The sequence below is a fragment of the Malaya genurostris genome, chromosome 2 (genome assembly GCF_030247185.1).
Source record: "Malaya genurostris strain Urasoe2022 chromosome 2, Malgen_1.1, whole genome shotgun sequence".
NCBI lineage: Eukaryota > Metazoa > Arthropoda > Insecta > Diptera > Culicidae > Malaya > Malaya genurostris.
Genome location: NC_080571.1, coordinates 310,020,902 through 310,165,080, shown reverse-complemented (window position 1 = coordinate 310,165,080; position 144,179 = coordinate 310,020,902). Strand labels below are relative to the sequence as shown.

At 37.0% G+C, this 144,179-nt stretch overlaps 4 protein-coding genes across 14 annotated transcripts; 1 reads left to right on the top strand and 3 right to left on the bottom strand.

The window, feature by feature from the left end:
- Positions 1-1,586: 1,586 nt before the first annotated feature.
- On the bottom strand, positions 1,587-3,267 carry LOC131427497 (ficolin-2-like). The gene is made up of 5 exons (XM_058590730.1): positions 3,073-3,267; positions 2,849-2,959; positions 2,649-2,788; positions 2,346-2,581; positions 1,587-2,280 (listed from the first exon to the last, which is right to left on the bottom strand). The coding sequence occupies exons 1-5, from the start codon at positions 3,213-3,215 to the stop codon at positions 1,891-1,893; spliced, it is 1,020 nt and encodes a 339-aa protein (XP_058446713.1). The 5' UTR covers positions 3,216-3,267; the 3' UTR covers positions 1,587-1,890.
- A 17,156-nt stretch (positions 3,268-20,423) lies between these two features.
- LOC131431086 (cardioactive peptide) lies at positions 20,424-32,154 on the top strand. 2 transcript variants are annotated; one of them, XM_058596572.1, is made up of 4 exons: positions 20,428-20,466; positions 20,528-20,610; positions 31,289-31,406; positions 31,466-32,154. In XM_058596572.1, exons 3-4 carry the CDS (start codon positions 31,314-31,316, stop codon positions 31,832-31,834), a joined length of 462 nt encoding a protein of 153 aa, XP_058452555.1. In that variant the 5' UTR covers positions 20,428-20,466; positions 20,528-20,610; positions 31,289-31,313; the 3' UTR covers positions 31,835-32,154. The 2 variants fall into 2 exon arrangements, with proteins under 2 accessions (XP_058452554.1, XP_058452555.1); XM_058596571.1 differs by having other exon boundaries at positions 20,424-20,610.
- Positions 32,155-39,301: 7,147 nt separating this feature from the next.
- Positions 39,302-68,786, bottom strand: LOC131431085 (neither inactivation nor afterpotential protein C). Of its 3 annotated transcripts, none has more exons than XM_058596569.1 (14): positions 68,578-68,786; positions 68,024-68,259; positions 52,176-52,559; positions 51,813-52,116; positions 51,466-51,746; positions 51,129-51,404; positions 50,615-51,003; positions 49,963-50,511; positions 42,078-42,228; positions 41,005-42,016; positions 40,703-40,947; positions 40,258-40,631; positions 39,839-40,199; positions 39,302-39,778 (listed from the first exon to the last, which is right to left on the bottom strand). In XM_058596569.1, exons 3-14 carry the CDS (start codon positions 52,464-52,466, stop codon positions 39,398-39,400), a joined length of 4,614 nt encoding a protein of 1,537 aa, XP_058452552.1. In that variant the 5' UTR covers positions 52,467-52,559; positions 68,024-68,259; positions 68,578-68,786; the 3' UTR covers positions 39,302-39,397. The 3 variants fall into 3 exon arrangements, with proteins under 3 accessions (XP_058452552.1, XP_058452553.1, XP_058452551.1); XM_058596570.1 differs by having other exon boundaries at positions 68,610-68,786; XM_058596568.1 differs by having other exon boundaries at positions 68,024-68,786.
- A 2,713-nt stretch (positions 68,787-71,499) lies between these two features.
- Positions 71,500-135,627, bottom strand: LOC131431083 (protein Wnt-10a). 8 transcript variants are annotated; one of them, XM_058596562.1, is made up of 6 exons: positions 135,522-135,627; positions 127,448-128,028; positions 101,136-101,362; positions 83,663-84,042; positions 83,238-83,598; positions 71,500-72,415 (listed from the first exon to the last, which is right to left on the bottom strand). In XM_058596562.1, exons 2-6 carry the CDS (start codon positions 127,510-127,512, stop codon positions 72,228-72,230), a joined length of 1,221 nt encoding a protein of 406 aa, XP_058452545.1. In that variant the 5' UTR covers positions 127,513-128,028; positions 135,522-135,627; the 3' UTR covers positions 71,500-72,227. The 8 variants fall into 8 exon arrangements, with proteins under 8 accessions (XP_058452545.1, XP_058452546.1, XP_058452542.1 ...); XM_058596563.1 differs by lacking the exon at positions 135,522-135,627 and adding an exon at positions 135,420-135,483; XM_058596559.1 differs by lacking the exon at positions 135,522-135,627 and adding an exon at positions 135,174-135,477.
- Between the last annotated feature and the right edge of the window lie 8,552 nt (positions 135,628-144,179).

Below are 144,179 nucleotides of genomic sequence, written 5' to 3'. Positions count from 1 at the left end.
GTCCGAGGTAGCTCCCTTACTCCGATTCGAGCGAAAACATTATCTGAATTGTTGACCATTCAGACTGACTTCGGCTATACTGGTTTCGGTGTTAGGTTCCAGAAGTAGTTGTATAAAATACCAAAACGAAACTCTCATCGATTTCTCAAATATGATATCAGGTTTGGGAACAAATAAAAGTTCGAGGGAGCCAAATCAGGTGAACCAGGTAGATGGGCAAGTAATTGGAACCCGAAACCGTTGAATTTAACCATGGTAGCGATGCTTATATGCTTCAGGTAAGGCCATTTCACAGCAATTTTGTTCTTCAATCGCTCCATGAATGTACGTTAATACTTGCATTTCTGTTTTGAAGTAGTCCTCCAAAAGTATTCGATGGCATTCTCTTAAGTTTGCCCTGTTTTCAACCTTCATTTTATGTATGTCAGTATTAGTGGAGATTTGAACGTCACGAAACTCTTAAAACCACTATTTCACGGTGTAATCAGCAGGATCAATGAAAAGTCTTGGCATTACATTCCTTCTGTGGAATTTGACCTTTCTATTTCAACAGTATCATTGCAAGCCTAGTAGTACTACGATCCTATTGACACTAAGGAACCTTCCAGGTCGGGGCTCGAACATACGACAATTGGCGCCTTATGCATTTAACCGCCAAACCCGAGTCAGCAGGATGAACCGCCCCATCTTTTTTTTTTGTTCCGGTTTCTTATTTCTTGAGGGACCCGAAAATTTGGGAACGTACCTGGTTGTAACAGTAAATCGCAGTCATACGTCGAATCAAGCCATTTTCCTTTAACTGGAGTGGAACCCAAATGTCAATCTTTGTTACAAATCCAAATAGCAACAGACACATGGACTAGTGTTTCGGTGTTCTTTTCATTACCTTCATCAGTGTATAACGTACTCAAAGACAAGACAAATCGAAGCTGAAAATTGAAAATTAGTTTCGACACCCACGTTAAACATCCGAATTTGGCAAAATAGTTGAATTTCGGTTAACTCTACCGTGAGTAGTTCAGATTACCTTTCCGAACCTACTCAACCATGCTAACCGTATAGAGCAGCCGATGTAAAAAAGAAATTACCAACGGTACTAAAAACATGGGAACTTCTGCAGTTCACTAAATTGGAACAATTTTGTAACACTTACAATATATTTTCGTTTAAATCATAATAACGCCCATTTGAAATGTAACACATCGTTTTGACAGAACCAGAGAACCAAAATTTTTGTAACGCTTGACAACAATCGGAGCTGTAAAGTTGTTATCCGTTTGGAGAAAAGTAGTGACTGCACGTAGAGCAACAAATTCTTAAACTGAAGTAGACAGTAACGGTAGAGAAGAATATCACACGCTGGACCGATTGTGTTACTCTTGAAGGACACTATGTATGCTGAATAAAGTTGAGTGTTGTCAAAAAAATGTGTTTTTCTTAGTTAGTCCGGGGACGAGCTAAACTTTGGATAGATACATGGATTGAACAGTAGATGTAGAATTGAAATACTCAATCAAATCATTTGTGCTTAAATCTATGTTTTCATTCCATAGATTTTAATTTTATACATTTCGATAGTGGTGGCGATGTAAGGTTTATCATATTCCATTGTAAGTACGAGCTTTCATTCGAGATCAGCACCTTCGTTTCTCCCACAATCGTTAGAAAGGATTGCAGACTGTTGGGTGGATTATTATTCACTTTCACCAGGTAATTAATATCCTGCATGCCACCGTAGCAGCATCACGAAAATATAGTTCATTTATTAAAATAATTTATTTTGTTACTTTAGAATAAAAGTTATGTGCAGTTTTTTTTTTCACACGATGTGCCTCGATCTATCTCTATAATGTTTCATTACCAATAACATCGTATATATAAATGCATTATCTAAACCCTAATTAGAATTTTAGACGTCTTCAAGCCATACTGAATACCCATGAAGCCCGACCAAGCCATCGAGTCATGTTTTTTTTCAAATCCCTTCACATACTTCCCATTTAAATTACAACGCCAGCATCTGTAATACCACCATGCGCCGTGACCCGAAACAGCACAATTATTTTGCGCTTTAGCATTGTCCTGATCATAAGTCGAAAAATATTTATACGAATGCCACGTAAATGAATCTCCAGCGGTGCCACTGTAAATTCCAACACTCTTGAGTAAATATTTTTGTTGCTCGCTTCCAATCTCAAACGATGAATATTTTGCTACGGCCATCCTGTCATCCCAATCAGTCATCACGAAATTAATCTCACGCGGATTGTTCTTTGTCAGCTACATCATTATTAGAAAGAAATGTTTTAATGTATTCGGCAATAATCGTGAATTTTTTTTTTGACCTGATGAATTTTGTCATTGCCAAACCAGAATTCTCCTTCTAGATTGCCAAAGCCTTGTTTGTATTGGGCCCACGGCTGATAAAAGTCCACCGTTCCCACCACTCTGCGCTGAATGACAACCCAGCCTCCGGCTTCGAAGTCAGCATCACAATACACGGTCATATGGTCTGTTCCATTGAAGTTGAGAATGTAAGTTCCGGATATTTGTGCTTCTTGGCAGGATTTTATCACACGATCTAAAATCGTATTGAGCAAGGATATAAAGAGGTTTTTGTTTTCGTGAAACTCAAATGGTAGTCCTACTTGTCGAAGATTTTTCTTGATCGACAATTGCGTTGCTTCCGCTAATGATCGAACTTCCATTAGAGAACTTTATTTCGGCAATCATAGGATTTTTGAAGTATTCTGCCAAAACATCAGCCATGTTGGTACTGGTATTAGAGCTGCGAAGATAGCAGGATGTCAATATTTAGCAACGGATAAATGAAATCATTTTATAATACCTTGAAGTGTTGATGGTCGTTTCGTTGTTTCCTACGATTCGATCTAAAGCGGCCCTGAAGTTACCTACTGACCAAGACGCGTTATTTATTACATCTTTTAACGTTGCGATTCTGAAGAAGTTAAAAAATACGTCAGTTTTTTTTCATCGAAATTTCATTGAGCACAAACAGTAACGAAGTTTATGACTGAGCATAGCAGAAACGTACACTTTTTCTACACTTACTCCTTCTCAAACAGACTAATCTCCCTTTGAATGTTATCGGGATTCGTTTGGTCCGGATGTTGGCTGGATTGTGCGGAAGCCTTGAAATCCGTAATAAATATGCAAGATACCAGTAACAAAACTAGATCTTCGCAATTCGCCATTCTGGATAAAATTCTCACTTTAGGTGGCACTGTCTTCGCTTTCGTTCCTATCACTGGAGTTGAACTGAAATTGAACTGAAATCCTATCCGAATATCAGAGGAATGCTTTTATAGTTGGTGATTAGTGCCGTAAAGGGCCGGGTCTATAATTAAATTCTTACGAGCGTTGAAAATGTTGTTTTCCAGGTAAATTGTGATAATTAGTGCTAGTGGATTTTTGCTTTCGACTCAATGGGCAGTAGTTCACAGTCGGGTTTAGACAGTGTTTTGAATCAGCATTGGAATTGCACCTGAAAACCGAAGCCGCTACGCAGTTCAAATACCCGTGTGACATCGTCCGGCAAGAAAACTTTCGCGTAGTGAAAGTATTCGCGTCGTTGAAGGATTGGTGCTGCTACCTATCTAAGTTTAATCCGTGTGTGAAGAGAAGGTAAACAAAATATGGTATGTTTTCGCTAAATCCATTGGTTCTCGTTTTCGTAAGTGATATGGTGTGCATCGAAAAAAAATGAACACCTGTAACGGTTCTTATCTAGGCCTGTTTTAGTTAAATATCTTAGGAGGTTTTGTACCCGTAAAATTTCTTCTACGGTGGTAGTAATCCGCATAGGTGAGAGTAAACATGATTTTATTGTGATAAATTAAATAATTTGTGTTGTGTTTATGTGACAAAACACGTTAATCGTGGCTTATATGAAAATATTTTTCACTCAATATCGTAGATCATGGGTTTGAAAAGCTGTACGGATGGGTACATAAAAACGATCCCTGGACATTTTTCTTATGCTGATGAGAACATTAAAGAAAATAATTCGACGGGCTGTATGGTACGTTATGTTCCAGATTGCAAACAAGAGTATCGATAAAGAATAACTTTTTCAAATTATTTATTTGTCTTCGATTAGAGTAAAAACTATCGCACAGACTTATTATTATCTATCTAGTCTAAAAACATTAACTTAACAATATTTTCGATTTAAATGTGTCTTTGTTCATAGTAAAATCAAACAGATGATAAACTCTATTGAATTGATTACAGCAAACATCCATTGGATTATTTTGTCCATACTGTGTGCGATGAGCTGATCGTCGTATGAAGTCCATTCTTCGCAAAGATCTTCCCGGAACATTGATATGAATCCTTGCCAGAAGTGTGGGGCAGTCGATGTTATTATTAAGCAAATCAAAAACGAAAAGTCGTTGATGAAATATCCGCCGGTTTTGCAGCGTGGGTAAGTTGATGAGAACACAGCGATCTTCGTAACGTGGTAGCTGAAGCCGATTAAGCCAAGGAAGTCTTCGAAGCGCGAATCGGACAAAACATTTCTGCTCTCGTTCGATCCGGTCGATGTGAACGTTGTGGTATGGAGCCCAGATTACAACTCCGTATTCTAGAATACTGCGCACTAGAGCAATGTAAACAGCCTTGAGACAATAAACGTCGTTAAAGTCTTTAGTGTTGCGTTTGATAAGTCCCAGGACGGCAAAAGCTTTAGCAATAACCATCGAAAGCTGTTCGGTGAAGCGTAACTTACGGTCGAGAACTACGCCTAAATCTTTTACCGAAAAAACTCTTTTGACTGGATTCGCCATCATTGAGTATTCAAATAAAATTGGAGACTGAACTCGTGAAAATGTTATGGTATTACATTTATTAACATTAACACTCATGCCGTTTCTATTACACCAATCTATGACACATTCAATGTCCATTTGTAGCGCACAACAATCTACAAGGCTTGTGATGATTCGGTAAATTTTTAAATCATCGGCATACATTACTTTAAACGACGACAGTTCATTGCAAAGATCATTCACAAACAGCACAAACAGAAGTGGTCCGAGATGACTCCCTTGTGGAACACCTGATGTAATATCGAAAGGATCAGAATGTACAGTTCCGACTCGAACTGAAGCACTACGATCTGTAAGATACGAAAGAATCCAGTTTGTTATCCAGTCAGGGAATCCATTTCGTCTCAATTTTTCAACAGCGAGTACATGAGGAACACAATCGAAAGCTTTAGAAAAATCGAAATACACCGCATCAACTTGTTGTCGTTTTTCAAGCTTGTCAATCAGAGTAGAAACGTAGCTCATTAGATTCGTAGTAGTTGATCGTTTTTTGACAAAGCCGTGCTGATCGGTTGTGAGGATGTGCTTTACTGACGGGTAAATAATATCCAACAGCATACGCTCGAAAACTTTTGGAAGGCAACTAAGGATAGAAATGCCTCTGTAGTTCGTGACGTCATGTATGTTTCCGGATTTGTGAACTGGTACTATTACAGCTTCTTTCCATTTCGCAGGAAAATAGCCTTCAGCGAGAGAACGATTAAAAATAAGAGATGCCGGCAAGGCCAAAGCAGATGAGCATTGCTTTACAAAAGATGGCGGAAGGCCGTCCGAGCCCGGTCCGTTTGATCCATCAACTAATCGTAGATTATTATGCACCTCGTCTTGGGTGAAAACAGCAGCGGGTAGATTCACATTATACAACGGTAGACTATTCAAGTAAGATTCTGACAAAGGTGGTGAGTTGTTACTTAACACGCTTTGAAAGAAAGACGAGAATAGATTGGCTGAGTCAATAGATGTTGTTGAAGATTGGTTTCGATAGTAGATGCTTTCTGGAAATCCTCGGGAAGACTTTTTACTTCGCAGATAAGACCAGAACTGTTTCGGGTCCTCCTTAAAACTGTTCTCCAGTCGAGAAACGTAGAGTCGAAAACACGATACGTTCAATGATTCAAACTGATGCTCTAATTCACGCACCAACAGTTTATCTCCTTCACTTTTTGTCCGAAAAAATCTTCTACGAGCCTTTCTTAACCGATTTCGAAGGTTGCGCAGCTCATCATTCCACCAAGGCCGCTTGTTGTTCGAGTTGCACACGCGTCTCCTACGCGGCACGAGATTTTGAAAAATAAAATCTAATTCACGATAAAACAAGTCTACTGCATCATCCAAAGCGCCCTGTCTGAGTATATCCATCCAATTTACACGAGAGATTTCCGCATTCAGTAGTTGATAATCGCACTGATTGAAGTCATAATAAAAGTCTGCATTGTCATTCGTCAATAAAGTGTATGAAGCTTGAATTGTGAGAACAAAAGGGTAGTGGTGCTGATCCAGTTTCATCAAAGGTAAGGGCGGTTCAAAAATTTCACAGTCAGTGGAGCAACTAACAAATGCCAAATCTAAAAGTTTTCCGTTTAAATTCGTCAAATTGTTAATTTGTTGCAATCCTGTAGCGATCATGGATTCAACTAATAACAATTCTTGTTCTGAAGATGCGTTATTAGGAAGAAAACTTCCAACTTCCTCGTCAAAACTCCAACGCAACATTGGTAAATTATAATCACCTACTACTACAATTCTATCACGGTCAGTCAGTTTATTAGAGAGCTCATTCACACAGGCTGCATGTTGCTCATATAAAGAGGGTTCGGAGTTCGGTGGTAAATAAACAGCACAAATAACAAACGAAATCCCTCCGCACGTAATACGAACCGCTATCTGCTCAAGACAATTCGCTCCTTGGACAGTCATGATACTGCTCTGATTGCCTTTCTTAATTGCAATCAGAACACCGCCACCTCGAAGATACCGGCTTGTAAAATTGTTGCGATCACATCGGTAAATGATATACTGGTCAGTGAGTTCTGCATCAAGTATATTCTCGTTTAGCCAGGTTTCTGTAAGAACAATGACATCGTAGTCGGAGGCAGAAAGAGACGAAAAAAGTTCATTTGTTTTGGTGCGCAGACCACGTACGTTTTGATAATATATTGATACAGATCCATTCGAAGGGTTACTTGAGTTGTTTAAAACAGTGCTATCATGTATCAATGGAGAATATGAAGTTAAGTTAGCGCATCTAAGCGGACTGGATCGCGAGTCTGCCGTTGAATCACTATTACTTAGCGGGTTGAAAGTGAAAAGTTGATCGTGCTTTAAACTCGAATTCCCGGAAAGTAATTCCCTTCTGCCAGGTTGATGTTAGTAACGAAAGAGATTTAAACTGCATACCAACTCCGACTTTGAATGACACAAAGGAAAGTTCGTCAAGATTTTTGCCTTTGGGAACTAACTTGTGCACTTCGATAGTCTCATTAGTGTCCAGGTTTCGTTGTACTAATTTGCGTATATCCTCCTCAGTGGCTTTAGGATCGAAACCGGACAAGTACAGCCAAAACAAGTCATCATTAGGCTTGCGTACTGCCAAAGGTATCGTTAAATTTGGATCAGCATCTTTAGTGCCTACTGATGTATCCGAAGCTGACTGATCGAAATCAATGTCTGTCCGGGGGCGTTTCCGGGGATTATCACTAGACATACCTTTTTGTCCGGTTTGCTGAAGGATGGTTGGAATTTGCTGCAGAATTTGATTTATTTTCAAACTGTTTTGTTCCATCTCGTCCTTTAACTCCAAAAGTGCTTTGTTGTGTTCTACACTCATGGCGGCTATGGCATTGTTTGTTGACGAAACTGTATGACGGAAAGTAGCATTTGCCATCATCTTAGTGCAAGCGTTGCACATCCAGAAAAGATTGGAGCATTTGACGATTGAATCACGAATCGCATTTGATTGTTTCACACACTTAAGATGGAAAGACGATCTACAAAATCCACTGCACACAATTTCTTCTGCTTTTGATACTTCGCAGGCGCAAGCACAACAAGCTGAAGCGGAATCCATTGTTAGGTTAAGGATGGATATTCAGTTCTAAAATCTCTCTGAAATTGCTGGTTCGATGGCTTGAAACAAGTGTACTCCAGATGAAATTGATGATACGTAGATCGGCGGTTTTGATGAAAACGTAAGTTGTGATGGAGTGGATATAAACATGCAAAAAACACTGATTAAAAAGAGAGCTCGATATTCAAACAACCAGACTGTTTACCTCAACTGTCAAAAAGTCATAATTTTTTGTTATAATTTCTAGATTTAAATTTTAAAACTGACATAAATTATGCATCTAGAACTAGAACACTCCTGAATATGCCCTTAGAATAATAAGTTTTGCAAATTTTACCTTAACTTTTAAGTTTTAATTCAACGTAATTAGGTTAAGTTTTAACTCTACTAGTTTTAGTTTCAAATCCAATGAATATAGATATTTAAGTTTCAACTATATGTCAATCAAATTTTTTAATAAGTTTGTCCATCTAGAAAGCGTACATTTTTACTTATCATTCATTCCCTAGAATGTCAAATGAAAACCGGTGGGTTCAACAACTCAAACACAAATTTGGAAAAACGAAAATCGATTTCTCTGCACCTTCAATATAATATATTGTCCACCAAGTAAGTATTAGAAATGGTTTTAAATCAAATTCAGACAGGTATAACTCGTTGTCTGTTTACAGATACGAACGACTAGCTGATTAGATTTACCCGGCATTACTCGGAAATGTTTCGTGAAGGCAAGGCCGAGAAAAATTGTAGAAATTGCCCTCCCCATTGATACTCTGATTGTAATGAAACACAGCTTTAACGAAAACCCGATTGAACAATACTCCGCTCATGTTCAGATTGCGAATGATCAGTGTCACATCTCAGATATCATCTTTCTCTCTATAAATACCTTCTTAGTACCCTCCGAGTTTCATATGTATATGTGAAATAAGATTGCGTTACATTCAAATTAACAACGGCAATACTATCTACCACGACCTTGAAACCTTGCCACTCTCTTGTTTTACAAAAAATGGGAGATGAAAATTTATTTTCAAAAACCCCTGCTTCTAGTCCAAATTTCGATTCCTTCAAATTATATAAATTTTGTCATTTACCCCCTCGTCCCATGTTAAAAACACTTGCTACACACTCTTCCTCCTGGAAATGTCCTAATGATCATCTCTGAAGAGCAATAAGTATATGTGCCAAAGGGTGTAACCGGAACAGAAAAAAATGATATACGCTGTTTACATCACAAATAAATCATTTATGAGTACATTACGCTGTATTTTTTACAGATTATTAAAAAATGTGGACGGGTATAATATCAGACTTTCAAAAAATAAATCATTCGGAAAACCATGCGTCTCCATCAAATTGTCATCATCCGATGGAGACGCATGGTATTTAGTTCTATAATCATATATCACATGTCCTTAGAACTAAATACCATGCGTTTCCATCTACAATTTGTGTTTAGGACTTAAGAAAGAATTTTAATAAGAACCAGTGATAGAAACATAAAACAGAACTGATAAATTGGCAAATATTTAGGTTTTAATATACAGTTTAACAGCTGCTTGGAGATTCACCTATCATACGTACTGCTGAAATTGGACAGCTACGATAAGCAGGGCATGTCATCAGGATAACAAAAATCAGGAAATAGAAAAAACTGAAAATATTAAATTCAAAAGAACATGTTGTTTGTATAGAAAATCGACGATGCGAAATAATACGTTCTTCAGGACCTGATACAGGCGCTTCGACTTGATTTCTATCTGGTTTGTAGTATTTCTTAGGACTACTAATAGCTAACCTCGAATCCTCCAGACTATCCCACAAGATGTTTGAGTTAGAAACAAATTACAACCGTCCGCTGGTACACATGTTCATTAATGCATTCTGCATCATTGCTTGGTAAATCGAGTCAGGCCTGCGGACGAGTGTAAATAACATAAGGAATAAAATTCTTTTATCATTATTAATTACGTCAATACTGTAGCCCTGAGCTCAAGTTGTAGATGGAAACGCATGGTATTTAGTTCTAAGGGAATGTGATATATGATTTTAGAACCAAATACCATGCGTCTCCATCGAGTGATGACAATTTGATTTGATACCCGTCCACATTTTTTAAAAGTCTGAAAAAATTACTGCGTATTGTACTCATAAGTAATTTATTTTTTATGTAAAATCTAGAGTGGTACCAAAATTGTAAGTGCGATTAAAAAAAATCGAAAGTATTTTTTCTCATGAAATACATTTTGAAAAATTCTGAAAAAAATCAGAAAGGTTTCCCATAATTACTAAAATATTTCTGATTTTTGTAAATTTTTTTGCTAAAAAGGTTTTTGAAAAAATTAAATAAAATGAAAACCAGAAGAACCACCCTAACTCCACCAATATGGCAGTTAAAGGGGTAAAATTTTGGGAAAATCCTCTCCAATTAAACCCTTTCAAACAGCGTATATCATTTGAAAACTCGGCTACACCCTTTGATAGCAATCCCCTTTTTAGAGGCACGTACTATATCCACCCCACACGAATACCCTTATAATCACACAGAAAGAAATTATTAATTTTACAGGTGACACAATTCTTCAAACGATACAGTTCATAACTACTGAACTTCTCAAATGACACAATATTCCATTCGCACAGAAATTTACTAGCTCCGAGTGTGATTTGCACTCGGCTTGCAAGTGAGACTGTATGAATTTATATGCACGATTTACCAGCCAAGCAAATATGTGCTTCTGTGACTCAGTCGACTAACTGGTGTGCTTTGTGATCTTTTTGTTTTTCGGTTCAAGTCGCGTTGTTGATGTCGATCTTTTAATTTTTATTCCTTTCGTTTTAAAGCCATGTAATTTTCAAATCACACAATTTTACATGTTCTTGAATATAAATTTGTGTGAAATATGACGCTCCATTTATGTGCATCTGATAAGATGTAAAATCACAAGAATTTTTCGAACTGTGCATATCTAAGTTGCGCAAAGAGTATCTATGGTCTTCAAAAAGTACCGATTCTCGTCAAATTAAATAATTTTTATGACCCCTGTTAAGGACACTTGCTACGCTCCCTCCCCATAAAAATACCCTTACAATTATTTCTGAAGAGCAAAAAGCATCTGTGCCAAGTGTGATAGCAATCCGTTCAGTATTCAGTATTTTATAGCAATTCGTTCTGTAGTTGCGGTATTATGCCGTTACAAACATTACACTGTCCTTTTTAGAGGCACTTACTACAGCCTCTCCCCTTATAATATCCTTATAATTATATCTAAGTTGTGCAAAAAGTATCAATGGTCTTCAAAAAGTACCGACTCTCGACAAATTAGATCATTGTTTCAATGACCCCCTATGTTAAGGACACTTGCTACACTCCCTCCCTCCATAAAAATATTCTTAGAACCATCTCTAAAGAGCAAGAAATACATGTGCCAAATTTAATAGCAATCCGTTCAGTAGTTTCGGAGTTATGACGTTTTAAACATTACACCCCCCTTTTTAAAGGCACTTGCTACATCCACCCCCCGTATCTAAGGTATGAAAAATGTTTCTATGATCTTCAAAATGTATCGATTCGTGTCAAGTTATATGAATTTTTCCATGACCCCTTTTTTATTACACTTGCTAGGCTCCCTCCCCTATAAAAATACTCTTTAAACCCTCTCTGAACTGCAAGAAGTACTTGTGCCAAGTTTGGTTATCGCTTGTGAAATCAATATATTTTATCCGAAATTGTATAATAAAAGGTATTTGTACACTTTGCTTCAAAAATTAGATTATTTTTTCAGTGTTTATTCTCTCCCAGGTTATTCTGTATGTATTTGTATATTTTGTTCTACAGTATACCTGATATAAAATCAAATCTAAACAATAATAAATCGTAGTGACGAACTTGCGATTACCTCCCGCAAAGTGGTTCAAAGTTTGAGAATTTTCTTTCTAGTCAGTTTCAATAATTTGAAAACTGCGGGTAAAACTTTATTTATTGGTCAGGAGTCTCTTCGAATGTGGAATTGTTTTGGCCAGTAATATTAAGTGCTGTATCGCCTTATCATTGTGTACCGAAACAGACATTTCAAGCAGTTCTTGCAGCGATTTCCATTGTGCTATGCTCGGCACTTGGAGAGCAATGAAAATGCTGATGCTCGACACCAGAACCGTAAAATTTCATTTCATTTCATTCAATTGAAACCGACTATACACATCCCGACCAGTTGACTGTACTATACTCCCTACTCAATACATACGCCGCTCACTGACATACTGAATGGACAACACTCAATTCTTCATCTGTTGCACCTTCAATCGAAACTCAGTTTAACCGACATCAGTTTCTCCCATGAAATTACAAACATCTCTTTCAATGGACTGAGAGAGCGCCTATCAAATGAGCTCCTGGTGAATATATTGAATAAAAAATGAACGGTAAACACGGTCAATCACAGAATGTTCATAAATTTGCTGCTTGCTCTTCCAATCTTTATTTCCAACATTTCATTCTCAATGCATACCAGAAATTCGAGAATTAACTGTAACTGTAAACTCAAATGGAAACCGTCACCTTTTGTTCATTGTACCGTTCGGCATAATTTTCTGTCATCGAGCTTATGTTCATGTCTATTCATTCGAACTTGTTCACTGTCGGTGGCTGAGACAGATAAACAGGTGCGTTCATTCGCTCTTGAAACGGAGCAAGCGGATCTTCGAATGACTAGGTATGATTATTCAATTGACGATGAATCCAGTAGATATCATATGATTATGATCACAAAAGTCACTCGAATGATTTGAAATACACTGATAGTGATAGGCCAAAAATTTCATTTTCATCAAAATAATTTCATTCGAAAAATTTTACCGCACTGCTTGCCACCCTAGACATGTGCAAAATACACCAAGTCCGCCATTGTATACCTCATCTACTTCAACTATCAGGAGGTGTCAAACGGCAACCTCAGGCAACGTCCCTGAAAACATCCGATGTCTCCAACACAATGCATGTACATATCACTTTCTGACAACTCCTTATGATGATTCGAAAAATACAATATTTTCTCATTTAAAGTAAACACTTCGATGAAAACCCTGTTTTAATCCACCTAGTGGTGTAATGATGCCTTTCTCATTTTCATCTTCTCCCGTATATTAAAGCAGAAATTCTTTGAAATACTACAATTTAAGAAAATTTAGAAAATAGGTTTGAAGATTTCTAATACTACCTAATACTACTACATTGATAAAATACATTTGAATTTAAGTTAGTGAAAATCTATTAAATCATACCTATGTGAGAAAGTGAAGTGAGCTCCATTTCATCACAATTGATTTCTATTGTCGGTACTTCCGGAACCGAAAGCAGGATATCGGCATAGTGACATTCGGTTCATTCAACCATAAATTAATATTACCTACATCTTTTTACGACTCTCTATGACGAGTTGAATTTCGAAAAAATGAGAAAACTAACTAGCCAATCGAGGTAGCTTATAAAAAAAAATCTTGAAACTGACATTTTTACACTAAGCACATAACCTCCAGAAGCAGAGTTCAAATCGAATGAAATATGGGTAAATCTTATGGTACCTTAGGACCTTTCATTTTAATCTAAGTTTGGGAAGTTCAGTAAAGCCATCTCCGAGAAAAGTGAGTGACATTATTTTCACATATTTGGTGCAAATCACCCTGTAATTCCGGACACACACACACACACACACACACACACACACACACACACACTCAGACATTTGCTCAGTTCGTCGAGCTGAATCGAAAGGTGTATGACATTCGGCTTCAGTTGAAAGTGGTAAAATTTGCATGCCTTTTAAAGATGAAACAATAGGCACAAATCTATAACAACTAGGCACAAATCTCCAAATATCAAGGGGAACGTGCCATTTGAGCCAATTTGTTCTGATTCCTGATTCTGATAGGTGCTCCGGTCTGCTTTTTGCAGAACATATTGCTCAGACGTAGATAATGCGATGCAGATTATAGCCAGACCATGTCAGTTTGAAGCGAAATCAACCTTCAGTTCAGTAACGCCATCGCACGGCATCACATTCAACATATCATGTCAATTGTATGGGTGCACAGTGCAGCTATTTTGGCGCGCACGAATTTGAAATTTCTTTTCCCTAATTCTATATACGAAATTCGATGCGGACTCGCGTGAGGGCGCTATGCTCGCAAAAAAAGGATGATGCCAATGATTTGTTTGGGAAATGTGCGAGATGGATATCTTGTTGATATGATGTCTTTGTTGTAGCGTAGACAGCCATCTACAGTCGACGTACGCTTTATGACTTTGTACTTCTTTCTCTACTTGTACGTCTATATCTCTGTAGAAGTAATCATCAAAGAAGCAACAACAATAACATATAACAGAAAAAATAAATTAATACATCAAATCGTTATTAATACAGAACATATTTTATTCAAACATCAAAAGAAAAACTATTATGAATACTTCTGTTATATGTTATTGTTGTTGCTTCTTTGATGCTTACTTCTACACTCTCCTTAGAACTTTGTTTCTGTTTCATTATTTGCAATAGTTATTTCACAAATTGGGAGTGAAATGTTGCAAGAATGTGTGTTTAAATAATGGAAAAATGGGTCTAAACAGAGAATACTTGAACCCTCCGAATATATAAATACATTCTCCTGCAGGTTTCCTAGAATCATTATTCATTAATTAGACTTTATTTTCAAGCACTTTGTCAGATTGAAACCGAAAATATAAAATTAAACTTCGACACCTAATTTGAAAATCCAACTATGGCGAAATAATCGTGTCGAATATGTTCGAGTTGTTTGCGAAAAAAAAATTGGGTGGCTGGTTTTGCGTGGAATGCCCCATATCTATATTGCCAAACTAGTCAAAATGACTGGAAGAGAGAGAGAGTCAAAAAACTGTCTTCTTGTCTTACTTCAAAAATCCGCTATGTTTAAAGGGTTTATAAATATTGCTCACGCGTTCGCCCTATTGTAGAAAACGCTTCGATAATCTAGTATCCACACAAAATATCGTGGAACCTTGGGCTTAAGCGTGTCTAGAAATGCTTTGTTAACATGGCATTGCGAAATCTGCCTTGGAGGAATCCTGTAAACTTGCCACCATATCCGGACAAATGTCAATTGTTGAGAATCGATACACTACAGTGCCGAAGAAGAATTCAACAAGCGTTGATTATTGTGAAATTGATCAACGGGGAGATTGAAGCTCAAGTGCTGCGGTACAAAATGATTATTCGAGTGCCAAACAGATCATTGCATAATAATAGACTCTACTTCAGAACGGATTTCACGGGACTTTATTTGGAAGTATCGAATCTATAATAGCTTTCACTAGTATTGAAGTAAATCAATTTTAAATTCCCGTCGCTTCGTAGAAAAAATTAAACGAAGCACATTACAACGGGAGTTTGGTATGTGTCAACTAGTTTTACTAGACTTAAGACGTATTGTAATTATTATCTGTTTTGTGTTCTTTGTTTTAAAGATAGTGTTTTTTTCCACCTACCCCGAAATCAGCAAATCCGTTTGCCGAGATTTCGAACAGCTTTTACTGAAATTCAACGAGTACTTATCTAATGTCACATAATACATAAACGACTACATGATCGGAAAATGAAACTCAAATTGAGATAAAATAGCAATGTTTAATGTGATACCGCGCGATCTCCAAGCTGATAGGGTCTGGTAAAGTGCAAGTATTTGAACGTATTATAAGTGAGAAAACTTTCAAGAGATGTAGTTACGGGTCGAAACGTTCCAGGATAATGATATGCATGGAGCATCGAGTTAAATAAGTACCGTGAAGTATTGAGGTGACGTTAAATATAATATTTTGTTACGCAAATCTGTCAACGAAAGAAATGCCAGCGAGTCCATGAAATATATACTTGCAATCGATGTACGTATTTTCAATTATGCAAAATTTCATCACAGCAGCTATGAAGGAGTTGCAGTATAAGATGGACGATAATAATTTCCCACGCACCCCGTTGCATTATACCATAATGCACCATAGTGTGACGCGAGAAAAAGGCGATTCAATTTACTGCTGGTTTCGCAAGCTGGTAATTGGTTTCTGCGGTTTGAAATCATAAAATGGTTACAGTAATAGCTATGATGAAGCATTACTAATTAAAAATACCATGAACTTTTTTAAAATATTTTCAGCTAGAACCTTTTCCTATCCTTTCAAGTTGAGTCAGTTGGTTGGATTGGAGAACCTTGATTTGCTTCGTAGAATTTTGATGAAATTAAACAGAAAATGTTTTAATTAGACTCTTTAAAGAAACAGCAACTTAGTGGATAATTATCCTGTGGAACAGACTAAAATTTATGCACTAAAAATAATGGAAGTATTCTGGCAACGTTTCATGTGATTGCTCTGTCACCAGGATGCGAATCAACATGTGCCTCGCCAATTCTTTCAAGTGTGATGATAGATAATTTAAATAAATTTTAAAGAATAGACCATGTTTCGTATGTTCTCGATACGAACTCGACCAACGAGCTTTGTTAGATTTCACTCGAAGAAGTATTAGATTATTGAGAAGTTTTGAATTCATTATCGTTGTCATGAATCCTATCACAACTTCTCATGAAGTCATGAAAATTACTCGTAATTTTATGATCAGGATGATACGAATCACGAGCAATAGCTCTTCTCCTATGAAAATTTATTATCATCATCATAGTTACTTGCGGAACGTATTTCATTAGAAGCTCGTAACTTCAATTTTCGTTCAAGATAACACTTTAAATCTACAGAATCAATTGATAAACCGAAACTCAGATATTTTAATAGAATCTCAACTCAGGTTTTGATTCTGAGATATATTTATTCTATAATTAGAAATATTCTTGAATGCTTAATTTTGTAGTTGTTAGAATAATACTCCGAAAGCTAGCGCAAACTGAAGTATGAATTCGGTTATAAATTTGGAGCATCATCTAATGAAAAACATAAAAATTACTTTGTTCATTAAATTCGTTCAATTTTCATATGATTCAGAATGTATTTATTAAATTTATTCTATACTAAAGGTAAAGGTGCTGGTATCCTTTTGGCAACACTGTTTTTGACAGATCACGCGTGAATCGTGTCTTGTGTCATTGTCAAACTTGTTCAGTTTGGTCTTTAACTTAATCATGGGTGCTGACAAAGTAGGTCCGTGACAATTCATGGCACTTTTCAGTCCCACAGATTGAATTGATTAAGAAATCATTGAATTTTTTCCATTTCCTACCAAAAGCATTAAATTCATCGAAATGGAAGTTGAAAAGGTTTACGCCGTCTCTAACACATTCAATTACGACGGCCAACGCTCTCACGCAATACGAAAATGAAAATACTGATGTTGTGATGTTTGAGATGGTTCTGAAATTCAAAATGGAGACTTCCGGTTTCATGATATTCTTTGAAAACGCTTACAATATGGGTATTTCCAGAAAGGAATTGACGAGTAGATATCGGAGAACGATGTTTGAGGTGGTTCTGAAATTCAAGATGACGACTTCCAGTCTTTTGATATAACTTGAAAACCCTTACAATATAGAAAATACCTTTATTGTAAGGGTTTTCAAGGAATATCAAGAAACCGGAAGTCCCCATCTTGAATTTCAGAACCACCTCAAATATCGTTTCCCGGCATCTACTCATCAATCCCGTTCCGAAAATACAAATATTGTTGGGAGTTTAAAGCAATATAAATAAACCGGAAGCCGCCTTCTTGAATTTTGAAACTAGCCCAAACTTTATTTTCTAACACTTACTCTTCACATCCTTTCCGAAAATAGCCATATGATGGGCGGTTCCCACACTCATTACACAACACTTTTTTTACGAAATAAATTCCAAATAACGTAAACATTTTTTACGAACTACTTCTTTTTATGAACCACCGTTTAGTTCGTAAATGGAGGTTTCGGTGTATTCAATTTCTTGCTCCAAATATGTGAATGAAAATAGATTTAAATATTTTTATCTGTGTAGCGAGTTGCTTCTTCGCTGGAGAGTAAAATATGAATACTAGGTCACCACCCGGGTTGGTGGTTCAATGCATACGGCGCTGGTCTTACAAGCCAGTTGTCAGCGCGCAACGAGCTGTTCTGCCTGAACATTTCATGAGCCTTATATTTTTTATTTTTCGGTTTATAATTTATGGTCAATGCCGTCAAGTCAAATTATACAAAACTCCTGAATGGACACACGAAAACAAATATGAACACACGACAGGTTTCTAAATAATTCATAGTTTTCTAAAAATTCCCAGACTTGATCCATCGATGCGGTTTCCACTGTCGCAATGCATTAAAATGACATTCAGAGACAACATGATTGAGGTGTAACACATGGATCAATAAGTCCCGAGACTAAAGCAGAGATGGCGCTCGTAGTAAACCAGTAACCACGTCTTTCTAGAGTACTAACCTTTGCTTGAAACGGGTCAAAATTGAGGGTCGATCTGACCAGAAACAGCTGAGTTATTGAGGTTGGAGTAAAGTCGTTTTGTAGTATGTTTAAAAAATGAAAAAACCGAGTTTCGTGTTTTGATAAAACATTGTTTTTTAATGGATAAAAACACCGTACAAGCGAAACAATGGATTGACAAATGTTATCCGGACTCTTGTCCATCAAAAGCAACGATTTGTCGGTGGTTCGCCGAGTTTAAACGTGGTCGTACCGACACAAATGACGCGGAACGCTCGGGTAGACCTGTGGAAGCCGTTACACCGGAAAATGTGAGTGAAGTGACAAAAATTATAATGAAAGATCGTAAAGTGAAGCTCCGTGAGATTGCTGAGAAGACACAGATATCACATGGAAGTGTATTTACTATCCTTCAAGAAAAATTGAGCATGAAAAAGGTTTTTCCAAGTGGGTGCCGCGATTGCTTTCGATGGAACAAAATGCACCCTGCCGCAATTCGATGAATACTTACATTATGGATATTTACGTGATAGCACCCAATAGACAATTCAGTCACTTAAGTTGATGAAGGCTTTGAGTACATATTTCACTATTTTTTCAGCACGAACTCAATGTGGAATACAAGAACATATACACTGAAGTCTTATTTTATGCGAGTTTACGTACCACATAAAAAAAAACGCATAACTCTGAAACTTCGCATAAAAAAACGCAGAAGGAAAACCGCATAACTCTGGTACTTCGCATAAAAAAACCGCATAACTCTAAAAATTCGCATTAAAAAGAACACATAAAAAAGACCGCATAAAAAAGACCTCAGTGCACTTGCTGAACTGTGAATTACATTGTTACGATTTTGTAATAAGTAAAATATTGGCTTCAAAACAACGTTATCGGTATAAATATTTTAGAAGAACGAAGAACAAATTCGACTTATAACAGAAAACAAAAATAACATTTCACTGAACTTCTCCACATCCCGTTTGACGGTTCAGACATAAGTCTCTTTCTGCGAATCCATCGGTTATTCCAACAATTTTTATGGCTATATGTGAGTATGTGTGCGTGCTTGAGATGTATTAGATTGTCTCAATCAAAGTACTGAATTCAATTAATAAATGCGAATAACTTTGGTCCTTGAAAATTTTGCAGTCTGAATTCGGCAGAATTCATAATTGTAAGTAATAATTTAATCCAGATAAGAATTTTGGGAGGGACGAAGTTCTCCTGGACAGCTAGTATTTTATTTCTTTATCTAACTTTCGCTGTGTGGTAAATATTATCTTTCTTCTTTTAAATCACACTTCGAGTTTATTTCTGGGTGCTGATTTGATGATTTGATTCTATTTTCTGATAAAAAAATCATCATACGGGTTGAAATGTCAACCAATTACAGATCGTTCAAAACTTTTCATAGCGAAATGCAGATTTTTTTGTGCAATGTTTGGTCAATGGTCATGTTCTCAACTTTAAGAATAAACGATACGACTGTCTACACGATACCCATGTTTCTAAATTGGATTCGATTTCAAATTTTCTAGCTTAACATTCACTTTCATTAAGAGTAAAATACTAACGAGCTTCGGTGACCTTAAAAAAACAAAAAATTAACGAGCTTCGGTGACCTTAAAAAAACATGAAATTATATATAACCCGAAATATTTTGGCCTTCGCAGATCACATCCGATGCGTTCGTCAGCTGATCACATGCTGATTCACCCGCGCGCATCCATGTGCTGTTGCGTGCGGATGGTGGAACATTCTCGTGGCTTCCGGCGTGCTCCATGTTTAGCCGTCCCGATCAAATCATACGCCGCAATCCAACGGATTCGATTTAAAACCCCGATAACTGCAGTACACTTCAGTTATATAAAATCGAAAGCTGAAAGCTCCGCTGTGGAAATTTTATGCAAAAATCATGTGCAATTATGTAAAGCCAATACACTGACAGCCGAACCGATTATTATTTACGAGAAAAGCGCGCCTCGGGAGGTCCTCTGTCGCGTATATGATTCGATATAAAAGCTCTGGCTTCGGAGAAAAGAATTCCAGTTTAGTTTATTAGTTCAAGCATAAACACACAGACTGCTGCAGGAGTGTTTCCGGTAGCTGGGTTTAAAATTTACTAGCTAGACTTACTTGTTAAGAATAGTATCTTTTTGATAGACTGTTGCTTCGTGATTGTGTAGCAACGATTCTCAGGAAAAGGATTTATCAGATGAGTGCAGTGTTTTAGGAGATCACATAAGGTAAGTTGGTACACAGCAAAGTGGCAGAGTTTCGTCCACATTCGAATAATGCTAGATTAAGTGAGAGACTGGGATGTTGCAAGAAATTCGATTGAAAGCAAGAGTGTAGAAAAAGAAACCTGTGTCAATCCGCCGTTCGGTGTTTTCGAAACTAGAACCCGAAACAGATAGAGCCGAAATGAGTTGCTTGTTGGTCACCAGTTTTCAAAACCCACTCACTTAGAAAAAAATGTGTTTATTTACTCCTTCTAAAATCGACATAGTCGAGCGTGAAAAGTGACTGTTTTCCAATAAATCTAACACATTTTTCCATGAATTCTGACATTTTTCAAGAGTTGAAACATTTTAGTTTACAATTCTGCATAGAAGACAGGCTATGTTTGATACATATTTAGATCATTATTTGAAAACGTTTAGAGATTTTACGTTCTTAGTAATTGTGTCTGATGTGAATTTGCGTAATATAAATTGGTGGATGTGTGGGTATGAAATTGTTTTTTGCCTTGTCATTTGAAATGAAGGCATTTATAACACAAATCACCCAATGATATCGTAACCGGAAGTCACAGAATTGAATCTAAGTTTATGAATATTGGATTCACCATCTCTGTTGAATCGAAGTAAGTTCCGTTTTGAAGGTACTCTCTGAATCCAAAACTAGAATCTGTGTGTGTTGTCGTGTGTGTGTGTGTGTGTGTGTGTGTGTGTGTGTGTGTGTGTGTGTGTGTGAATGGGTGGGTGGGTGGTTGGATTGGTTTATTAACCTGTCTAACTGTGTTTTGTTGCTGTGTGTGTTTTACTGGGTTTCATCTATCAGCCCCGTCTCAATGAAATGTTTGCATCAAATGGATTCAAACGTTACAGAAAGACTTTCAATACCTTGGGAATCGACGTTATGAATTTCAACATTTTCCGATCTTACCAATACTTCAGTTTGCATCCTATGTCCTATTTCTCACCAATCGTATACAAATCTTCAGTTCTCAGAACGGTCCAATTACATTCTTGGAACATAGCATGATATTGCACACATTTGAATATTTTTACTATAGGCGCTCTTACATAAAACTCGTATAATAAGAACAAACAGATTATTTACGTCCAAACAGATGATCTATGAGATAAAAATGCTGATCTATGAATATTGCAAGGACTGTTACAAACGGTTTTAATGAAAACAAGTTGACAAAAAGACTAAATAAATTAACGTGAATTCAAAACCACATTAAAACATTTGCAATAGGACGTCAAACCGAAATACTTTACTTATTCAATAATTTTCGCATATCGTATGAGTTATTACATACAAACCAATTCGCATCCTCTCATTCCGCTACTAACGCAGAAGCTGTATCAGTGAAGTCAGAGTGATTTCCGTTGTAGAGTTGTTGGTCACTTTTGTCGGTACTTCCGGAAACAGAAACCGGTTCAGTAAAATCCAATTCGTTTGGACATCACCCAATCACCCCATTGTCCCGAAACCGCGAGTGAAACCAACGTATTTGTATTGTATTCCTTTTGTGGAATTTGACCATTACGATTAAACAGACCTCGCATCCGATTCCTGGTGAATAGAATCATCGGATGGCTAGTACTAATATTCTTCCGACGCTTCTGACTTGAAAACACCAGCACCCTAAGCATTGGACCGCCAGCCCGGATAATCCCGAAACCGAACGTCGTATCCGAATATTATTCAGGAATTTTCTAAAGGATCATAAAACCTTTAATATGACCCCAAGCTTATGAAAATTAGTTCATCTATTTCTGAGAAAAATGAGTTCACAATAATGTTACATACATACGCACATACACTAACATTTTGTGATGTGAGATTTGAATGCGAACGCCCTTCGAGCTTTGATTAAAAAATCGGTTTTCTCTGAGACTGCTAAAATATTTTCAAAACTTTACCAGTTGAATGAAACAAAAATCACGTGGAGAAAACTCACTAAATAAAGTTTATTTGGAAAATAATGATTAAAAGTTTTGTAAAATTAAACTTGTTTAAAAAAAAATTAAAAAAAAACTGTTGGTGTTTCGTGTAGTTCTCAAAAATACCTTAAATTTCAGAATGAATTTAAATAAAAAGGTGCAGTTAAAAAATCTAGTAATTTTACATCTCATAAGATCCACCTAAATGGAGCATTCCAAGTTTATATTCAAAACCATGTAAAAATGTATAATTTGAAAATTACATGGTTCGAAATCGAATGAAATAAAAAACAAAAACAATGATAGCAAAAAAACGTGACTTGAACCGAAAAATATTAGATAACAAAGCACGCCATTCAATCGACTGAACCACAGAAGCACATATCTTGTTAATGAATAATTGATACATATAAACCCATACAGCGGCACTTGGTAGCCAAGCGAAAATTACACTTGGAGCTTGTACAATTGAGTACGAATGGAATATTGTGTCATATGACAAGTTAAGTAACTATGAATTGAATCGTTTGCAGAATTACGTCACCTGTAAAATTAATAATTTTTTTGTGAGAGAATACTTATCACAAAATTTGTTACTTCGCGAAAAATAGCGGGAAATGGATTTCATAAATTTATACTCAGCACTAGAAACCACATAAGCGAAACCAAATAGACCTGGTTTAAAACTGACTCGAATTTCAGTTCAACTGCGTTGAAACAAGATTCAAAATTGGCTTGAAACAAACGATTTGGCAGCACTTTGGAAACTGTTAGGATCAAGCGAAATCGACATAAGAGTGCAGACAGACTGATCGCATTTACTTTGACAAACAGAAGTTTTGAAGTCGAAGAAAAAGTACTTAAATCTAGCAATTTGGTTCTTTCGAGGACCGACAGATAGAAATGTTTAATATTTCTCCCATTGAATTAAACAAATCCAAAGTAAGAGAACGAGCGTGTTGGTTTTCTCACTTGCGTCAATCAGGTTACGTCTCTGACATTTTTCAGCCATCGTTTTGATTTTAACGATTTGGTTTCAAATCATAAGAGCACAGAAGTTTAATTCACCTGCTCAGAGATATGCGTAAGATTTACGGGAAACTCAGTAACGAAGATTCCTTCTGAAGCTTACGAATAAATTGAGTGCCGACCAATGTCTCTGACGGTAGTCTTTTGATTTGCTTCGCAAGTTCATTGCCAATGTGATACGAGTACTGAGTTAACCGCTTAAAAAAATTTAATTTCTTGCATAGTTTTTACGGTGAAGTGCATTTGCACTAATGTCTGAACATTTAAACGGTTGAATGAAGGAAATTTGATAAATGCAGTTTAGTTAAACCGAACAAAGAAATTTAGTGTGCAAACCAGACTAGGATTTTACAATGCGAAAATATCCTAGGTCTTTATGAAATGCATCGTATGAGGGATTAGATACACACAAAAAAAATTGAATTTTACAGGTGACTTAATCCCTCATACGATGTAATTTATAAAGACCTAATTTGTCAAATGACGGAAAATCTCATTTGTAATGACTTAATGTTAGATGAGCTTGAATTTTACTGGTTTCGACTGTAACTTGCGTTCTACTAGCAGGTGCGACTGTATGAATTTAAATGCACCTTTTACCAGCCCAGCAGATGTATGTTTCTGTGGCTCGGTCGATTAACAGACGTACTAACGATCCAATGATTTTCGGTTCAAGTCGCGACAGTTGCTCTCAGTATTCTTTTTTTTTATTTCAATGAATTTCATGTATGGAGTTTTAGACATATTAAATGTTCTTCCACGTAAATTTGCGTGAGCTGCGACGCTCCATTTATGTGCATCTAATAAGATGTAAACTCACAGGGTGAATGATTTGAGAAAGATTATTATACCACTAACTGGATTAAAACTGATTTTTGGGCTTGTGAGAGTAAAATTGCAGGAAAAATTATTCCAAATAAGCTTTCCCATATTAAAACTCTGAATGCATTTAATCAAAAAATGATATTGTAGATGTATATACCTTTAGCTTTCTAGCAATAATTGTTCTATCAAAACCAGAATTCAAACACCAATTTCCGAAAAATAAAGTATTGTAAAATAATAAATCTTACACTGCTTATAAATACATTCCGATTCCTCACTGTAATAGGAATGTATCAGGTGTACAACTTTGCTTCCGCTGTTTTTTTCCAAAATTATAAGCTTTAGTGCTTACAGATGTATCATTCAAAGTATTGTCCGTCGCTAGCGACAACTTTCTCCCATCTTTCCGGCAATTTTCGGATCCCGGCTCGTAAAAAAAGGAGTCCTCTTTTGACGCTATCCATGAAGCAATCCATTTTTCCAACTCTTCGAAGGATTGAAAATGTTGATCTGCCAGGCCGTGTGCCATCGAACGGAATAGTTGGAAGTCAGAAGGGGCGACATCTGGGGAATACGGCGGGCGGGGCAAGACTTTCCATTTCCCAGGTACTTTTTGATCACTTTTGCGACGTGAGACCGAGCATTGTCGTGTTGGAGAATGACTTTGTCATGTCGCTCTTGATATTATGGCCGCTTTTCTTTTAGCGCGCGACTAAGGCGCATCAGTTGCGTTCGGTAGCGATCTCCTGTGATGGTTTCATCCGGTTTTAAGAGCTCGTAATAAATCACACCGAGCTGATCCCACCAAATACAAATCATAACCTTGGCGTTTCAGTTTTGCCTTCGACGAAGTAGCATGCTCGGGCTTTCCCCATGATTTTCTGCTTTTAGGATTATCGTATCGAACCCACCTTTCATCACCGGTTACGATTCGATGTAGAAACCCCTTACGATTTTGTCTTTGAAGCAGTTGCTCACATACAAATAGACGGCACTCGATGTCCCTCGGTTTCAATTCGTACGGCACCCAGTTTCATTCTTTCTGAATCATGCCCAGGGCCTTGAGACGTTTTGAAATGACTTGCTGACTCACTCCCAACGATTCGACAAGCTCTTCTTGGGTTTGGCACGAATCTTCATCAAGCAATGCTTCTAGTTGTTCATCTTTGAAGGTTTTTTTCTTTTCCACCACCATGTTTGTCTTCGACATCGAAATCACCACTTTTAAAACGTTCTTTTACTCAGAACAGCATCACCGTAAGTTTCTGAGAGCATTCGATGCGCGTCAGCTGCATTTTTTTTCGAATTGTAACAAAAAAGTAAAACTTCCCGCAAATGGCGAAAATTGGGCACATAAACAGACATTTTCGAGCGTGAATAATACGAAAACAAGAACAACTGTCACTGAAACGGCGATGACAATTCGTTATGCACTGTACTGCTCATACTCGCATATCTGTCCCATATCGGTTTTCGCCTATTTTGAGTTAGTTTAAGGAATCTATCCTCAATATACTCTCAGAAATTGCAAAAAAAGTTGAGGGTTTGAGGGTTGAGTTTGTTAAATAAAATGTGAAAAAAATATCAATTCATGTCTGTCCTATTTGCAAATTACCCGCATATCAGTCCCTTTCAGTGCAAATTTCAATAATTTCATTTGTTGCAATATTGGAATAGCAAAGGTGTATTACCGATATTTCATGTAATAATACCATGATTTAGCAACAATAAATCAAAAAATTCGGATATAAAATTTTGATCGTCTTTTTCTCGACATGCCGATTTTCTATATGGGACTGATATGCAAATATGGGCAGTGTACACACTCACTTTAAAGGCATTATCATCTATGTGTTTTGACCAACCTCAGCCGGTACAGTCACCTATCGGAAAATGGCGGAAGCAAAGTTGTACACCTGATAATTGAGCAACCCGTGACACAAACAACGCTGTCTGGTGAAAAATGGGCGCGTAAATGCTCCTAAAATGAATGTATAAAGTTGGGTGCACATTTCACACAACTACACTAGCTAATGGAGAAAAGTACACCCGTTTTTCACCAGAAGTGCTGTCAGTGTCTCCGTACAGTGGGCAAATCTAGATTTACTTGATTTTTGCTATACTCTAGCCTTTTCTTCTTCTTCTTCTTCCTTTCTGGTTGGCGTCACCTCACTTGAGATGACGCCGAATTGATGGCACAGCAACTAAGGCTATATTGCCAGTTAATTTTCGTTTATAGTCCAGTGGACTTTCTTTTCACTTGACTACAAGCGAAAATCTCGCTGTGTGGCTGCGTCGAATCGTCAAAGTACGGCTGAAAATCCTTTCTTTCTTGCGAAATACTCGAATTTTCCCCGGACTAACACGATGCAACGTGCTCACCCGTTGAGAGTTTCACCGGAAGTGACTCTAGCCTTTTGATTTCAACTACATTCGAATACCACACAGTGTTTCCAGCATCAAACCACCCTCCACAGCCTACTACAGCAAACTGTCTTAAAGTGCTACTGTTTGTGTTGTTCCATTTACCAAGAATCAAATCACTTTCAAAACATATTATTTCACTCATATCCTCGCAACGGGAGTTCATTGCCAACAGTGTCAGTCCCCCATCCCCTCCAGGCGATTCTAGCTTAATCTCGGCTAGAGTCCGTTATGGTAAAATGTGTTAAAACGATAAGCGAAGAACTTCTTGAATCGTTTCCGCTTCCAGAGCTGAAAAAATCACGCTGTTAGAGATTTTGTTTTTATTTTTTATGATCGTTTTATGATCGTCTAGGATCTTAAGTATATTCAACATAAAAAAACCATTATAATACAGATTTTTAATACGAAATCTGAAATCTCTAGTTCGAAAATTAAAAGTTTCTGTCGTGCATATCATACTAACTGTTAAAAATGTTCCTATACGGATAGAAATACTGCCTATCAGAAATTTTGATTTTGTTTCAAAAAACATTGAGGCTTTACGTCTACCGCTAATATTTTTATGTAGACAGGTTATGGCGTATGATTAGGGTAAAGTAGTATAAAGCGTCCCATATGAGTAGAACGCCCCACTCCCTATTTCAAAAATTCAGAAATTTTCTGAACAAAAGTAGTATCAGTGAAACTATCTTTCTGTGTGTGGGAGTGTTAAAATCCATGAAAATTATCAATTTTATCATTCAGGAAACTAATGAATGTCGATAAAGAATATGTTAGATTTAGTTTAATTTGAATTCAAATCAGAATTCACCTAAAATTGTTCGTGAACGCGCCCCAATAAAATCCGTTGGTGACAATACTATTAGTTGATTTTTTACAGGCTCTTGTGCAGAGAGGGGGGGGGGGAGAGTTTGAGGATTAGTGAATAGTCGGTTGCTATGTTGTATTTTTTTATCAGTGCCAAGGTTTTGTTCCCATGCATGAAACAAAACCATATTACAAATAACAGATATATATTCGCATATGAACTGGGTGTCAAATTTGCCGTCAAATTGACGAACTCTTGCAGATGTCACTGCGATCGACACTAGTTTGGATGCTGCGTTCACGCCACACTAATTTTTTGTTTTGCTGTAGGTTGAAATCACAAATTTATTTATGTTTAATTCCGATTGAGTTCATATGTGATTTTAACGATGTCGCGCATTTCACACTTGTTTCGTCATATGAAACGAACTCCAACTATTGTAGTTGTGAAAATTTCCGTATTTGGCAAGAGAACTTCGTTATCGTTCCGGAATGAAGAAGAACGTTTTGAAAGCACTCGACGAACAGTGGCAGTAGTAAGTTCCTTATTTTCAATGAAAAGCAAATTTCGTATTTACTTAGGTTTTTGTAAAATTTTTTCCGAATCTGAATATTTCTACGAACAAATTACTTTTTTCTCGACTCAAAAAATAATTTTTATAGATTTTTAACGATTATTCAAACATAGTGTTGGGTAACGGCTCCAGTTGTCATCGCATATAAGAAAATCGATAGTTAGATTGAAATTAGTTACACCCAAACCTCCGTTTACGAACACTTTTTATACGTTACCTCTTTTTACGTAACTCTTTTTACGAACCAAATCCCAAATAACGTAAACTGTTTTTACGAACCTACTTCGTTTTGGCATACATCGAAAGCGGTTTCCGACTCCATTGAAATTACTACAATATGGGTATTTTTGGAACGGGTTTAAAGAGTAGATTCCGGAAAATGATGTTTGAGGTGGTTCTGAAATCCAAGATGGCGACTTCCGGTTGATTGATATTTTTTGGAAACCCTTGCAATATGGGTATTTGCGGAACGGAATTGATGAGCAGATGTCGAAAAACGATGTTTGAGCTGGTTCCAAAATACAAAATGGTGACTTCCGGTTTATCGATATTCTTTGAAAACCTTAACATTATGGGTATTTTTGGAAAGTATTGAATAAACCGATGCCGCAAAACTATGTTTGGTGTCGTCTCGAATTCCAATATAACATCCTCCGGTTTATCGATATGCCTTTTAAACCCTTAAAACAAAGAAATTTCCGAAACATATTGGATACTTCCGGTATAGTGTTTTAAAAGAATACCAAGTTCAAGGAAAATGGCAAAAACTTTAAAAAAATACTAATAAACTGGAAGTCACTGTTTTGCATTTCAAAACCACCTCAAATATCATTTTCCGACGTCTACTTTTCAATCTCTTTCCGGAAGTACCCATTTTGTAAGGGGTTTTAAGGAATATCAACAAACCGGAAGTCGCTATCTTGGATTTCAGAATGTATCTTCGATAGATTGACCTTAAAGGGGGATGAAAATAGATGCATTCGCTTCGAATTTTCGGGTCCTTATAACAGATCGGCTGGAAAGTTCGTATCGTTTCTATGAGAGGGCGCCACTAGAATTAAATCCATACCATTTTCAGTTAGTACCAACCTTCAAAAGATACGTGTATAAATTTGACAGCTGGCTGATTATTAGTTTGTGAGATATTGCATTTTGAGTGAAGCTACTTTTGTTATTGTGAAAAAATGGAAAAAAAGGAATTTCGTGTGTTGATGAAACACTACTTTTTGATGAAAAAAAGTGCCGCCGATGAACGCAGTGGACGTCCAAAAGAGGCTGTTACCGATGAAAACGTGAAAAAAATCCACAAAATGATTTTCAATGACCGTAAAGTGAAGTTGATCGAGATAGCTGACACCCTAAAGATATCAAAGGAACGTGTTGGACATATTATTCACGAATATTTGGATATGAGAAAGCTTTGTGCAAAAGGGGGGCCGCGTGAGCTCACAATCGATCAAAAACAACAACGAATTGATGATTCTGAGCAGTGTTTGGAGCTGTTATATCGAAATAAAACCGATTTTTTCGTCGATATATAACAATGGACGAAACATGGCTCCATCACTTCACTCCGGAGTCCAATCGACAGTCAACTGAGTGGACTGCACGCGATGAACCGAACCCAAAGCGTGGAAAGACTCAACAATCGGTCGGTAAGGTTATGGCGTCTGTATTTTGGGATTCGCATGGTATAATTTTCTTCGACTACCTTGAAAAGGGAAAAACCATCAACAGTGACTATTATATAGCGTTATTAGAGCGTTTGAAGGACGAAATTTAAAAAAAACGGTCTCATTTGAAGAAGAAAAAAGTTTTGTTTCATCAAGACAATGCACCGTGTCACAAGTCGATGAAAACCATGCTGAAATTGAACGAATTGGGCTTCGAATTGCTCCCTCATCCACCGTATTCTCCAGATTTGGCCCCCAGTGACTTTTTCCTGTTCTCAGACCTCAAGAGAATGCTCGCTGGTTGAAAATTTAGAAGCAATGAAGAGGAAATCGCTGAAACTGAGGCCTATTTTGAGGCAAAGGACAAATCGTACTACAAAAATGGTATCGAAAAGTTGGAAGATCGCTATAATCGCTGTATCGCCTCTGATGGCAATTATGTTGAATAATAAAAACGAATTTTGGCAAAAAATGTGTGTTTCTAGTAAACGATACGAACTTTTCAGCCGAACTGTTAACTGAAGTATTGAATAATTTTCGAAATATTTTTTCTGCAGTATTGCTTCTTGGAGCCGAAGCAAAGACATTGTATCCGATTTTATCACAACTTGTTTATTGTGTTTTTTTTTTAATGTAGCAGAACATCGTTCGTTATTGAAAAATTCAAGAGTAGTATTGCTATCAAAGCTAAAAAAAATTGGCCAAGGAATTTAATTAACGAAATGTTGAAGAACCGATTTTGTTGATTGAAGATCAAAATTATTTGAATATATTGTTTTTATAATCAAGTAACATGAATCGAGGTACGTGTATATACAGAACTTAAAACGTTGTTAAAATTATTTCTTCAACTAGGATTGATGTTTCATACTGGCCATAACTGGGGAGTTTACCAAACTTTTGCTTACCTTTGCTTTGAAACCCTCGATATCGATATGAAATCAGCTTGACATACAAGAATTATATTTTATCCGAAATCTGGTAGTTGGCGAAGGTAAAAGAAACTGTCATTTGCAGTTAGTCTCTTTTACCGTAAAACGAATGACTTATTCTTCTACCATTTCAAACTATTCTAACTGCAAATGTAAAATTCAATGAATGACGGCCGATAAGTTTTCAAATGTTTGGCACCGTCATCGTCCATTGAAAACCCGCGTCATCATCCACGCATAAACACACATTTTTCCGCTTCTGTTTTGCATGTGACCGGCACGTGAAACAAAGCTGGAAACGACACGTTTTATCGTTTTGGTTTTTTTTCTTCGCCATCGAACCGGAAGCCTTGCGGGAGGTCAAGGATTAAAATACTCTTGGCGGCAAGCGTGCACTTGATTGATTGCTATCATCGCATGTTTATCGAAATCTCGCATCCCGCATCTAACAATGTCTTTCTGTTTTTGATTGCAGACTAACGTTTACTTCTGCGTTGCCAATGATGAGTCCTGCCACCACCGCAACCCTTTTGATTCTAGTGGTCACAATGCTATGTTTGGTCCATGTCATAGATGGCGGTGTCGTGGATAGGGTATGAACATTTAGTGTAGTGCTATTTTAGTAACTGATGATTTTTCTCTTCTCGAGTAGGAACCGCGCGCCTACAAGCAGTACAGCAACGAGCAGCCTGCGAAGCGACCCTTCTGCAATGCATTCACCGGATGTGGAAAGAAACGTTCGGTCGTGGCCGTTACACCGATGGCACTGATGCATCGACATCAAACCACGTCGGAACAAAATCGAGCCAAAGTTACGGAAGGATTCGACCCGAACGAGGACTCACTGGCCAATCTGATCGATCTGAACACGGAACCGGCGGTGGAGGATCTGATGAGACAAATTATGTCCGAGGCCAAACTTTGGGAAGCTATTCAGGAAGCCAACCGGGAAATTCTTCTACAAAAGCAGGGCCAGAACTCGGAAGGAAATTCGTACCCACTGTCGTTCAGTACGCAGTAATACATGAAAGTTTACATGAATGTTTCTAGTTAAAGCTTTTTTCCAAGAATAAGTTTTCAAGTGATGAAGCTTCAACAGAGCGAATAATGTTTTTTTTTGACATTATCAAAGGGAAACGATTGCTGTCTACACTCACTCTTGCTCCAACGAATTCCTCCAATCGAGTCAAACTTAAGCTAGTCAACATTATTCTCCGACGAGTAAGATTATTACAAACATTAGACTAAGTACTGCCTTGTTAATATGCGAAAACAAAGCAGCTGTGTTTTTGACTTTTAATCAATGGGATTGTTGCAATAAATCAAAATTTTACAAATCAACACATCTTTTACTAATATGCATTCTAATGGAAATCAGATCAGATTTTTAGCTTTGAGGTTGTCAACTTCGATTTTAACGGATAGAGAAACGATTGTGAACAGGACTGGAAAAACCATAATCAAAAAATCATCAAATCGCAATCACTACCGAAGACAACCGCCCGTGATTTTTCTCAATAAATATGATCACTGGATCGCATCTATTAATCGTTACGATCAGCTATGAAAACCGTTAATATTGTTTTTAAAACGTTTGTGAAAACATTAATCCTACTGGAAATTAGTTTTTAATGATACCGCGTGTCAATGAGACCATTGAAATCAGTGAAAACTTTAATTCTGTATCTTTTGGGGTCATAAAGGGTGTTGAAAAATCATGTTAATCTAAAAATTTTGTCATTTTATTTGTGCGGAAGTATTAACATCCGTGAAAACTTTTAATTTTAGTATTCAGGGAACTAATTAATGGCGATAAGGAAACAATTAAATGGGTGTGATGTTCTCCTTTCCGTTGATGTCCTCTTCTATGCTTCCCGTTATTCGACGTCCACTGAATGATGGGAAAGCATCCAAACACTCGTCTACCCAGTCTACACGCTTACCTAGTCATACTCCAACACATTCAAACTCTCACAAATTTCAGATTAACACAATATACTGGATTGCATACTGGACTTTCCACTTCGTCATGAACATTTGTTCATCTTTCTGTACACAAAAGTTTTATTACTGTGCTAACTTCATAGCTGGCTGGAGCAACGAGTATCGCGGAAATTGTTTACTGTGCACAAAGATAAGCAAACTAAATTAAAACAACACCTGAAATAGCTGCACAAGTTTAAACGTGTTACGATTTGTTGATTTTGATGTATAAGCGAACAACCCTTACCTTTAGAATGTCTCGTATTTGTATTCCTTTCAGTTGGCTTACGTCGGTATGATTTTAATGTGGAACACCGTTCCAAAAATACCCTTATTGTAGTTGTTTCCATGGAATATAAATGAGCTGGAAATCTTTTTCATTGTATGCAAAAACCTCTTTTTACAAAGTAGGTTCGAACAAAAATTTACGTTATTTAAGATTTGGTTCGTAAAAAGAGTTACGTAAAAAGCCGTAACGTAAAAAAAGTGTTCGTAAATGGAGGGGTTTGTGTGTACTCAAATAATAAAGCATCTCAAAAGAGTGGCTATACGAAATTTGAGCTAAATCGGACATAGTTTCGCCCAGCGGTTATTCAAGATTTAAAAATTTTCAATCTAGGAAAAAAATCCGAAATCGAAACAATGGGACTCCTTTTTAAAATGATCCCAGTGGAAGAATGGGTAGAACTTAATCGTGAATATCTCGAGTTTTACTACACGGGTAAAAATCTATTACCGGTACCATGATTTTTTTAATCGTGAAATCATGAACCATGCCTTCCCATGACATTTCTTAAGCAAAATAATTGATATCATGAAAATATTCATGAAAGATGTGTTATTGTTAATGATATCAATCATTTTGCTCATGAAATCATGACTTATTATTCATGATAGACATGATTCATGATTTCATGATTTTTAATCATGGTACCGGCAATGGATTTTTACTCGTGTAAACAAAACAACTTAATTCTTTCTCCGTGTCATCTGAAATGTGATCAGCAATTTATGATTAATTTTTAACAGTTAACAGCGTGAGATAACTATAAATTACTCAAAAATGAAGTTCTCTCAAATAACAATGAAGAAAACTCATCACGCTTGCTTGCCTTTCTCATACCCGCGACGACGATTTTGAACGTTCACTGGCACATTGGGACAAAAGTTTACGTTTGTCTACGAGGGGGAAGGAGGTTTTTGCCTAAAGTCTACCTAGTCTCATAATTGCCTTTCTCTATAGAAAGGCATTAGAATTGCTGGAAAAACCGACTTTCGAACGGAGCCTCGGAGACCCATAGTGTTATATACCATTCGACTCAGTTCGTCGAGATCGGAAAATGTCTGTGTGTGTGTGTGTGCACTTTTCGAAGATATTTGAGAGCGCTCGATTTTCTCAGAGATGGCTGAACCGATTTGAACAAACTTGAGCTCGTTAGAAAGCTACTGTCGGGCCATTGATCAAGTTCGAAGATCAAATGGCTGTGACTTTTGGTTCCGGAGATATGATTGTATAAGTGACGTAACCGACAAAAAGCGTTGTATTTGAACGCGCTCAATTTTCTCAGAGATGGCTGATCCGATTTTAACAAACTTGGGCTCGTTTGAAAGCTACTGTCGGGCCGTTGATCTAGTTCGAAGATCAAATGGTTGTGACTTTTGGTTCCAGATATATGATGGTATAAGTGACGTAACCGACAAAACACGTTGATTTTTACCGCTCTTATATATAAGGGTGCCAAAATTTTGGGATCAACTCTATTTTCGTTAAGTTCTAGTGCTCAAAAGTTTAAGCACCTCGAAAAAAGCCTTCATGCAAAATTTGACCTAAATCGGACAATCTCATTTTCGATCTTGAAAAAGCACCATAGGGGGGAGTACATGAAATTTCCAAAATCGAAAATTTTTTTTGATGCCGAAACTCTTAGAACTGCATGAAACATCAAAATTTAGTGTCCCCTCAAAAAAAAATTTTTTTGAAAAAATCAACTTCCTGGGACTTTGAATATTTTTTCTAAGTCCCAAAAAGTCGACTTTTTCAAAAAAATTTTTTTTCGATTTCGAAAATTTCATGTACTCCCCCCTATGGTGATTTTTCAAGATATATGAAAATTCCACTAAGTGGACTAAGAAGGCTTTTTTTTAGATTAGCATCACTGATTACAAATAGGCAACGCAAATGTCAAGCACTAGTTTGGAAAAATGATGCTGACTGTGTGACATAAACACTGAAGCATGCTTTTGTGAACTACTCGAATCAATCTGAATCAATTGGTGTTAAAATTAGTATCCAAATTTATTTAATAAAAGTATGAAACATATTTTCATGAGACTGTAATGAAAGAAGAGAAAGGCATTATCACACCACTAGGTGGATTAAGAAGGGTTTTTTTCAATCATTTTACTTAGTTCAATTAACCAGCCGCGCGTTTCCTTCGATTGATCAGAAAACAGTTGAAATTCGTATTCAACCAAATGCATGATGCTTGAGAGCGGAATTGCAATTTGTCACGTCGAATGACCTTGACAGACTGACTAAAACATCTTCGACTGTAATCTGTACTGTGAAAGTGATTATCAAATAAGATACTCCGTAGTTCTATGACCAAGTAGAAGTTTACTCAAAGACAGGCGACTCCATTGTTTTTTCTTTCATTCTTCTATTCCCTATCGAAGTGAAAAAATAAAAGAGAGTACTAACATAAACATAAATTGATAAAGCTCATTATTATTTGCAAAAAGTCATCAGACTTTAAATTTATTGGAGTAAATGAATAAATTTCAATTTTTATGCATTCCGATTATTATTTAGTTACATCGTAATCAAGCAGTGAAAGGAGAATGAAGATAATGTCAATTGCTTCTGTAATCAATAAGTGTTCTGACGAGTGAAATGTCCAGAGAATTTTAGAAATCGGCAAAGGACCGATGTTAGTAGGGTGACAAAATAATCAAAATTTGTCACTTATCTATAGCCGATCACGAATAAGAAAAAGAAAATTATTATCAAAAAACCAAATCGCGAGAAAGTCTAAAAAGTTATTCATATTTTTGTTCTGACGTGAAGTAGTTGTCTGTGTGGTTTCTTCTAACCAAAATACCAGATTTTGGTTTACGTGGTTTATAAACGGTCCCATATCAGTCTCGATGTTCAACTGGACGAGTATAAAAGGTGAACAATGGTCGAAAAATGAGTTCAGTTTCATAATTATAGAACTAAATTAATGAACCGCATTATTGATCTGGATCCAAAACCTGAAGTTCGCAACTGAATTCAGAGCCTGTTTCTAATTTGGAATTTACATCTTGGGTTCAGTTCTAGTTCTTGAATCTGGACCAGAATTTTAGTTCTGGTTTAGATAAATGATGTTTAATTGTATGGTAGAATATGTTCGTCGTCAATAAGTCGTACTTTAGAATAGATGCACCATTACAATTCTGGAATCGAAGCAGTAAATGTTGCAAAATTCACACAATCAATTAATACGAACAATTATCTATATTCGGGAGTGTGAAAGAAACATGTCAGTTTTATTCGTATTCACGTCCTCTATTTATGGCTGTGACATTACCCACCCACCATTTTGATGCCAAAATTGCATTGGTTGCCTTAAACGTCGAGATCTGTTTTTATCTCGAATTTTTTTTAAATCGGCTTTCTGGGAGCCTTAAAATTAATTTTTTTTTCAAAAATTCCTTTTCGAAATATCATCAGATGACGACGATACGTATATTCTAAGACTTTTGACATCGAAAAAAAATTCAAGTGATTTTTCAACATTGAACACATTCAAACTTTGACCTCCGTACGGTATCACTAACCCATATCCGATTAAGCTCAAATTTTGCATAGAGACTTATTTGGAGGTGTTTGATCAGTTTTGTACTACCACTTCACGAAATTAGAGATAACCCTACTGTACGCTCATTTCCGGTAGTTTTTTTTTCAGTGTTTTGTCTTCTATTGAATTTGTCCCGGATCGGACTTTCGGTTCGGGAGTAACGGGATAAAATGTGCAAAAAAATTTAAAAAAAGGAGCACTTGAAGTTATAGGAAAAGGCCTAACCTATATCCCTAAAGTTAGATTCAAATGAAAAGCCTCATAGTCACATAGAATACAATTGAACTTTATCTAGATCTGATTTCCGGTTCCAAAAAAAAAACGGTGCAAAACGAACAAAAAAGTATCGGGAAAGTGCTTATGTGCTCCTAACCAGAAATATTTTTTCTGAAACGACCAGACAAATCTTCTCAAATTAAGATATAAATAAAAAGTATTATGTTTCCATGAATTGATGTAGAATTTTATCCAGATCTGGCTTCCGGTTCTTAATTTTCTGCTGATTTGCTATATGAAATGCATAGTACCGGCTCAGAAGCCATTCATTTCGAATTTGGCTGTCGTTGTCATTGTGTTCATTATGGTGCGATCGAGGAATCTCCAAGCGAAATACAAAGCTTGTTACCACAAGCGGAAGAAGCAGGAGACTCCAACAGAACACATATCAGTTTCGAATTCACGGACAACAGGTCATCCTAGAAATAGAAGAATAGGAAGTCAGCGGTATCCATCGGAAGCCAATGGTATCCATCGGAATTTGAACTCAACTCATCACTCTCCATCACAAACACCTTCATAAAAGGTTCTTTTCAGAACCACCATTATTTTATCATAAGGAACTATACTGGTTATTTCGTAATATTTGTGTGTCAGAATGTTTTTTTTTTTACAAGGTGAAATGCATTTACGCACGGAGTGTGGGACTCTCCACAGGACTACCCAACTGTTGATTGGAACTACCCACTAAAACACCTTGGATCTCCAACCCTACCTCCCCGGCACCACCGCTAGGTATTACTTCGGGTGTCAGAATGTTTAATATAACTACTCTGTACAGTAGCCTATCGATCAACTAATTTATATTCGGAAGAATAAAGTAAAAATGGCAGTTTTATTTGTGTTCACGACATCCAATTATGTCTCTGACATTACACACCTGTACTTTTTTTTATCAATCAACGTGTGTTTTTCGGGTGAATATTCTTCGTTGTTTTTATGTTAGTTTTTATGAAATGATTTTATTTATTAAATTATTGAAATTTTTGGAACTTCAAGACGAATAGAAGATATAAATTGTTTGAAGCCTTAAAAGTATTCATTTCAATCTTAACAAATGACAATCGATTAAGCATGAAATGTAGAAGTGAGTTCTTCTTTTAAAGTTTTTTTCGAACGATTACGTTGCCAAAAACGAACCGTGCTAAAATCGTAACGTCATGGAAAAGGAGACTGTGCATAGTTTTCCGGGTGCTAAGAAACAAGTGCATAAAATAGAATTGAAAAACATGTTTCACTTTGCCCCGAAACTACTGCAATAAGGCGAAAAGTCGCTTACACAAAAATATCGATATTTCCGTTAAAAATGGACGGATTTTAACAATCTATGGCTTGTTGGATATAGTAGCTATCGTGCGGAATCTAAGTCCTGTTTTCATCCACCTAGTGGTGTAATGATGCCTTTCTCATATCTCACATATTCTCATATATAAATGTGTGGTACTCTTCAAAATAATTTTCTTTATTTCTTAAAAAACAAAACGGATTGTCCATAAACTAATGTTACCTACAGAGTGAAACAGTACTTAGGTCGGTTAGGCCATCTCTGAGGTACACTGAGGTCTTTTTAATGCGGTTTTTTATGCCACTTTTTTATGCGAATTTTCAGAGTTATGCGGTTTTTTTATGCGGTTCGTAAATTCGCATAAAAAAAGACTTCAGTGTACTTCCGAAATCAGAATCAGGGAACCGGTCTAATCGAAGTTGGTTCGAGAAAAGTGTCTGGGATCACGTTTTGAGTCTATGGTTACAATCTTTGGTCATTCATCAAAAAATGCTAGAACAAAGAAAGCCAAATTAATGTTTGGCCGTCTACTGACAGTGACTACCGATTGGAATAATTTTAAGGCATGTTTAGAAACTATTTTACTTTTTATTTCCGGTGCTTCCGGAATCAGAAACCGAGAATCAGCATAGCCGAAATCGGGTTATTTGGTTTTCTATTGACAATGGCTACCGATTCAAATAGTTTCGAAGCAAGTTTAAAATTTTTTTTTACGTGTTTTGTTTCGCCGCTTCAAGTGACGATATCCAATTTTTAACACACTTCATCCTATAATTCCGGAACCGGAAGTCGGATCCGGAAGTTTTGTATGACACCATGAGACCTTTCATTTGAAGTAATTTGAAATAAGAATCAATAAGAATTTCTCTCATCACACTGTAACTCCAAAACCAGAAGTCGGATCAAAATTAAATCCAGGAACTTTGTATAGGACAATTGTACCTTATTGTCAAAAAAAACTGAAAACAAACCCAGAACAACGCGCTCACACGTTGCGAGCCTCTTTAACTCAACGCAGTTCCTACTGACTAAATTGACTGAAGTTTGTCAAAAAGCTATATCAGGTATTCGGATATTTCCAAGACAACAAGCAAGCACGACGTGGCGAAACAAACAAAGAGCTTTAATCTTGCGAAACAATTACGAACTACAAACAACACTCAATCAAAAACACCTTTAACGTTAGCTGCAGAATTCCTCAAAGTTCGGCGACGTACCCTTCAATGATGACTCCGGGTGCGATTTCCTCCTGCACATAGTTGTTCTTGTTCTGATCGAAGGTCATCGATGCCGACGAACGGCTGCGCGATGGTCCAGCCTGAGGCTCGTTGATCTTGGGCGCGCTTTCTTGCACCAAACTGGGCGTTGATTTGGATCGCTTGTCTTGCACTCTGCTCTGGTAGATAACGTTATCATTCGTACGATCCTTGTTGAAGTTGTTGTTCCCGTCACCGAAGTCAATGTTGGACACGGACATGCGGTTATCGTTGGTGGCACGTTTCATCGAAGCCCGGTTGTAGTTTGTTTTGCGTAACATGCTCTGGAAGTTGAACGGCGGTTCGTCATCTGATTGATCACGCTGGAATTAGGAAGAATAACGGTTTATGCGTACGCTTACTGGTGTAGACCAGGACCCAACCTCGTCCGAAGTATGCTTCCGCCCAAGTGATTCTAATTCTCTAATTGGATTGATTTTGCTTTCATAGTTGTAGTCAGAATTCGGTTTCGGTTCCCATGATTTCACTGGCTGTGGAGCAGGACGTTTTTTGTAGTCATTCGACGAAGATGACATCATACCGGGAGCCATTGGTGCCGGTCGTTTTTTGTAGGCCCCAGATTTGGACGAAAAATCATTCATTCCGGGAGAACCGAATTTATTTCGCATGCCGTTGCTGCTCTGCATACCATAGGATACCGGTGAATATACTGAAGACATGTTGGTGGGGGACGGACTGGCGTACCTCCGAGCCTGATAGTCGTTGTTGTAACCCGGCGATACTCTATGATGGTTGAATAATAATGAACATTTTTCGAAATGTATTGCAAAAATGGACAAACCTCCTAATTGGTCTACTTGAATCTCGATGGTACGGTTCGTTGGTGAAGTTATGTTCGTAGTTATTCCTAGAAGCCCCACGTTGATTGGATTGCGTTATCTCCGAAGACAGATTCTTTCTTCTTCTCAGCGGAGCATCCCAGTCTTCCGAGTCCGATGTGTTCCCAGTGTACAAGGAGGAAGCGGCCGATGGATCACACATGAAGGTTGTGTCGAAGAACGGAATGTCATCCATTCGGAACGGTAACTTCCAAACTGAGCAACGTTGTGGTCCTAGCAGAGCACGATTGCGTTGATTTCCGTCAATCCTATCCATCATGATACAGTTACTGCAGGTTGCTGTTCCTGCCATAAAGCGTTGATTGAATATGTGAACCTGAAAGATAGTAAAGAGTTCGAGATACACATACGGAAAACTATTTTCATTTCAGAATTATCATAAATTACCTGTTGAGAAAAATTGACTAAATCCTGGTACCGGGCCGCACGATACTGCAGCAGAATCTGATACATAGATTTTTTCCTCCAACGGTAGACAAATGACTTGAGAAAGGCTGCGGTGTCCGCATCCAGATGACCGGTGCGTTCATTAATCAGAGGGCCATATTTTCTACGGGCTAAGTGACCACGAAAAGCCGTTTGTATCTTCGTAGCAGCTTGATCCGGGTTACGTTGAGCATTTAGTTTTCGAACTGGAAACAGCAAACAAGTATTAGATCCCAGTTGAGTCGATGAAATACTCTACCTACCCGATTCTCGATGCAAACCCTTCAACTTGGATGCAATATTTCGTTTGGCAAGAAACGCTCTCATCATTGCTTGCACTTTAATAATTTTCTTGACCTGTGTTTCATACAATCGTGACAAATACTCCACATTGTAGTATTTGAGGAAAACCTTGGTTCTTCCAATAACCCATCCTTCTAGCTTCAATCGCACTAGAAGCAGTCGACAGTTATCTCGGGTAAGTTCCACATTTTCATCGAACTCGAACGCCAGAAACTGATATCTTCTCATAAACTCTGGAAACGGAATTCGATGGGAGTATCCCTTCTGGCGTGCCCTTGCTGTATCCAGAATAGACATCGCTCGAACCTGTTGACGGACCATTTCTTTCGACAAACCACCCGGTTGATATTCTAGGTCTGATCGAATACAGCGTACAAAGTGCGTTCCCCCACTGTTCGGTCCAACTGCCAGGGTTCGAATCAACTCAAGGCTAGTAGATCGAAACACGTTCGCTATTGTTCGCATCTTATGAATCTGTGAGTACATTCCCTTCGACAATGTATTCATCATTTTTTTACCCTTCCCTTTCTCAGCTACCAACGCAGCTCCCCAGCGCTTCTTTTTGCTGGGTTCTTCTTTCTTTGTTTCCGAAGTTTCGACGCTGGCCATGGTTAAATTACCGGTTTTGGTTAGCTTATTCGAGAACATCATCTTGATCATAGGTTCGCGGGAGTCACGCAAGGTTTCAATCATTTCCGGAGGAATAAAATCCCGATTCTTATCGGCCACATCCCTCGCATCGTACGTGATCCGGCCGGTGTAATGAGCTACTGTAAACTCGTTAGGACTGGCGCGCTTTATGAACGGACTATTGTTATGATTTATTGATTCTATGACGAAACTCTGACTGTGACGACCACGACTTGCGTCGTCGATGAAACAAAACAGACCCCGAGGTTTATTCATCAGATGATCCACGGCCAACTTGTTGTCGTAGAAGTGTAGCTGTACCACCGGAACTTGTTCCTCTTCCTGAAAATGGAATTTTAAATCATCATAGCAAAAGAAAGTTCTGTTACATTCGAACAGCTACCTGTTCAATCATTTCGTAGACGAACATCCGTTGATTGTACAAGTACTGCATCTGTTCGTTCAATGAGTTTACAACCAGCTGATCGAGGTGGTTACGATGGAGACATTCAAATCCGAAGTGATCGGTGATGGTCGTGGAGTGTTGATCGCCACTGGAAATACAAAAATTATGCATTCTAACTTTCTAATAGAACATCAATACATTGTTTGGGCTAAAGTTCGCATGCTTTGAGGAAATGTTTTTCATCGAAGTCCGCACTGCCCACTAGTGGGCGCAATAAGATTCGAACGGATAACTGGTATAAATGAATGAATGAAACGTACAAAAAAAATCTTTTCGAGACAGAAGTAGCTAAATTTAACCTCCAAATCTGGTGATTAGAAATATGAGGGGTATATTATTTGATTTGTTTACTAAAAATACGATTACTATCAATTTTGTCAATATTCCGGTTCAAAATAACCTATACTTCCGGCGAACGACCGCAACTTGGTTAAAGCCGGGTATAAATAAACGATATAAAAAAAAAAAAAAACCTATACTTTATGGTCGAAAGTACAATATTTCGTAAAATTCAATACGATCTGGAAGTTCAGTAACTCTATACAGGACAGGTCAATGGCCAAGCAGCCAAGAAACAGAACGAATCCTAATCGTCTATCCAGCGAACTTGGAAGAGAGGTGAGATGCTGATCAGTGCGGTAAAATATTTCATTTTCAATCGAATGATATCAGATGAAAATGAAATTTATGGTCACTGACCGTCAGCATATCACCACAAATTCATATGACTTTTGCTGCCATTTTCAAGTGAAGCTCCCAGAATTAATCGTCAGTTGAATAATCGTACCTAGTCATTTGAAACTCTGCTTGTTCAGTTTCAAGTGCCAAGTAGTCTAGTTGCTTCATTGTCTTCGCTGTTGGTAGTGAGCAATTTCGAAAGAATTACAAATGGAGTAAAGTATTAAAAATGAAAACTAAAGGAGGAATGTAATTGATATTTCAGCTACCTGGTTTGTCTTTCTTCTATTATCTTAAGCCAATTCGAGTGTTTACATGAACCTCATTTGAAGGCCGCTCTCACACTATTGAAAGAGATATTTTGTTACTTCAAGAGATCAACAGGCGGTGGTTTAACTGAGCTTTGATTTGAAAACAATCGATTGAAGAACTGAATGCTACCAGTTCGGTACGTCAGCGAACGTTGTGTGAGTGTCAGAGTGTGAAGTTTACTGCAGTAGAGAGATCTTCAGTGTGTTTCACATTCGGTTTCAATTAAATTGAATAAAGTTTTACTGCACTGTTGCTGATTGTCTAGAGTACGGAATGATGATTGCAATATGCGCTTACACATACGTATTTGCTATCATGATTAGATAATCATGAAACCGATCATTTAACTTCTCATGAAATGCGTTACTTGAAGAATGTATTTCTTTCAAAGCTCGTAACTCTAATTTCCTACCCGTCCCGCTGTCACGACGCCAGCCTTGTTATTGCACGAAAATTAGAGATTTTCGGATCGATTATCTCACAATAACTTGTCGGTTTATCTAAAATACAGCATCAAGCCGAAGTATTTTTTTTACAATTTGAGAGTTGCGATGAGTATCAAAACATTGCAGTGTTTGGGGCTCAAAATTCGAGGGGCGGTGTACTTTCAAATAGCTGGTGGAATGGTAAGGCAAAAAGCAGACATTGAAAAGCAAGAACTACTGAAAATGTTTACTTGATCCTGAGGCATATGCATTTCATAATTGTGTTGTTTTAAGGACTATTCACACATATCCGGTCCGGTTCAGTGCCGGTACGACACCGTGCACGGATACTGATATTATTTCATTCGTTTTCTATGCGCGCATTCACACCTATCCGGCACAGTGCCGTTTCAGTGCAGCTCGCCGTCAGTGTCGCGTCCGTCCGCAAACTCAAATTCGTCGTCACCGATATTTTTTATTTTCACTGAAGTCGGTATGTCATTGCATTGGCTGTGCCGGAACAGCACGGAAACGGAACGGAAGAGTTCCGATAAAAAAAGAACACTGACCGCGCACTGGAGGCACTTTTACTGAACCGTCACGGAACTGAAATGTGTTAATAGTCCTTTACCCACCGGCTGACAAAGAATTGACAACAAGTGAACCGAAAATTGACATCATAAGCAGAGATGCCATTTATACAGATTTATCTGTATTAAACAGATTTTTGCATGCTCATATAGATTTAATATAGAGTACAGATTTTATACAGATTTCCTCAATTTAATACAGATTTATGCAGATCTCACAAAAAGTAAGAAAGAAAAAAAGTATTAAATTCCTGTGACTCACAAATTAATATAGAAATCTGTTGTGAAATCCATTTATTTTATAATTTGAAATCAATTTGAACTGATATTCAAGGAAGTGATGGCATCATGAAACTTTACTATCAAACTGAGAGTTGTATGACCCGACTTGACGTTGCATATTGGGTGTCACAACTCCATGTCAAAATATGAAGTAAACAATTCCAAACAAGATGAATATATGGAATTACAATTCAATTGTTGTGGATAAAAAATAAAAAAAAACTATGAAAATCTAACATCCTACAACCACAATCTATTGGAATAACAACTTTTAGCATCATTTTGTTGTAAGAATTTCATTTTATTAATGAATACAGATTAATACAGATTTTCTATGAAAATATCTGGCATCTCTGATCATGAGAGACTAAGCACGGCTACGCTTTTCTTTTGGCAAACATTACCGTTACATTTTAAATAAATACATCCGAATGTATTCTTATATATTTGATGTGACTGTTGTTGTTAGAATAATATTCCGAGAGCTAGCGCTAACCGAAAAATAAATTCGACTGCGAATTTGTAACAATATCTAACGAAAATGAGAAAAAATATTTTGTTCAACCACTTTCATTAATTTGTTTAACAACACAATATGTATTGATTCACTAAAATATTTTTAATAAGACGAGTTTGCAAATGATTTTTTAAAAACAAAACTAAAAAGGAAAAATCGTTCCGCGGTATTTGCAAGAACTCGACATTGAGTTTGTTTTCAAGAGGTTTGATTTACACGTGTTTTTTCATGCAGTTTGTTTAAGTGTTTAAATTCTGAAACACAAAATCGAAACTGGAGTAAAGAACGCGAGTAAATACGTCATTTAAGGCGTCGTCGTTTTTTTTTTATTTTTTTGATTATCGATGATTCTTATTTAAAAATTCATCGAACTTTTCGCTGTTTTGCGACATTATTTGAGACATTAGAAAAAGGGGTAATGTAAGAGACATAACTGGATGTCGTGAATACGAAAACAACTGAGATGTTCCTTAACACTTCCGAATATCAATTAGTTGATCAATTGTATGAATTATGCTAGCATTCCCCTTTTCCACATTTAGGCTTCACTTGATCTAGATTACTGTGAATTCTACACAGCGAAAAGTGCAAAAATCTAACCAAACTGTTCTAGATTTGCACTAAACTGAGAATATTTCCTTTCGATTTGCGAACAACAAATCCTAATAGTTCTTCAGAAAACTTTAAGAGCCATGAGAACGGCTGATTTTTTTGTAATGCTCTCCACCGTTGCTTTTTCATCCATGCAAATGACTGGCAGCTGTGACGTAATCGCTTTTGTCGGAAGCGAAACTAGCTTTGCGAACGGCACAAAATACATCTGCTCGCATTGGCGATAGAATCCAAACTAATTCAATTTTTGTTAGGAGCTTTCTTTTACGTGATTTCGTTTGTAGCTTTTTCACTAATGGGCGGTCCTAACGGCTATAAAAATAGCCGCATACAGAATTTTAATGTCGATTATTTCATTTCAGATATGCATAATTTATTGAAAGAAACTATCAATATGCTGTAGGGATTCGTTTCTAGCATTCAGAAGGAACAAATTGAGGAACTCACTACGATATTCATTACTTTTCGGAACATTTTTCTCGAACGATTTGTTGTACAGCAGCAGATATTTTGTTCTCTTCCTCAGAACGCGTTCTGATTGGCTGGTGTTGACATGGGTCAAATGAGACAGGTTTTTCAATATTGAAATACTTCAATGCTTTTGCTATACACGTTTAAGTTGAAAAATTTGATTCTATTGGTAATTAGATTCTATAAATCCTTCCACAGATCACTGAGCTATGTGCTTTCAAAATACGAGGAAGGCAAACGCGCCTTATGAATTATCCTCTTTGATACTCGTTTATACCAAACATTTCAGAAAAGTTTAATTTTGAGTTAGTTGAGATTATGTCACACAACTGAAAACTTTATCATAAAATTGTGATCATATTTCCGATGGCAAGTAGAAAAAATTGTGTTGATTCGTTAGATACAACAAGAGATATTAACGATCAAAAACTTATCACTCTCTCAGAGGGTAAATTTTGAAAAGGCACCCCATAGTTAAATAAGTCGTATTCACGACAAAAATCGCGTAAAAAATACGTTCATCATACCATTCTATTTAATTCCTATTTGAAATCTTCATATTCTAAAACATAACCCCTTAAATTATGTGGCAAAGAATACCATCGTAGCAAAAACACGCCTGAAGTTACACTCAACAACGACAAGTGCGTTACACGAAATCAGTCCAAATGGATCATGATCCGAAAACTTATAAAGAACTGGTGTATTATCATAACATGAAAATATACTATTTTCCCCAAATTGTTTTGCTCATTAATAGAATCGGAGTTTTTCCCGTGCAGTCAGGTGAAATATAATTAAAAATTAGTTTCACTGGCTTTCCACAGTAAACATGCGTGGAGCGCTTTTTCAACGTGTTTTCTCTTCAGGATGTGATTAGACCTCTTCGCCATTGTAGCTCACTGGTAGAGCAGTTTCATGAATCAAAAAATTATGCAAATTGAATTCTCCGCAACTCAGGCTACGTTTTTAATGTAATTTTTAAAACTTGAATTGTTAATCAAAGCGGTGAACATTATTGTTTTTCTACGGTGTATTATTGAAGTCCAATAACAAATAACAAAAGCCCAAATTGTCACCGTAACAGTTCTCAAAAAGTGACCGAATTTCTGTGTGAACAGCTTTCATGCGTTTCTGTACTCGATAGTTGGTAATTACCTTTTGCTTCAGATAGCGTACCAACCTGAATTTGACAGCATAGAAAGGAAAAATGCTATTCCTTTTCAACGGAATAATGGAATAAGCAATTTTTTTCAGTTGATCTGAAATTGTTTTTTTATGTGATACACATATTTGTTGTTTGTATCGGACTACACTTTATAGAAACTAATAACACAAGCACAGTACAGTGATTAGGGTTTGAACGGTAATAACTCAGCCATTCATCAATGCATGCTCAATATTCGATGTTTAACACTTTTGTCGTGAATACAACTTACTTTACTATGGGGTGCCTTTTCAAAATTTACCCTCTGGGAGAGTAATAAGTTTTTGATCGTGAAAATCTCTTGTTGTATCTAACGAATCAACATAATTTTTGCTACATGTCATCGGAAATATGATCACAATTTTATGATAAAATATTCAGTTGTGTGACATAATCTCAAATAATTCAAAATTAAACTTTTCTGAAATGTTTGGTATAAACGAGTATCAAAGAGGATAATTCATAAAGCACGTTTGCTTTCTCGTATTTTTAAAGCTCATAGCTCAGTGCTCTGTGAAAGGATTTATATAATCTAACTACCAATCAAATCGAAATTTTTCAACTTAAGCGTGTATAGAAAAAGCATTGAAGTATTTTAATAGTACACTATTGAAAAACCTGTCTCATTTGACCCATGTCAACACCAGCCAATCAGAACGCGTTCTGAGGAAGAGAACAAAATATCTGCTGCTGTACAACAAATCGTTCGAGAAAATGTTCCGAACAGTGTTTAATATCGTAGTGAGTTCCACAATTTGGTCCTTCTGAAAGGCAGGAATGAATCCCGTACAGCATCCGGATAGTTTCTTTCAATGAAATGCAAATCCGAAATGAAATAATCGAAATTAAAATTCTATATGCTGCCAATTTTATAGCCGTTAGGACCTCCCATTAGTGAAAAAGCTACAAACGAAATCAGGTAAAAACAAACCTCTCAACAAAAATTGGATCAGTTTGGATTCTATCGCCACTGCAAGCAGATGTATTTTGTGTCGTTTGCAAAGCTAGTTTCGCTTCCGACAAGAGCGATTACGTCACAGCTGCCAGTCATTTGCATTGATGAAAAAACAACGGTGGAGAGCATTTCACAAAATCAACCGTTCTAATGGCTCTAAAAGTTTTCTAAAGAGTTCTTTAGAAAACTTTTAAAACCATTAGATCAAGTGAAGCCTTCTTTGTTTTTGCGAAAAATGTGGAAAAGGGGAATGCTTGCATAATTCATACAATTGATCAACTAATTGATATTCGGAAGTGTTAAGGAACATGTCAGTTGTTTTCGTATTCACGACATCCAGTTAGGTCTCTGACATTACCCACCCGCCTTTTTTCATATAAACTTGTCCCACCCTACTGTCCACCTTTCCGACTTTCGGTTTCGGAAGGACAAGTTCAAAAAGGAAAACAAAAAATGCAAAACGAATTTGTGCTTAGAATTTTTTCAAAATTGGCAGAATCTACTTTTATAAACACCAAAAGTGGTAGTCAAAATACATCTCATTTTGATTCGATTAAAAGGGATCATGGTTTCAATGACTGATATAGATTCTTTTTTTGGATCTCGACCTTTGGTTCTGGAATTACAAGGTGACGAGTGTTTAAAATGTCTAACCGTTATAAAATTTACGACACAAAAGTGGTATGAAATTTACAAAACTGATCTTTAAACTGTTTCAAACTTCGAGTCTAGTTAGTTAAAGACCATGACAACTTTTCCGGACGTATCGATGCCCTGTTTCCGGTTCCTGAAAAGACCGGATGTAGTAATCAAAAACTCCAGAATGCATCTGTCGCAAGGTTCTCTCATTTTCATTAGTAATGAGAAAATATCATCTATATTAATTTTAAGTAAATTGTAGATATATGTTAAAAATTTTAATTTTTATTGTTTCGATTATAAAAGGTTTTAACTTTAATATCATTTGCCTCTTCGGACCAGAAAAAATTTCCGACCCTATGCACGAGACTAGGAATCGAACCCAGGCGGGCTGCGTGGAAGGCATCGACTTACCCATCACGCTATCTTCGTCCCACACAAATTTAAAATTATTTAAAACAAAATAGCAATTTTCAGAAACATTTCAAAAATTCAGGGATTTGTTCAAAATTTAATACAGTTTTAAAACGTGTATTGGAAAGATTTCTGAACAAATTTACCAAAGTTTTTAAGTAGACTGTATTTTTAATACAATATTCATTCAAAATTGGTATTAAAATTAAAAAAAGTAATCAGTTTCAGTATTGCATTTAAAATCAAAGGGTGGTCGAACCTAAATTCCGAAGTGTAATATAAAGAACTGTATCTCGAAGATGGCTTAACCGATTTTCACAAACGTAGATTCGATTGCAAGATACATCGTTTTCAGTTGAAACTGTCTTTAAGAGCCAGAACAGGAACTTCTAATAGTAGTACTACTACTGGAAAGTGGATATAAAACATTTCAAACAGTTTATAAACGACGATGGGCGCAAAACTATTCCAATTTGTAGTTATTGAAGCATCCAATATAGGTTTAAAAGTAATTGATTCGTCATTCGAACGATTGTTTAAAAAATTGTCATAGAAATTATTTTCCATCCGACAAATAAATAGTAAATTTAGTGTGTTTCAACAATTTCGTTCTTGTCCATTACAATGTAATGTTCATATGGGGGTATACAGGATTGTAATAATACAGTCGAAATTCAATTTGAATGAGCGTGCCTAAACTGAAGCATAGTATATACTTACTAAATTGCCCTTCCAAACGATAGTTTCTGGTTAACGGTGTTAATCAACCAATCGACCAGCCGATTGTAGATGGTCGCGGCAAGCACATCCCTAGCGTCTCTGGCCTCATCCGGCGTCTGGCGTCTTTTCTGGGCGGCTCCCTTGATAATAACGCAGTAATTCAACAATGCCCACTGGAATTTCTTTTCGTCCAGCTTTAGCAAAGCAGCCACTTTGCTGGGAATTTCGAAATTTTCCAGTTCAGTTACGTTGCCGTTATCCCGAAACCGAACTTCGCCCAGCAGCAAAATAGCAGCCAGTGTCTTGTTCATGGTTTCGAGCGATTCCGGTGAAAACTCCAGCGAAATCAACAACTGCTCGAACTCTTTAAACGCCCGAATGTTCCCTTTGACGTTGTCCCGACAGTACTTGAGCTTCGAGCCGCTGCTCGACTCGGGAATGCGAAGGTAGCGGTAGTGTCTGCCCCTTTTAAGCGAAAATTCGCCCAACCGTCCGTCGGCTTCCATTGCGTCGTAGAAGTAGTAGAAGATATGAAAGTTCGAGAGGTTCCTGTCAAGAATAGAGGCGAAAGTAAAAGCGTGAGCAGTGATTCAAACCGTTCATGTTGGTTGTAACATCGGCAGTGTGGTACTAGACTTATTAAGTTACTCACATATTGGTAGAAGAAATGCGAAGCTTTTCCAACAGATATACCCAAAATATAGCGCCGGATAACTTCCCGGTTGAGCCAAATGTCATTTGCACCTGTGCGATGCTCCTCGTTGAATCCGGATTCAGGGGGCTGCCGGCATTGATCATAGCGGAAATAACTTTATACCCGGATTCGATGCGATTGTACACTCCGGGATTACCCTCGCCCAGCACGGCGAGATGTTTCATGCTCAACTTGACATTGGTGGTTTTACCGGAGTAACTTTCACCGGACATGATGATGTGCTGCGGTTCCTCGTGGTGCAACATGTCCTGGTAGGCACTATCCACGATGGCGAATATGTGCGGAGCGTTGTCCGAGCGTGATTTGAACATGTACTTCGAGTGGAACTGAGTAATTAGAAAAGAATTTCAGTATTATTGCGGTTCAAATGATGAATCATAATTTGTTGTTCGAGATGTTTATTACCTACAATGTGCTACAATGAAACATAAATGTTAAATTTTTCACTTACCGCTCGATCATATTCGGGAATTTCTTCGTTCGGATTCATCGAAATTAGCACATCGCCAACAAAGGTGTAGTTGTTTGCGTTCTTATACCGTTGGATCAGCTCTTCGAGGATGGTATCCTCGGTGAGGCTTTCCAAAGCAGCCAAATCTTCTACATGCATTTTTTCGGTCCGGTTATCGGGTTTTTTAAGAGCATCTTTAACTACCTTCACATCATCCTTCGCCGGAAGCTTGACATGCGTGACCGAATCGGCAAGCATCTTCAGTTCTTGGCTTATCTATTGAAAATGACAATTAAAATACGTATAGGTTCAGGCTTAGGTGACCGATTGATGTTACATGATAATCGTTTTCCGGTAATCCCGTCAGGAAAGGATGCTCAATGATTTCCATCATAAATGGACGATGGTCCGCATTTTTCTCTAGGCACTCCGCAACGAAATCATTATAGTTCTGCGTCCAATTAGCCGGTCGATACAACGTCGGTGGTGGATTTCGAACAATTTGAAACATCGTCCTCGTCGGATGCATATCGGCAAACGGTGGTTTTCCATCACCTAGCTCAATTGCGGTGATTCCGAGAGCCCACACGTCGGATCTGGTATCGTACACTTCATCGCCTAGTGGAAATCGAAATAGTTATTCTAGGCAATATGATTAAAAGTTTATCTTTTCAAAGTACTCACTATTTTTTGAACTGGTTATGATTTCCGGGGCCATCCAACAAGGAGAACCTATGCAGGTTCCTCGTTTGCCTAGTGTTGATTTAACATCTCGGGCGATTCCAAAGTCACAAAGTTTCACCTCACCGTCCTTATTCAGAAGAATGTTATGACCTCTAACATCACGGTGAATGACATGGTTTTCGTGAAGATAAACCAAGGCTTTCGCTGTTTCACGTATAATGAAGGAAATTTGATCTTCGTTGATGCGCCGATTAGTTGCGTGAATTTTGTTGACCACATCTATGACTGGACCGTACTCGCAGTACTGCGTTTGAAGAACAAAGATTTTCAAATCTAATCCGAAAACGAATTCAACCCAATTACCTCCAGAATGAACCAAATTTCGTCTACGTCCCCAGGAATCTTTTTCCGATAAACACCATAAAAGTCTAGCAGATTCGCGTTTTTCGAATAATCTCGAAGAACACGATACTCCTCCTGGATGGCGGTTTTCATCTCCCCCTCGTACCGCTGTATTTTGATGGCTACGGTCTTGTTACTAGCATTCGTATCGACGGCTTTGAACACCTTCCCGCAAACTCCATTCCCGATGGGTTCACCGAGCCGGTACCGATTGCCCGGCTCGGGAAGGGTGTCAATTTTCAAGTGGGGCATCTTAATTGGCGGACCTCGGCTCACCACGACAATCGTTCCATGCAGCAGTTAATTGGACGGTCGAGTGCAGTTGACGGCGCGTGTGCAGTTTAACTGACGAGGAAAGAAATCAGGAGATCGAAAGAAAAGTTTAATTGAGCATAAAGAGCGAATCAGCTTCCGGTGTGTTGATTAAATTAATCACATCGTCACGGATCAAGACGGTGAAGACGGACTTTTCCTCACTCCAAAAGTAGTGAGAAGATCGTGACTAGCTGATTGAGGGCAGTACACGCATTGATTCCCGTTCGCATGACACATCGATTTGATCTTTTTCATCATTCTCGCGGAGTGACATACTTTCGGTCCTGGTCCCGCTTATATATTACCATTTACATATACTAATTGGTTCGTGCTGATGCCATTTTCATTGAGCTTTGCGAGAAAAAAAATGCAAACCGCAAAAAAAACGCTTAACAGCCCAAGGTGCCGCGGTTAATCGAACGCTGTGTATTATCTAATCATTCGTCATGTGTGAAGCAAAAATCAATGTTTCTTCTCAATTTTAGTTTGTGTTAGGTGATATTAAATAATAAATACTGTTCCGTTTCGGATTATTAATAACTTGGCGGAAACTTGATGTTAATATGCTGCAGAAATATAATATCGTAAAGCAATTACGTTATAATGCTTGCAGACTTTACACACTCTGATTAGAATGAAAGTTTGAACACGTTTCCTGTATGAATAACCATTTATTTTGAACGAATGCAGAGACCTAAGACAAGACGTAATAACTGACTTTCTTTTCCAGAAATGTATTTCTCTTCTTATTCCGGTTTAGAATTAGTTATTCCTTCTGAACAGCATCTCCCCGTGTTATATGTGGTCTTAAAATTAAATTAAAGCATTTAGTTAGTTTAGATATGTTAATTCCACCAAAAATATAACTCTGCGTTCATTTTCATCAGATGTTTTGAAGAAATCGTTCAGTGACAATTGAAAAAAAAAAGCTTTTTTTATGATTAGTTGTTGTTGTTTTATTCTGGGCGGGAAAGGTCTAACATTATTGATAAATCATTTATTTTACCTTAGTATTTTCATATAGTAAAACATTTCAAGAATATTTTCCCTAGGCTTTGGATGATGAGCTACAGGGCGCGTACCCCCCTTTGGCGGATGGGGGTGGGAGTCAATTTATACTTCGTATTGACAAAGTCGGACAATACCAAGATCGATCGATCGTTCGCTTATAAAAGTAAAAAGACGAAAATTGTTATGTTATCTGGATCGATCTCGGAGTGGACAGGACTAATACTGCTTGAAATTGGCAATTGGTCATTAGGTGGTTTCGAGCATTCTTATGTCTGGAATTGGTCACCAATTTGAATTATCTTGATTCAGTTGGGATTAATGTTAATACATCATATTCGTCCTGAACCTTATTTCAAAAAGGAGGACTAGTGTTATCAGGAATAGGAGTAAATAGACATCTTATGAACCGTTTAGGAACTTTCAAACTTTTCCGATCCGGTATCGGTTATGTTTACAAATTGCAATGACGGCGAAACTGATTGATCAGATATTAATTTACTCTCAAATCGGGAAAGGTTTGAATGTACTTAGATTTCTCAAACTTGGACACAGATGTCACCTTCTAACTAAGAGTGTGACGGTTCACGTGGACCATTTCATCCAATCACACCTAGTATTTCTTCACGAAATACATGTAGTTCTTCATTAATTTTTCGTTTGAGTGTTTGAACAGAATGATTTTACAAGGATAAATTTTTTAATATTACCATTTAATTCTGTTATAAGTATATCACGTCACTATACAAATTCACTATGTATCTCACGACACTATAAATCTTGTATAATGTTTATTATACAAGATTTATAGTGTCGTGAGATATCATCACATATACGCATTTCGAATACAATTTATATTCTTCTTCAGTGTGATAGTTTTGTTTAGTTATTGAAAGAATGCTGCAATGTTGTTCCTTTTATATGAAACGGAAGTAGGTAGAATCCTACAACAGGTATAAATACCTCGAAAAAGATTATCTAATTTGTTTAGGGTAGGGAGAGGTTAAGTGTTTTCTATGTTTGCTGTCCCCTGTGTGTTGGTAGTAACTTAAAGAGCCAGGAAGACCTATTTCCTTGGTCTCTGTTTAGTAAAGAAGTGGAATTATGTTTGAAAATTTCTAGACTTTCTGCCAAATCTAATTTCCATGGGTTGGAAATTTGTCTTAAAATTTTTATGTCATTTGTAGTGAAATCAAGGTTTTCGGAAAAGGCATGCTCAGCTACTTTCGACTTGAAATGGTGTGATAAACCCCGTTCAAAATCCTTGGATGCTTTCCCTATTTCCGCTATGTGTTCCTTGAGACGAATATCTAATGATCTCTTTGTTTGTCCAATGTATAATTTATCACAACGAGAACATGAAATTTTGTATACCCCCGATTTTTTCAATTTGTCAGTAGGATCTTTAGTAGATCCTAGTAAAGTTTTCAACTGGTTGCTAGTACTACTGAACACTAAATCCAAGCTAAAGGGTTTTAATTTTGATTTAAGTGGATATGTCATGTTAGAGTTGAAGTCTACCGAAATTCTTTTCAAGTTTTCTGATAGGGGGGTCAAAGTTGTAAGTGATCATTTTTTCAATGATCTTAATTTCTTATCGAGGATTGTTTGGATTGAGCGCTCCGGATATCCATTGAGCTTTCCAATTTCGAAGATAAAATTTTTCTCTTTCACTACCCTACCGCATCATCTCTGAGGCGTAAGGTTAGCATTCTGTGAAACATATGGTGAAATGGTGCCATTTTGTGTTGGTGAAAATGGTTAGAAATATTAGGTATAACTCGCTCTGTATTGGTTGGCTTCCTATATATTTCGAAAGATAAAGTTTTTGCCTCCCGTATAATAAGAATATCTAAGAAAGGTAAACTGTTGTTTGTCTCCCTCTCGCAGGTGAATTTTATGTTTCTATGTAAATTGTTGATTGTATCCAAAAAATTTTCCAAATCGTTACGCTTGATGATGCAAAATATATCATCAACGTATCTCCACCAGCGGTTAGGTAGTAATCCTTGTTTATTTAAAAGTTCTTCGAGGTTTGCCATAGATAATTCGCATAAAAATGGGGAGAGCGGATTACCCATTGGGGCCCCTTGTAATTGTTTATAAAATTCCCCTCTGAATTTGAAATAATTTACATCCATGCAAAGCCGGGTTAGAGTAAGGTAAGACCTTACTTTGCATTTCCATAAACTACTACTCTTTTGTTTAACTAACAAATCTTCCAACAGATTGATTGAGTCCTTCACCGGGACACTTGGGAATAAGGCGGCTACATCGAAAGATACCATTATTTCGTCATCTTCGATTTCACCTGAGTTCAGAAGTTTAGTAGCGAATTCTTGTGTATTGGGAATGGATCTACTAAAAAACTTTTTCGGCATATTTTTGAATTCTTCCACTAGCCATTTGGAGATTTTTTGGGTAGGGGCTCCTACTGAAGAGATGATTTCCCTTATTTCATTCCCAGGTTTATGGACTTTAGGTAATCCTTTGATTTTTGGTAATGAAGGGTTAGGAACTTTGAGGCGGCTGAGATTGATATCGAAATTAGAGTTACACTCTATGAGAGTTTTATCTATTTTTTTTATAATTTCTGGAAGGGGGTCGGATCTTTGTTTCCTATAAGGTCCGTCATTAATTTTTTGGATGATTATATTGTCATAATCATCCTTATCTATAATAACAACTTTGTTTCCTTTGTCAGCTTTAACATAAAAAACTGGCTTTTCCCGCAATTGTTTAACTAGCTCTCTTTCATTTTTAGTTTGTTCATTTCTTAATGGAGTATTTTTAATGACTTCAGCTACAATAGTCCTGGCGTCATTAATTTTCGAAAAAGGAAGGTTACAGCTATCTAGACCTGTTTCAACGTCTATAATAACTTGTTCGAGATTAACTTTGGGAGAAATGGCATAATTTAACCCCAAGTTGAGAAGATTTGTTTGTTCGTGTGTGAAATTTTCTGATGAACGATTAACTACACACTTAATCTCGTTCGGTAATTCTTGCCTCTTTTGACGAGTTTTGAACAGCCGAACTACCGAATATTTCCATTCTACTGATATATCAGCACAAATGAACATTTGTTGACAGCAGTACCTCAAGGTACCGCAGTGATAAAACGTGAATTTTACCGAAAAAATCACCTACCGAGATTTGAACAGCTGAGGTCGGTAATCCAATTTAAGTGTGTAGGAAGTTTTCTGAAAACTGTAGCGAAGGTTTTGGAGGATGGACCATACGGTTTTGAGAAAGTAAATTTTCAAATTTTTTGTTGAGTAGAGTTCGTTTGCGTTCTGATTCACAGTGCTCAGCGAACTTTACTTTGGTTAGAAAATTTTTCGAAACCTTGGGGGTATTGTTTTGCTAGTTTTAAATGGAGATTATAACATTCCAAGGTTTTTACACTTTGGATGCTATACAACTTTTTTAAATTTTCTTTTAAAATTTCCCTCTGAATTTCACACATGATATTATTAGAGAAAGATTTCCTACCCCGTATTTTACAGCATTTCGGAATAATTTCAAAGCTCTTGCACCTTTTCAAAAATGCAATATCTTTCGATAATCCCGCAATTTTCTTTCTTAACTTTAAAAACCTATTTAACTCACTAGGCTTGGTAGCCATTTTCATTAACTTTTCGTTTAAGTGTTTGAACAGAATGATTTTTCTTGTTTCCTGGATGCGTGCTCAACACTAGAAGGCTCAAAACTTAGTTTAGACGTAAATTGCTCAAAAACATTCAAAATTGAAAGAGAAAAAGTCAATAATATAAACTGTGACAGAATAAATAAAAGCTAGCGCATTGTTTACATATTGTGACTTTCCTGGGCAATCTAGTGTTAAATGCGCATTCTTACATTATATAATTTAACAAGCTTACTAACACCTGATTTTATTTTATTTTTATCATGAGAAACTATCAAAATAAAAGATTATAGACAAAAACGATATGGAGCGAAAAATTTTAGGTTGCCACAGGAATACCAAAAGGAAATCGAAAACAAATCAAGAGCCCCAGTAAAACGACGAAAAATAGGTATTTTCATGTAATAACTCATTTGATGACGTAGTAACTTTTGGTAAGTCACAATATTTCTATTTTTATTATTACTTTTATTATTATCATTATTATTATTGTTGTTGTTATTGTATTATTATAAATATTATTGTTATTATTATTGTTGTGATTGTCACTATTATTATTTCTTATTGATATTATTATTGTGATAGTAATTATTATTATTTCTTTATTCTTGATAAATTATCAGCTTGACATATTAACATAGGCATAGTCAAAAAAGCGATGCAATGGGGAAAAGGAAATGTAACGTAACTTCGACAAAGATAGAAACAATCAGAGCAGATTAGAATGGATAGTGTTAGTAGACCAAACATATCTACATTGATTTAGGAACTTTAAAGTAATAATCGTTTGTACCGCTTCAGACATAAAAGACTATATAGGAAAGCAGGGCCAAGACCGAAGCGGATACAAAGCGAAATTTTCCAAAGTCTCATCGACGAGGACATTTAAGACACAGAAGCAGTTGATAGGATGACAAAATACCAATACGATACAGACGCACGACTAAATGACTGACTGGTTACAGGGTGAAGCACACACTTCCTGCCCAAGTGACAAACTCTCTGGTAAACTTGCAATAGAAGATATTCGTATCTTTCGTTGCAAATTGATAACCGTAAAGGAATCTGTCGTTTGGGTTACATGCTGGAGGGAACCTATCAATGATAGGCCGGTTTCCTCCTTCGTTACTAGTGTTCATTTGGGCACCATAGCCTAGGTTCGTCCGGTAAAACATTTCAAGAATATTTTGTATAATTTTCAAGCCTATCGGAACAAAACTTTGTAAGTTATGGGACCTTTTCTACGAAGAGGCTGGAGCGCGGCGCGCAGGCCGAACAGTTCTGCTTCGATTGAGCAAAAATAAAAAAAAATGACAAAACATTCTTGAAATGTTTTATTATAACGAAAAACAACGAAAAACTATGACTTTTCGAAAATGTTAGACACTACGCGCCCCATAGAAAAATTGAAATTGTTTCCTTCGATGTTATAGACATTAAACTTTAAACGCATTTTTCCCGAAAGCATGGTTTAAAAATCCGTGTCCATCATCATTTAAATATTACTTCACTAAAAATTTCCAAATTTTGCACACTTTTTCTGCATATAAAATACCCAACCCTAACGTTTTTTTCCTTTTTTTACTGTGAGGAGGTTTTACAAATGGCGTATTTTTTCGTGGAAAATAGTAGCTTTGACTTTAAACAACCATCAAAAATTCAAAATGATAAAAATCATCTACTACAACTATGTTATTTAGATTTTTTGACTTCTGATAATTTTACGCCTACTTCTCAATATTTTTCCACGAAATTATTACAAATGTTCGAAACTGGAGAAGGTGAATTCGACTGACATGGCTTTTTACCTTTTTTTATATATATAAAAAATAGGTATAGAATTCGCTCAAACTTTCGAAAAATTTTCCGAGGCCCGGAGGGCCGAATGTCATATACTAATCGATTCAGCTCGACGAACTGAGCAAATGTCTGTGTGTGTGTGTGTGTGTGTGTGTGTGTGTGTGTGTGTGTGTGTGTGTGTGTGTGTGTGTGTGTGTGTGTCTGTATGTGTGTTGTCAACTAAGAGGTCGAGATCTCAGAGATGGCTGGACCGATTTTGATCAAACTAGTCGCAAATGAAAGGTCTCCCCGTCACCCAGAACGCTATTGAATGGTTTTGAGATCGGATGTTTACTTTTTGAGTTATACGAAGTTTTTGAACTTGAACTTTGAGATCGGATGTTTACTTTTTGAGTTATACGAAGTTTTTGAACTTTGAACTTGAAAACAGAATATATTTCCAGACTTAGATTTCGCTCGGTAATACCTATCCAACAAGCCATAGATTGTTAAAATCCGTTCATTTTTAACGGAGATATCGATATTTTTGTGTAAGCCTTATTCCAGTAGAAGGAATTTTGAGCGCTGTATGAAAAAGCTGTATGCTTGGGAGCAACATGAAACACGATTTTTTATACTGTTACATATAATTGTTTCTAAGTACCAAAAAGACTGTGTACAGCATCCTTTTTTATGACAATTTGCCTCGGACCAATTTTAGCACGGTTCATTTTTGGCAACATAATCTTTCGAATATGGCATATGTAAACCAGATGATACCAGCATTATCGAGTTGGAAGTAATTCCATAATTATATTGATTTAAACTATTTACAGCAATAAATGCTGGAAGAACATGACTTCCATATACCATACGACTCAGTTCGTCGAGATCAGCAAATGCGTGTTTGACAAATAATATCACTCAATTTTCTCGGAGATGGTTAAACCGTTTTCTACAAACTCAGATTCATATGAAAAGTCGTATACTCCCAAACAAGGTTCCTGAATTACGTTTGGATCCGACTTCTGATTGCGGAACCACAGGATGATATGTGAAACGAAATTAAAATAATGCAATTAATTTTTCTCGTAGATGGCTGAACCGATCTAAGATTCTAATGAAATCTAAGAATCATCTATGATTCAAATGAGAGGTCTTAAAATCCTATAAAACCTCTTACTTTTTAGTCAGATCCGATTTCTGATTTAGAAAATGCAGGGTGATTAGTATAAAAATGTCCATTTCACATAAATTAATCAGGTGCAGATTTGGATAGTCGATTACCAAATAAATTTATATTAGTTTGAACGGTATTCGTTTTTGGATTCGGAATGTACCCCCAAATTTTAATTCGCACTACAATTTCTCAAAGATGTCTACACACTGCTCAGGTGAATTTAACTAATTTCGGCTACACCGATTTAAGAATTCCGATTCCAGTATCGAATCGATTCTCAAAGCTCAATCATTTTCTCAAAAAAGACCAAATCGAACTCCAAAAACAAATATTACAGGACTTAAGGTCCCATACAAAATCGGTGAATTTTATCCGATTCTGGAATTACAGATGATGAGTTTATAAATTTCATGTAAATTGTTTGGCGTAATAATTTATGGCCATTCGAATCAATTTGGGCTATGCTAATTCCTGAATACCGGCTCTGGAAGTACCATAAATAATGACGAAAAACTCTAAAGTGGAACTTACTTCGACATCTCATGGAATTTTTAATCGATTGTCACACGTTAAGATTGAAATTCGATACGATTTGCAGATTCGAAATTACAGGGTAATGAGTGATTAAAATCTCAATTTGCCGTTTAAAACGACGATAATTAAAATAATGTCATGAGAACTAAAACACCTAAGAATATCCATGCAAAAACACATGCGTATTGACAAAAAAAAGGTATCATCTCACTGCTAGGTGGATTAATCACGTTTTTCTCTTTTGCAACCCTTACTACTGCGCTTCCATAATTGCAACGATGCATCTATACTAATGTATGACAAATATATTCTATAAATCAAATAACACTGAACAAATAAGAGTAAAACAATACTATAAACAATGTTGTTGTTGTTGTTTTCTGTAGATTTTCATAATTAGTGAAGGAAAGCTTCGCACAGTTCTTTGGAAATATTTAAATAGTTCTAAAAAGCACCGATTTGTGATTATTTATTTGGAACTTTTTGCCACTATTTATTTATCTTCTACACCAGAACCTGAACACTGAACATTCAGGAACTGGAACTGAATTGGAGAACTTAATTCGGAACCTGAGGCTGGTACCGAATTCTGTAGCAAAATTCAGGTTTGGAATCCATATGAAGAACTCGGTTCATGAATTTAGTTCTAGTCAGTGTTGGTGATTGCCGAAAATTTCACAGAAGCTGCTATATTGCTATCTATATAGTATACAACATTTTCAATCCGGTAGAAGATGCTACAAGAACTCGAGTCTCTCAATGCATGAACCACGAGAGAATTTTTCTACATTCCTTCGCTCCACTTCATACTCTGAGTATTTCTCGGCCCTTAAAAAAAATTGCAGTCTGATAATGATCGCCGCTGTGTGGAATTTACCAAGAGAGAATCGCAAGTTGACAATTATCGCAGAAAATCGAATCGATGATTCGACTTGATGATTCTCATACTAGGTTGCAATATTTCAAAACCCTTGTGTGGAGCTTTCACATACATTTTTATAGACACAACTTATACAAAGATTATATGCAAATAGTTAGAATAAGCGGCAATAGTAAAATGATTCTATCGCAATTATCAACTGCCTGTATAGAATCGGATCGCGAAACGAGAATAAGCGACCGTTTGTTGCTTCAGAGAAGATCCCCACAGAAGCGTGCTAACCTTTGATTCTCAGAAATATCATCGAGAGAAATTCGCTCTCGCACTGGTGTCGATTCTATGTTAAATGAGCCATGCCGGGTTTTTGTTGTTGCGATGATTTTCAACTCTTTTTGATGGCACTGATTCAATCGTTGAAGAGTTGCCAGCGAACGTTCATTGATACGATAAAAGCCATCCTTGGTTCTAGTATTCTGAAATTGAACTATGTTCTAGATTCCAGGCTCCGAATTTAATTCTAAAAATGAGTTCAGATCTAAAATTTTGTTGCAAATTCCAAATCTACAATTAATATCTTGGATATTGTTCTAGATTTTTGATTTCCTGAATCTGAATTCTGATTGCGAGTTCCGAACATCCATTAAATTCAGTTCCAACATCTAGTCAAGAAACCTGTTCAAGAAATCTAGCTCCAGAATCTAGAATAAGGATTTAGTTCCAGATTCCTTAGATTTAACTTTTGATCCTGCATTCTGGAAATCAATTCAGAACCTAGTTCCTGAAACTAAATCCTAAACCTTAAGGCATCTAGGTTCTGAACTCAGTTCCTTGAGCTTCAGTTTTTTAATTCAGTCCCAAATTCCAATCCAAATGAGGCATTACAACACGCAGAAAGTCTGTTTGCTGCTGGTGGTTGAAGGCAACTGCTCGCCACGATATCCGAAAAGCAAATGAGAGCACAACCTGATCGTTTGATGTATTATACCCCGATAAACTTATCATATCGAAACTTTTTCACTTTTTGGTACTTGTAAGAAAGTTTTGATATTTTAACTACTAACGAGATCATACTTATATCAGCCCTTGCCACGAAAACAGTTTTTTGTTATAAACTTGTTACGGTTTGATGATTGGGACCACACAGAAGCAGAGATGCCAGGTTCACAGACTAATCTGAATTTCACAGATTCTCAATATTCTGCATAGATTTAAAAAATGACACAGATTCTCACAGGTTTCCAGAAATCGATCACAGACTGACAATGAAACCTAACAGCCCTTAAATGGCTATGGAAAACTCAGTGAAATTGTTTTCCCGACAAATCGTTTGAAAACAGCGGGACCTTTTTTTGCTCGCAGAAATAAGTGGCGAGACTTTGTTACCTTTAATACAAATATAAAAAACGGTTTTAAAAAAAGTTTTACGCGCTTGATGATAAAGCGATGTTTCGGAGGAATATATATATATATCATATTTATATCGATTTATACTGCTTGCAACAATAACACAACTCCTTACACCCTTATACCATTCGAAAAAGTTGTTCGTCGAGATAAGCGAATTTGTGTGTGCAAAAATAATTTCATAATTTTTCTAGGAGATGGCTTGACTGAATTTCTACAAACTCCCATATATGATTTCTGAATTTCATTTGAAATTGAAATAATAGAACCCAAAAATTTTATGTTGAACGCACTACGATTTCTCTAAGATGGCTACACTGATTTTCAAAAATTTCGAATCTAATGAAATAGTTTACAGTCTATAAGGCAAATTTACCTGACTTCGGCTACACCGATTTCCGAAATCCGTTTCCGAAAATATCGGGAATAGAGAAGCTAAAAGAATACCAAAACTAATTTAATAAACAAAAATTAAAATTAAAATAAGCTGATGATCATACAAAACATACAAAATCGATTAATTTTACCCGATTTTAATTTCCAATTTTGAAATTACAGGGTTATGAGTTTTTTTAAATTTAAACTGTCATAAAAAAGATGACGATACCAAAAAAAAACTTCAAAGTTGGGCTCAAATCTATTTCAATTCGTCGTACTAATTCATGGACATACGAGTTGTTTTTGGTTATGCTGGTCTCTGAATTCTGTTTCTGGAAGGAACCATAAATAGTGACAAAAACTTTAAAACAGAAACTCACTTCTACATCTCATGGAATACTTAATCTATTGTCACACGTTTTGAATCTTAAGGTTTCTTACAATTTCTATCTTCCATTCGTCTTGCAGTTCCAAATTTTTTATTACAATTCATTTAAAACAACGATCATTAAAATAGTTTCATGAAAACTAAACACAACGAAGAATATTCACGAGAACAACAAATGCATCATTTCACTGCTAGGTGAATTAAGCTCGTTTTTTTCATGAACACGACTTATCTCACTTTGGGGCGCCTTTTTAAAGTTCGACCTGTATAGGAATACTCAGTCGTGAAAATCTCTTGTTGTAGTTAACCCAACAACACACAACAACAGAGGAATACGATCAGCAATTTATGATAAAATTTTCGGTAGTATGAAATAACTACACAAAACTCAAAATTATAGTTCTCTAAAATGTTTGGTATCGAGGAGTATTAAAGAGAAAATCTCATGATGCTTGTTTGTCGTTCTCGTGCTGGTTTTGATGCAGAGAGCGACATTGCATTCTCGTAGGTATAAAATGTAAAAATTGACACGTTTTATTTATTTTAGCATGTGCATCTGACTTTTAATATCAGTAAATTAAGTATTATTTAACTTTTTGTTATTTTCTTACATTAAAATTATTGTAATTCGTACCATATGTACTTCTGCAGGAGAATTTTGGAATTAAAAATGTCTTACTTTTCACTATACGGGGCTGGGTGTTAATCAAAAGTTCCAAAAATAGCCGCGTAACCTTTTTCTGTCATAATTTTGAACGATAATAACTCAGTCATTTGTTGATAGATAGATCAAAATGAACAACCAATCGATTCGGAAACTTTTAACTTGAATATGTATGGCAACGTCGTTTCAGTATTTCAATAGCATACTATTGAAAAATTGGAGAGAATCGACCTATGTTTTCATCCACCAATCCCAGCTGGATAAAATGATGTCATTCTATTGATTTTTCGTGCACGGTCGATGGTTTCGATGAACGTTCACACAAAAGGGAATCAATGACTATATGCCATCTTACAATTTTAACATCAATTCACTTCAAAGCTGCCAACGAAACAGGCGCTTGTCGCTCGCTGGATGCTTGCTTCTTGTTTCCATCTGCTACATACCGTGTTCGCTAGAGTATACTGAATCTGTTGCTTCTACGCGAACTAGCAGGCCAATTCTGAACTTTCGGCGATTGATTTCTTGGATCTAATTTGATGGATTTGCCACATTTAACAAGTGTGCAGTGCGGCGATGTATGTCAAATATGTGTTCGTTTGTGTGGGTATTCAGTTGCATTGCAATTCGCTGCTCATGCTCATAACATCATCATAGGTGATTTGAAGATGGAATTATATTATTTCTTGATGAACATTAGATTAGGTTGCGACAGCGCTGGTCGTGAACAGAAATCTTTATTTACGAATGGAAGCAGAATTTCGTAAAAAAAAAGTATAGAATATTGTTATAAATACTTCTTGAACGCAGTTGACGATGATATATTAGTAACTTTAGTGTTTCTCAATTAATTACCTATTTTTCAAATTTAAATCTGTTGATGAGAGTTTCAAAATTCCATTTTTAATGTCATTATGTTCGGTCGTGTCTCGATGAACCTTGTATGGTTTTTTTGAACCACAAAAGAACCAAAGATTCCAAATTTTTGTTACGCTTGAGAATAATGAAAGCTGTCAAGTTGTTAACCGTTCTACTTTCCGACTTTCTAGAAGCTTCACAAAACACCGTGAAAAAATCTTTTTTCACAAGCAGCGCTACATTTTTAACGCCTTCCGCAACATGATCGAGAGTAAATAGTTGATAATAATACTTTTTGGACTGGTCCGGGGTAAATCAAGTTTTAAGTGTAATTTCACCCTGAATTTCAACATTGCAGCTGGATTGCATGCATACAAGGCTGAAAACTTTCCAAACAGAGATAAATATCAGCATCACTGCAAAGAACCTAGATATGTTTTATAAACCAGACGGCAAAACTAATCGTCAAAAAAAGTCAAGATACGAGTTTTACACTGGAAAATATGAATTGTAAGATGATAACTCTTTTTCAAAGAGAGAAGAAAATGTCTAAAATCCCATCGAAATTTCTTATATGGTAGGCGATCTGCACTTAGTGAATTTTTCGCCACAACAGGCACTATGGCACAAAAGGCGGAATTTACAAAATTGAATACATTCAAAAACATATTTTGGCAGTTATGGTGAAACAATTTGAAAATGTGTTCTGATATGGCATGGAACTAATTCGGTGCATTAAGCCCTTGAGGACATGAATCTTCTAACTACCTTAAACTACGTCCAATCAAAACATGTAAGGACATATTGAAAAGAGTTGGAAACACTATTTTTGCGAATTTTTCAGTTATCGTGCAGCATTATTCGAACAACATTTTGTAATTTTTCCGAGGAAAAAATATTAAGAAATAAACCGGTGCAGAAGTATTTTTGAGGATGATTCTTAGAAATCATGATTTGCGGAGCCCACTGTATCTCAGAGCAGACTTATCAAAAGTCAACAAATCAAATCAGCATAGAACCAAAATGGCTGAAGCCGGGGTAGAATAACTGCATAAAAAAGTCAGCATAGCATTTGTTTAATGTTTTTGATGTAGAACACATCTTTATTTTCTATATAGGGGTGCAAATCAGAAACTCAAGGAAAAATTCACGTAGAAATGTGGTCAGGTTTCAAACACTTACAGCTAAGTCTATTTTGTATCAATTGTTAATATTATTTCATCATTTGATTGGAAATATTTCTACGTATCGATTCTAATGTGCATAGCCACGTATTTTCAATTATAAATTGTTGAAATTTTGATTGATAGCTAGCAGTGTCCTATTTTGCTTGATAAAAATCTCCGGCTTACCGGATTTCCCTGCCATAGACGACGATTTTGAAGGAGTAAGCGATATATCAATGAAAAAGCATCGCTCTGATTGGTCAATCGATGCAAAAGCGAAGCTGTTGAAAGCACGCGAAGCTATAAATTATAGCTATCGCTTCAGTCCTACGCATGGAATGCTAGAGCCAGGTTGTTGCTAGACTGCAAGACAAAAAGTGCCATAAAACGATTTGAATCTTTAATTGTTATGCTCTGATCTTGTGTCATGCAAGCTCGGATGAAATTCCATGTTATGTCGTTTCGCCTGCAAAATTGACAACTACGCTAGAGTAAATTTTGAGTGCTTAAGATTAATTTCTAATTTATATTCTCTGTTGGAGAAAAAGTTTATCGCTTCAATCGAAATCGCAGAATGGTAGAGAAACTTAACGCTGTAAAAATAACTGCTTTCATACTAAACTTGAACACAAGCTTGGCGGAGAGAAGCTTAATATTGTAATCGCAAGTATGTACAAATATATAATTGCATACATTTGGGATATTGGTGTAATTTCGTCGGCTATAAAACAAATACAAATCAAGACAAACAATGTTCGGTGTTGGCTCCTAATCAAGATCAATCTAAGCAGACTCTCGTGCAATTGCGGGTTCAAAAGTGTGACGATTGATTGCACTGTTTGATTGTAGATCATTACAAATATTGGTTGCCTTGTTCCACATCAATGGCCCGAACAATCCCATGGGGCTGATCCTTGTAGTTTTTCATATTTTTGGTGGTTGCTTAAAGTAACAACAACGATTTTCCACGAAAAAATCCGTACATTGGTAGTGTTAAACCTCCGAAAACTTCAGGAACGTTGGGATATGGTATTTTAAACGTAGAAAAGGGGTGCAAAATTTAAAAAAAAATGGTGTAGTGGTTTTCGAATGACGATGGACACGGACTTTCAAAATCGGCTTTCATCTGAGAAAAACGTCTATAAAATCAATTTATTTTTCTCGGGGCACGTAGGGTCTAACACTTTCGAGAAATCATATTTTTTCTTTGTATTTTGTCATAATAAAACATTTCAAGAATGCTTTCGTCAAATGAGCAGAGCTCTTGTCTTTTCGCTGGATGAGATAAGCAAAGATAAAGGCCTATAACTTCTAGAGTTTTGTTTCGATAGGTTTGAAAATTTGACAAATTATTCTTAAATGTTCTACTATAAGAAAATACAAAGAAAAAATAAATGATTTTTCAAAAGTGTTAGACCATACTCGCCCCTTGAAAAGGCTAGATATGTAGAAAGGTATAGCAGAAAGTAGGACCTTGAATACATCGAGAAAAATACTAAGACATTTGAACCAATTAAGCTTAGACTTTGTTATCAACTTACTGCTAAATAAAAAGTAGTAAAATAGTACGTACACAAAAGAATAAAAAACCCGGTTAAAATCTAACCTGTGTTGTTATATTTCACCACAGCTGCATACAAGTTCCGAGCGAATATGATCCAAGCAACGATAATCCACAGTAGCAGAACCGGAATATGTACACTGTTACGTAGTGCGTATTACATGCATCCACTGTCGCTTCAACATAGGTCAGTCGACCCACTTATTATGTTTTGTTCCTGTAAGCACTTCTGAACATGCTCCTTCCACCGCGGGCGCACACTTCCTGGTCCGTTGAGACAGCTAGACAAGATTACAACACTCGTGAAACCACCAGTTATCGATCGCATCTGATTGGATTTCGGTAAATGCACCGGTGTAAATCCTATTATTATTATTGATTTTTGCTTATTTAACGTGACGCTTGACAATGTTCCTCTTGGTGTAAACTTTAAAATAATCCTTCATTTCTTATTAGCAGAAACGTGTGAAAGTGCCTTCAGTGAGCTTCTACTGACAGAAAATGTCAAGCGATTCTACTATTTCTGGATCGATTCCACTGACTTTAATTTAATTATTTTCAATGACATTAGTTGCTAATGTAACCATGATTATTACTACCTTCCCAAGTGCTGAAGGCCGCAATTCATTACCCAGAATATTATGTTTAGTATTCGAACAATTTAATCACTTGAAGAACACTGTAATTAAACAAAACCGAACCACACTTATGTCAACCGAAAAAGAAATGTATTTCACCGTCACTTTGCTGAGTGTGCTACCGACCGAACCGTCACACTAGCCAGCCGCAACTGAAAATTTTTCCCTAAACTGACTCGCCAAGAAAACTCGCTTTTCCGACTGAGGAAACCTGAGTAGTGAACCAACTAATTGAATTGTTCCGAGTGCTGTCCGAGTGTGGCCGTCGCCGGGACGAATATCGGCCCCCGAAGGTCGACCGATGTGTAAGTCGAGGTTCAACTGTCTCGTGATAGTGCTTGGTTAGGTTAACGTTTCGTGATAAAGGGTGTCCACAAATTACGAGCAAGGTTTGGTAGTAAGTCAATTTAGGCAAGGTAGAACTAAAACGAGAACAAAAAGAAAATGCAAAATTTTATTCCAAGAGAGATATAAGGCATAGGTAAAGTTAATGAACATTGAAAAGTAACTAAAATATCCGGAAACAACTCGAATTATAAAGGGGCATAGTTGAAGTAGAAATAGAAGAAGAAGTAGCAGTAGAAGTAGAAGTAGAAGTAGAAGTAGAAGTAGAAGTAGAAGTAGAAGTAGAAGTAGAAGTAGAAGTAGAAGTAGAAGTAGAAGTAGAAGTAGAAGTAGAAGTAGAAGTAGAAGTAGAAGTAGAAGTAGAAGTAGAAGTAGAAGTAGAAGTAGAAGTAGAAGTAGAAGTAGAAGTAGAAGTAGAAGTAGAAGTAGAAGTAGAAGTAGAAGTAGAAGTAGAAGTAGAAGTAGAAGTAGAAGTAGAAGTAGAAGTAGAAGTAGAAGTAGAAGTAGAAGTAGAAGTAGAAGTAGAAGTAGAAGTAGAAGTAGAAGTAGAAGTAGAAGTAGAAGTAGAAGTAGAAGTAGAAGTAGAAGTAGAAGTAGAAGTAGAAGTAGAAGTAGAAGTAGAAGTAGAAGTAGAAGTAGAAGTAGAAGTAGAAGTAGAAGTAGAAGTAGAAGTAGAAGTAGAAGTAGAAGTAGAAGTAGAAGTAGAAGTAGAAGTAGAAGTAGAAGTAGAAGTAGAAGTAGAAGTAGAAGTAGAAGTAGAAGTAGAAGTAGAAGTAGAAGTAGAAGTAGAAGTAGAAGTAGAAGTAGAAGTAGAAGTAGAAGTAGAAGTAGAAGTAGAAGTAGAAGTAGAAGTAGAAGTAGAAGTAGAAGTAGAAGTAGAAGTAGAAGTAGAAGTAGAAGTAAAAGTAAAAGTAAAAGTAGAAGTAGAAGTAGAAGTAGAAGTAGAGGTAGAAGTAGAAGTAGAAATAGAAGTAGAAGTAGAAGTAGAAGTAGAAGTAGAAATAGAAGTAAAGGTGGAAGTAGAAGTAGAAGTAGAAGTAGAAGTAGAAGTAGAAGTAGAAGTAGAAGTAGAAGTAGAAGTAGAAGTAGAAGTAGAAGTAGAAGTAGAAGTAGAAGTAGAAGTAGAAGTAGAAGTAGAAGTAGAAGTAAAAGAACAATGTTAAAAGAAGTATAAACAAAAATGATATTTCACTGAACATCTATTCAAGAAAGAATCAATCAAAATACCTCGTAGAATTCCTAATGTTACGATCAAAGTCATGTATGTTACGTAGTTCGTCGATTGATCCCAAACTATTCAGTAGCGACGAATAGTAACAGGTCACTGTCTCCAACAGGAGTTTCGTCCAGATACATGGAAGCCTATATAAAATATGGGTGAGAGTTCATTGTATCGATTTCATCGGCCAGTAACAACCATTCACATGTGTTCCGTGAAGCCAATCAATGCGCTATGCTTGTAGCCATGGGCTGCTTGTTGTCGTGCACGGATTTCGATTTCGCATCCACGCATAGAAAGCATAAGTCTTACGTTATTCGATTAAGCTTTCCACACGGTGGATTCTTCGCTAGCGAAGAAGTGTCTAATCCACGTGTTTGCTGTGTTTGATGTTCAAAACGGCAACAGCGGTGATATTTCCCGACGATACCGTAAGCGCAGAAAGAATGTTAATCCTTCAAGTGACTCAATATCAATCTGCAGCTGTTAAAGCAGCACAATCGGTGAAAGTTAAATACCGTGAAATTCCTTCCTGTCGATATGGCCTTTCTTCGATGCATAGGATAGATAAAACATTATTCGATCAATCTAACAGATGACGCAGAAAAGCATAAGAGTAACAGTAGCAAATCAGGACCACCAGGATATAAAGATGATGTGAAGAGAGGCAGAAATAGAAAGAGATACAGGGAGGAGCCTGGATGAAGATGGTTTTGACGTTCTAAACGATTTCATTCGAGCGTATAATGCTAGCGATAATCACCTAATTTCAGTTTTGTAGACAACGTTCCTTTGTTTGGCATTGCATACATAATCCTATTTGCGTCTTTATTGACAAATCATTTCAACATCAAAGCAAAGCGGAACTGAGAATGTGTTTGAGAAAATGTCAACCTTTCATATGCCCATAGCAGAAAACATTCTCTAGAGAATGCATTGAAGTCCAACATAATTTGTTTATTAGCTAAGTATTATTTTTATTCAATAAATTATTTTTTGTTCATTTACAACTGCTTGTACTTCAAGATAGTTGAATTACAATGTGTATAACATGGTACCTTGGTCTAAAAATCTATTTGTTCAGAAACGATGTTCTATAACAAGTGGTCTAGTCACATCGTAGACGTCTGCTTAAACCCTTAACTTGTTGACGGAGAATTATGGCGTTTTCCATTAAAAACACAGGTGGCGTGGATTGCTCTGGTTTTGCACTTTCGAGCAGAAATCGCAATGAAACACCGTCAGAATGTTGCATTTCTGCTCGAAAGTGCAAAACCAGAGCAATCCACGCCACCAGTGTTTTTCAATGAAAAACGGCATTAGTTAATACTCACATGTATTTTTTTTATCGGTTGTCTTATCATTTAATCATTTGAAACTCAAAGTATTACGGAAAAGTGGGTAGCTTTTCTTGTTCGTTAAAGGTTGTCTCACGATCATAATCTAATATGTGTACAAATTCATGCAAGCTTAGTTCTAATGTGAATGATATTTACAGGTACAGAAGAACAAATAAATTAAACTATTCGACTGAAATGAAAATTAAATGAATTACGATAAAGGTCAATAAATGTACAAATACTGCGATTAGCTACGGTTAGTAGTTTTCGATTAATCTGTTCCATTCTAAGTAATACTGCTCGGGTTTCCTGTATGCGCTCATGTTTGGTCAAAATATTTTATTCAAACACTAATTAAAGTCACTTGGACGCATTCCGCCCGGCTCGTTTCTGTCAAGCATAAACAACACTGTCCATTCACTTCAGTTCGTATGGGCATTCACCGTTTTCATTTCTTACTAACTACACGAGCCGCTTATCCTAGCACCGGCCTTCGGTTTTCCATCTTCAGCATTCGACGCACGCGGGTGCAATTAAATTTTTATCTCACTTTAGATTCGCTGCCGTCCTGTCGATAGAGTCGGCCGGGTCCGATTAGCTTCTTCGATATACTGTTTCACAATTGTTGCGTAACTTGATAACTGCCTCGATTTCTCGGGTCCGAGCCAATCGAAGGAGGCGGGGAACCGGCACTGAACAATTTGTCCTCAATTGCAAACACTAATCCACTCCTCGATTTCGCAGTCATCGCACTCGACGTAGCAGCACCAGTGGAATTTGCAGTTGCAGCGATCCACTCGCTTCTCCCGGACCAGATTGTAGCCTCGACCGCAGCACATCGAGCCGCATCCTTCGCTGCCGCCACTGGTTCGGTTGCACCGGCGACCAACCGTTCCTAGAGGGAAATGGAAGTGGGAAAAGAAAATTAGGTTGAAACCAACAGAACCAGAAGTTGAAGTTCTAAATGAAATAAATACGGCCTACGTTCTGTGCTAGTTGTCATGTCAGTTCTTCAATTTAAAGTTTTTTCCCCTAAAACTGTTCATTTGAATCCCTTTACGAAGTTAGCCCATTTTCTTCCCCATCTTTCGTTCGGTAAAGACATTTCAGAATTATTGTATCTTATTGCCGCTTGTGTATCTATAATGATTGAGAGTTCATGGCACCACCCGATGCACGATTTTATAATTTAAGAACGGGGTAAAATAAATGATAAAACTAACTTACTTCCAACACAAATAGTATAACGTTGCGCTCGCTGTGGCATGTCGTTGAAAAATAAAGCTTGAATTTCGATAATAAATGCTACAGTTTAAAACAGCTCTAAATTTTGGTCTATGTATTTTATGAACTTGACTTCCGCACCGAGCATCCGAATCCATCCCAATTTCTACAATAAACGTTTATTTATACGAGTAGGGTAAACATCTAAATATGCTTTTTTTTGTTCGATTATCATCTTTGCTTTAGTCGAAAAATTCCTGGTCTGAGAGCCGAATGACCGTAAGGTTAAATTAACTATAATCGAAACAATACAAAAAAGACCAAAACCAATCGTCGATAAGTGAAACAGACGTTATAATGCAAAAGAACGGTAGAACCGAAAACTTTACAATATCACATTGCTTCTGCGATCGTTTCATCATATTTATAAAACCTTTTTTAATCCACCTAGTGGTGTAACAATGCCTTCCTCATATTCATTATATTTTCAGAAAAATCACTAGAAGATTCTGTCAAGATATTTTTTCAAACTTGAATAAAATCAAAAACCTTCTTTGGTAAAAACTACCATCAATTTTTCAATTTGTAAACAGTTATGTCACGTTACTATAGATTTAAATATGGCAATTCTGCACGCTATACAAAATTGAACAAAGCACGCTGTGTGCTAGGCGGTGGCGTTTCTTTTCTTTCGTACCATTGCGTACAAATTTTGCATAATTTTATATGACAGTTTGAAAGTTTGGATACTCATTGCCGTATAATTTCGGAACTGAAAGTCGGATCTAGTAGGCAAAGTCTTTTGAGACACTGAGAGCTTTAATTTGAACCATGATTTATGAAAATCGGTTCAACCGTTGCTGAGAATCAAGGTGAGTTCCGTTTTTGGAGCCCAAAGTAGATATAAATATCCACTAACTAACGAGGTCTGCACATCTAAATAAAATTAACTAGTAAATTTTATAAAAATTTCACCTCCTTTCGCCAACACTTTTGAGAAAATCCTCATGAAATTGAAGTCGGATCTGAATCAACTGTTCGGGGATTTTTTACAGAATTTCAAGACCTTTCAACCGATTTACAAACTAAGATGCAAATTAGTTTGTAAATCGGTTAAGAAATTTCCGAGAAAATTTAGTGTGCTCATAGATTTGCACATATTGCCTTGTGATTCCGTAAGCGGAAGTCGAGTAAAGATAAAATTCAATAGCGAACTAAGGGACCATAAGACGTTCATTTAAGTCTAAGTTTGTGAAAATCGGTCACGCCATCACTGAGAAAAGTGAGTGACATTTTTTTTCCATTTTTTGGTGCGTATCACCCTGGAGCCGGAAGTCGTATAGGGATAAAACTCAATAGTGATCTATGAGACCATAAGACCTTTCATTTGAATTTGAGTTTGTGAAAATCGGTTCAGCCATCTCTGAGAAAATCAGGTGACATTATAACAGCTTTCGGCGAAGCGGGCTTTGATGAAGTAATTCGCTCCCCCTTGCAATATATTACGATACAGTTTTTTTAAGCGAATTTGACGTGTAGGTTTCGATGCCCTTTGTAAGATATAGAAATACTGTTGAATGTTTGTATTTATAAGAGACTTCTAAAGTCTACTTTTGACACTTACTTTCGAAACATTTAGAAAAACATTTTAATTCTAATGATTTATACAAAGATATTAGGGCAAGATACTGGGCCGTATGAATAAAACGTAGCATGCTTGAATTTCGGTAGTAAATGCTACATGTGGATCACGTTCCTGTCAAAAACAGAGACTTTACTACACAACAACGTTCGAACATGTAGTATTTACTACAATTTTTCGGTAGGTAGCTCCAGAGGTTGCTACTCGTGTGTTTGCTGATGAAGTGAAGTAGAAAAATTAAAACCAAACCAAACGTGTTTTACTCTGTGGACTTTGTTTTTGAGAAGATACTACAAACAACAGACTTTACTACATTTTATTCATACGGCCCACTAAAAAGAGGGTAAGATAAAAATTCCTATTGTCGTTACCCTTCGAACGATGGAGCAGAAGAGGATGACTTAAAGGTAAGAATCAAATAGACTCTAACCGATCGTGGTTTATATGGTTGCTTCTGATGGAAGGTCTTTCAAGGTCATCTTAAGATTTGCTTAGTTGGCGAAGTAATTCCAAAGATCAAGATCTGTCTGATTGGCATTTTTTCGCTGTTTCTGCAATCTACCATCATCAATCCGTTTTTTTAGTACCGACTAGAAGGATATCAAAAATCGCCAGCATTTTGAACACTATTTTTCGACAGCTATTAAAAATGTCCGTTCAGCAAATATTCCCATTGACTGTTAGTTGAAAGTAGTTAAAAATCCGATGATTCCGTGTTCAACTTGTGAGCCAATCAATACAACTTCTCAAGTATTGGAATACGATGAAAATTGGGAAAGGGTATGACTTGGCCAGTAGAAGCAGAAATTGAAACTAAGAACTTCTTAGTTTCAATTTCTGCTTCTACTGATCAAGTTATACCCTTTCCCAATTTTCAACGTATTCTAATACTTGAGAAGTTGTATTAATTGGCTCAAAAATTGAACACGGAACAAAGCCTTAGAATATCATGAATGCACCATTATCAATGAGGAAATTCAAATGTAGAACAAAGCTAATGTAGAACAAAAACATTGCACCTCAGTGGCGTCATTCATCTCATATATTGTGACTCTCATTGATCCGAAAAGCTGAAAATTGATGCATTCTTTTCTAAATTTTGAATCGTTTTAACAGAAGTGCATTTCCCAAGAAGCAATTAAAACTGGTTGGATAATTGATTTCACATGTTTTGTAACTAATGTTTAAAACATTCATATTACGGTTCATGAAACCAATCTCAAAACCTGAAATGATTATGTTTTAAACCGGTTTTAATCTGACTATGCAATATGTTCATTTGAGCAGTTTCGGATACGGTTTTCACTTAACAAATATTACTGCTGTGAAACATATCAAACAAGAAACTTGTTGCATATCATACATACAAAGTGCGCTATTTTAATTACTCAAGCTAATGAAAAAGAGCTTATTAATTAGAATACAAGAACAATGTTTGCAATGTGACTTGGGTTCGCACTAAAACATCTTTGTTTCATTACTTCTTTGAACCTAAAGGAAAATATTGATTTCAAATAAGGTATGCGTACAGCAAAATCTAACCATGTTTTATTAGCCACATCTTTTTCATTTTTCAATATAAATTATGTAAAAAACACCACTAACGCAATGTCATATGTGTGTGAAACGTTTCGACAAACGGTTTGCTGACACTAAAGCATTGTTTTAATGAGAAGGAAATCAAAAGAACGACAAATGACTGTTATCATCCGAGAGTTTCGTCCAATTGAAAGAACTAAGAAATAATGAATGCCAGTGTAATGAAATTTTGAGTTGTCAATTATCTACACTCTTACCAGCCTCTACCTAATTTTAGGTCAAAACTTACCCGAAATCAACTAAAGTTCATCTCCCCAATTTTATGTAACGAGTTATGATCTCAAACTTTAGGTACATGTAAGTTTAGTCAAAGTGTTATACCATAACAAAGCATCATACCCATTTTTACGATCAAGTCAAAGTTTGAGTAGAATACGACCTAATTTTGGGTAGCTTATAGAAGAGCTCGACAGAGCTCGACAATGAGTGATTTCTCCCAAAAAATAGATAAAACTGATTTTCAGTGTATTTGTTTCGAAGGCTTTGACGTAGGACTACCTCTTTTTTTGCTATATAGGGATGCGATCTCAAAATACAAAAACTAAACCCGTACAAACAGTGGTCACGTTCTGAACATGTATAGCTCAACAAATTTTAAGCAGACTTTTGATATTGTTATACACAGTTCGAAAAGTTCTTGTTATTTTACATCTTATCAGATGCACATAAATAGAGCGTCATATTTCACACTAATTTATATTCAACAACATGTAAAATTGACCAGGAACGAAAATGAAGAATATTCTAATCGCTGGATATTCGATTTCGCTAAAAAAGTTTGTCCTGACTATGTTCCGGAACAGACGCGTCGCAACATCAAACAGAAACGAAACACCTTTTTCGATGGTAGAATTCTCATTTGCGCTCTTGTCGTGTAACAATAAATCTCCGGGGTTAGACAAAATCAAATTCAACATGTTGAAAAATTGGCCTGCTAAAAGGCGCTTATTGAATTTATTCAATAAGCTTCTTGAGGATAATATTGTCCCACATGACTGGAGACAAGTAAGAGTTATCGCCATTCAAAAACCAGGGAAACCAGCCTCCGATCACAATTCGTACCGGCCGATTGCCATGCTTTCCTGTATCCGGAAATTATTCGAAAAAATGATTCTGTTTCGTCTAGACAATTGGGTCGAGACTAATGGCTTACTTTCAGATACACAATTTGGCTTCCGCAGAGGCAAAGGAACGAACGATTGTCTTGCGTTGCTCTCAACCGAAATTCAAATGGCATTTGATCGTAAAGGACAAATGGCGTCAGTTTTTCTTGAGCTTGAGCGACCATCCCTGGTTGCTACTCCGTTACTGATTGGGATTAGCTGAAATTGTACAGGGAGTTTCTAGATGATCCGACCTGGGACTGGTAAATCATCCTTCAATGTACATCTTCTGGTAATCCCAGAATTAATTGATCAGTACCGGCGCCAGCCAGGCCCGAACGTAGATCGTCTAAGGAATGGGAAGGGATGTTAGTCCAACACTTGTTGTTACTTGAGGCCGTATATACTACTGCGCACTCCACAAGTGTCACGGGAGAAGGATATTTTTTAGTAAAAATTTCAGTATCGGTATTATTCGCGCGCGACTCAGTATGTTTCGGTTTCAAGATGCTCGGATGCACCCTAAACTCACTGACTTCCCGAGTGAACGTTTCAACAATAACCCGATATTTTTTTTTTTTTTTTTATTCAATAGTAACATGTTTGAAGGCACACTGCTTAAGCTCTTAGATGCCAAGGGCATTTTCTTATTTTAAATTAAAACTAACTTAAAACTAGGGTATTATCATTAGGGTAGTGGCGAATTCCGGTCGCAATGGTCGATTCTGCAAATTCAGTCTGCAGCTGGCGATCGGCAATGGTCGGTGGATTAAATATGGCATTAGTTTCTTCTAGATGACGATTATACGTTTCAATGGGTCCGCGGTCTAACCCGATATTGAAGTCCCGGGAAGTCTTAATTCACATCTCTTATTCGAGGAAACTGAAGAAAAATTTGCAATACTATCGCGTAAAAAATAAAAACTTAACAATTTTTTTTATAAATGAAATTACGTAAATAAACGAGTGAATAGGATTTAGACCAAATAGTTGATTCTTTGCATTAACAAATTCGAAACAGTTGTTATAAAATCATTTTAAATCACCAATTAAAGTTCAACAGATTTCACGCGCGTCTTGATTCTTCATTACTTCCACGTTTTTATTTTAATTATTCATTAAAATGATTAATTGGTTATATTGGTTGATCTGGGCAGCCGGCTACCGAGAAAAATATTAATTTATTGTTTGGATTATTAATATCAAGTGTTTTTTGCCTTTCTCATATAGAAAGGTTATGCAATCACTGTGAAAACCGACTTTTGAACCATTCGACTCAGTTCGTCGAATACGCAAAATGTCTGTGTGTGTGTATGTGTGTGTGTATGTGTGTGTGTATGTAACGTTTTTTTGCACTAACTTTTCTCAGAGATGGCTGAACCGATATTCACAAACTTAGGTTCACATGAAAGGTCTTGTGGTCCCATACAAAATTCCTGAATATTATTTGGATCCGACTTCCGGTTCGGGAGTTATGGGGTAAAATGTGCAAAAAAATGAAAATATGTGTTCTAATTTTTCTCATAGATGGCGCGACCGATTTTCACAAACTTATATTCAAATGAAAGGTCTTATGGTCCCATTTGTAATTCCTGATTTTCATGCGGATCCGACTTCTGGATCCGGAAATACAGGGTGAAGTGTGTTAAAAATTGTATACCATCACTGAAAATAAGGAAAAACCTTTAAAAAAATTCTAAATCGACCTCAAATCTTTTCCAATTGATAGTTTTTATCAGTAGACGGTCAAACAAACCGATTTCGGTTATTCTTTCAAGAATCGCAGAGAATTATTTTGAAGAATACCACAGTATTATATATGATAGTATGATTGATATGAGCAGAGATGGCATTTCACCAGAGTTATACACGCTAGAGTCAGATTTTTGCCACACCGAGGATGAAAAAATCGAAGCACCGCACAAAGAGGAAAGCGCACTTCTTCTCAGTGTCGAATAGACAGCATTTGAGTGTGTGCTTGTGGTTAAAGCAGCTGGCGCGAGTGAAACACATTCTCTTCGCATGAATCGCTCACACGCGCTCTCGTCTAAATACACCCAAGTGACCACTGGCGCGTGATTGTGAGCGAACACTTCTGTGAATTTCAATTAATAGAGAGTAGATCTGGCCTTGCTATGAAAAATTTGCAAGGAAAACCGAAAATTTTACGATAAATTGTTTTATTTTGCTGATTTTGCGTGTCCACGCTTCATCTACGAAAACCATACAGCAGAGTGCTCACCGGCGTGTACACCTCTGTGAAAGTATCTGCATCCTCCTCAGAGAATTTATTAGCTAATGCTCTAGCACTTTGGTGCGATTCAGTGGAAGAGGTAAAAGGAAATAAACAAACGCACTCATGATGCGTGCACACTTACACAACAGTGGTGTATAAATGTGAAAGAGAAGAGCTCTCGTTGAAGTTGTCGGTGCGAGGGGAGAAATTTTGCTTGCTCTTCGTCACACAGAGGAGATAGACATCTCTGGATATGAGAAAGGCATCATTACAGCACTAGGTGGATTAAAACGGGTTTTGCCTTTCTCATATAGAAAGGTTATGCAATCACTGTGAAAACCGACTTTTGAACCGAGGCCCGGAGGGCCGAGTGTCATATACCATTCGACTCAGTTCGTCGAGTACGCAAAATGTCTGTGTGTGTGTGTATGTGTGTGTGTGTGTGTATGTGCGTATGTGTGTATGTAACGTTTTTTTGCACTAACTTTTCTCGGAGATGGCTGAACCGATTTTCACAAACTTAGATTCAAATGAAAGGTCTTGTGGTCCCATACAAAATTCCTGAATATTATTTGGATCCGACTTCCGGTTCCGGAATTATGGGGTAAAATGTGCAAAAAATTATGAAAATAAGTGCACTAACTTTTCTCAGAGTTGGCTGAATCGATTTTCACAAACTTAGATTCAAATGAAAGGTCTTGAGGTCCCATACAAAATTCCTGAATATTATTTGGATCCGACTTCCGGTTCGAGAGGTATGGGGTTTAACTTATGTGTTTTAACTTATCTCATAGATGGCGCGACCGATTTTCACAAACTTAGGTTCAAATGAAAGGTCCTGTGGTCCCATACGTTATTCCTGAATTTCATGCGGATCCGACTTCCGGATCCGGAAATATAGGGTAAAGTGTGTTAAAAATTGTACACCATCACTGAAAAGGGGAAAAAACCTTGAAAAATTTTCTAAATCGACCTCAAATCTTTTCCAATTTGATGGTTTTTATCAGTAGACGGCGAAACAAACCGATTTCGGTTATTCTTTTAAGAATCGAAGAAATTTTTTTTTTGCCTTTCTCATATAGAAAGGTTATGCAATCACTGTGAAAACCGACGTTTGAACCGAGGCCCGGAGGGCCGAGTGTCATATACCATTCGACTCAGTTCGTCGAATACGCAAAATGTCTGTGTGTGTATGTGTGTGTGTGTGTTTGTGTGTTTGTATGTGCGTATGTGTGTATGTAATGTTTATTGCACTAACTTTATGGGGTAAAATGTGCAAAAAAAATGAAAATATGTGTTCTAACTTTTCTCATAGATGGTGCGACCGATTTTCACAAACTTAGGTTCAAATGAAAGGTCCTATGGTTCCATACGTAATTCCTTAATTTAAAAAAAAAGAGCGACAAACCGTAAAAAGTTTTCTAAATCGACCTCAAATCTTTTCCAATTGACATTTTTTATCAGTTGACGGTCAAACAAATCTATTTCGATTATTCTTTTAAGAATCGAAGAAAAATATTTTGAAGAATACCACAGTATTATATATGATAGTTTCATTGATATGAGAAAGGCATCATTACACCACTAGGTGGATTAAAACAGGTTTTTACTATGTATTCAACAACGGATATATGTTATCTCTGTTATTAACTTTTCAATATCAACGGATCTGCGCAATAGTTGACTTTTATCACTCAATCTACAATCCTGAAAGACAATCAATAACATGGAAGAAAAAAAACAAATAAAACCTTTTTCCGAAGCTAGACAGAAATTGATAGGTTGAATGAAGAGATAATTTAGTAAAATAGAGTAATCAGCAGTGAAACGTTGAAAATATCTGATAACTGAAAGGGTTCCTGCTTCCATGTCGTAAAAGGCGAAAATTGCAGCGTTGTGTCTATTATAGGACCCAAAGCTGCCGATCTCCAAGGACCATTGCAAGATACCCTCGACAACTTGTCGACATGGGCTCTTCAAATGGGTATCGAGTTCTCTACGGATAAAACTGAGCTGGTTGTATTTTCAAGGAAGCGAGAACCAACACAACTACAGCTTCAACTAGGGGGTGAAAACATAGCTCAGGTCTTCACACTCAAATATCTCGGGGTCTGGTTCGACTCCAAAGGCACCTGGGGATGTCACATTAGGTATCTGAAACAAAAATGCCAGCAGAGAATCAATTTTCTTCGCACAATAACCGGAACTTGGTGGGGTGCCCACCCAGGAGACTCAGGCTTTACCAAACAACGATATTGTCCGTAATGGAATATGGATGCTTCTGTTTCCGATCTGCGGCGAACACCCATTTCATTAAACTGGAAAGAATTGGGTTGCATGCAATCCACTCATACGATGAGCCTCGAAGTGCTGGCGGGCGTCTTACCATTGAAAAATCGATTCTGGGATTCTCATATCGATTGCTAATCCGATGCGATATCTTGAATCCGATGGTGATTGAAAACTTCGAAAGGCTTGTCGAGCTCAATTCTCAGACCCGTTTTATGTCCTTGTATTTTGATCACATGGCTCAGAACATTAATCCTTCTTCGTTTGTTTCCAACCGTGCTCATTTCTCGGATACTTCTGATTCTACTGTGTTTTTCGACACATCCATGAGAGAAGAGATTTGTGGAATTCCGGATCACCATGCGGGCCACCCGCCGGGCCTTCGTAGCCTGGGGGTGTTTCCCGCGGACCCACACGGTCCGAAGGATGCGGCCAACATGGATATTCACCAACGCCATATGGAAGACCCTCATGCAATATTCAATTCACCGGCCACTGCCGATCGCCAGCTGAAAGCTGAATTCTCGAGAACCTGCTACTCCGATACTACATTACATAATGATACTATTTTAGTTTTAAGTTAGTCGTAATTAAGATTAGTAAATACCCTTGGCATCTTAGAGCTTAAGCAGTGTGCCAAAAAATTATATTATAATATTGAATAAAAAAAAAACCTGTAAAATTGTATGATTTGAAAATTACATGGCTTTAAAAAGAATGGAATAAAATCAAAAGATCGACGGCAACAACGCTACTTGAACCGAAAAACATTAGACCACAAAGCACACCAGATAGTCGACTGAGCCACAGAAGCACATATCTGCTTGGCTGGTAAATCGTGCATATAAACTCATACAGTCTCACTTGCTAGCCAAAGTGCAAATTATACTCGGAGCCAGTAAATTTCTATGCGAATGGAATATTGCGTCATTTGAGAAGTTAAGTAGTTTTGAACTTTATCGTATGTAGAATTATGTCACCTGTAAAATTCAGAATTTCTTTCTGTGTACCTACTGCTTGAAAATATATCTACGCATCGATTTGAGTTGAAAAAATAATATGTTTTAGTTTATTGGTGGTTGAAAATTCAATTAATAACGAGCAATGTCTAATTTATCCTATTTTACAAGCCATTACCCTGATTTTCCCTAACAGAGACGATAGTTTCGTATAAAAAAGCTTTCGATTTTCATAGCGATTCCACTCTTTAATGAGAACATCGCTCCCACAGAACTAAATAAGAATCAATATCGAACCAACTTACAATCGGTGAGGTTCGATAATGCCATAGAGAAGATTGCTATGCACTCAGCTACCGAAACGTTTGTTGATTTCTTTCGTACGCCGTTCGATTCCCGATTCTCATCAAAATACTGCTGATTATTTGCAATCGAGAAAAACGCAGAATCACAGAGAGCTTTCATTATGTATTTGAAAACAAATTAAGTAGTGCTAAACTGTGAGTTTCGATTTAGCTAGATTTTGCTGTGCGCACACCGTAAAACGCAATCCCTTAAATGTAGGCCGAGAATTAAGAAGCAAGCTGAAAGCAGGACCAATGTGATGACCATTGGTTCAATTGCCCTATACTGGAAAACAACGACAAAAAAGTCTAACTCCTTACCTGGAATATCCGAAATCTGGTCCCGTTCGCAAAAGTTGGGCGATCTTTGGTAGTAGAACAAAGCATTCTCCATCTTGCGATTGGTTCGATTGATCGGAACCAGCAAATGAGGCTTGTCCTTGGTACGCCGTGGTGGTCGTATATTGTGGGTATGTTTTCGCTTCTTTGGTTTGTGATACACGATCATTGGTGGTCCATTTCCTAGATTGGACTGATCCACGAGAATCGCCCTGCGGTACTGCTGCTTGAGAACCTTTCCGACGATTCGAAAATCCGGAGCCGACTTCCAGCAAGTCTTTAGCTGGCAACTGCCGGACATTCCATGACACTTACAACGAACCTGCATATTGTTGGAGACAGCCTGGGAAAAATATAAGCAGCATTGAGAATCAAATTAAACGAGGTGACTGGGTACGTGTACTCACCCGTCGTCCAGCATGATTGTTGTGTAGATTAATCTGTGATTGAATATCACCACCCTTTTCCCTTGTATCCAAAAACAGTTCAGAAAATTCCGCACCGAACGCCATGTTGTGAGAACACCCACCCCACTTCCAACGACTGGCCTGCTTAGTTTTCAGCTTCTTGAAACTGTCATCTACCAGCACACTGTTCTCGTTGATTGCGTCCAGAAACCGCAGCTTCTCCTTCTCCAAGCTTTCCCGCAGTGATTTGGTCATCCCCTTCCGGTTCACGGCTGGATCACAACCACAGGAAATTAATCGACCCTGAGCGCAGGCTCGTGCCACACTGTGGGTTACTCCGGCCGCGGCGATCGCGTACGCAAAGGCACTCTCACGGTAGCCTGGAATAAAATCAAACGGTAACGGTAATGTCAGAAACGTGTCCTCAATTATGGCTCCTACTATCCTCGGAGGTCTGGTGTTGAATCCATTCGAGTGATGGTTAATTAAATAATTTATTTACAGGATTATTTATTGGAAGTTTGTTTGTGGTCACGATCCGAATCGGCACACAATGATCCCCGCTGGAAATGAAATGACGACAGCAAAGAAAAATCGATGAATATTATTTGCTTTTCCAGCAGCAGCATTTTAAGACCTCTCTCGCTTGTGATTCGCGTCAGCCTACCCAAGGTGGAGGTGATCTACGACCGATCAGATCCCACAACTTTTGCTGCCGGTGCCCGTGTCTGCCAAGTGTCGTCAAATGCCGGCTGTCACGGTCCGTTTAGCAGTTCGCCTGGAACTGGCTGGCCTTCCTGCCTGCCTGTCTGCCTTCCGGGGGGACGGGATACGAACTGCGGATGCGGCAATCGGGAAGAGAGTCCCGATCGTGATGCAGCATCAGACAACCAGATCGCTTCAGCCGGGACCCCAAGAAATGCATTCGAACCGAGCGGAAAACAATCAACCAATAAATTTTGTTGCATTTGTATGGAAATTAAATTGAAAACTTCTCGGTTGGTGCATGGTGATTTTTGAATTATTTATTACAGTTGCTGCCGTTGTGAGCTGCGGTTGATAAGATTGCTGCAACCATCGACTGTCAGCGATTCCCAAGCACTTTATTTGTTTCGATGTTCCTCACTGTTTATCTTGTTTCGGTTTTATCGATAAACCTCTTGTTTGCGATATTTTTCGAACCTGTTCTTCGGGAATTATGTAAATTGTAAGAGCAAATACGATTGTTACAGAAAGAAATTTGGCGGAAGCCGTAATAAATTTTTCGAAATAAAATTTTCGTTATTATGGAATTTGAATATACAGATTCTTAGTATGCAATCGTTTCATAAAATCTAATACAATAACAATTTTCGATCAAATGTTTCATAGTTTGATTACAAAAAAGTTGCTAATTTCATCATTCCAACAACACAATATTGAATGTTTCTTGCACGTAAATTTGTGTGAATTGCGACGTTCCGTTTAATGTGCCTCTTCTAAGATGTACAATTTTAAAGTTTTGGCGATGTGTGTACTACAACATACAAGGCCCGGAACGATTCTGTGAATTTCTATAACGGCTCTAGTCAAGAACGTCGTCGTGGATAAAAAAAACTCTACCTCACCAGCCTTACAGTTCAGACCAGGCTCCATCCGACTATCACTTATTCGTGCATCCAAAATAAGCTAATAAGCAAATAAATGTTCGTTTAGTTTTCAGATTCCACATTACTTTTGTCTACGTAGAATGAAATATTACTAATATTTTACAACTTTGACATATTTTATTGCAGCTATATAGTAGCTCTTTTGATTGAAAAGGTGTCAACAATGGACAATGACATTAATAAATGTTTATCACTTCAATACAATAGTTGCAACAATCACGATCAAAGGCACTTATCGGCGTTCTTCACGTACGATAGTCTATTTAATGTTAATCGATAGTGAGTAAATTGTATCTCGTGCATGGCTCACGAGAAGTAATAAAACTTCCCTAGACACGCCCGATGTGACCTTACAAAGCTCATAAATCGAATTCTTTCAAGAAAAGTCACATGGTTCTCGGTCTCGGCCAACTGTACCTCGAACGTTCATCAGATCAAACCAAACCTGATAGGAGAGGGCAGTGCAGTCGAATTATCCAAGCCTTGTGGCAAGTTGACTTCCATCACGCGCTGTCAACGTAAAATGTGAGGGCTTCTTCCTACCAGATTCCAACTTGCAAACCCTTCCGACATTCAACCAGACAGTTCCAATTGTGTCGTTTATTTATGTTCACTTATTTTGCACTGTACACAGAGCAACTTTTATTTACTACCAACAGCGGCTATATGTAAAATGGGTGGAATAATGATCGAAGTTTTCTCGATGGAATATGCCAGTAACGAAAACTGGCATGAACAGTTAATCTCAATCTTAGATCTGACTACTAATAAACGGCTTGAATCAAAACAGTAATAACCAAGATTAAGAAATTACAAAAATGTGAATCATTCGCAACAGAAATCTGAATCATTAAAGCCTATCTATATGGGAGATAATTTCGATAAACATTTCTTGTAGCTCTGCCTCCATAATTTTCAACACTCATATCACTTCGTTCCACGTCAGAAGTGGCACCGCAAGTTTGTAATTCCTGGGGCTTTCTCGCTGCTATTTATTTTATTTAATAACTTACTGAAGTGAACAAGATCATTATCGTTAATCGAGCTAATCAAATCGTGCAATGCGCACATTCCGAGGCTCCGCTAGCTCCGATCGGAGTGAACCTGCCCGGTAAGGATAAGCGTAAGGAATGAAGCGCAATATTAAATTAAATTGAATTTAATTTGAGACATTACTTAAATTGCGCCCTGGCTGCAAGTTATTTTCCATCTAAGATAATTCACGAATGAGTAGCGGTGCTGCTTTCCGCCCCGATATTACAGTTTAAGCGGAGAAATGTGGGCAATCGATCAAATCTCCCACTCTGTTCAACTAGCCTCAGGTGCAAAGTAGACCACAGTTCATTGCTTTGCGCACGCCAGCCAACGTTGGATGTTGAAAGGGATTGGGGTTTCAGGCAATGCCAGTTCGGTACCGTGAAGTGCCGATGTTGAATTAGTGGAAGATGCTCATTGAATTCAGTATCTATTGCTAACTGGTCGAATGCAATTCTGAAACTCCCAAAGCTGAGCATTCGAATCTTAAGCTGCAGTGTTTCCTTTCTTCAACATGAGAATATAGAATTGCTGTAAAGATTGACTTTTCTCTAGCTAACTTTTATTATATACCACTCGACTCAGTTCAACGAGATAGGAAAATCTCTGTGCATGTATCTATGTGTGCACGTTTCCTTTGATCATTAATTAAATCTTCTCCCGCACCAAAACCCGACAAATATTTTATTGAAAACCCGAACCCAACCCCGGGTTCAAATAACCGAAACCCGATCATCTCTAGTAGTGAGCACAATTCGTCCGCGTCTCTTACCATTATTCTTAATATGAAGATGTCAGCAATGTTGTCATTAAAAATAGTACAATGTAATAATGGGTATAATTTCATTGGTTTCATATTCAGTTGCAAACATAAATTTTGTCATCATTTTCTGTTCAATAAAATATTTTATATTATATGAACATAACGAAAGTGATAGCATTATAAGTGAGCATGTATCCATTGGGAAACGGTAAACGAGGTCCCCTATTTTTCTACTAAACAACCGGTATTTAAGCTTGGTGTGGTGTCGTAAGACCAACAAGGGATCTTTTAACGTCATTCGAAAGAAATTTGAATTGGCATTATCTGAATGTTATTTGTGATCTTCAAATGTTCAAATATGAATTTTCTTTGGTTCAAATGTCTTAGTACCCTTGGTTGTATTATATACTATCAGTTTAAATAGCTGATCTAACTGTGAAAATTATATTAAAACACGTCCTAAAGAGCATAATTGCATAGTGTCAAATCTAACACAGTATTTTTGTTGCCAGGGAATGGGTAATTTTTGAAAATGGAACGAGAATATGCGATTTCAGTTGTGGTGATTTGTTCTCAGAACACATCTTTTCAATAAAAGAAAGAACAAAAAAAACTACAAGGATCAGCTTCATGGGGTTGTTCGAGCCATTGATGTGGAACAAGGCAACCAAAATTTCTATTGATCGACATTTTCAATCAATCGTCACACTTTTGAATCCGCAACTGCACGAGAATCTGCTTAGATTGATCTTTATTAGGAACCAACACCAAACACGCGAACCCAAAATATAGACTCTATTTGTTTTGTAGCCGACATGATTACATCAATATCCCAAATATGCAATTATATTTTTGTACATAATTGCGATACGGATTTCGATATTAAGCTTCTCTTCTCCAAGCTTGTGTTCAAGTTTTGTATGCAAGCAGATTTTTTATAGCGTTAAGTTTCTCTACCATTCTGCGATTTCGGTTGAAGCGATAAACTTTTGCTCATTATTAATCGAGTTCATCTTATTAAATATAAATTAGGAATTAATCTTAAGCACTCAAAATTGACCTTGGGGTAGTTGCAAATTTCTCAGACGAAACGGCATAACATGGAATTTCATCCGAGCTTGCATGACACAAGCAAACCAATTAAATCGTTTATGGCCCTTTTGGTCATGCTGTCTAGCAACAACCTACCTCTAGCATGCTACGCGTAGGACTATAGCTATAATTTCGCTTCTATTTCGCTTTTGCATCGTTTGACCAATCAGAGCGATGCTCTCTCTTTGATACATCGCTTACTCCTTCAAAACCGTCGTCTATGGCAGGGAAATCCGATATGCGGAGATTTTTAGCAGACAAAATAGGAGACTACTCGCTACTAATCAAAATTCCAATCATTTATAATTGAAAATACGTGACTTGATACATTCAAATCGAATCTTAGAAATATTTTCAATCAAATAATGAAATAATATCAATAATTGATACAAAAACAAAACTGAGCTGTAAGTGTTTAAAACCTGACTACATTTCTACTTGTATTTTTTTCTTAAGTTTCTGATTTGAACCCCTATATAGAAAATAAAGATGTGGTTCACATCAAAATCATGCTCAAATTGTGTTTGAATTTATAAATCTAACTTTGTCAGATTGAAAGAAAAACAATGTAAAAAGCTAGTTCGTATTAGCAACAGACTGGTCGTATTAAAAATACCAATTTGGAAAAATTCAGCATACCTCGATTATCGATCTGAACGAAATTTACTGAGGCAACTAACTAAAAAACCTGTTTTAACCCACCTAGTGGTGTAATGATGTCTTTCTCATATTTTTAATTTTCTCCTATATGTTACAGCAAAAATTGCTCAAAATACTACAATTTGAAATAGTTGAGAAAAAAGTTTTGAAGATTTCTGTTTCATAATAGTACTACATTGATATACTACATTTGAATTATGAAAACTGCCCTTGGCCATAAATCAAATAAACATAGATTTCCCAGTGTAATAGTAATGTAGTTGAGCAACCCATGACAGCAAAAGCACCGTCTGGTGGAGAATGGGTGCGTAAATGCTTCTAAAATGCATGCATAAAGTTGCCTGCGCATTCAACACAACCACAGTAGCTAATGGAATAAAGTACACCCGTTTCTCACTAGAGGCATAAATCAAATAAACATAGATCTCCGACTGTAGGGTGACACTAACAGCACCTCTAGTGAGAAACGGGTGTACTTTTTTCCATTAGCTACTGTGGTTTTGTTAAATGCGCAGGCAACTTTATGCATGCATTTTAGGAGCATTTACGCACCCATTCTCCACCAGACGGTGCTTTTGCTGTCACGGGTTGCTCAACTACATTAGTATTACACTGGGAAATCTATGTTTATTTGATTTATGCTAGAGGTGCTGTTAGTGTCACCGTATAGTGAGAAATCTATGTTTATTTGATTTATGCCTTGGCATCATAAAGCTGTCCGCATAGGTGCTTTAATAAATGCATCTTTGAAAAAAATACATTTGAATTATTAGATCATGTTCAAGAGTGTTCTAGTTCTAGATGCATAATATATGCCATTTTTAAAATTTGAATCTAGAAATTAAAACAAAAAAAAAAACTGACAGCACCAGCAGCGTTTTATCTGTGTTTCAAATATAGAAAAAAATAGAACGGCAGCGTATACCAGTTTCAAATTTGACAGTAGAGCAGTTCAAATTAATAACACTAAAACGGCTTGCAGGGGATACGTTTGTTTCAGTTTCAGTTATATTATAGACCACCCAAATAAATTTTGCAGCTGCTGAATTTGCTCTTAAGTTAGTGAAAATCTATTCAATCATATGTGAAAAATTACAAGGTTGTGTACGAGGCACGACCGATAATGACATAAAAAATGCACTTACGTTACTAATATATAATCGTCAATCGCGTTCTAGAAGTGTTTATTCCGTTCGTAGAGATTTCTGTTCACGACCAGCGCAATCGCAACCTAATCTAGTGTTCATCGAGAAATCATATAATTCCATCTTCAAATCACGGTAATTCTGAGCTTACTCTAAGCTCACATGCAAGTGGTTTTTTGGCATACAACGCCGCACTGCACACATTTTAAATGTGATAAGTCCATCAACAAATTACCGGGACACAAGCGCATCAAATTTGGTTCAAAAAATCTTTCGCCGATAGTTCAGAATTGGCCTGCTAGTTCACGTAGAATCATCAGTTTCAATATATTCAAGCGAACACGGTGTGCAGCAGATGGAAACAAAAAGCAAGCATCCAGCGAGCGACAAGCATCTGTTTCGTTGGCAGCTGGCTGCGAATCGAAGTTGAAATTGTAAGATGGCATATATTTATTGATTCCCTTTTGTGCGAACGTTCATGCGATGCAGATGAGAACGATCGAAACTGTCGACCGTGCACGAAAAATCAATAGAATGACAACATTTTTGTCAGTTGGGATTGGTGGATGAAAACATAGGTCGATTCTAGCCATTTTTTCGATAGTATGCTATTGAAATACTGAAACAACGTTGCCATACATGTTTAAGTTAAAAGTTTCCGATTAGATTGGTTGTTAAATTATATCAATTTATTCTTAACAAATAACTGAGTTATTACGTTCAAAATTATGACAGAAAAAGGTTACGCGGCTATTTTTGAAACTGTTAATTGACACCCGGCCCCGTATAGTGAAGAGTAAGGCATGTTTAATACCAAAAGTGAAGTAAGCTTAATTTTTAATTGCGGTGTTTTCATGGCATCTTAAGAGCTTTCAATTGAATATATGGTGGTGAAAATCGGTTCAGCCATATCTGAGAAAAGTGAGTGATATAATTTTCACATATTTTGGTGCATATCATCCTATAATTCCGAAACCGGAATTCAAATGAAATTCTGGATCTTTATATGGAATCATAAGACCTTTCATTCGAATCTAAGTTTGTAGGTTACATTATTTTCACATTTTGGTGCATATCACACTGTAATTCCGGAACCGTAAGTCGTATTCAAATAAAATGCATAAACTTTGTATGAAGCAATAAAGCCTTTCATTTGAATCTGAGTTCGAGAAAATCGGTTCAGCCATCTTCGAGAAAATAGAGTGACAATATTTGTCACATACAGACATTTGATTAATTCCTTGAGCTGAATCGAATGGTAAATGACATTCGGTCATCCGGGCTCCGGTTCAAAAGTTGGTTTTCACAGTGATTGTATAGCCTTTCGATATGAGAAAAGCAAAACCTTTTGCTTACAAAGTAGTTTTTTTAAATGTATTCATTTTATAGTTGATTATTCAAAGTGAAGAGTTTTGCCTTTCTCATACAGAAAGGTTATGCAATCACTGTGAAAACCGACTTTTGAACCGAGACACTAGTTCATCGAGATCACTAAATGGCTGTGTGTGTATGTGTGTGTATGTGTGTATGTGACAAATAATGTCACTCAATTTTCTCAGAGACAGCTTCACAAACTTAGATTCAAACCAAAGGTCTCATGGCTTCATACAATTTTCTTCTTAGGTTGTGAAAATCGATTAAGAAATTTCCGAGAAAATTGAGTGGTCATTTTTAATAAATTTGCACATATTTCATTGTGATTCCGGAACCGGAAGTCGGATCCAAATGAAATATGTGCAAATTTATTAAAAATGCCCACTCAATTTTCTCGGAAATTTCTTAATCGATTTTCACAACCTAAGAAGCAAGTAAAAGTTCTTAAGATTCTATAAAAAGTCCCGAAAAGTTGATTCAGATCCGACTTCCGGTTCCGGTATTACAGTGCGATTAGTGAAAATTTTCAATTTCATGAGTATTTTTTCACAAGCGATGGCGAAATGAGGTGCACATTTTTATAAAACTTACTGCTAAATTATTCTAGTTGGCAGACCTTGTTAGTTAGAGAATATATAAAACTACTTTGAGACTACTAGTCTCCGGTTTCCGCTTCCGAAAGCACCGATAATGATGAATAATCCCAAAAAATGATAATGATGAAAATCCCAAAAAATGTAACTCACTTCTATTTCTCAGCAACGGTTAAACCGATTTTCACGAATCATGATTCAAATTAAAGCTCTCATTGTCTTTACATATGCGGTGCCATTTCATCCTAGGTGCTAGGTAACATAACCGTTTTTATTAGTTTTACGTTTCGTCTTTGACTCATCAGTGCCAAATCAAATTGAACTGCCGAGTTTAGCACTAAGCAGTTCAATTTGAACTGCTCTGCACTGATGAGTCAAAGACGAAACGTAAAACTAATAAAAACGGTTATGTGCCCTAGCACAAAATTTGGCTAACCCCTAAGTTGCCAAATTTGTTTATTCATTAAAAAGGTTATGTTAGTTTATACACAAAGAAAGTTTCTTTCTTATTCAAGAACAAAAAAAAAAAATCTTCACAGAATCCTCTTGTGATATTTTTAAAAATATAAGTAATATGAGAAAGGCATCATTACATCACGAGGTGGATTAAAAAAGGTTTTGTAATATATATTTATGTTTCGGAGAGAGGGGGGATCTAAACACCTAAAACCCATCCCTGCGTATACGCCTAATTTAACGTGATGATATACAGTAGTAACTATTTCGATAAATTATGACAAAAATCGACTCAAATTTACTATTATTAAGAGCCCCTCTTCATGACAAATTATATCTAGAACAAAAATAACTGAATTTCGAAAGAAAATGTTATACAGTAATCATCCAATTATATAAATAAAAGACCTGAAAGAGGCTTAGGAACATTTCATCCCAAAATAACTTTATAAACTTTTTTTCTCACTACCAAGCTTTTGAATTAAAAGAAACTTCCGGAATTTTTTGTAGCACTCAAAGTCAAAATGTATTCGCTATAGAAATGGCACGTCTAAAATAAGTCAACTTGGGGTATTGCAGTTCGTTTCTCAGATTGGCTTAAGGGGATAATTTTTGGACCGATTTTCCGTCATAATCGATAACCTGCATACATGTATTAACATAAAACTCGGTATCTTATTACAGGACGATGGAATTGAGTTTCCTTACTATTATAGTAATTGTAAGCAATTATTCCATTACTACTACGATTAGTTTCAGCAGAAATTGCATTACAACAGTTTTGCTTGAATCAATTCAATTATTCCGAATATCTTGGCATAAAATTTCACACGATCTAATACCACAAATTATGGTTACATTACACATTCACTAACCAGCAGCAGCCACGATCCCATCGAAAAGAAGTTATAATTTGATGTAAATTCGATCCGATTCGTATATGTAAATGTCTATCATGTCATTCGAATGCCGACTGGCGGAACGACATCGAGAACGAGCAGAAAATTTATATGCGCAGAAAACAGTAATTTGTCACGGCATATACATATGTCAGTCAGTCAGTCAGTCAGTCGATTACGAATTGCGTCACACTAACTACCAGTTTTCCCGTCATTCATCGAGCCAGTCAGTCAACCCTCGGCACTCCGGCAGTCATTCTGTCGATGGTAAAACCTTTACGATAGCTCTTACTCACTAGCAGTTCCTACTAACAGTAGCAGCCGCAGCAGCAGTAGCCCCACGTTGATTCGGTTGTTTATTCACTCACTTATGCTCGGCACGGTGACATTTTCCCCTCCGCTGTGCTGTGCAATGGTATAACGATGGGAGTCAACCGCAACCTCGGAAATCACCTTTAAACGCAGTATGAATTGATGCATTTCCCTGCCATCCATCGCTCGATGGCGACTTTTCTCCTCTTTGCATTCGGGCAATCGATCAATCCGAAATCGACTCAACAAGACATCGACGTTGTCGTGGTTAAGTCATTCGTCCGTCCATCCATCAGATTGCGGGTTGCTGCGGGTTTACGTTTACGATTTGCTGCTCAGTGACAACAAGACGAACGACGAACCCGAGATGCTACAGAAATTATTCACTTTCAGTCTATAACCGAGTCAACACGGGGCAGAACAATCGATTCGTGTGTTCGTAGATCTACGGTGAACCAAGAGGGTACCGGCATCGAACAGTCATACATTGTCGATTGCTGAGCTGTCCCAATCAACGACTGTGTTTCCTCCGTGATGCTGATGGATTGTGGCGTAAGTTGACGAAAACCCTTCTGTTTTTATGCGCATTCAAATGAATTTATTTGAATACACTTATGGCCACTTGCTTTGATGTATGTGACGCAATAAGTGAGACCGCAGCAGCGATGACGGGTTGCATCACAGTGAATTGGTTTCAAGGGTAAGTCGTGTGCACGTGTCCTTGGACCCGATGCGGGGGACTGTTAAGTGAAGCTAATCCTTTCGACGAGATTATTAGCGGGGTAGTTAACCGTGAAAAACAGTGATTTTCATACACGGAGGGACAATTATGAACATTCATTCGCAACTGCACTTTTCGATGGTTGTACTCAGACTGATGCAGGATCAAATGTGAACTGAATAAACAATGCTTCGTTATTTTGTCTGTTAGTCAGATTCAGAGTTAATATCTGTCACAGTATCTAGAACTATCGAGTATCTCATTTGACAGTCACTTTCTCTGTAGAGATTACAGTTGATGATGATTTTAGTCAGCCTGTCAAGGTCATTCGACGTGATTGATAAATTTCAACTCTGGTCAATTTATAGAAATGCCTTCACAGGTATAATTATGTAAATTAGTGGAACCTCAACCGCGCAGAATGAGGGGTGTGTAAATAAAGTTTCATGGGATTTCATTTGATTCTAGTCAGAGCTTGAGATTGTCACGCATTCTCAATGAAAGAAACCATTCCAACAGTCTCATTTTTAATGTTTTACTGTCTCATTCGTGAATGACCGACACCAGAACAGTGATGTCAACCCTACGGATTTATCCGGAGATCTACGGATTTCTGTCTTTTCACTGAAAGGGTAAATTATAGAAAAAACACAATTTAGAATCTACTGTCCCGTTTATGTCATTGACTGGACATAGATTTCGTTTTCATAGTTTGCAAGCGAAGCTATGAAAGACATTAATTTCTCGTCGTTTTTGTGTATTTTTAGTCAATGAAAATTACTTTTATTAGCTCTGGTTCTAGTATATGAGATGACTAATGGAGCTGAGATGAATGGTGGTCCCCCCACATGAAAAGACTTTTCTCATTTTACCTAGCGGTATTGTGATACTGCTTTTCTCTTGTCAAAGAGTCACATTAAAATGTTTTTTATTTCATTAAGATAATTTTGACAAGTGCGGAGAGAAAAAAATTTCGTTTTATCAGTTACGTCACTTATACCATCATATCTGCGGAGCCAGCAGTGAACGCTATTTGGTCTTCGAACTTGAACTAATAATCTATAAGCAATATTTGCATGCAAGGCTTAGCAAGTTGAAATTGATGCAAAGAAGAAAAAGACCCAGGAATTCCAACTCGACCAATTAGCCAATAATAACTTTGAAACGAACCTACACACAAAGATTTGATTTCGATATTCGACAATTTTTTTTGATGATAACTTACGGTGAAAATCAAAAATAAGTAAATAAAATGTACAGTCACCGAGTATGGTAAAAACATACCGCCCATAAAATTACTTTTATGTACCGAACTTCGATAAATACGATAATAAATAAAAACTTACTGTATGACGGTAATCATTTTGTGAATTAGACCAGTAATCGATTTTTGGCTCTTGCATTTGAGTTTGCATACAATGGTAATTCAAGCGGGCAGAATCGTACACAATGGTGATTTTGAACGAATTTTCACTTTAGGTTTTTTCTTGAGCTGTCAAACAACTACCGAACTGTTCGGTGATTTAGTGTTTTGATTGAAATTTTTGATTTGGAAGAATTTTCGGATTAAAGAAATTAAAACTATTTTTCATTTAACTCTTCTGTTTTGTATATTTTTATTGTGTATTGTTTCATTTTTTTCACAATAGCAAACAAAGGGCTTTAGAACAAGTCGTTTTTTATGGGGTTACTTATGTACCTATGGAATGCCTCCTATGAAAGATTGTTTATCTTTTCCATTGTCGCAAACACTGAATGAATTAGTTGTTTTAATTATTTGATTGGAGTCTCAAGACATTCCATAGGCACATAAATAACCCCATAAAAAACGACTTGTTCTAAAGCCCTTCGTTTGCTATTGTGAAAAAAATGAAACAATACACAATAAAAATATACAAAACAGAATAGTTAAATGAAAAATAGTTTTAATTTTTTTATTCCCAAAATTCTTTCAAATCAAAAATTTCAATCAAAACAGAAAATAACCGAACAATTTGCACCATTGCGTACGATTCTGCCCGCTTGAATTACTATTGTATGCAAGCTCAAATGCAAGAGCCAAACATCGATTACTGGTCTACTCGAAGCGCCTCTATTGGCGAATTTCTACTTGGTGATCTCTTTGCCACAAAAAACCGTTCTTACACACATTGAGATTTCTACTAGGATTTCTGTTCTCTGAGCTTGAACCATGAATCAATAATAACTTTCAAACGAGCCTCAGCTTGTGGAAATGAACTCAACAGTCTTCGAGAAAATTGAGCGCAGAGGAAAATATAGATTTTGTCGGTTACGTCACTTATACCATTATAGCTCCGTAACGGAAAGAAATTTAGAACTTGATAATGTTCCATTAGTAGCATTTGTAGTTAACGCCACTTACCGCATTATGACAGATATGTCAGCATAATGAACCAGAAGTGACAGCCTTTTGAACTTCGAACTTGACCAATGACCCAATCGTAGCTTTCAAACGAGTATAAGCTTATTGAAAGGTGCACACATACATACACACACATATACTAACACTTTCTGATCTCGTCGAGCTGAGTGAAATGGTATATATAATGGATCCGATAAAAAGTTGTTTTTTATTTCAGCAATTCTTTATGGCTTCTAGCATGGAATGTGTAAAGAAAGAGGAAGGGGCAAAAGCGTACATATTATTTTACTTAGCGCTGTATGTCGCTTTTCAATTTGAATACTAGTTACGTTGAGTAATTGAGATTTAATGAATTAAAAAAGTTTTTTTCACTTTGGGGCTGTCCATAAAAGACGTCACGTCACAAGGGGGAGCGGGGTGTTGCATAAAACGTGACCTTTTGTGACAGGGGGAAGGGGAGGATGTTTTTGGAATGTGACGTCCAATATTTTCAATGAGCGCATTTTTGAAATACCTAATTATATTACTGGTTTGCTCTATTTCCTGAAAAATCTCCACAATAAACGTTTACATTCTATAGAAAAACGTGTATTTGTTGATGTAAAAGCTTCTTCTTGTAAATTCGCAAATGAATGATGCATTAAATCATTTCTGTTGTGATCAGCAAAAGTGCACGGAGGAGTGAGTAAATTAGCGAAATTAATAAATTTTGCCTAATATGAGTAAAAAAAAAGATGCCTTCAAACGGTTTAACTTAAGTTATGCACTGACAATTTTTTCAGTAATTTGATTTTCTAGCATTGATAATAGTATATCTGATAGTGATCTCGTTTTGATGAGGTTTTGGTCTTTATTTTCTCAGCCCTGTATGCTACATTAAGGAAATATTATTCTTTACCTAAAACAATAATATATCTGTGTACCCCTAGTAGGAATAAAACAGATGATTTAAATGTTTCATCAATTCCAACCAAATACTTTTGTTAATTACTATAATTGATATTAATAAAATAATTCCGATGATTTTGTAGTTTTAGGGATATTTTTTAATCTAATGACAGCATGTAATAAATCGATTTTTCCTTCATGTTTGTATGGTTTGTCATACATATCGAGAATGTATTGATGAATTTTATTTATTTTGAATTCGTGACATGTTACATTGGGGGGGGGGGGGATGGAGTCAAAAATCGTCAAAAAATGCGTGACGTCTTTTATGGACAGCCCCTTTGCCCAATTTAAGGAACAAAGCGAGTAACTTTACCGAATTTCAGGATAATACCGTTTACATTAATAAATATTTATGAATGTTTTTGAAGCCAATATTCCCTCAACAGATGGTAGATTGTACATTTTATTTTTACAAGAAAGGTTAAAAAAAGTTATTGAGTAGATTTTCGATTGTACGTACATACCAATCTGTCGAAAAACAAATAAATAGAAAACTACTTTATGCCACCTAGTGGTGTAATGATATCTCTCATATTCTTCTTTCTTATATCTCTCATATTCTCATATATAAATGTAGGGTATTCTTTAAATATTTTTATTTATTCTTGAAAAACCAAGAACTACTTCCGAAACCGAAATCTGGGAACCGGTATAATCACAATCGGTTCGAGAAAAGTGGGTGAGATCTATTTTTTGGTAAATGACTACAATCTCCGGTCATCAATCGAAAACCGAGAACCAGAAAAACAGAAATTAGTTTGTTTGGTCGCTTCTACTGACAATGACTATCAATTGGAGTAGTTTGGGAGTAAGTTTAGATTTTTTGCGTTTTTTGCTCTGCTGCTCAAAGACACTTAAATACACAGACATTACTCAGCTCCATGAACTGGGTCGAATTGTATAGGAGATAATTTCTACTAGTCACTCTTGCAAGTGATTGCATATCCTTTTGATTATCCATTCTGAATATTGATTATAGATACATCAACTTGGTTTTAATTCAAGCTGATTGATTTACATCTCATGCACAATTTCGAATAAACAAATTAAACTAGTGAAATCCTGCGCTCCTGTTACTCTTGTATATTAAATAATTATAATTAGAATTAATATTTTCATTTAAAATTTCTGTCGGATTTTATATAAAAAAAATCAATTAATTTAGCTATGAAACTACTGACATGATATATTTTCACATCTTATGGGTTATAATTTGGATCGATTACGACGCTCGGTTTATGTGCATCTATCTAGACGTGAGTTTACATGATTTATTCACAATGTGAATACTTATGTCAGCAAACAGATGAAAACACATGGTAAATATCGTGGGTGTTTCAAAACGAAAGTCCAAATTTAGTTCGGTAGATGGCAAGATAATTCAGAAAAGATATCGATCAAAATGTCTAAAAGTGTATTACCAACCTCTTAATACGAGTCCTCTCTGCTCCGGTCCACCAACAACCATTTTCCTCAGTTAAATACATTCGTCTTAGTTAAGAACGAGCGCCAGTTAGATTCGGTGAAGACTCATCAAATATACTTTTCTTGCACCCAGCTAAGGTAACGGAGGTATTTTGGCCATTCTAATATATTTTGGCCCAGGCCTGATATTTTGGGTTGTAACTTATGCATTTCTAATATGATATAGAATCTTTAAAAAACTAGCACTCGACTTCTTTATGATTACATCCAGATATATGAGCGCCAGGTCAAAATATATATAAGCGTGGCCAAAATACCTCAGTCACCCTAATGGATAAGAACCCAAACTTTAATTGTAATACTTTTGTTGTCGATCATAGGATGTTTTGTTCTGTTCACCTAAAGAAAACATTCAAAACCATCTAGCGGAGAATCATTGGACTACATTTTCTCTTAGCAATTAATTTTATCTCTTTCTCGTCGAATGTTCGGAATTCGTCAGAAAGAAAAGACAATTTTGTGACGAGAAAGACATTTTAAGAGTTTCTTCGCTTTAGAATTACGAATACAGCTAAGAAAACAAGTAAAATTTCATTGAATAAGGTCGTGTTTGTAAACAATCGTATCTAATTCGAATATGTAGTGAACCTAGAAAAGGAAAAATCTACAGTAAAGATGAGACTCAAAACAGGAAAATATTTACAAATACTCTCAACTGATACTTATCTGAAACTTTGAAAATTCAAAAAATAGCTTTTTATTATTGATGTAAAATACTTACCAATTTCTCTTTGTAATTTGCTTTAATTTCAAGGAATTTCGTGACAGAAGTATGGTTGCAAAATTCGTTAAGAAGAAAAGTTAATTTCGTGAGTTATTTTTCTCAAGAAAATTGTGATAAATTTCATCTGTCACCGGAATTCGGCTAAAATTAAATTAAAATTTAATTAAATTAAAAAGAGTTTTTGAATGAGCAATTGCTTCCACAGAACTCATTACGGTCAGGGCCGCCTGAAAGGGAGGGGGGGATACCATCCGGGCCCGGTCTTTTTAGGGGGTCCGGAAATTTTCAGATTTAAAAATGTTTTTTTGATTGCTCATATTGAAACATACCTTGGGACATGAGAGTCATGTTCATATATTTACCAGTTTTTTTTCCATTTACTGAAATATGTTAGATTGTTTTGTAAATATACCTATAAATAAAAACTTCATTTATTCTATTAAAAACTTTTATCTCGTAAACTTTTCGAAATAAGATTATTTCAAATAAAGGGCTTTAATAAAAGTCGTATAAAATAAATTCGCGCGATTCAAATTCGCATGAGTTAAGATTCTAGTAACGGTTTGGGAACTCATGGAATTACTATTTTTTTTGAGCAATTTTTCTGTGCCGAACATTGTTCTGCCAAAACTCCAGGGAGTCCAGACGAAAAGTCCATTTTGCTGCAGGCTTACTTTCATTATAGGCATCAAAATCAGTAGAAATTTAGCGACCTCCTAGCGCAACCGTATCGAACCTTGCTTGTTCAGGGTGTTCCTGAAGCCACACAATTTAAATATCCGTAAATTTTAAGATTTATCTTCCTTTAAAATTATTAGTTCCGAAAACCAAAGTGTCATTTTTTCACTCTCCTATTTATCTACAGCTTTGCAACCGACAGGATATTCAACTACAAATTGTACGTCTCATGAGGGTCTGCGCATTAGTCACGCATACTTAGGCATTATTCCAAACGGATAGTTTATCCCGCAGCAGTGAAGCTGAAAGGAAACGATTTAGACATCATCATCATCATCATCATCTTCGTCATCTCCGGCAGTAACGGCAGCGGTAGCGGCAGCAGAAGCAAAAGGTGAGAAATAAAATTGGAACTCTTCGCGCTAATGAACTGCTTCGGGTGTGGTCCCACGATCGCCCCTTCCACCCCGGAGTCTATCGAAAATTGTTGCTCTATAACCAATCTCTACTCGCTTCGGACCGCCCGTAGTAAAAGGTCAAAAGGCTAGCTTACCTCGCTTCAGCATGTTTGACGTGTGTGGATTTCGGCTTTTGGTGCTTAACGACGAACAGTTCCACCGGTGCCACTGGAACTGATGTTGACACTCGCGGACGGCCAGTTCGAGTCCTTCGATTGCCGCCGCTGTCACATCGCTCGCCCTGTAGCACAGTTCCAACTGTTCGCGCGTCAGTCCCGGTACCGTTCGGCATGTGGCACGGACATCCGGCAGGCAGACGATTCTGGGGACAAAAGGCAGAAAAAAAACAGTTTCTTGTTTGAAATCGGTTCGCCCACTATTTTATGCTTCATCTGGTTCTGGTTATCGCGTTATGCATACTGCTAATTTTCTGTCATCAATTTAATGGGCTGTAATTAATTCAATGGAATAAATTAGTCATCCGGAAAGGAGAACACAGTGAGGTGCTGCACACATGAGTGCCGAACCGGCGAGTGGATGCAATATGAGAATACAGAATAGCAGCTGGGTTGCAATTCCGAGCACTAGTCAACGTGCGAAACCAAAGGAATGCTGTCCGATACAATTCGGATCGAGGTATCACACTTCCGAGTGGAGCTAATTAATAATCGGTGAATTATGTGTGCGTGTTTTTGTTGTGGTTAGGCTCGAATGAAGCTATGTGATCTATATTTGCGTGCTCTACTTCGAGGTTGTTCCCAAGGCATCAAAGGGAAAATCAAATGAGTTCGAATCGGACCCCATTTGTATGGGCCGGTAGACGGATAAATCACGCGTTAATTGGCCTTCAGAGCATGAACAAGAATGTTTTCGTGGTTTTTTGATCGCAATACTTTGGTTTCGTGTGGAAAAATTTTGTGATTGGACAGGTGTGCAAGCTGAAACATGACTTAAAAATTGTTAAGTTGAAGCATGAATTTAATATTGTTATATTGTTGCTATTTTGAAAAAAATATAAACATGATTTGAAAAACATGTTAAATTGAGACTAAGTTCTAAACGTTGATTAGTTCGCTTTTAAGTTCTAAACGTTGATTAAATTGAACAAAATCGTTAGTACTACTAACGGATTTCTGCACTCTGCTCAAAATATTTACCAAAATTTAATGTTACTCGATCGGTATTAGGAAAAAGTTTTTCCACGTTTCTAGAAAAACTCTTGACTGAAGCGAGTTATTAAAGGCCCAGAATAAAGGAGTTGTAAGATCTAATGCTAATTTTTTCTTAAATATAGGTGGAATTTCATCAGGCCCGGCACTTTTCGAGATATCCGATTTGTTGAAAGCATCTATTATTTCTAGTACTTCGCTTTACATTAATGTTTTAGTAAACTCTGGCAAGAAATAAAAATATTCACGATCACGATCATATTTATAAAAATACGAGTAGATTTGTTAAAAAAAAATAAACAAATTTCCTGTAAATTATTATCAAAGTTTTCCTGTAGATACATTCTTGGCGGACAGTTTTCTGATTTCAATTTGTTTCTAACATAACGAAAAAAAATTTTTTGGGCTCGATTTCATTTCCTGTTCAGTTTTCAAGTTACACTCTTTCAATGCAGTATTGATTGCTAGACTCAGATAGTCGCGGATGTGTATGTAATCCGATAAATTGTCACTGTTATTTTTTCTTTTGTGCTTTTTATGTGATTTTTGTTTTCGATTTCTCATGTTTGTAATATACTCGTTATACCAAACAAGATACTTTGAATTATTTTGTCGCCTGATTCTCTTCAATGGAACATCTTCAATTATTATATGTTTGTGTATTGAAAATATCGACAGAAGTCAAATTCTGCTAAAACAGCAATGAGAACACCTCTCCCTATTTTTATCAGATGTATGGAACTCACGATCGTTTCTAAAAACGTTGTAAATATTTCCGATGACTCCCGTCCTGTTAACGCTTTCATCTCAACTAGTTTCGGTTGCAACACTAATTCCATAGAAACAGCCAAAAATACTTTTATGGAGCTCTTTAACCATCAGTGCGCTCTTCATACGGTTGAAATTTTGACAATATGCTACGAGATCTTACTGAACACGAGCGTCGTGAACAATTTAAAATAGATAATACTCCAATCTATTTCAAAACCTCGACTTACGATAATATTGTCATTGTTTTCTTTTTCTGGGTAATGCGTCAAAATTATCGAAAACACGAATGTTGAGCACGACACGCCTCGCATGTATCATTTGACGAGCATTCAGAGAACATTTGATACCTAAGCATCAGTAGTTGAAGGTTATCCTCGCGGTAAGGATTAAGCGTCGGTCTTCTTTGAAATTGAATTGTAGGTCTATAGTTTTTTGGTGAACCAGAAAATCGATCCTGAGCTGTTTGTCGTGATTTTCGGGTGTTTCTACAGACACTCTAACAAATCTGTGATTTGCCATGATGAGAAAACAACCGGATGTATAGAAATTTTAACTCTTTGAGCAAAAAGCAGAAAATATCGAAGTATTTCTAAATAGTTCTTGTTCGTTTATCCGTTGTTGTAGTTGCTTCTGCTGCTGTTGAGTAGAAGAACCTATCGCTTCAACGTCTGAACCAGGAATGAAGCCCCGGCTGGAGTACCACTGCTATTTATAGTAGGGGAACCAGTTGTTGTTGTTGTTGCGGATGTATAGAAGTTTTAACTCTTTGAGCAAAAGGCAGAAAATATCGAAGTATTTCTAAATAGTTCTTGTTCGTTTATCCGTTGTTGTAGTTGCTTCTGCTGCTGTTGAGTAGAAGAACCGATCGCTTCAACGTCTGAACCAGGAATGAAGCCCCGGCTGGAGTACCACTGCTATTTATAGTAGGGCAACCAGTTGTTGTTGTTGTTGCTGCTGCTGCTGTTGAGTAGGAGATCCGTTCGCTTCAACGTTAGAACCAGGAATGAAGCCCCGGCTGGAGTACCACTGCTATTTATAGTAGGGCAACCAGTTGTTGTTGTTGTTGTTGTTGCTGCTGCTGCTGCTGCTGCTGTTGAGTAGGAGATCCGTTCGCTTCAACGTTAGAACCAGGAATGAAGCCCCGGCTGGAGTACCACTGCTATTTATAGTAGGGCAACCAGTTGTTGTTGTTGTTGTTGCTGCTGCTGCTGCTGCTGCTGTTGAGTAGGAGATCCGTTCGCTTCAACGTTAGAACCAGGAATGAAGCCCCGGCTGGAGTACCACTGCTATTTATAGTAGGGCAACCAGTTGTTGTTGTTGTTGTTGCTGCTGCTGCTGCTGCTGCTGTTGAGTAGGAGATCCGTTCGCTTCAACGTTAGAACCAGGAATCTTCGTTCCGGCTGGAGCACCACTACTGTTTATATCCAGCTGCTGTTATCGTTTTCGCGGCTCTTGGAACTGACGATCCGTTTGCATCGACATTAGTACTAATAAAGCTTTTGTTGTTGCTATTGTTACTAAATGACAGATTTTTGCAAACACATTGAAGTAAGAACATTCGAATTATATCAAAAGATTCAAAATTAGACACACAAGAGTAGAATACTCACTAGTGTCGACATGCAATTACAGATGAGAAAGAAACAAGTTTTCCTCTAGAAGGCGGATTCTTTTAATTATACTCAAAATACTTTTTTTCATTAGAATGCTTTTATTTGTTTGCTTACCCGTTCATTACCTACAATATTTCCCTCCTCTACTCTTAGACAACAAGTAATTTCAGAGAGAGCAGAATCAATTATATTTTATTTCGTTTTCTTGTCTTGTACTTTATTTATTATTTTCATTATAGACTACATCTATGTAATAGTGTACTGCTGAATTTTTTTTTTATTTATATAAATAAGAATATTTAATCGAAAATGCTATACAAGATCATATCTGTAAACTTCTTTGGCTTAACTATCGATCTTTTTGGGCGCTGAATAACTTCCGTGTCATCTCGCTCCACAGGAGATGAATCTGTTTTCTCTAAACTATCTAAGTCCACGTTTGAAGCTTCTTCTTCCGTATTTTCATCAACTGAATCGTGAGAACAATTTTGAAGACACTGTGGAACCTTTTTAACATCACAAACGTTCCGCGAGTACTGAATACCTCGTTTACTGCATATAACCACTTTTGCTCCGTCTCTTGCAATTACTGAGAACCTTTCAGCTGAAAACTGCGGATCTGATTTTAACCTTTTCTGCATGGAAACTAGAACTGTATCTCCCACTTGAATATCTGACTCCTTAGCTCCTCTCTGCATGTCTGCATATTTCTTGCTTTTAAGCTTGGAAAATGCATCATTTTCCTCAACCTCCATACGATCAAGGGGTTCTGAATTTTCCCAAAGACTAGGAAATGTTCCACGAAACTTCCAACCTACTAGCAACTCGAAAGGTGTAACTCCAAAACGTGACAACGGGCGTACTTTGTTATGTGTATGCACATAAGACTCAAGAGCTGTCCTCCAATTAACATTGTCTAATTTGGAAGCTGCCAATGCATGCTTTATTCCAGCGTTTTGCCTTTCCACTGCGCCGTTTGACTGAGCGCTTAGCGGAATAGATTTTTTTATCTTTATTCCTCTATCTTCCCATGTTTTAATGAATCTATCACTTTGAAACGGGGGTCCGTTATCGCTTTGCAACACAAGCGGATATCCCCACATTTCAAATATTTTTAATAGTGCAGAGTTCGTTGAATCAGCGTCGGTATTCTTCATTTCAGCTACATGAATGTATCTGGAATAAGTATCAACCAGCACTAGAAATTCGCCGTGGCCAAAATCTTTATCAGTGAAGAAATCTACTTGAAGAATCTCCCAAGGTCCTTCTGGAAGTTCTCTAGATGTGAGTGGCAGAGGTGCATTCTTCTTTGATAACCTTAGACAGGTTTCACACTTTTGTACATGTTTCTGAGCTTCCTTGCTCATGCCGGGCCACCAAAAATGGCTACGCAAAATTCGTTTCATTGAAGAAATACCGACATGACCCTGATGTGCCAATTCTATGGCCTTTGGTCGCAGTTTTGACGGCAGAACTATTCGATCATCTTTAAAAATCAGGGCACCGAGCACCCGCATATGTTTGGCTTGACACTCGTAGACTTCTAAATGAGTTTTCCAAGAACCAGAACCTAAAGATTTTCGAATCTCTCTCTGCTCTTCGTCGGCTTCGGCTTCTATTTCGATATCATTCCAGTTCATGTTCATATTTCCAGTTTCAAAGACAAACAGCAGGTGCCCATCGGAAGAATCATCGAAAGATTCTGCGGGCTTATCCTCTATTACTAACCTTGATAGGGTGTCTGCAATGTTCATATCGCCCGGCACAATCTCAACTGTAAAATCAAAAGGCTGTAATCTAAGCGCCCATGCCTCGGCTCTCGAAATGGCTCTTTTCCCAATACGGTGCAAGCCTCCGAAAATAAATTCATTGGACTTGGCGTCCGACCTAATTTTGAATTTTGTACTCCTAAGATATGAAGAGAACCTTTCTACGCCCCACACCATTGCTAAGGCTTCTTTCTGCGTGTGAGGATACTTTTGCTCCGCTGTGGATAATGCTTTTGAAGCACACGCAATGACTCTGGGCTTAGAATCACTGTCGAATTGGACTAAAACGGCCCCTAGGCCGTGAGGTGATGCATCCACGTAGAGTTCCGTTTCATCTATCTGATTATAATATCCTAGAGTTTTGATATTTTCCCAAGCATGGTGTCTAAGATAGTCAAATTCTTGGTCTAACTCCTCAGACCAGTAAAAACATTTTGCCCTCGCCAATTCTCTTAAGCGCCAAGTTTTGTCAGCTCTATTAATGATGAATCTATCGATGTAGTTGATTAGTCCTAAAAAGCTCCTAACCTCATCCTGGCTTACAGGTTTTCGAAACTGCAGGATGGCTTTTATTTTCTCGTCCTCTATACTCCAGCCTCGTGAAGACAAATTGAACCCCAAAAATGTAACCTCTTCCTTTTGCCATCGACATTTGCTTTCATTTATCATGACATTGTGATCTTCCAGACGTTTTAGAACCTCTGCCAGATTCTCATCGTGCTCCTGCTTTGTGGAACCAAACACTAGAATATCGTCTTGATAATTTACTGTACCCTTGCATCCTGTTAGAACAATCGACTGCATGATTTCTTGGAAGATGTCAGGGGCGTTGCAAAGGCCGAAAGGAAGTCGTTGACATCTGTATAGTGCTTCGCCGGAAAAAAAATTTGTTAGATGTCTACAACGTTCATCTAGCACTACATGGAAGAAAGCGTTCGTGAGGTCTATTGTTGAAAACCACTTTGCACCGTGCAACTCCATCACTATTGCTTCAAACGTCGGCATTTTAAACGGTGTTCTGTAAATGCATTTATTCGGTCCCCTTAAGTCGATAACCAAACGTATGTCATCCTTTCCTTTTGGAACCACTAGTAAGGACGAGCAAAATGATCTATCCATTTTTTCCGTAACCGGCTCAATAATTCCTAACGACAAGAGCTCACTGAGTTTATACTGTGCCAGCTTCCTGTAACACACTGGGATGTGCGTATATACATTTCTAGCTGGTGGTAAACTTTTATCATATTGTAGAAGAACAGGCGGAACGTTAAACTTTGGAAACTCCTCTATAGATGTAGCAGTTACCACATTTACTGAGGCAAGCTCGCATTGCCAAATGTTTTCATGGCTATTGATCGGAACTCGAAGTCCTACATCTAACAAACTGTAGCGCGCTGCTGTGCTGAAACCCAACAGTGATCGTGCTTCTTCGACGACATAAAACTTTTCTAACAAAATAGGTCTTTCGCCAGAAACGTAAAGTTTTGCTGAAAAGGTTGCTATCACTTTAATTTCTTCTGATGCAGCATAAGCCCGCAAGGTTCTATCAGATGTTTCCCGTAACTCATGAAGATTCTTCCTAGTTGACTCGCTCTGAAGCATTTTGACCCAAATCTTTTTTGCAATAGTATTTACTTGCGCACCTGAGTCGATAAAAAAAATGACCCGAGATCCGGCTACACGACCGACAACATACGCATCTTCTTCTGTTATTGGAATATGAATACGAACGGGCTTCTCCACAGATTTTCCAACGGTGTTGCGTACTCCTTCAGGCTTGGCCTGAAAATATAGTAAGCACAGATTGAATAACTTAAGTTGAACACAACGAATTGCGTTTAAGTAACCTTATCTCATAATTACCAAAGCAATTTTAATCTGAATGATATTTTCAATCGTTAATGTTGTGAAAAATGAAATTCAATCGTAGGCTTGGCATAGGCCTATCTTTGAGCTCGAAAAAGCTATTCCAACTTGTGAGAAAAGTTTTTGGAGCAATGATACATTCTTGTGTTATATATTCGCAATAATACAGACTTAGTCTCAATGTAAAACAGTGCAACAATACGAACATTTTTATATTTTTTTTCTATTTTGCTTTATCTTACAAGGTGGAACGCCAAAATGAAAACTGCGCACATTTTAGTAAAAAAAGCCATCTGCATAATAAGTGAAAGTTCAATAAAATATGGTTCGTTTGATTAGTTCATAGTTCAAATTGCTTTATTTTCAAAATTCAAGCAATGCTAAAGGATTATATTTGTGTTATAAATTAGAGATAAGATTACTTCACCGTCAATTATCAGTTTTTACGGTATCTTGTACCTTTTCCAAATTATCTTCTCCATTCTGGGTGATCGCTGCAAGTTTGGGTATATTTGCTTCTACTTCTTCTTCCTCGAAGCCCACATGTTGCCTCTTTTGACCCATTCCTTGACGAACCTGGACCGAACACGTACGCGCTAGATGACCACGACGGTTACAGTTATGACAAACTTTATCCCGATTTGGACAATCCGCCGGAACGTGATACGTGCTAGCACACCGCCAGCAAGCGCTTTTAGTTGGTTCTTGATAACGGGATCGTATCCACTGACGCCCTCTTCTACCCCGTGAAGCTCCACGGAAATGTACTCCTGATCCGTTTCGAAACTGAGTAGGCTGATTTACGACGTTTGATACAGCGGCGACCAATGCAATATTTTGCTTATTGAGTTTTTGGTATTCTTCTTCGTTAAAAATATCCATTTCTCGGTCGCGCACCATAGCTATCAAGCTATTCATATCACCTTGGTTGACCCAATTACGCTGTGCCAGTACACGCACACGGCTATCATTCGTCCCTTTTACGATGGTACGCACTATAGCTTCCATTTGTTCATCCTTCCCATACTCGCATAGTTTCGCCGCAGCTGCCACTCTCCGTACGAAAGATATATTGGATTCCCCCTGTTGTTGTACAGTGTTCATTAATTTGCCTCGTTGACCAATGATGTAGGTCCGCGAACCAAAGTATTGATCCAAACGCGCAATAGCATTGGAGTACGGATGCGTGCTCTCATCAGGCATATCTGTCGAAGTTGAAGTGCCTTGCATGATTTCTAGAAGTTTGACTCCAGCCTTTATTTTGAAAATGTTCATCTTGGCGTGTTCTTCGGTTGCCTGAACTAAGTTAAAGGAAGCAGTAACAATCTCTTTCCAGTGTTCATATGCCTTTTTATCAATATCAGTTTCTCCTTCCGACGGCTTGCAGTCAGGAATGCTTAATGCTCCCAGCGACATGTGGTTCACCGAGGTTAATGCAGGCTCGTTTCTGCGATGACCATCGGGCGTAACTATCAACGGATCTTGCTGGGGTTTTATGGAGGCCAATTCATTTTTAAGAGCGACTAGCTCTTTCATCAACATCTTCTTCGAGATTTTAGGTTTTGGGCCGGACTTAAATCTGCAAACAAATGAAACCAAAGATACTTTTTGATTTCAATTCAATCAACAATTTGTTTGGAAACTGCTCTGACACTCGATCACAATAAGGCACTGGTAACTGTCTCGACTTACAGTTACACACTATCTCTTCTGATTGAGGTTAATTTTCTTGAAGAATACTACCTCGACTTGTAGTACCCTCTTCATATCACAGTGTACCAGACACTCTGTCTCGACTATCAGAGGCCAGTTTCCACGAGAGTATAATCTCTCCAAAAATACAAACAACATCGACACTTACCGTGTGGGAGAAAAAGTTTCTGTACCAACTGCGCCATTGTCGTGATTTTCGGGTGTTTCTACAGACACTCTAACAAATCTGTGATTTGCCATGATGAGAAAACAACCGGATGTATAAAAATTTTAACTCTTTGAGCAAAAAGCAGAAAATATCGAAGTATTTCTAAATAGTTCTTGTTCGTTTATCCGTTGTTGTAGTTGCTTCTGCTGCTGTTGAGTAGAAGAACCTATCGCTTCAACGTCTGAACCAGGAATGAAGCCCCGGCTGGAGTACCACTGCTATTTATAGTAGGGGAACCAGTTGTTGTTGTTGTTGCGGATGTATAGAAGTTTTAACTCTTTGAGCAAAAGGCAGAAAATATCGAAGTATTTCTAAATAGTTCTTGTTCGTTTATCCGTTGTTGTAGTTGCTTCTGCTGCTGTTGAGTAGAAGAACCGATCGCTTCAACGTCTGAACCAGGAATGAAGCCCCGGCTGGAGTACCACTGCTATTTATAGTAGGGCAACCAGTTGTTGTTGTTGTTGCTGCTGCTGCTGTTGAGTAGGAGATCCGTTCGCTTCAACGTTAGAACCAGGAATGAAGCCCCGGCTGGAGTACCACTGCTATTTATAGTAGGGCAACCAGTTGTTGTTGTTGTTGTTGTTGCTGCTGCTGCTGCTGCTGCTGTTGAGTAGGAGATCCGTTCGCTTCAACGTTAGAACCAGGAATGAAGCCCCGGCTGGAGTACCACTGCTATTTATAGTAGGGCAACCAGTTGTTGTTGTTGTTGCTGCTGCTGCTGTTGAGTAGGAGATCCGTTCGCTTCAACGTTAGAACCAGGAATGAAGCCCCGGCTGGAGTACCACTGCTATTTATAGTAGGGCAACCAGTTGTTGTTGTTGTTGTTGTTGCTGCTGCTGCTGCTGCTGCTGCTGTTGAGTAGGAGATCCGTTCGCTTCAACGTTAGAACCAGGAATGAAGCCCCGGCTGGAGTACCACTGCTATTTATAGTAGGGCAACCAGTTGTTGTTGTTGTTGTTGCTGCTGCTGCTGCTGCTGCTGTTGAGTAGGAGATCCGTTCGCTTCAACGTTAGAACCAGGAATGAAGCCCCGGCTGGAGTACCACTGCTATTTATAGTAGGGCAACCAGTTGTTGTTGTTGTTGCTGCTGCTGCTGCTGCTGCTGCTGTTGAGTAGGAGATCCGTTCGCTTCAACGTTAGAACCAGGAATCTTCGTTCCGGCTGGAGCACCACTACTGTTTATATCCAGCTGCTGTTATCGTTTTCGCGGCTCTTGGAACTGACGATCCGTTTGCATCGACATTAGTACTAATAAAGCTTTTGTTGTTGCTATTGTTACTAAATGACAGATTTTTGCAAACACATTGAAGTAAGAACATTCGAATTATATCAAAAGATTCAAAATTAGACACACAAGAGTAGAATACTCACTAGTGTCGACATGCAATTACAGATGAGAAAGAAACAAGTTTTCCTCTAGAAGGCGGATTCTTTTAATTATACTCAAAATACTTTTTTTCATTAGAATGCTTTTATTTGTTTGCTTACCCGTTCATTACCTACACTGTTGTCGGATATTACTCTGAATGTCTTTCTTTTCTTCCTCATCCTGTTTTCTTTGAGAATTTTCTCCTACGTTTCTTTTCTTGATCAACTTTGCTTCGTAAGCCTGTAGTGCAAATTTTGCTTTAAGAAAGAGATATTTATCACAAACAACATTTGTGACCATATTATCAAAGAATATCATTCTAATTATTATGTTTTTGCATCATTGAATGTGTCTTCACTAAGACGAGATCTTCCATCAGACATCAAAAGCTTTGAGTACGAAAATCTTCTTTCGATTTCCGCATTAGAATGGGAAATACAAGCAAATATAACGAAAGTTTTTTTAATTCCTGGTTACAGCTCTTCTGAAACAGTAAAGATTGTCCCAGAAAGTATGGATGCACTTTGATTTCGCTGTAAATAATTCACAAGTATTAGATATTCAAATTTTATTCGATATACTGTTAATATTAGACTACAACAACAGAATATTATTCTCAACATTTGCAACTTAGCCATTGTAGACTAGCTGGCGCACCTTCTTGCGAACGTTCCTCATTAAATTCCGTACAGACTTCTTGGCGACAAGTTTTGACACTTTTTTCCAATCTCGTTCGAACTGTTGAATGGTTTCGGCTGCCGAGGCATGTTTCCTAAGATGTGCTTTCGTTAATGCCCAAAATTCCTCAATTGGTCGAAGTTGTGGGCAATTTGGTGGATTCATGTCTTTTAGGACGAAAGTGACATTTTTGGTAGTATACCATTCTACCGTTGATTTTGAGTAGTGGCAAGAAGCAAGATCTCGCCAGAAGACAAAGGATCCTTGTGGCTTCGAATCATGGGTAGAAGTCGTTTTTGTAAACATTCCTTGATGTATATTTTGCTGTTCATTGCAGCAGTGGTGATGAAGGGTTTCGAAATCTTACCACAGCTACAAATTGCTTGCCAGACCATAGTTTTCTTACTAAATTTTTCGACTTTAATCGATGTCTCGGACTGGTTTAACACTTGCCTTTCTCGCACCGTATAATGTTATGGTCCCGGCAAGGATTTGTAATCGAGTTTCACGTAGGTTTCGTCGTCCATGATTATGCAGTTCAAATTTCCAGCAAGAATCGTATTGTACAGCTTTCGAACCCTCGGCCTGATCGATGCTTCTTGTTTCCGACTACGTTTTGGTTGTTTCTGCTTCTTATAGGTTCGAAGATTCAAACGTTCTTTAGCACGAAGAACATTTGACTTCGAAGTGCCCACTTTTTTGGCCACATCCCGAACTGAAACCTCTTTTGCTCGAACGCCTTCAGTATATTTTTATCTAACTGAGGGTTGGCAGGACCCGTTTTTTCGACCCGTTTTCGGTTTATCCTCAAAGGTGTTATCCTCACCGCACTTCCTGATTGCATTTCGCACGGATTTTTCACTCACTCCTTCCATTTTTGCTATTTTTCTCAGTGACAGTCCGCGTTCTGTGCACCATTTGTACACAATTTTTCGACGTTGTTCTGGAGAAAGTCCACGCATTTCGAAACAAGTGGTTAGAGAAGAGTGTAAACAACAGGACGCAGCCATAAAAATTGACAGATTCTGAACCATTGCGAAATGGCAGCGGTTTTTGGTTGCGTCCATACTTTCTGGTATAGTCTTTAGTTCGTAGAACTCGAGATCGGAGAGCAGACAATCCAAGTTTTGTCCACTGAAGAAAACATTCCTCGCTAAAGTTCGGTTCTATCAAGGTGAAAATTCATTAATTCAGCCAGCTTGACCAGTTGCTGAAACGTTTGCCCAGGAATATTTTTTTTGGGTTTCATAAAATCCTTTTTTTTAACAAATGATTGACAAATTTGAAATAATGTTTCTTGAAAATTCGCGTGAAATCCGCGACATCGCATGAAAATCTGAGCAGAAACCGCAAAATCCGCGCGACCGTAACAATCCTGCTGTTTTGCAACTAAACATGTGTGTCATAGGTTTTAACCCTCAATTGCTTGATTTTTCAAAAACAGCCGGAAATTTTTGTTTTCGATAGTTTAAATGGTCCAGAACACAGGAAAAATACTTTAAAAAAAATTCCCGACAAAACTATCTTTTCAGGGGTGAAAAAACAGTTTGACATTGTGCATTAAATTATATGAAAATCACGAAAATCAAAAGTTTATTTTTTAATTTATTAGTATAGTTACCAAACAAGCGAAAAAATATTTTCAAATTATTTCATTAGTATAAAGCGCCGGGATTTTTTTTTTGAAAATAGCAGAAATCAGCTGTCGTTTTGTGTCAGGTAGGTGCCTATAACTTCTCTCGATATGAAGGGAATTCTATGAAATTTTTTCTGAGTTGAGAATGCGTCCCATATATGGAATATCATGCAAAATGATGCGGTGAAAAATATACATTACAACGCTTTGTAGAATTTTTTGAAATGTGTGTCCCATATTTGGTACTCAATGCAACGAATGGTTAATATCTTCTACCGATAAATGGTTTTCCTTAATGTTGCACCGGCATAGGATAGCATTGACGATTGGCACTCTCAGATTATTATCTGTTACCAAACTAGAAAGGATGGGTTTATAACTAAAAAAATAAGCTTTCTTTACTTTTCGTCTTAGACTCGTCACTTCATAGCAGTTCACAATAAACTGCTAAGCGGACCAAAAGTTAATGCATATACATAAACTGCTATTCACTGACGAGTCTATGACGAACGCAACTTTAACATTAATTAATTTAGCAAACCTGGTAGAGCTTAGACATGCTGTAGATCAAGATTGCTAGCAGTGTGATTTTGAGTGACTGATATTTGAGTGTTGGAGAATGATTCCAATATCGCATTTGTGTCATAACTATTTCTATTCACCAAATAGGGCATTATTGGTGGCGTTCAGGTCCACATCTTCAGTTTCCAAATAAAATTTAATCTCCAGAGAATACTTTATAACGGAAAGTATTATTGCCTAACAGTAAAGCGAATCACTTTCTGCAGAGTCCATCCTGTCCGACGATATCCACGATTCCCACGCTTCCGAACGGCAGCGAGTTGTTTTGTCAGGATTCCTGGAACAGGATTTCTTCGTCAAAACTGATTCTACCCGGGCACCACCCCGTAGTCGGCCAAACCATTCATCATAATTGTTGGTTTTGTGCAAAAACCTTGCACTAGATTCCATTCGAAATTTCTCTGAACAGTCAACAAACAGCCATTTGCAGTATCTGGTGGTTGCAAATCCGTGTACCGTCTGAAAAATTTCCAAGCTTGCCAACGGAACAAGAAAACCGAAGCGACGGTCGGCATTCGGGTCATTCTGCTGCAGCCCCTCGCCTCTAACCGATATCAGCGGTTCAGTCCGCCCGATGACCATGGTGAAAATGTTTCACTAAAGGCCGTGAGAACTTTGCGAAGTTATTTTTATGATATTCCCTTTGCTCGCCGTACTTTCAGTTCAAACCACGAGGTTTTGCTGGCACAATCCGAGCTTCAAGGGCTAATGGAACAAATTCCGAAGATTTTTCTCGCAAGTCCTCTTAGCCCACGGATTGGTGCAGCAGGGAATAGTTGTCTCACAGCCACGGCACCGATGAAGCAATCGATTCTCACACTCATGTGCAGGGGGCCGCTCAAGGCTGGAGTGAAGTATTCTTCGGGATTTAGCTCAGTATGCAAAGTACAACATTCAGGATGCTGCCCGAAAATAACACTCTCGAAGAAGGGCAAACAAATTTGTACGACAATTAAAACCATTCTGTGACAAGGGAACGTTATTCCATCGTGAATAACTCCGCAAGCCAGTTGGTCAGCAGCTGAAATGAAGTTATTGAGTTACCGTTGCCGTGCATCCCAACAGCTTCATATTTTCTGCTGAAATTATTGACGGTGTCAATAACCCAAAAAAAAAGATCTTTTCAGAAATTTAACTCAACTCTGTTCAATGCCAAAATATTGATTGGTTGTGAGCCGATAAATAGAATGCATCTGAAACCCCAAAGGCGACTTCGGCCCAGATGTCCACCTTTTGTACTTTTTCAATTAGTGCAGCTTGAGCGTAATCCCTTCGAATCGCATCTCATTGAGCAACATCAACGACGGCCTAATGCCCGAACGATTCAATGTCTTATCTTGATCTTTAACCGGCGCAGAGTAGAGGATCTCATTCATGCCAGATCACAATCCATCGATAGCCGAGCGTCGATTGTCAGAGGGAAAATATCACAATACGACAGTTTCACGTAGGGTAGTCCTCAACCGTATCTGCCGAGCTGTTATTGAGAACGGCTGCCTGCCGAGGGTGACGTGATGCAAAACTTTTTTGAATGGGATATTTCTCATTCGCAACTGTGCAACGAAATAAGGAAAGTAGAGTAGTTTATACGATGCTTTGCTTGCTTAAGCTGCTCTTCTGCAGCAAAACAACAGGATAAATGCAACTTGTTATCGCTGGCCGTCGATCTTCTGGGAAACTGACAGCCCAACGCATAAGACAGATAGTTCTCCCCGGCAGCACGGGGAGAACTTTTAGCGGGCAGCTTTCGTCACGAGAAGAGCTTGTCGGGAGATTAATGCCAGTCGCACTGTTCTGTGTTCCCGATGGAAGTTGTCAGAGATTTTTGCGTTTTCGGAACAGCATACAGGAATTTAATTCACAAATTTGTATTCATTTCAGGAACATAAGCTCTGAAACTTTGTTCGCTCGCTCAACCTCCGCTCAGATAAGCATTGGCTTCCATGATGAGTTTCCTGCTGAAAGATTCACATGTTGGCTGTTGTTGCTGTTTTGAAGAAATGTTTTATAGATTTAATAAATTTGATTTATGCCAGCCATGAGCCACTGCCCGAGTGAACGAGTTGGATCAAGCACCGAGAGTGCGGGATGTGCTGGAATTTGGCACCAGGTCATGGAGTCAAAATAAATCACATAATCACGGCTATAAAAACGTTGATGGTAGCGCCAGTCTCAGATTTTCAGACTAAGATTTCGCGTGGAATTATTTACTGCGTTGAATCATCAATGGACAGTAAAATATTGGCACAACGTCCCTGACGGCTAGCTGAACTCACTTGGATTCGTTAGTGTGGTCTATGATATATTTTTTTCATGGTGAATTTCAGTTTAAAATTCAAACTGCACCATTTTATAAAACGATGAAATAAATTCCGAGTCGATTGAGTTTTTGGGAGTGTATAACGAACAAAACATATAATTTGCTTGTTAAATTTATTGACCACATAGATGATCCTTGTGACAACGAATTTTTCATTATATACTTTTTAATTGATAATAACTTTTTCAAAACGTTATGTACAGAGTTGTCAATAAATTTAGAAATCTTACATCTCATTCGTGGAGCTATAAAAGAAAACGGAAATAAGGCATGAATTTATAGAGCAAAATTGATGTTCAGAAAATTGTTAACTTAATTGTTGTAGTTTAGAACTCTGAACATGTTATAAAGAGCAAAAATCCTCACAAACCGGAGCATAACAAATCTAAACTTGCAAATCATTTCGAAAGCAATCATAGGTCTTTCTATTTCACGTATCTTGTTCTACTCTTCAGTGCCTAGCAGTTTAAAATGAACCGTTTAGCCGATGAAAAAGTTAAATAGGTTAAAATGTTATAAAGGGTGATTTTTTAAGAGCTTGAGAACTTTTTTAAACAATAAAACGCATAAAATTTGCAAAATCTCATCGGTTCTTTATTTTAAACGTTAGATTGGTACATGACATTTACTTTTTGAAGATAATTTCATTTAAATGTTGACCGCGGCTGCGTCTTAGGTGGTCCATTCGGAAAGTCCAATTTTGGGCAACTTTTTCGAGCATTTCGGCCGGAATAGCCCGAATTTCTTCGGAAATGTTGTCTTCCAAAGCTGGAATAGTTACTGGCTTATTTCTGTAGACTTTAGACTTGACGTAGCCCCACAAAAAATAGTCTAAAGGCGTCAAATCGCATGATCTTGGTGGCCAACTTACCGGTCCATTTCTTGAGATGAATTGTTCTCCGAAGTTTTCCCTCAAAATGGCCATAGAATCGCGAGCTGTGTGGCATGTAGCGCCATCTTGTTGAAACCACATGTCAACCAAGTTCAGTTCTTCCATTTTTGGCAACAAAAAGTTTGTTAGCATCGAACGATAGCGATCGCCATTCACTGTAACGTTGCGTCCAACAGCATCTTTGAAAAAATACGGTCCAATGATTCCACCAGCGTACAAACCACACCAAACAGTGCATTTTTCGGGATGCATGGGCAGTTCTTGAACGGCTTCTGGTTGCTCTTCACTCCAAATGCGGCAATTTTGCTTATTTACGTAGCCATTCAACCAGAAATGAGCCTCATCGCTGAACAAAATTTGTCGATAAAAAAGCGGATTTTCCGAATGGACCACCTAAGACGCAGCCGCGGTCAACATTTAAATGAAATTATCTTCAAAAAGTAAATGTCATGTACCAATCTAACGTTTAAAATAAAGAACCGATGAGATTTTGCAAATTTTATGCGTTTTATTGTTTAAAAAAGTTCTCAAGCTCTTAAAAAATCACCCTTTATTATGTCTTTTGAGATATTTTTGAATATATCAACATATTTTTTTCGAGAATGCGGGTATTTCATTGCAATACGTAGGGACGGCAACTATGTGGGGGCAAAGCATTTTTTGCAACACCAAAAGATTTATTGGAGTTGGCATGCCCTCCCAATATTTTTGGTAACTGGAATAAATTTTAAAAATTTTTTCTGTTATCTCCGTAATCGTTCATATTTCTTAACTAAGCTACTAAAATTTTTAAACTTATTTACCACAATGTAAAATGTGTTATACTTTACCACTTTCAAATATTGGTTATTACTGGAATAGTAAAGAAAATGTTTGTGATCGAGTCACAACATTCGGAAGAGAAACTAAATTTGCTTACTAGGTTGCTTTTTATTTGCTCTAACCTCTCCGTTCCGCCCCTGGCAATACGGCTGAGAAACAAAATTTTTAAGGATTCTGGTAGAAGTGATGAAAATTGATTGATAAAATAACATTTTTTATTTGCCTTAGACGTAATGTCCAAAACCAATCATGCATTGTGCTCCTTGAAACGTCGAGTTAGGAAAAAACAGAGCAATAAGTATTATTGGGAATAGAAATTAATTTGGTCCGTTTTTTTGGTGAAAAATGCATTTATTTCAAAATAAGAATAATTTTAAAATTAACCAAAGTATCATCCATCACTAATTACTACTCTTTCTCACCTCTTAGGCAATTTTTGAATTCTATCACGAAAAACTTTTTCTTGTGGTCTTTCGGGGTGACCAAAGTTTGAAGTCAATTTTCGATTTCTGTAAAAGAAGTAAACCGATGACCTGTCAGATTGTGCTGCTTCCGTCGGAACAACCAGTAATCAGACGGATCAATGTCAGGAGAATGTGGCGGGTACGACAAAATGCCTCTTCTGACTTTTTGGATAATATATCAGTTTTGATCAATTTTTCACCAACGTTTGATGGAATATTACTTACATTTTAAAAAATGTAGATTTTAATTCCCTAATAAAAAAGTTAGCCACACTGCTTCAATACATTTGTATTAGATTGCGCAACACAAAATAAACAAAACTAAATACTTTTGGTTAAATAACAGTTTTCCGGAAAAATAAATAGTTTTACGACAACATTCCATATCCACTGCCTTTCGCGTGTTAAATTAAAGGTTTCTATTTTGCGGGTTTACTTATAAAAGGTACGTAAATCTTTATATCGCAATAATTTCTGCAAGAGGAAATCCATACAGGAATGTGTTTGTTGCTAATCAAATGTGTCAGTTGGAGTACGCTGAAACTGAAATAATTTTTCTCGAGTAATTTTAAGGAAAACGGAAGAGTCTTAGACTAAGTTTTTCGATTTTCTTGAATTGCAATTTTAAGAAGAATGTACTGATTAGATTATTTTTCATCCATATTGATTAAAATCAGGAAAAGAAGAGCCGGAATTTGTTTTAACGCACACATTGTTGAACTTACTCATACGCTTGCAAAGTCTTGCTCCTTAACGTTTCCAATTATTTATTAACAACAGGTATTGAAATAGTTTTGATCAAAATTTTGAAGAACTTTTTGCATCTTCGCTCCAAATAACGGTTTAAAAATCTTAAAACACTTCACCCGGACGGAACTGAACCGAAAGTCGGATCCGAATGAAATTCAATAGCAACCTTTGGTATCATACAACCTTTTCTACTAGTCGATTTTAAAATGATTGCATTACTTTGTTATATGAAAAAATCAAAAAGAAAAAATAATGAGAGAAACATTGAACGATTAGTTACTACTAAAAGCTTCTAAATGAAGAGTATTTGGCACACATATCGTATCTTTATCCTTTACTTCGTTTGCCAGAAGCGTCTTCTCAATCCATCGGAAATAACACTATTGTATAATTTTTCGCCTTTCAAGTCCTCATACGAATCAAATCGATTTTTGACTACCTCGATTAAAACTATGTGTATTCTGGTGAGAGCGTTTGACATTTTTTATGAACCATTGAATGATTATTTGTAGCTTAATATTTCTACTAGTTTTGTGTAGCCGACTTATTTCTGGTTGAGGTCATCTTACTGACCGAACGTAGTTGTCATAAGAAAATACTATTTCGGCTATTATATTTTCTTATGATTTTGATGATGATTTAAATAGAAAATGGATGAGAAATTCTGTTTTCTCTGCTTTGCTGTTCAAGCATGTTTGAAGTTGACTCAAGAGCTTAAGTAGCGCTTTTTGTTTCATCAAATTTGCTGTTTGCCACGAATCTTGTATTCATCAAATCGTAACTCCAGGATTGAAAATCGGTTACGAATGATAATCGAAACTGCAAACCCAAGTAACCAAATTGAAATGGTATCTTCGTGTTAATCAGCTAAACGTTTGCTTATGCGTTTACACCATAAAAGGACCCCCGACCTCAACAGTGAGACTTTCTGTTGTTCCGGAACAGGAAATCAGATTCGAAAAAATGTCAGAAGCAGGCTATTTTTAAAGACGTAGACCATATCCTTTTGAGTTTAGGTTCGAAAAATTCGATTGAACTGTCTCTGAGAAAATGAAAAAGTTCAGTTTATTAGTTTTCGACCAATATTTCTGGTACTCCCAGAACCGAAAGTAAGGAACCGGTATAGCTGAAATCGATTCGTTTGGACAGCAACTAGCACAACCTTTAAATTGAAACCAAATTTAGAAGATTTTTTACGTTTTTTGCATTATCGCTCTATTTAACATGTTGCAATTTCATACATACTACCCTGTAATTCCGGAACCGTAGGCCAGATCTGGATAAAATTCTACATCAACTAATGGAAACACTTTACGTTTAATTTAAAGCGAAGTTTACGAAGATCGGTCTGGCTGTTTCTGAGAATTTTAAGTGATGTCCGGTTTGGAGCACACGAGCACTTTCGGAACCAGGAACGATGATCCGGTATACTCAAAATCAACGTATTTGCTAATCAACTGACCATAATGAAGAATTGTTCGGCTATTTGAATGTATTTGACTTGTATAAATCACGCTTCTGGAAATTAAATTTTTATTCTTATCACATTGTACATAATCTTTCTATTGTTTATGAGAAAGGCAAGAAGGAGGAACAGTTCAAAATTGAACAAGATCCTAAAAAGTCTTTACAGAGCCGTTTCAAGTGCCTTAGAATAAAAGGTGCGGGATCTACATCTAAAAGTCATCGAAAATCAGCTAGTAAGTGTTGATATTGAATATACAATGTTTAGAGTCCATTGTTATACTAACATGTAGGGGTTTGTTTTTATAATTTATTAATTTATTATATTTATAACAGTCAGGCACGTACCTAAAAGATTTTTTACGAGGGGTGTTTTAGAACATGTTGATCAATTTCCATATAAATGGTAATTTAATTGTAAAGCCGTTTGTTGAAAATTAATTATTTATTACTAGCTGACCCGTCGAACTTCGTCTCGCCCAAAAATTGGTTCGAATTTATGTTTTCGGACATCAAGTTTGTAAAACGACTAAGTGGTTAACGTTTCTCTCCATTATTTTTCTGAAAACTTAACCTACATTCAATGGAATTTGACACACATTTGCTTCAGCCTGAAAAGAAACATCACAAAAAATTAATTTGAAAATGTGAAATACTTCTGCTGAGCAAAAATCGAGCAAATGCACAGATTCTCATCTCTAATAAAAGAGTTTTCTGTTCTAGAGTTGTTCATTTGGTAGATTAGGATACATTTACAATTTGTATTTAGCCCAAGTAACCAAACGTTCGTAATAAAGATTTGGCTTAAGTAGCATACAAAGCATACTGAGGAATCCGTTTTTAAAGAATTGCTCATTCGCTCGACGCAACAAAACAAATTTTGAAGCAGTTCCTAATACAGTTTTTAAACAGCGAGAAAGTATCTTCAGAACTTTTTCTGTACGTTCAAGTTGCCAAAAAGTGATACGCGTATTTTATAGCTCTAACAAAATGAATATTTTCAGGTACTGCGGAACTTTTGGTTGCTTATAGAGACGACGCTTAAATTTTAATTTTGTATTGATCTTACCAAGCAAAATGCAAGAAAAATCTGTTAATTTGACCTTAGCGCTTCTGCAGCACAATCTTTTCATTGATTCATTCAAAAAATTTCTGATTTGTTAAACTCACGCTCACAATGGCCAATATTATTCATCTGACTTCATCGCACACAATCCATTAACTGGTAAACGATATCAGAACTTTTCCTTTTGCCTACAGTGATCATACAGTCTGCCATTAATTCATTAATGTAGTATTCGCTTGATTCTAAACCTAACCCAGTCTCCACCCCAACTTTTGTCAAACCGTTTGTTTAAAGTCAATTTCGAACCTAGTTTCAACGTTGTTGAACTGAAAAACGAGTCAGTTTCGAACCTGGTTTTTATATCAGGTTTGCTCAAACCCCCGTTGCTAAGTGCGGACCCAACACAGTTTCGTGAAAAGTGTTTGTTTGACGAAACTACCCAGGATCAGTTAGAACAGTAATATGCATTTCACCAAGTCATTTTGCGAACAATGATTTTGATATCCAATTAATCACGTGGCTGGGAATAACGAACCACATGAATCAAATATGCATGTGAAAACTTCACACAAAACAACTCGTTGCGCGCCAAAAGATTCTTTCAACGATCTAGTATTCCTTACTTCGACGGCCAAACACTTATGCAACTTGTTTGCATAACAACTTGCAGAGTTGTTTATTCCGTAGAGAAGGATATATTTACAATTTGTATTAAGCCCAAGTAACCAAAAGTTCGTAAAAAAAGATTTGTCTTAAACAGCATACAAAGCATTCTGAACAGTCCGTTTTTAAGGAATTACTCGCACTTGAATGTTCACCCGACGCAACAGAACAAACTTTGAAGCAGTTCCTTGTACAGATTTTAAGCAGCGAGAAAGTTTTCTCAGAACTTATTCTGTATGTTCAAGTTACTAAAATGTGCCACGCGTACTTTAGAGCGATAAAGTGGATATTTTTCATGTACCGTGGATCTTTTTTTTGCTTGGAGAATCGACGCTTAAATTTTAATTTGAATTTGATCCTACCAATTTGAGCATTCTTCACAGAATATGAAAATGAAATATAAATATAACAGTCTCAATCCATTGTGGTAATTATCTTGAACTATCAACTAATCATTGATACCTAATTGCCACTTATTGTGTGCGCTTAGTCTAATCTAAATCATTAGAAAACAAATTTCAAGGAAAAACTCTCAGTTTGACCTTAGTGCTTCTACAGTACAATCTTTTCATTGATTCATTCATTTTTCATTTTTCTGAAATGTTAAACTCGAGCCCGCGATGACTAAAACTATTCATTTGACTCCATTGAACACAATTCATCAACTTGTAAATGATATCAGAAGTTTTACTCCTGCCTACAGCGGTTTTCTAGAACAGTCATTCCGTCATTGAGTCATGGTAAGAAATAATTTTGATGCCCAATTAAGTACGTGGCTCGAAATGACGAATAACTCGTAGCGCGCCAAACGATTTTTTCAATGATCTAGTATTCTTTTCTTCGACGGTAAAGCACTTATGCAACTTGTTTGCGCGCCAAACATCAATCGTAGATCTAGCAATCATTGGCGACTTTTTCAGTGGAAAATTCCATTGTCCATACAAAATAATTTTATTGGTTTTTCCCACTTTTCCGGTAAGTTTTCCAAATTTTTTTGATGTACGAACCCGGTGGGGGTAAAAACTGATCAAACAAAAAAAGAATTACGTAAATCCGTCCATCCGTTCTTACGTGATGCGATTACAAAGAATGATCTCTGCATTTTTATATATATATATATATATAGATATAGATAGAAGATAGATTTGAAAAGAAGAGTTACAAAATAAAATATTTCAGAGGGTCTTTGAACCCCTGAAACACCCCTTGTATACGCGTCTGATAACAGTTTACATAAATTGAAATTCAAACTATTACTTTTAAAGACAATACATCATCTACAAATTCGCATAAGTATTGGTATCGAATATTTTGTTATATTTCTTTCGTTTCTCTTTCTTTCTCGGCTCAAATTTACTTTCCGCTCTCTCTGTTTCTTTAGACTCGTTTTTCTTCCACTCTCACACATTGTCACGTTTTTTTATTCAGCAACTTCTGATTCTGAATAAAAGAAAGGAAAACTCTTTTTTTACAAACGTGATTGGAGTAAATAATTATTTGTATTCGAAATACATGTTTGTTTTGGCGCACTTCGAAGTTGGTGCCGTGTATTACTGTAAATCAAGAGCAAAAAAATTGTCAAAATCAGGATCAAATTGTGTTCGTTTAGATTAAACTTTGCACCCATTCTAAGTATGAACAACTATTTATTATGCATGGAAGAAGAGACCACTTCAACTGAAGATGCGGTAGCATTTTTTTGTATGCACGATCTTTCTCTTCTTTCCGGTGTCACTCGGAAACTGTTGATGGTATTCAAAAGGAGTCCAGAAAAAAGTCACAGAAAATTCTTGAGACATTATACTTACTGACATGAAGTTGATTACTTGTTCAATAATTAGACAACCAACAGTTAATGTTTAAAAGATCACCTTTAATATTTTTTAATATTTCTACTTTAAAATTGTTATTGAAACAAACTTTTATAGTGCTATCAGTTTCTTTAGTGCCCTTCCAAAAATGAACAATTCACTAAAAAAGTAAATTTAAAAGCAATTACAAAACTTCAAGCTTCTAATGAAAAATATTGCTTCTAATATTACAACATTATTTTGCAGTTCAAAAGCAATCAGTTTGATTATAATGACGGTTCTCTTTGACTTATCAGTACGCCAAAACTGGTTTGTTGAGTTGTTGTGGCACTGATAAGTCAAAGACGAAGCGTAAATTAAATCCAATTGACCGAAGTTATAAAACATAAAACTAAACATCTTTAGTTCATATGCAATATTTGTATTTTAAACTTGTTGTACAAATCAAAAAATGGAGTTACGGTTGAAATAAGTTCAAGATATTTAAGAAACTTCGAGTTATGGTTGTCAATATAGTCATTTGAAGACTAGGATATGACTCTGAAGATCAGGAGTAATAATTTTGCTCATAGTCTCGTAATAACGACGCAATGCACCATAAGTTTGAGTTCTTGGAATTCAATGTCCAAATATTGGAGAAACGCCACTGTAATCAAAGTTGTTACTTGTGATCTGTAGAATCATATTAGAGTATTTAAATTTCTTATTCTCATCATAAACTTAATCAACATTTCCATAACGAAGCTTAGCAAATGCTTTCGAACTATTTTAACTGTAACTTCTTCGTGTTCAAAAAAACACTGACCAAACTAACGTCAAATGTAGATTTCGATAGGAAATGTGGAAGTAAAAATATTGCAAAATTTAATTTGGAAACTGGTATTTTAAATTCAATTTATCAATCAACTATCAAATTCTTGGAATAGCAACAACATTATTTCATTACACATAGTTTTTCAGAGTGCCCAATTGATTTCTGACAACTTCATCTTGGAAACTATCTCTGTCCTATTAATTGCATCCTAGCTACAATGATTTGGAAATAGTGCGGGCAAAAATACGTTCGCCATTTTTTTAAAACAATCATGAGTCTCATGGGTCTTTCCGTCCGTACAAAACAAATAGTTTGCTATATTGAAGATATGTGCAAATATTCACCCAAATAGGAGCATGTGAAGTCTGATGACTTGTGACCTATTTTTAAAATTAATATTGTTATATTGTTGATATACATGTCACATGACATTTTTCGATAAACAACAAGACGATCTCGAAATGAGTAAATCTAGTGCCCCGGTGAACGACCAAAATGGTTAAAGCCGGGGTAAAATAAATGATATACAAAAAAGTAAAAAAACGTGTAAAATTAAATCGAAGAAACTTGAATCTTGAAAGTTGGAGCCAACTGAATCTCGATGTAAAACGGACCAATTCAACCACATGAATAATATAGGCTACATTAAGTTCCATGAGAAATTATATGCAATCAAATTTGCTAGAAACAACAATATTCATATTATAGAACACGATAACACAGTGTACTAGTGTTTACATGGTGGAACTATAGAGGTGTGTTCCTGCTCTCAATCGCTGGCGAAGATATTTTTCGAATGTGTCGCAATACCGATAAATTCTTTCCATCGAAACGGAAACAATGAAGAATTTTGTCCCCGGTATCCTAAATGACGTACGCTTGCTGCGCATGCGTTTGAAGAAGCCAATGTCTTCTTACGTAAATTTTGGTCAACAAACAGATTATCCAGTTAAATCACTGGTTGCCTACAAAAATCAGCTGGCCACTTATCAATATTGTTAGAAAGATGTTCATATGATAAACTCTGTAAGACGAAATCTAAACATAAGGACCATCAACAACAAAATATCATTTAGGGGTTAGCCAAATTTTGTGCTAGGGCACATAACCGTTTTTATTATTTTTACGTTTCGTCTTTGACTCATCAGTGCAGAGCAGTTCAAAACTCGGCAGTTCAATTTGAACCGCTAAGCAGACGTAAAGTTTCTGCTATTTACAAAACACTTTTTGTTTTGCAACAGAGTGCAATGTCTTTTCTGACGTGTCGAACGAAAACGTGTTTTCGACTATTTCTGGCCGATGCAGGTTTGGTCATTTAGGTCAGATGAGTCGAAGACGAAACGTAAAAATAATAAAAACGGTTATGTACCCTAGCACAAAATTTGGCTAACCCCTAAATGACCAAACCTGCATCGGCCAGAAATAGTCGAAAACACGTTTTCGTTCGACACGTCAGAAAAGACATTGCACTCTGTTGCAAGACAAAAAGTGTTCTGTAAATAACAGAAACTTTACGTCTGCTTAGCGGTTCAAATTGAACTGCCGAGTTTAGCACTAAGCAGTTCAATTTTAACCGCTCTGCACTGATGAGTCAAAGACGAAACGTAAAAATTATAACAAAATATAGTGGCTAAAAACGAAGTACTTAGAATTTACTCTAGTCAAAGAACACGGCAATGCCAATCATGTGTAGATAATAGCACTGTAAAATTTTTAACTGTAAACTGAATGAAGATACAGTTAGTTCTATCATGGCATTCATATCTAATTACGCTCGTTTATCAGATTCGAATTCATTGTATTGTGGGTAATTCGAGCAGCTAAAATACAAATATAATAACAAACATGAATATTACGTAGCATTAGATATGAGAGTAGATTTAGATTTAGATTTTAGAGTCTAAAATAAATTTCAGTTTAATATTTTTTTTCCATTTCACTCTCGGATCAATTCAAATCAAACTCACCTTCCAACAACTTTCAAAACAAACCAAACGATGAAAACATTGCACACTTTTTTCACACTGCTCATTGCTTAGTACCACTTCCGGCCAACAGCCGACAGTATCGTTCGGTTCGGAAACGTGCCGATTTTGGTGGCTATCCGGTCTACACAGTCAACGTCGAAGGAAATGATCCATTGCACCAGGTTCTGATTGTTTGCTAATTCGTCTCGATATTTTATTCGCATTGCAATCAACTTTTCCGAAACACTTGAACGAAATTGAACGATCCGAGAAAAAAAGAAATAGAACTGATCCTCCGGAATCACTAACAGTGGCACCACATTTTCGCTGTGGTGTTAGAAATGTGTCAGAAACGTCACTTCCGGAACCGATAGCAAGTCAATTATCACTAGACACACGCATCTGGGTCTTCCACGGGTGCAAACAGTGTTCGGTGAGGTGATTGGAAATATCTGATTTTTTGCCTCCTAGTCGATATTTTCCTTCTTTTCCACAGCGAGGCTGCAGTACAGTCTGAGTCACATACACAAACACACACACAAAAAATGGTTTTTCTCTCGCTCTCGGTCCGGGGTGCTGGGCTGCTCGTTTCAAAAATTTGTTATTTTTCTTCGATTTCTCCACTCGATTATCTTCGTTTTCGGACTTGTCCACACTTCCACCTGGGAGCAACAGCAATGGGAAGTACCACCACTGCGAGGAGGGTAGCATCCAGTAAACGCAAAGGTGTGATCATTTTAGGCCATTAGAGGCCATCGAATTGTGAGTGAGATGGAGAGACTTGATGATGGAGGGAATAAAACAAACGATGAACCTCCGTGTTCGGGTCGGGTGGACACTCAATTTGCGCAGGCAATGGTGAGGGTAGGTTGTTTTCGGAATGCAAGCGCCGAGAGGGGAATGTCTCGTACTGGACTGGACACGTTTGGATCGACGGTTTCGTTGAAGATTTCTTTGACGAGTCTCGGACAGCTCACCCGAAAGTTGTTTTGTTGTTGGCAGCAGCGACTCACGATGGTCACTGATGGGCGCCCCTGCCAATGAAACTTAGTGAAAGATCATCCAACCGCTAAAAGGCCCTGGCTGGGAGAGGGACTTTCCAGGAACTAACAATGTGAAAAAGAGATAAAGTACGTACGTACCATCAATTATATTCAAATTGAAGGGAAGCGAATAGATAGCCTCTGCGCGTGTGATAGAGGCGATCCGATGGAAGCATGGGAACTCAGACCTAGGCCTAAACGGAGAGCATTTTCGGGACCGTTAGTGTGGGGGAACGGCAGCTGCGCTCGTGAAACGGGTTCGCCAGTGGTGTAGAAGAATGAATAATCCCAGTGCTAGAGCCACACGCGATGAAATATGCGTAATCGAAAGCTATCACAGCGCCCGGTTTCGAACGATGGAGTAGGGGCAGGTTCGATGTTCGGATCGTTTGTGGGTGGCCGATTGGATTACGCCTGTTCGATTAGATTGGCATTTTTTTTGCGGGGGATGGAGGTTTCCATGGGATATTAGTCCATCGGTGACAGTACTGATGTGCACAAGATTCTAATTCATGGCAAACGAGTTCCGCTTTCGGAACGGTCTCAGTCGTATTCAAGTGGTAGAGATTTAAAAATGTATTCTAACCGAAGCAGCTTTTTAGAAATTATCCGCATATTAATATTAACATATTAACGTGTAACGCGTAATATATTTCTCGGACTGAGTTCCAGTTATCTCTAAAATTTCGGAACCATCAAATCTGTTTTATAAGAAAGATAAAAATTTGTTCAATTGGAATAACTCTTTGAGAACTGTAATCTAGAAAAAAATTTGTGTAGCAGATGTCATGGTTTTGATTTAGCAGCATTAAACTTCAACAATTTGCTTTAATCTTGTTAAGACATAGAGACAGCTTGTACTTGTTTTCAAATTTGATCAGTATCTAACGACGAAAACAGATAGAAAAAAATGGCATGCAAAAACATGTATGAAATAAAAACCGCGACAAAACTACCGCAGAGACCGTAGCTAGTTCCTATTCGGGGAAATCGTTTTGTCAATTCAATTACCTTGCATGTGAAACACACGAAGAAAAAGCCCAATTGATCAGAAGAACCGAGCATGTTTAGCTGTACGCGGGCACCACGCAGTTCAATTATAATCGTAACTCCGTCAGCAATCCCTACACATCGCGATAGCTTTTTCGTGGATTCCATTTCATAGTTGTATTCGCTTGTCACTTTTCTAATCTGTTTTCTGATCAAATTCGACTTCTGAACTTATTAACATTTCGTGACCATTGTTTCTTTCGAAGGTTTTCTATTTAAGAAGTTCACACAATAGTTCTAACTACGGTTCTTGCATCCGAAATTCATAGGTTGTACTCAAATGGTACACGTATATGAACTTGCAGAAAAAAGAACAAAATTGTATGCAAAGTTTCCCCTTCAAGCGCCTTCAAAGACTGTCCCAGAAAGTATGGACGCAACCAAAAACCCGCTGCCATTTCGCAATGGTTCAGAATCTGTCAATTTTTATGGCTGCGTGCTGTTGTTTACATTCTTCTCTAACCAATTGTGCAGTTGTTTATTCGTTTTCACTAGTTTGTTTCTTAATGCGTGGACTTTCAGCAGAACAACGTCAAAAAATTGTGTACAAATGGTGCACAGAACGCGGACTGTCACTGAGGAAGATTGCAAAAATGGAAGGAGTAAGTGAAAAAGCCGTGCGAAATGCAATCAGGAAGTTCGGTGAGGATAACACCTTTGAGGATAAACCGAAAACGGGTCGAAAAAAAGGTCCTGCTAACCCTCAGTTGGATAAACGTATACTGAAGGCGTTCGAGCAAAAGAAGGAGGTTTCAGTTTGGGATGTGGTCAAAAAAGTGGACACTTCGAAGTCAAATGTTTTTTGTGCTAAAGAACGTTTGAATCTTCGAACCTATAAGAAGCAGAAATAATTAAAACGTAGTCCGAAACAAGAAGCATTGATCAGGCCGAGGGTTCGAAAGCTGTACAATAGGTACGATTCTTGCTGGAAATTTGAACTGCATAATCATGGACGACGAAACCTACATGAAACTCGATTACAAATCCTTACCGGGACCACAATATTATACGGTGCGAGAAGGGCAAGTGTTAAACCAGTCCGAGACATCGATTGATGTCGAAAATTTTGGTAAGAAAGCTGTGGTCTGGCAAGCAATTTGTAGCTGCAGTAAGATTTCGAAACCATTCACCACCATTGCTTCAATTAACAGCGAAATATACATCAAGGAAAGTTTACAAAAACGACCCATGATTCGAAGCCACAATGATCCTGTTGTCTTCTGGCCAGATCTTGCTTCTTGCCACTACTCGAAATCAACGGTCTATACTACCAAAAATGTCACTTTCATCCCAAAAGACATGATTCCACCAAATTGGCCACAACTTCGACCAATTGAGGGATTTTGGGCATAAACGAAAGCACATCTTAGGAATCATGTCTCGGCAGCCGAAACCATTCAACAGTTCAAAAAATATTGGAAAAAGTGTCAAAACTTATCGCCAAGAAGTCTGTACGAAATTTAATGAGGAACGTTTGCAAGAAGGTGCGCCAGCTAGTCTACAATGGCTAAGTAGCAAATGTTGAGAATAATATTCTGTTGTTGTAGTGTAATATTATCAGTATATTGAATAAAATTTGAATATCTAACACTTGTGAATTATTTACAGGGAAATCAAAATGCGTCCATACTTTCTGGGACAGTCTTTATTACACGAAGTCACAACCTACCCGATCAGATGGTAATAACAGAATTATAACAACTGAAAAAATTTATTTCAGAAATATTTTGTAACAAATTTTGAAATATTTTTGGCTGGTAAGCTGTTAAAATAACAAAAATCATAACAAAAAAGACTCTGGCGGGAACAAAATCGTAACAGATTTTGAAATGCTCGTATCACAATTATTACTGAATTTGATATAACTACAGAAGTCCGAAAACAGAAAGTTATAACAATAGTTGTAATAAATTAGATAGCATATTTAACACAGAAAAACTATATTAGAGCCAACTTTTAGCATCGTTTCGATCATAATCGTAAGTCTAGCAAACGAAAATAAAACATCATAATTGATTTTGTTATTATATTGTTATCATAAGTTTTTATTTGTAACTGTGTTCATATGTTAAATATCTCAAAATAACACAAATTGTTATACATATCAACTGTTGTTATACTTGTGTTATGATTTTGTTATGTGCATCTGATTAGGTACAAGTCATTCCGTAATGTACAGTCTGTTACATAAAAGCGTGGTCACGATTACTCGCGATCGGCAAAGTTGAATGGTGTGATTTTTTTAGCACAGAAAGCAGTAGTGCCCTTCATGCAATGTGAGAATAAATCAGCTGACTATTGTTTACAATTCGATCTCAGCATTTTTCCAAAATGAGTATCGCGTTTCGAAGCAGTTTTTTTTTGTGGTCGCACCCGAAAGGTCCCAAAATGACCCAAGCTGCCGTGGCAAAATACATGCAAAAACCGAAACAGTTTGTGAGTAAGTGGTATAAATAAAATCGATTGAAATTCACAAATTAATTTAAATTACTAACGTTTATGAACATTTATATTCTATTGTTTTTCTTATTACTATTTTTTGAAGAAAAAAACTCAATTTTTTTGAATTTGAACTTTTCTTAAACAAGATTCAATTAAAACTACCTTGTGAAGTCTTGCTAGTAGAAGTCCTACAAGCCGCAATATTTGAGCAATCGTTATGTTTATTAAATGGGTGTGCAATAAATAGACTAGAGCTGTGAAAAAAAAAGAAAAATAACAGAGTTACGATGGATAAAACTGGTAATTATCAATTTTCACCTGATTTTCTTTTTGTTACTGTTAGGTTTGATGATTTATTTTTATAGAATTTTAATGATTTCAGTTTATTTCTAGCACGCCCCTTCTAAAAACATATGTTCCAAAATTCATGACGACTACTCAATTATTGCGCTTTTGAAAGGCTTCAACCAGTAACCACTTATAGATGCCTCCCCTCTTATGTTTTTTTTTAACTAAACTCCAAAAAGAAAAATCAAATATTATAAAAAAAACCTTCTCTAATGACCGTGCAAAATTTCAGAAGCGTTCCTTTCATACAATTCCCTAACAAAATCTACAAGAAATGGCATGATTTTGACCAACAAAGTAGAAGTCCTACTTCTTCTTTCTTTTCAATGTGCAGAAAAGGTCCTCATAGTTGGGGTAGTAGTAGTAGTTAGTACCCTGAGTGGCTGTAGATGGACGGCCATATACCTCGTTTTTCGTATCAGTTTTATGGATAATCATAACAATAAACAAAACAATCAAATTATAAATAAATTTATGGATAATCATAACAATAAACAAAACAACAAACAAATTGATAGCCAATAATTGCAAGAAAAAACGTTGAATTGCAAACCCTTCTCAATTTGTCTAACTACTCTGCTATTAGAGTGCCTTGAAGGTGTAGGCAATTCAAATCCCAAATTAAGACAATCCAAAGACAAATCCCAGTTCGTGCTTGCATCTCACACGACACAGTCGAAAATCATTTACGGTCGAAACAACAGAAACAAAGACAATACAGTACAGTGAACAATAGAGTGTACAGAATGGTCAAATACGATTTAACAAAGCCTGAATCTTGGCCTACAAGACCAAATTCAATTTGCATAGATTTCAAGCGTTGCAAAGTTAGACCAGCAGCAAACGAAATTGAAATCTTACTTAAAGAACGAATGCATCTAGACGCTAATAATGTAAGTGAGATTCAATTCAACAAGGCGTCTAACTGTGTGTATATTATGTTTAAACGTGAAAGCGATGCAATTGCATTCGCTTCGGTTAACAATGAGGTGCACAGCGTTGAGTATGATAACATTAAATACAAAATCCCTGTGCACATGGTGGACAATTCCATAGAAGTACGCCTGCATGATATTCCTCCGCAGGCCAGCGATAAGTTCGTTCGGGATAATATGTCGCAGTATGGTGAAATCCTTTCCATCGAAAGGGAAGTATGGCGGAATTTTTTCCCCGGCATCCGGAATGGCGTGCGAGTGGTACGTATGCAACTACGTAAGGTAATTCCATCATACATCATTTGTGATCAAGGTGGGACACATCCGTGTAAAACGCTGATTACCTATGAAAATCAACTGGTTACATGCCAGTTTTGTGAACAACCTGCATACTACGGTAAACCTTGCACCGAAACTGCGAAAAGGACATCTTCAACCAAAGACAAGGTCAACCATTCAACAATGGAAACTAGTGAGCGCAGTACTCCTGTTCCACCATCAAACCAACCAGCAACTGCAACCAATGTACGACGAGGCGCATCTACAGCAACTAGCAACGAGCTCAAGACTGCGAACATCAAGGAAAAAGAAAAGAAGACGGAAATCAACAACAAAACCACCGATGCGGCAATGGATGACGAGACGAGTCACGAACAAAGTGCCCCTCAACCCTCGCAGGAGGGAAATGGAAGTTCCTCTCATCCTAGAAAAAGAGTGACAACGAGATCCACTTCAAAAAACGCATTATTTAAAAAATCGGCTAATTCGGCCACGTAAAGCTTGTACGCAAATAGGCCTGAATAAAAATACCTTTCGAATAAAAAATAAAAAAAAGAAGAAAAAACCCTACAACAAACTTCAAAGGAGGTAAAATACAAACCGATTTATTTTGGAACCATGTTTTTCATTCATTTTAATAGATTGTTTCCATTGATTTGATGGACAAAAAACTTTAAACGCGTTTTCCTCGAAGACAGGTTTTGAATGTTCGTGTCCATCGTCATTCAAAAACTGCTGCACCAATTGTTTTTCGAATTTTGCACACACTTTTTACATATAAAAAACCAGACTTCAACGTTTTCCTTTTCGTTGTTTGTTACTTTGGGGAGGTTTTACAGCTACAAAATGACGGTTTTTTTCGTGAAAAATCGTAGTTTTCACTTTGAACAACCACCAAAAATTAAAAAAAATCAAACAGAAACGTTGAGAGGTCTAGAAAAACTTCTACTCTAACTACGCTGCTTTGATTTGTTCACTTCTGATTAGTCTGCGCTGAGATACAGTGGACATCGCAAATCATGATTTTTAAGAAGCGTCCTCAAAAATACTTCTTCACCGACTTATTTCTCAATATTTTTCCGAGAAAAAATTACAAAATTGTTGTTTGAATGATGATTTTCATCATGCAAAACATTTGAATTTGTTTTGTTGAACGATAATTCTGGAAAACAAATCGCTAAAATGATGATATTTTTCATCATTTAAACCCTACCCTCCCTTAATCAGATTGTTCAAAACTGTTAATTTTTCAATTGTACTTGAGGACTGATTTCTATATAGAAATTCTTACACAAGCGATTGGTATACTTTTCAATTATAAAACGTTTTTCAATACTATGGTGATGGCATTTCAACTGACAGTCAATTCTACTAGAAAGTTTCAAACCAGATCAATTCCCGACATCTGTTTTTATAAATGAAAAATGCCACAAAAATTGAAATAATTGAAACGGAATATCAATTAATAAATTGATGAATCAGGAAAAGAACTTGAATCGTATAGATTATTGACCGTTATCCGAATGCAAAAAATGTTCAAACAGCCGCTTCCTACTTGAGCCAGTTAGTTCCGACTTTACTCGTTTAAAATTGTGATGGTACACTGCAAACGTAATGCTCATCACTAACCAATAGAAACGACACCACTATTATTTCACTTCCATCACAAAATTCATGAAGAGTATTACTTTTGATTGATTGTCACCATTGTTGCAATTATCAGCAGATCACATCTACATTGCACAGGGCATCCAGTAATAATATACAGAGTAAAGATAGTCGACATTCCATAAATATATCAGTTTACACAAACACAACACTTCAACAACTAACTGATCATAGAAACACCGCCAAACGAAAACCGGATACACCCACCGATAAAGAGCAAAAAAAAGCGGAACAGAAGTACACCTCGTCCCGTCAAACGTGCGGACAAAACTGAAAACAAAGCAAAAATCCACCCAACTGATCTCCTACTCTTATCCGCGTTGCTGGTGATTGGCGGATCGGTGTCCCTTCTTGTGTTGTGCCGAATCGACGCTAGTGCGCCGCGGGGTGCATGTGAACTGCTGTTTCCGCTTCGTTCGCACGACAACAATACACTGCCAGCCGGTAATCAATAGCAATGTGCAATAACTTGATCGCGCATTGTCGTCGTTGTCGTTGTCGCCAATAGTCATCAGCATCACGAGAACTATTACAGATAGAAATACTCCAAGCAACCGCGTGCGCATATCCCGTGGCAATGTGTGCTGACAGGAGGAAAATTTCATTCACAAGGATTTCCCAGCGGTACGGTAGAGCTGGGATTTTCTGTCAATATTAGCACCAGAGCTAAGGTGCAATGACTGATGGTAGTTTGTATATGTGATCTAGAGGTTTTCCTACAATACAGGTCTTATGGGTCAGTTGTTTTATCTTCGGAAATGCTAGTTGAACACTAACTACGCAATTGTCATGGAATCGACCGCTCTCCAAAATTAGAAACATTCGAAATTGAAAAAATTTTTATATTTAAATTTAGACTGATGTCATTGTATGAACGGATACAACATTATTTCTACTGCATGAGATATTTACTGTTTTAATGTAACTGAATAAATTGAACTATTAGTGTGGAATTTGAACCAGAATTAAGTAAAACAAGTTACTGGTTTTGAAGCCTACTTATGTGAAATTACTACTTCTGCTCCAATACTAGTAATTTTTCTAACTGTCAAACTTTTTTACACCGATTCCAAGTAAGCCCAGCTCCGCTGATAGAAAAAATTATAACAGTAGTATGCTACAACAAGGTGTCGGTTAACAACGACATCAACTGTAAAAAAATATTAAAAGTTAAGAATATTATTAACGATGAAAAAATTCAAAACATATACAACGATGCTTCCAGCAACCACAGAATCAGTATCAGTGCGATCAAAGAATCAATAGACGAATGCGTTGAAGAAAATAGGAATATGGTTATTATATTGATTTAAAACTGTTATTATTATCAATTTGAGGCAACACGGACAGATAGAAACAATTCCTGACAGAAAAAAGTTGTACATGAAAATGATTCGCAGGCCCCAAAAAATTAATCCGCGGACCACTGATTGGGAATATCTGATCTAGATTAATAAATCTGGATGAAGTGTTTATTCACTTTTCACTGTTGGTTTATATAAATCACCGGGTGGTTGAAGTTCAACAGCAATTCTTTAATGGTTTGAAGACGAGTACAAATTACTCTACTTTGGGTCGCCTTTTCAAAATTTACTCTGTCCAAGAATGCGTAGAACTTAATCGTGAATATCTCTTTATTCAGCAATTCATGATTGAATTTTCAGTATCAGTATGAGATATCTCAAAGGTGAAATCTTCAAAAATTATTGATATAAACAAACATTAAGGACTGAGGACAGTACCGTAAAGTGGTAGGTTTTTTGCTATTTTCCCGTTTCAAATTTCAAATTTTCTTGGAAACGGTGCAGAATATAGAAAAACCCACCTGACAATGTCTTCGAAATTTAGTTAAGAATATTCTGTGAAATTTTCAGAATGATTCATTGAGTTTAGCGGTCGTGTTGTATTTTTTTCTGACTGAAGAACTGCTGAAAATTGGAACGCTCGGAAATGCATACCTCTACTTGTTCATCGAATATCACGGCTTTGAAGGCTTGTAGCATAAATCTACCGTGACAAAGTCTAGATAATTTAGTTTAGATGCGATTAGTACATAAAAACATATATGTTATTGCGATAAAAATAAAGTCTTGTATTTTTCTGTGAAACAAAGTCAGTTTCAATGCATCTGCCATTTTTTTTCGCATTGGTTTCCTGATAGCGTTCTGAAGAAGGAGAGAGAAATCAAATTGGCTCGACAAGGCTGCCAAACACACAGACATTCTTTGTAAAAGTTGAATATTTTTTCATTGTTCATTGGAATCCATGTAATGTCCAACCCATACGATAGATTAATGTGATAAAACTTCTCATCAAAATAATCAAATGTATGCTGGCAACCCGGTACAGTTTGCTCATATACGAGAGAGTACAAGAGAAATACAATGCGCAAAGGGCATTGAGCGAGCCACGTGGTCGATTTAAAACTCAACACGTGGCCCTCTGTCCTCAGACCTTAAGGTGAAATTCAGTACTAATTGAACGAATCATCGCACAAAACGTATCGTGTGAAACCGACACATAGAAACACGGAATATCTCCAATGATAGATTACTGTGGGCTTACGACACGTTTTGTTCGCTAGTAAAATAGACTCTACCTATGGACGGTTATAAACCATGAGTATTTTTAATCGACTAATATGAAGGAGACATAATTGTGTATGTTGATTAAGACGGCCACTTAAGTCATTCAGTGTATAGATAAAATGCTCTTAGAATTGATTTTCCCGTCAAAAGCGAAATAGTTCATTCCTTGTTACAGATCAAAATCTGTGCCATGAGCGGTTCACTGATCTTTCTATTCTTAAGCGAAAGATGGGAATGCTACTTGTGGTACTTGTTGTGGTTGACTGATCACCTATAAATGTATGTAATTCCTTAAAAACTCTTTAATTTAGATACACGGTAGCTCCCAGACACAATACGAGTAGTAAGAATATGATTATTCATAACAACACACTACAACTTCATGAGTTGACGAATTCGACCAGTTATTATGAATCTCAAAAAATGTTTTTTTTTAAATATTCTTATGAACTTCGAGTTTCCAAATTCGAACATCCAAAACCGAGCAGATTTAGAAAATTTTTTGTTATTGTATTCTCTTATTTTTAATTTTTTACTTATACATTGCTTTATCATTGAAATACAATTCAATTCACCTTATATCTATTGACACTTCTCTAAAGATAGCCCTGGAAAATACGATTATTTTAGGTTATAAATTGAAAATATTTGGTATCATTTGATTTTGTTTACATGTTATACGTCGGTCGTCACCATCATTTTACTAACAGTAGGTATCATGAAAAATGCAATTATTTCGATAACAAATATGTATTGAATTCGCTCAAACTACACGGAGAACCCTTCGATCATAAAATTGCGATATCGCAGTTTTTGATTTTTGAGATAGTTGATTTGACTAATTTCTTTTTGATTCAACCAATATGGATTTTGATTCAAGTAGTTGAAAAATATGTTGTTTTGATTGCTGTCAAATGCCGAAGACAGTTGAAAGCAAAACAATAATCGCAATGCAAAATCAACAACTTTTTTAGTTGAAATCTGTTCGCGTCGGTTCAAAATGTCAATGAAATCAATATCGATGGTTGAAGCGTTTGGTGAAATTGTGTTCATTCGATTTGAGAAATTTATGATAACAAGTGTTTATCTAACAGCGGTGTTGTGATAAAATTAACCTTGTTTAAGATGGAAAAGATTTGGTGACAAATTAGAAAATGTTAATGAATGATCATCTCGTAATCTTTCAGGTATGCGCAAAAATTTTATGCTTCAAATTCGATCATTGATTTACTTCCAGCTGTTTGATACCGATGATGATGTTGATGTATTAGCAATAAAACGCTTTTTGACATGAATTTAATTCATAAAAGTAACAGGAGCGAAGGGTTTCAAACAAAATTCCAATTCCCAGCGGTTGATGCACCCAAGCTCATATAAATTTACTAAAATTATCAGTGCATAACTTTAGTTCAACCGTTTGAAGGCATCATCTTTCAATACTCATTTTAGGTAAATTTAATAATTTCGCTAATTTACTCGCCCCTCCGGGCACTTTTGCTGATTAAAAACGTTTTTCTACATCAATCATTTCCGATCGAATCAGAAGTATTTTTTTAAAATTTAGATCATTACTGATCTCGACTTCACATGATCATGATCATACAAAAATCAAAATCTCTTGGATATCAGATCAGTTCTGATTTCGTAATGATAATTTATTCCTTGGTTAAGATCACTTAAAATCAGCAGTGATCGGTGATTTTCCCAATTATTACATGTCAATATAAAATACTGTTTATATTATAACAGCGATATTTATTTTATGAATCTCAACATACCGAACTTATTTCAAATAGATCATGACGTATATCAGTAAGTATATTATTATTATTTTCGTAAATCAATAACATTGTTCGAGTTGATTCAACTAATTGCAATGTCTAAAACAAATAAAACAGATTTACTTTTCAACTAACAGAATTTTGTTTCAATAACAACACCAGTTATTTCAACTAAAATATTTGTTGAAATTGAAAGGTATGTGTCCTCACTAATTGACAGCATTTTTTTTCAAACAGCTAAATTAGTTGTTTCAACCATCATTTCTGCTAATCGAAAAACAAAAATGACAGTTTAGTTGAAACAACAATCGATTCGTTGTACCAAATTTTAACCAATCAAATTCAGAAAATCAACTAATATTCTGGTTGAAATGGGATCGCGGGTGGTTCCGTGTAAATAGTAGTTTTCCGAAATGTAGAAAAGCATGTCATTTTTATTTGTATTCACGTCATTCAGTTATGTCTTCGAAATTACCCACCCGCCTTTTTTTAAATAAAACTCTATCATTGGGAAAACGTGGACTCTATTCTATGGGAAAGCGTGGACTGCGCTTTACTAACATCATATATATCGGAACAGACAGTGCATCCCTGACTCGCGTTTACACTACAGTTTTTTTCGCACAGTTTTTTTACACGGTTCTCGGAATAAACGCGGTTTTTTTTTACACGGTTTTCGCAGTTCACACGGTTTGGAGGAGAACATGGAAACTGTTCTGTCATGAAAGTTAGGAAAAGAATAATTTAAATAACGGACTGTTTCTTTCTTTTGTTTGGCTATACGAAAGGAAGAATATATCTGATTTTTTTAAACTGGCTCAGATTTAATACTAAGAACCGATTATGGGAGTTTGTTCATATCACTGCCATACGATATTCTCACTATTGAATTTGCGAAAAGAACAAAGAACTTTGTGGGGAATGGCACTTGTTAATCAACGAGCTGAAGACAGTGCGATGTAGCATTCGTGACATACCCATTGTCGAGTAAAGCTGTGGTGTTAGCAACCGTTTGAACAAGGAATTGATTTCACAAGGAGCAGCAGAAAATGCTAAGAATAACTGAACGGCCGCAGTAAGCAAGCAGTAATTGAGTAATTCGAAGATTTAACATCTGAGCGATCTATTAATCTACTTAATGGTTTTCCTAAATTAAGATTGAATCGCTTGCGCTCCAGAAAATTATAATTATTTAAATAATTATAAAGGTTAGGTACCTTATAAATTATAAAGGTTAGGTAACAATTGGTGCTATGACACTATGACAACATTATATCCAACGGAAACGAACAATTGAACTTTATATTTCAAGATTCATTGACTCTCGCGATTCTTCCGGCTGTTTAACATAGTTTGCGGTTACTGCTTGAATCTGTTGAATATATGCAATTTAATTCTTGCGATACGCTTTTTACCACTGATCGAACGCAGAAACGATCATAAGAACTCCGCCATAGATGACCCACGCCACCTTTCCTTCGAAAACACTAAGGACGCGTTAATCCTCTGCAAACATAGTACAGGTCTCGTGACCATAGAGAGCAACCGGTCTAATGAGCATGTTGTAGATGATTAATTGCATGCGGAGACATATTTTACTCGATCGAAGAGTTTTCAGAGTCCAAAGTCTGCTCGATTTCCAGCCAAAATACGCTTCTGAATTTCTCTGCTGGTATCATTATCAACGGTCACCAGCGAGCCACAATACACGTACTCGTCAACCACCTTGATATCGTCACTGTCTATCAATACTCGTGCTGGGAGGCGTAGTGTATCTTCTTTAGGGTCTCTTCCTCTCATGTATTTTGTTTTCGACGCATTCAAACCCAGTTCAAAACGCCTAGTTTCAGCTTTTAGTCCGATGTATGTTTCCATCATCTTCTCAATGTTACGTATCACAATATCAACGTCGTCGGCGAAGCCAAAAAGCTGTACGGACCTTCGGTAGATCGGTTCACTCGTATCGATCCCTGCTCTTCGAATCACATCTTCCAAAGGAATACTGAAATAGAGACAAGAGAGTTCGTCAACTTGCCGTAGCCTTCCCCGAGATTCGAAGAGACCTGAGAGCTTCCCAGATACCCAGACAAAACACATCACTCTTTCCATCGTTGCTTTAACCAATCGCGTCAGTTTATCCGGACAACCATATTCGTGTATAATCTGCCATAGCTCTTTCCGATCGATTGTGCCATATTCCGTTTTGAAATCAATGAATAAGTAATTCGTGGGTATGTTGTATTCATGATACTTCTGGAGTACTTGTCATATTACGAATATATGATCCGTAGTGGATCAATTAGAATATGTTAGAATATTTAGTCAATCAAAGTCTTTTATTTCATGAAGAATAGAACTACCGAGATGTAAAATTATAACCGAAAGTGCAAATATTTCATGTAATTGTCCCTTAGTTTTCATTTTCATGCCAAGGTTTTTGAATTGCTGGCTGCGAGCAGTTTAACTACCTTTGCAGGGAAATGCTTACGTAAAACACTGTGCATTTCACCAAATAAGTAATGTTCATTCTTGAACTCTCTAATTAGTGTAAAATGCTACGGATAGAACTTTTTTTTCTGAAGGTCTAATTAATCTCGATTATTCAAACCGATTCAAATTCAAACACATATTAAGTCCACTCCCAAACACTAAGAATTGTCAAACAAATAATGTCATCTTTAACCCCGGTGAATTCACATGATACCGATCAGCCAGTGCACCATTCTTGACCATAATTTACATAACAACAGCATGTCCTTTCCGTTTGGCTGCCTGTGAATAGATTTCCGGACATCATCATTCTCATCTATTTACAGCACAAAGGGAACGTGTGCTGACAAGGGGATGTCCTTCATTTCTGCTAATAATTACCCGTTCTCCCTTGTCACTATTCAGCGAATTAAATCCACGGTAATAGTTGTTGTTTTTTTTTGTACAATTGCTAAACGATGGGAACGTGCGCTGTAATTCATACCCGCCGGTCGGAAAAAGGTATGTACGATTTAATCATCCTTTCAACAGTAGTGGTCCTGATTGTAGTGAAGTTGCTGTTAGGCACCGGAGCGTACGGTGAAGGGTAAAGCTCACCGGGGTGCGTCTGCTCACCCCAGTTCACATTGAGCGACGCAAGAATGACGGTTCTCGTGGAGACACCAATTATGCTTCGCTTAATCCACTACACATGTGCAGATGTGGTGATTGTTTCTGTTGGCACACATTAGGGTTAAAAAAAGCAACGCGATCATAACGAAGGACGTACTTGCATTGGATTTCACATCAGATCATTGGATCTCACATCAGATATGCTCAGAATAGAAAAGTGAAGTAGAGATTTCCTAAAGACTAACCTTTAACTAGAGGTTCATCTCAAACTTAAACTTCATTTTGAGGAATATTTGACTTGCAATCAACGGATTGCGAAAAGTTGGGAAAGTATATAAATGTCCATTCTGTGCGATGCGGAGATCAAAAACGAATGCACAGCTCTTCCCTATATTGTTTGCATTTTACATACTGCATTGAATAAAGATAACAGATTTTACACTATATATTCTAATATGCCTTTTAATAGATGAGAAGAACGGTGGAGCTGTGTTCACAAGTGTTAGATATACAAATTTTATTCGATATACTGATAATATTAGACTACAACAACAGAATATTGTAGACTAGCTAGCGCACCTTCTTTTGAACGATCCTCATCAAATTCCGTACAGACTTCTTGGCGACAAGTTTTGACACTTTTTTACAATCTTTTTCGAACTGTTGAATGGTTTCGGCTGCCGAGACATATTTCCTAAGATGTGCCTTCGTTAATGCCCAAAATTCCTCAATTTTTCGAAGTTGTGGGCAATTTGGTGGATTCATGTCTTTTGGGACGAAAGTGACATTTTTGGTAGTATACCATTCTACCGTTGATTTCGAGTAGTGGCAGGAAGCAAGATCTATCCAGAAGACAACAGGATCCTCGTGGTTTCGAATCATGGGTAGAAGTCGTTTTTGTGAACATTCCTTGATGTATATTTCGCTGTTCATTGAAGCAGTTGTGATGAAGGGTTTCGAAATCTTACCGCAGCTGCAAATTGCTTGCCAGACCATAGCTTTCTTACCAAATTTTTCGACTTCAATCGATGTCTCGTACTGGTTTAACACTTGACCTTCTCGCACCGTATAATATTGTGGTCCCGGCAAGAATTTGTAATCGAGATTCTCATAGGTTTCGTCGTCCATGATTATGCAGTTCAAATTTCCAGCAAGAATCGTATTGTACAGCTTTCGAACCCTCGGCCGGATCGATGCTTCTTGCTTCGGACTACGTTTTAATTATTTCTACTTCTTATAGGTTCGAAGATTCAAACGTTCTTTAGCACGAAGAACATTTGACTTCGAAGTGCCCACTTTTTTGACCACATCCCGAACTGAAACCTCCTTCTTTTGCTCGAATGCCTTCAGTATACGTTTATCCAACTGAGGGTTAGCAGGACCTATTTTTCGATCCGTTTCCGGTTTATCCTCAAAGGTGTTATCCTCACCGAACTTCCTGATTGCATTTCGCACGGCTTTTTCACTTACTCCTTCCATTTTTGCTATCTTTCTCA

Coding starts and splice junctions, on each gene's coding strand:
- LOC131431086 (XM_058596571.1), top strand. CDS start 31,314: ATGATGAGTCCTGCCACCACCGCAACCCTTTTGATTCTAGTGGTCACA. Junction 31,407..31,465: donor ATGGCGGTGTCGTGGATAGG/GTATGAACATTT, acceptor CTTCTCGAGTAG/GAACCGCGCGCCTACAAGCA.
- LOC131427497 (XM_058590730.1), bottom strand. CDS start 3,215: ATGGCGAATTGCGAAGATCTAGTTTTGTTACTGGTATCTTGCATATTT. Junction 2,960..3,072: donor ATTAGTCTGTTTGAGAAGGA/GTAAGTGTAGAA, acceptor TAACTTCTTCAG/AATCGCAACGTTAAAAGATG. Junction 2,582..2,648: donor TCAAGAAAAATCTTCGACAA/GTAGGACTACCA, acceptor ATACGATTTTAG/ATCGTGTGATAAAATCCTGC.
- LOC131431083 (XM_058596562.1), bottom strand. CDS start 127,512: ATGAGCAGTGTGAAAAAAGTGTGCAATGTTTTCATCGTTTGGTTTGTT. Junction 101,363..127,447: donor GTTTTGAAAGTTGTTGGAAG/GTGAGTTTGATT, acceptor TTTTGTCCCCAG/AATCGTCTGCCTGCCGGATG. Junction 83,599..83,662: donor ACAATCATGCTGGACGACGG/GTGAGTACACGT, acceptor TATTTTTCCCAG/GCTGTCTCCAACAATATGCA.
- LOC131431085 (XM_058596568.1), bottom strand. CDS start 52,466: ATGCCCCACTTGAAAATTGACACCCTTCCCGAGCCGGGCAATCGGTAC. Junction 51,004..51,128: donor TTCCCGAATATGATCGAGCG/GTAAGTGAAAAA, acceptor CTAATTACTCAG/TTCCACTCGAAGTACATGTT. Junction 50,512..50,614: donor CGCATTTCTTCTACCAATAT/GTGAGTAACTTA, acceptor TATTCTTGACAG/GAACCTCTCGAACTTTCATA.